Here is a 144179-nt window from a genome sequence, read left to right as displayed (position 1 = left end):
AGCTTGGGGTCTAGGCTTCCATTATCTGTTTGGACACTTGTATGGCTTGACTGGAGTCATAGTTATGACCCAGCTTTGCCCTCTTAATGGCTCTTTGTGTGTATGCCCTGTTCCCACTGTGGTGGCCCAAGACCTGTAAGTAGGATTACATGAATGCTCTTGTTACCAGACCTGCACATGCTGCAAAAATGATCCAATTTTGAGTGTATGTTTACTCCCTGAGGATTTATGATATATATATATATATATATATATATATATATATATATAGCACTGATATTAAATCTCTACATTGGCACTAAGTAGATCATTTTGTAAATTGTTGGTAATATGTTGTGCATTCTATATATTGGCTTCCTTATATATGTGGAACAATGCAATCTTCAAAACAACCCTATGACATTGATCCTATCATTATTCTCAATTTGTAGATGAGGAAACAGTTTCAGAGAGGTTGATTAATTTTTCCCAGGTACCCAGCTAATAAGCATGGAACTAGGATTCAAATCCAGGAATCAGGCTCTAAACCTCCTACTCCTAACACTACACTTCACTGGACTGGGCAGAACAACATGCTCAACTTGAAATTGGCATTCTTGAATTAATCCTCACTATCAGCTCAACTGAAATATAAGAAGATTAAGTATTGTTAATCCCTTAAACTATAAAGAAAGCAAATTTAACTGTAAATCTTCTCAACAGGTGTGTGTGTTTCAAATGAAGGAATCTGAAACTGCTTAGAGAGTACACTGTCCTTTCACAAAGTAAATATATACTAATGTTATTAGAGGAAGGAGGGAGTCTGTATTTTAAGGGTTGAAGAAAAGATAGTGATTTAAGCTCCAAAACCCACAGGAAATCCACGATCCTTTATCCAACAGTACAATCAGTTGAGTGGTCCAAGTATCCATCATTCCAAAATACCTCCCCAAAGAGCAAATGCAGAAGATTGGTTCAATCAAAATCTTCGGTTGGAAATGTTCTTTATCATGCTGGTCACATAAAGATGCTTGGCTTATTTCTATATTTTGAATAAGTTAGTTTAAACTGAGCTTCAATTCCTCAACTCTAAATAGATATAACTACAAGAATGGTATTCGATATCACAGACATAAAGAAGTATCTTCTAGCCTATCTATACAAAGTAGAATTTTATTCCATCAGAACATAACAAGTACTCTTCATAACTGGATTTGTTATTTTTGCGAATAGAATTAAAGCCCTCTTGCTTTCAACCTGAATTGTTGAAAAGCATTCCTAATTGTCTTTGTTCACTCCTGTTGTCTTAAATATGGACAAAAGACCTTAAGGTGCCTCCACTAGTTTCCCAAGGATGGGGTATAATACAGTAACCTTAGAATGAAAACTGAATTCAATACCTGTCTGTTCCTGACACTTAATAGCCACTATTGAGCCAAACCCTTAATCACTTAATCATTTATGTCCTGGTTTCCTAAACTGTAAAATGGGTGATTTCTGACCTATTGAATTTAAAATATCAGTTCAGGGGCATCTGAGTGGCTGAGTCAGTTAAGCATTGGACTTCTGCTCAGGTCATGATCTTGTGGTTTGTGAGTTCAAGCCCCATGTTGGTCTCTGTGCTGACAGCTTGGAGCCTGGAGCCTGTTGCAGACTGTGTGTCTCCCTCTCTCTCTCTGCCCCTCTCCTGCTTATATTCTGTCTATCAAAAATAAGTAAACATTAAAAAAACTTTAGATCATCGTTTCAAAATTTAAATGGCCCAATGTATATAAATATACTTTGCAACTTAGAGGTGCTATATAAGTTCATATCCATTTAATAGGAAATATGTGTAACTAATTAGGCAGTATGACTTCCAGGTATACTTTGGAAGTTGTTGAGAATTTTCCATTTGAAGTATTAGCATCTTTTTTTGTTGTTTACTGCCTTTGAGTTCTTATGACTGAAACTATTTGAATTCTGAGGTTGCTCTATACATACCCTGTCTGCACTAACCTATAGTTCATTAGGCTTTATGAGATGTGTGTTGTGGTCTAGATTTACATACTCTGTTAAATAATAAAAATAGTTAAATCCCTTGATTTGTGTTTCAGTGTACTTTCTTTGGATATGAAAAATCCTGTAGTATAAAGGGTTATACTAGTTACTTGGTTGTATCCCCAGTCAGTGCTGCTGCTTTCAGATGATTTCAAAATTATTAGAATTGCAGCAGATTTATATGCCATTATATGCATCTTACTGGGACTATGTATGTGATTTTTGTCATGGGCAAGTGACTTAGGATAAAACTAATATTCTTTAGAGTTGTCACAAGCAAAATGCAGCTTAGGCATAGATGACCCATAGAAAGAAAAATACTATTTTTTTCCAAGTTTTTATTTAAATTCCAGTTGCTTAACCTATAGGGTAATAGTCATTTCTGGTGCAGAATCTGGTGATTCAACACTTACATACAACACCCAGTGCTCATCACAAGTGCTCTCCTTAATCCCCATCACCCGTTTAATGTATCCCCCATCCAGGCCCTCCCCCAGCAACCCTCATTTCTTCTCTATATTTAGGAGTCTTTTATGGTTTGCCTCTCTTTTTTTTTTTTCTTCCTTCCCCTGTGTTCATCTGTTTTGTTTCTTAAGTTTCACATGTGAGTTAAATCATATGTCATTTTTTTCTTTCTCTGACTGACTTGTTTCACTTAGCCTAATACATTCTAGCTCCATCCACATCATTGTGAATGGCAAGATTTCATTTTGTTTTTATGGCTGAGTATTATGGCTAACAGACACATGGAAAGATGCTCCACATCACTCATCAGGGAAATCTAAATCAAAACTACAGTGAGATACCACCTCACACCAGTCAGAAAACGTTATAGGAAACAACAGGTATTGGTGAGGATGTGGAGAAAGGGGAACCCTCTTTCACTGTTGGAATCAAAACTGGTGCAGTCACTCTGGAAAACAGTAAGGAGGTTCCTCAAAAAGTTAAAAGTAGAACCTATTGACCTATTGAATTTAAAATATTGGTTCAAAATGTAAAGGGCCCATTGTATACAAATATTCTTTGCAACTTAGTGCTATTGCTGAATCATTGCATAAGGGATACATGCAGCTGTATGTTTATAGAAGCATTATCAACAATAGCCAAATTATGGGAAGAGCCCAAATGTCCATTCACTGATGAATGGATAAGGAAGATGTGGGGTGTGTACACACACACACGTTCTTTACATTTTCTGAACCATTTAAGAACATGATGCATATATCAAGCCACCTTAACCCTAATGCTTCAATGTGAATTTCCTAAAAACAAGGATATCCCCCTACCTAACCATCCTAATCAAATTCAGAAAACTTAATATTGACACAGGAATTGCATTTAAAAATTTTTTTGAAGTATAGTTGACACACAATGTTACATTGGTTTCAGGAATACAACATAGTGGTTTGGTAAGTTTCCACATCATGCAGTATTTATAAATGTAGCCACCATCTATCAACTTACAACATATTACAATACCATTGACTATATTCCCTAAGCTTTATCTTTTATCCCCATGACTTATCAATTCCATAACTGGAATCCTGTATCTCCTACTCCTGTTCACCTATTTTGCCCATTTCCCAAACTCCTTCCTCTGTGGCTATCATCAGTTCTCTGTATTTATGGGTCTGCTTCTGCTTTTTAAGGTTTTGATTTTTAAATTCCACATAAAAGTGAAATCATATGGTATTGGTCTTTGTCTGACTTACTTCACTTAGCATAATACCCTCAAGTGCCATCCATGTTGTCACAAATGGCAAGATCTCTTTCTTAATTATGACTGAATAATCAATTTTAAATACACAACACCTTTTCTTTATCCATTCATCTATCAGTGGACATTTGGATTTCTTCCATGTCTTGTCTATGGTAAATAATGCTGCAATAAACATAGAGGTGCATATATCTTCTTGAATTAGCATTTTCTTTTTCTTTGGATAAATCCTGAGTGGTAGAATTACTGAAGTATATTATGGTATCCTATTTTTAATTTTTTGAGGAACCTCCATACTGTTACAGGAACCATTTTGGATTTTAAGGGAGTTACTGTCACACATAAGGCCACAACCCACCAGGTCTTTCATTCCTTTTATGAAGAAGTGGAGAAGTGTCTTCCCATTTCTGTCATGATGAAAAATCAGTTTCTAGCCCTAGCAGAGATTATAGCCCAGACTCTAAAGATCTCTTCTTGTTATGTATGTGGGGGAACCAATATGGGGCACCAATGGCCATGGGAGGCTAGAGAATTAGATCCCTGTAAACCTTATAGTGGAACAGAATACCCCAGTCCTAGTCCCAGGGTTTGGATTCTCAAAACCTCAATTATTGGGAAAAACTGCCTTGCCTGGTGGGGAGGGAAGTTCACCATCTCTGTTGAAAGCTTAACATGCCTAGGCTAATGATTTTATAAGTCAATCCCTGGGAAACCCAATGGTGGGGAACCCCAGATCACCTTGAGCCAGGTCCCCACCTTTTGTCTAACTTGTCTTATCTCCTAGAGGCATGGGGCAATGTCAACACAGCCATCAGATGGCAGGCCCCAGGTGGACTATACTGGATATGTGGAAGGAAAGCCTATACAGTACTTCCCCCAGGCTGGTCAGGGTCATGTGTGCTAAGAACTATTCATCCAAATTTCTTCCTGCTCCCACTTGACAGGGGGAACATTTAGGCATCCAAGTATATGGGGACAGGGAAACAACATGTCCTACAAATTGGCAGTTGGAAAGATGACGAATGGCCTCCTGAGCATATATATAATCCATCGTTATGGTCCTGCCACTTGAGCAGAGGATAGGTCCAGGGGCTACCACACTCCCATTTACATGTTAAACCACATGATCAGACTGCAAGTAGTTGTAGAAATTATATTCAATGAAACTGCCAGAACTCTTAACTTACTAGCCAAGCAGCAAACCAAAATGTGCAATGTTATCTATCAAAATCACTTGGCATTAGATTACTTGCTTGCTTCTGAGGGAGGAGTTTGTGGAAAATTTAATAAGAGTAATCTGCCTACAGACAGATGATGAAGGAAAAGTCATAGAGGAGATCATAGATCGAATGAGAAAGGTTGCTTATGTCTCAGTCCAGACCTGAGAGGGTTGGAACTCTGGGGAGTTATTCGGAGAATGGTTTTCAACTCTTGGGGGATTCAAAACTCGCATAGGTATTATCCTTTTGATTTTGGGAGCTTGCTTAATCCTACCTTGCCTAGCTCCCCTGGTTATATGGTCTGTCTTCAGCTTCATTTAGGTAATGGTCAAAAGGAAAACAGCCACACATGTGATTATGTTATGGAAGCATAAACCTCTGAACCAAGATGATGCTCTTTGACCCAAAATAGGGGGTCTGAGCATCAAAGGGGTGGAATGTGGTAGAGCCCTGCCCTAAGGAATGTGGTGAGAACCTCAAGACAAAGGAAGGGAACCTGGTTATCTGCCCATGTGCTACCTTCCTCATGACTCTGTAACATAGACCACCCATTCAGACTGTATGTTACCATATGTGGGAGACAAAGGAGCAAAAATTGTACAAAGGGCTATACTCCGCTGAGCTTGGGGCTCAGTTTATTGGGTACCAACTGCTGAGCCCATGCCAGCATGACAAATTAAGTTGCTTTCTGCAAAGAAAAGCCTCAGTGTCCCATTTCTCTGTGCAAGAATCTTGCTACATTCCCACAGAACTTTTGTTTGTGGATGTATGATAAATTTTAGTTGTTAAAATGGGGGAAAGACAGGAGGAACATCTTATGCCACCATGATACCAATATCACCCTCAACCCAGCTGGAAATCTTAAAGGATATTTTCATGTCTGCTTTCATTTCCTCATTATTCATTTCCTCTAAATATTGCAGAGTTTGGTTTCCAACCTTATTTCTACCAAACTGATTGATATTTACTAATGACTTCATAATCATCAATTTATAGGCCTTCTCTCCTTCCTCATCCTCTTTTATATCTTGTGATTTGACACTTGTAGATGTTCTCTTATTTCTTCCTCCATACTATCCAGATATTCTCCAAAACCAAATCTTTGACTTCTGCTGCACTCTCCCCTTGGCAATTCATATTCAATCTAAACAGACAGCTCTTAAATCTGTAGGTCCAACCTCACTCGGTTACTAAATTCTAATATTTAATATGCAACTACTTTCTAGATTTCTTTGCCTATTTGGTCTAGAGACATCTCAAATTCATCATGTCCAAAATTTAAACCTCTTCAGCTTCCATTCTCTGACACTCTTCTTTGAATCACTATTCTCTTAATGAGCCAGGCTTTAAATTTAAATGACATCCTATCTTCTTTACCCTCACAACTCATTAAATACAATAAGATGGTTAAGTGAGTTTCCCTAATTCTGTCAAACCCAGGTTGTTCTTCCTCTTGTCACATTCAACAACTCCTTCTTTAATCTAGTTTACACTTCGCTGATTAATCTTCTTTAAGGAACGCCTTAAGCATTTGCTTCCTATTCAAAAATCTAAAATGACTCTGTACTACTGAATAATATTTGGATGCCAAGCCTGTTCTTCAATGGTCTGGCTTCAAAAAAAAATTTTATCCTGCTGTTTTCTATGATTTTTCTATAACACAGGGCTATTTGTTCCATGTACATACCCTGCATTTTCAGTCTCCATATCTTGCAAAATGTTATTCACTTGCCACCTGATTTCCCTATGCTTGCTAACTCTTGCACTGAAGTAGTTCTAGATTCTACTCATTCTTTAAGGGATTAGTTTACATTCCATCTTTATTGTGAAATAGTTCTTGGTCTTCCAGATGGAAATAATCTCTTTCATGAAATCTTAGATTATTTTTATCTTTATTTCATCTATGGCATTGGTCATTTTTGGCTTTGTACTATGTAATAAGTTTAATGAAATTTTAATAAATACTTATGAAACACTTGCATGTACCAGGCACATTGGTAGATACTGAGGATGCAAAATTAAACAGAGTTCAAATCCTCAACCAGCCTCCATTCTAGTACTTCTATGAACATTTATCTTCCCTACAAAATGAAAATATTTTGGAGAAGACCATTTCAAAATATGTTAAAAAGAAAAAATCAGTTTATGGAAAAATAATAACATAAATACTTTGATCAGAAGAAATTTTTAAAAAATTCTTAACTTCAAGATCTCTACCACAGGTAGAAAAGTTCTCAGAGAATTCTGTTACTTTACATATGTCTCAGTCTATACTAAATTTCACATAATTTCAACTAAAGTTCAACTTTATGATAATTCATTTTTTCTTCCTCTTAGTAACTAACGTAACTTTTTTAAATAAATGAAACAAAAAAGAAAATTTTGTTATAAGGAATGACTTTGAAAGTTTCCATGTGAAAATAAATTAGGATATACTCCTAAATACAGACTTGGTAATAAAAAAGTGTTTTGTAAAAGATTGGTCATAAATGACTTGTCTAATAAGACAATATTCCTATCAATAAATAGCAGTGGTTCTTAAATGTTAGTATGTATCAGAAACATTTGCAAACTTTAAAACAACACAAATCAATAGGTACCTACTCCCAGAATTTCTGATCCAATGGGTCTAGGATGGGGCTTTAGAATTTGTATTTTGGTCAAGGTCTCAGGTGATGTTGATGCAGTTGTTCCAGTGATCACATTTTGAGAACTACTACTCTACAGAATTACTTTGTGCCATGAATATTTTGAAAATATTTCTAAGGGCATCCAATTCCTTTTTTCATTTCTTAAGAATTTTTAGAGAAGAGAAAATGGTCCTATATCATGATCTTCTCTTGGCTACTTTGGTTAGTAGTCTTAGATCTCTACACCATTCATCAATTCTAGTAATGATAAAACTAATAAACATTTTGAAGGCTAATGTTATCAAACCATTATGAAGTAGATAATCTCATAACGTAATAAAATCTATCAATATATAACATTATCACCACTTTGCATATATTCAACAGTAGGTAGAGCTAAAACTCCCACAAAGGTCTGCCTGACACCAGATTGAGGCTTTACTCTTCCTACTATTTCCTTTGAGAAAATAAATTTGTAGAGACCAGTGATGCATTGTTCTAGTGTTTGTTCCACAACTTAATTGAACAGAGATAATATATTTTCTGAATATAATATTTGATGAAATTTCTCAGACAAAATTATTCCACCATGTCTCCTTATAAATAGCCTATTTCCTTTTTGTTAATTTTCTATTTTATCATTAATAGTGAGCTCTTGGTGAGGGCATACATTACGTGTTTTCATATTCTCATCAGTGAAGCATATTTTCTGCCACACAGTAGACATCCAAGAGTCAATGAAGTGAACTAGGGTTATCTAACATTTTATGTTCTAAATGCCAAGGCTTATCACCTTGTATCAGCAGTGATTAGATTTAAACACTTGAAAGATAAAAGCAATTTTCTGGAAAAGACTAAGCAAATTCACAATTTTATATGGCATGTATGTTTTTAATCACTTCTTGGATCCCAATCAATCAATAATACCACTTCCTGGAATAATAAAACAAAATAAAAAACAGATACTAAAAAGTAATATATTAGGACTCTAATTCTCTTTCAACAGTGCTTGTTTTATGCCCTGACTCTGAGGAACATTTATTACTATGAGTTAAATAAGGAAAACCTTGGGGTGCCTGGGTGGCTCAGTTGGGTGAGTGTCCAACTTGGGCTCAGGTCATGATCTTGTGGTTCATGGGTTCAGGTCCTGCATTAGGCTCTGTGCTGACAGCTCACAGCCTGGAGCCTGCTTCAGATTCTGTGTCTTTCTCTCTCTCTCTCTCTCTCTCTCTCTCTCTCTCTCTCTCTCTCTCTCTCTCTCTCTCCCTCTCTCTCTCTCTCTGTCTCTGCTCCTCTCCTGCTCATGCTCTTTCTCTCTCTCAAAAATAAGAATATTTTTAAAAATGTAAATAAGGAAAAACTTTTTTTCTATAAAGGAGTCATTCCCCCCACTCTTATCTGAAGAACAATTACCATTGTTCTTTTTAAGGCACAAAAATATCTGTATTATGCATATATATTACATTGATAATATTTCTGTCAATGAAGAATAGAAAAATTCTCTTCATATGACCCTTTCCAAAGTGCCTGCCTGAGAAAGTAGTAAATTGGAAGTCACTAGAACAAAATTAAAATCTTGATCAAAACCCAGATGTTGAAAATCTATGGCCAAACTCCGGGGTAAAAAAAATACATAAATATATACATATATAAATTTCAGGGGCATGATTGCCAAAGAAAATCAACTTAAAAACTGGTGTTGACAGGGGACCATCAGTGAGAAATCATAGGAAGCAAGAAAGCATATAATTAGATACTTGATCTGTGACATATTAAAGTTAAGTCAAGATGATGTGAACGAAGTCATGGTACAGTCTGAAAGACCTACCATGAAACCAAGGGTAAAAACAAAAGGATCATGTAGCTGAAGGTTTCAAAGCAGCAAATAAACTATGACATGCTCTTGAAACAAAATGACATCCACTGGTGAGGGTCTAGGGGATCACCATGTCAAGAACCACTACATCCAAACACAAATAACATTTACCAATATGTAAATAGATAAATGTTCTATAATGTTCTATATATACATATGTAATGACAGATGGTTTTCTTTTTTTTTTTTAACCTCTTACTTTAACACACCCAGAAGCCTGAAAAATTGTAAATCCACCAAACAAAACCTGCTCTATCCTTGGAACCTGAAGATTTCTGGAGTCCTATAGCTAAGCATAATAAACGTCAAGCTCTAGGCTCAAAGAGAAATGGCAAAAAATCAATAACCTGAGCAGATAATAATCAAAGTATGAAAAATTTGTGCTTTGTGTTTCTATAAAACTTAGAGCTGGGACTCAGTTGAATTATAAGCCCAAGTCTGAAGCCAATATTTCCACAGATTCTTTCCCACCAAACACAGTATTCCAGGATGAATCTGAAACATGGTAAGACTATTCAGTTTTTAACATATTGGTAAGTGAATATTAATAGTGTTACTCACCTGAATATTAATAGCACTACTGAGGTTTTTAAAATACTCTGCCTAGCTTGATTTTTACCAGAATCTTCTACAACACGTAACTGTTACCAGAATCTAGACACAAATCTAATGTTTGTCAAAATATTGGCCAGTAAAGCATATATCCATGGTCAAGATTTAATTTACATGTCAAATCGAAAGGATGGGTGAAGAAGGAAGGACATATTTGTCTCTTTAGGTTTAAGTGCGACTGACGCTAACATAACATTTTAAATTGTGCTGATCAAATTTTAAATAAGTATCATAAAAAAGGAATAAAGGACTTGGAATGAATCAGACCTGAATGCATTAGAATTTTTTCTGTTATGAAATTTTTTGTTTTTTTTCTATGTGACCTTAGGCAAATTTCTCACCCTCTTTGAGCTTTGCCTTCCTAACCTGTAAATGAGGTAACTGTATTAAATAACACATAAAAGATGAGATAGAAAATATAAAGTGTCCAGTTCAATGTCTATTATTTAGGAAATGTCCCGTAATCTGTGTCCAAAGTGATATTTATCATGCATCTAATAAAAATATGTTTCTGGGCACTTTGTTTGGGACCCCTTCTGAGATCTGGGAAGAAGCCCTAGCAATGTGTGATTTTCTGGTGTATGTCAACTTAATTTTTAAAATTCAGATACATAAATCTCATTTTAAATTTAATTTTAATGCCTAAATTCAACTTCATAATATTGTATATACAGTTGACCATTGAACAACACAGGAGTTAGAGGTGCCAGCCCTCCATGCAGTAGAAAATCTGCATGTAACTTTCAATTCCCCCAAAACTTTACTAATAGCCTACTGCTGACCAGAAGCCTTGCCAATAACATCAACAGTTGATTAACACATATTTTGTGTGTTATATGTATTACGTACTATATTCTTACAATACAGTAAGCTAGAAAAAATTTTAAGAAAATTACAAGGAAGAGAAAATATATTTATAGCACTGTATTTGTGAAAAACAATTTGTATAAATGGACCCTCAGTTCAAACCCATGTTGATCAAGCATGAATTGTATTCTTAGCTTCATAAATTGAAATTGAAATTCCCACAAAACCTCTATCTACCTGTAACTATGCCTATAATTATGTCATTACTAATAAGAATCGGTAACTCTAGGGGCACCCGGGTGGCTCTGTCAGTTAAGGGTCCGACTTCAGCTCAGGTCATGATCTCACAGTTTGAGTTTGAGGCCCACATCAGGCTCTGTGCTGACAGCTCAGAGGCTGGAGCCTGCTTTGGATTCTGTGTCTGTCTGTCTGTCTGTCTCTCTCTCTCTCTCTCTCTGTGTGTGTGTCCCTCCCCCACTTGCACTCTGTCTCTCTCTCAAAAATAAATATTTTAAAAAGTTTTAATGTTTATTATCCGTAACACTAAAATTCAGTGTAATTTTTTTTCCTAGCTTAAAATAATCACAAAAGGTTACTTTTAAAGAATATATTTATGGAATCTGAGATCACAATTAAGTGTGTATAACTAGTTTTGCTTTTCAAAGCTGAATTGCCATCAACAATGGCTTTGCACACACCTGAAAAAAATCCAGTGAAGAAATGGGCAGAAAACATAAATAGACACTTCTCTAAAGAAGACATCCAGATGGCCAACAGGCACATGAAAAGATGCTCAACATCACTCCTCATCAGGGAAATGCAAATCAAAACCACACTCAGATACCACCTCATGCCTGTCAGAGTGGCTAAAATGAACAAATTAGGAGACTATACATGCTGGAGAGGATGTGGAGAAATGGGAACCCTCGTGCACTGTTGGTGGGAATGCAAACTGGTGTAGCCACTCTGGAAAACAGTGTGGGGTTCCTCAAAAAATTAAAAATATTTCTACCCTATGACCAAACAATAGCACTGCTAGGAATTTACCCAAGGGATACAGGAGTACTGATACGTACGGGCACTTGTACCCCAATATTTACAGCAGCACTTTCAACAATAGCCAAATTATGGAAAGAGCCTAAATGTCCATCAACTGATGAATGGATAAAGAAATTATGGTTTATATACACAATGGAGTACTACAGGGCAATGAGAAAGAATGAAATATGGCCCTTTGTAGCAACGTGGGTGGTACTGGAGAGTGTTAGGCTAAGTGAAATAAGTCATAGAAAGACAGATACCATATGGTTTCACTCGTATGTGGATCCTGAGAAGCTTAACAGAAGACTATGGTGGAGGAGAAGGAAAAAAAAAAAAGGGAGACAGACAAAACATAAGAGACTCTTAAAAACTGAGAACCAACTGAGGGTTGATGGGGGGTGGGAGATGGGTATTGAGGAGCGCATCTGTTGGGATGTTGGGATGAGCACTGGGTGTTGTATGGAAACCAATTTGGCAATAAATTTTCATATTAAAAAAATAACTCAAGTTAAAAGTATCTTTCAAGTTTGCCCTTTCCAAATAGGCAGTTAAGTCAGGTGCAGTTTTGAAAATGTTAGCAAATATTATCAAAACGTTTGTGTATTGGGTGAAGAAAGAAGCCCATTTTAACACTGTAAGAGAACAGATACTTAGCATTGGAAGGAAAAAGGCTGAGTTTAAATGATATTGGATCCAACCCAAAATTGTCAAGCCAGGTAGGCTGCTTACAAAGACCATCTGCCCAGAACCATAATGTCCAAATCAAAACTTCAAGAATGAACACAAGAGTCCAATTGCCCATATACACTTTACTCAAATACACAAGAATAAGTGTAGAGAGAGACTGAGAGCATATGTGTAGGGGAGAGAATTAAACAATGTGGGAAAAGCCGACCTCTTTGTGCTGGATGATCCAATGCCTCAGAGTGGCAGGTGCAAAGAATGAATCCGCCCTCACCTGATGTCCAATCCCATGAGTCTCTCATTTTGGGAGTTTCTTGCAATCTAAGTATCTCAAGACACAAAGCACACAACTTAATCTGGTGTCACCTGAAAAAAGAGCTATTCTTGATCCCTGGAGGAAAAACTGCCTGTGTGGGATGAATTGAGTAAATATATAGTATATTGCACTGTATGCTTGGCCTAAGGGATTTCTTGAGTGACTTTTCATGGTAAACAATTCTGCTTTACACCTAGTTTAAGAAATGAATCTTTAAGAAATAATTCTCGGGGCAACTGGGTGGCTTAGTCAGTTGTGGCCAACTCTTGATTTCAGCTCAGATCATGACCTCACGGTTCATGAGTTCAAGCCCCACGTCAGGGTCTGCACTGATAGTATGGAGACTGCTTGGGATCTCTCTCCTCCTCTCTGTCTCCCTCTCTCTTCCTCTCTCTCTTTCTCTCTCTCTCCCCCTCTGCCCCTCCCCTGCTCATGTGTATTCTCTCTCTTCTCTGAAAATAAACTTAAAAAAAGAAGTCTATATCTTAAGGTTTCTAATCAAGATTCTGTAACAGAAATAGGAAGAAATCAAGTATACATAGCAAGTATAAATTATCAGGTCCTATTATTCAGATATGCAAAGATAATATGCCTCCGTTTTTTATAAATAAACTCAGATCCCTATCCTACCTGATTTTAATCAATTCTAACATTAGTAATTTCAAATTTAAGCTAGCCCTCTAAGAGTTTTCTTTCCCTGTCTTCCTCTCCCAGGTTTCTGGATTCTTACCTAAGTTTGTAGGGATTAGTGAGTCCTGGTGGTGGTGGTGGTGGTGGTGGTGGTGGTGGTGGTGTGTGTGGAGCAGGGCAAAGTTGATTATTGGAAGAATCTGGTCACTTGCTGACACTTTCAGCCTCCTTGGTCCCTAGCATTTCATGCTCCCATGCTGGCATCCACGGAGATCCACTATCCCATTGGTCCTAGCTTTTGTTTCACTGTCTATGTTCCCCTCTCCATATAGAGAAACATTTTCTGATCTGCTATACTTCTTTGACATTCTTGAGCCATGAGATATCATTCTACTTTCCCTGAATCTTTTAAGGGCCATAGGAAAAGGTCTTGAGAGCTATCTCAAGTGTGATCTGCCTAGTCCCATCCCACCACCATTTCTGCTCCACTGCTACTGCACTAAGTTGATGTGGCACTGGACAGTCGCAATTTTTGCCAGCTTCCTTGGGCTCCACATTGTGTTCTGAATGACAAACTTAAGTGGAAGATATAAGAAGTTCTATCATATGCCTCCACTTGGAAATAATCACAGAGAGGACATAACATCCAATTTGTAGCTTAGACACCCACCCAGGACTCACTCTGATGTACTTTGTTTCTCTTATCCTATTATCTTCCTGAGTCCAACTTGAAAGTCTTGATCAAGATTGAGAAAAATGGGTGCTCATTTCAGCAGCACATAAACTAAAATTGGAATGATACAGAGATAACCATGGCCCCTATGCAAGTATGACACACAAATTCATGAAACATTCCATATTTAAAAAAGAAAGATTGGGCATGTGGGTGGTTCAGTCAATTAAGCATCCAACTTCAGCTCAGGTAGTGATCTCAAGGTTCATAGGTTTGAGCCCCATGTCAGGTTCTGTGCTGACAGCTCAGAGCCTGGAGCCTGATTTGGATTCTCTGTATTCCCCCCCACCACTCCCACTCTGCCCCTCCCTTGCTTGTGCTCTGTCTCTCTCTCAAAAAATTAATAAATATTAAAAATTAAAAAGATTGAGGGAGAAAACCATTTTGGGGGGGCATGAACTTTATGCTTTGAACTTTCCAGTTTCTCCTTCTGAAAAATACAAAACACAGCTCTTGTGATTCAAAATTCCTTAATATTATCACCTTGTCTTGAACTTCAAAAATCTATTTCAACATGCAAAAAAGCTCAGCATTTGTTCATCTTTCACTTTACATTTCTGCAGTAACATCTACTGTTCTGGTAATAATCCCAGGATGATTTCATTGCTAGGACAAGGAGAAGTATTCAGTGCCCTTCAGAGTGGGCACTGAAACCTAACAGCAAATGTGACACAATATCTCAATAGTTCATGAAGAAAAGCTACTTGAAAGAAAATATTCTCTCTTAAATGCTGAGGGGGAACTCTGCCTAATGGAAGAAATTTCTTACAAATCTCTTAACTGGGCTTTTCCAGAAACCCTGGAGAGGATAGAGTAGCACTTGGAACAATGGTGGCACAGGTCTCTGATGTAGCAATGAAAACTGGGTGAACTTTACTGAATGGTTTTACTTAATCTTGTTCAGATGGCAAAGTAACTGGAAGTCATGGAATTCTTTACAAAGTGATAGAACTTTTTGTTTGATGGAATTCAGCTGTTAAAACTATCCTGTTTTGAACATATCTATATAAATTAGAGTCATGTATTAGTATCTTTCTCTCTTCCCTCACTGCACCTCTTTTTTTTCCATAAGTGTATAAAACGCAAATAGTCATAGACACATGAGTCCATAAGGAGAGCAAATGATCAAAATAGGTATGGTTAATTATATCCTATTCATGTTCATTTGCAATTTCCTCATTATGTGTCTCACTTTCAGTACTGGACTCTAAGAGTGACAAACAGCAAATATTAAAAAATTGAAGTAACTTGAGATTAGGAAAATCCTGTCTGTGGATTATTTTTATTCCTTGACTCTGGAAAAGGCTACTGCTAACTGTTTTATTTTCTTTATTGGAATTTATTCAGCTCAAGAAACAACCTAATATTTGGAACCACCTAATATTCCTGTACTAACTGATTCTTGTTTCATCTTTCAAAGATTTGGAATCACCTCTTTCTTATGACCAGTCTTTTCTCTGCATGGGTTGTAAACAGCCTAAAGAAAGCGATTTTTGAGATCCCAGTGTAATCCACATGTTCTTATAAGCAAAATTCTAATCCACAACCTTTTGCAAATACAGGAACACAGGGCAACAGGTTTGTTCTGTTTTGTTTGGGGTTTTTTTTTTGCATGTTTCTTTTTGTTTATATTGGTTTGAAGTAAAAGATAGTCAACAACAATGAAGGAAACAGATTTAGAAAGAATTTCTGTAATGAATGTCTCCCAGCATCTCTCAGTACAGGCAATATTATATTTCCTGCCAAAACTCATTCAGAGTATTTGAGCCATTCTTGTTACTTAAGAGCATTTGGAAGGAGTCACACAAGAGAACTGTAGTTCCTACAACTCCCTCTTGTATCTATTTGAGCAATAGCAATAGATAGAAGAAGCAGTAGAATTAAAACTGATAGAATTCATGAAGTTTGAACAGAAAGCATCTGTCATTTACAAACTGAGCTTTGAACAATGGCAGGCAAGCAATCACTGCTATCAGATGTAGGATCTAGCAGTAGACCATATGAATCAGAGGCAGAAACAAAACTAAGAAAAAAGAAATATTTAAAATATTTAAAATAGACCAAACTCATTCTAAGCATGCCCACCTAGGGACTTCACCAGCAGCAAGAAAATGGTTGATAGTTTTCAACCAAAGAGCCAATTCAGACAATAGGATAGCAGTTGCTAGAATTCCATTTTATGTGTTTCATTGTATATAAGCTCTACACTTTAGCTCCATGACTGTCCAAAGTAGAAGAGCCATAAGGAGTGACACTTGTGCCATGAATTTTCTGAAGTTTGGGAAAAATGCTGCAAGCAACCTGAAAGAAAGAATGGTCTTTAAGCTTCTGTTAACTATAAACTGAATATTTTAAAAAGTAGATTTTAAGTTTCAAAGAATTCTTTTGTTGATCTTGTAAAAGTATCAAGTAAACCTGTTCAGACATTGTTAAGGAAGGGCATGTAAATGAAGACTCATGACACTAGAGTCACTATACTGGATTGCCAACAAATTTAGAGAATTTGCACCTTAATAGGGAGCATTCCTATTGGAATAAGTCAATAGGTGATCTTTTTTAAAAAATTTTTTTAGTGTTTATTTATTTTTGAGAGAGAGAGAAACCAAGCACAAGCAGGGAAGGGGCAGAGAGAGACAGAGACACAGAATTTGAAGCAGGCTTTAGGCTCTGAGCTGTCAGCACAGAACCCAACACAAGACTCGAACTCATGAGCTGTGAGGCTATGACCTGAGCCGAAGTTGAACACTTAACCGACTGAGCCACCCAGGCGCCCCAATAGATGATCTTTTTAAATTGTGTCTGAGCAGAGTCTAAATGTACACAAGCAAACAAGTAACTGCAAAGAGAATACATATATCTTTGAATGTAAGATACTTATTTTACTATTTCTACTCTCAGTAACATTATAATACTTGCGTGGTTGTATTTTTATTTAACTGAACTAATTAGACCAATTTTATAAACAACGAAGACATCTTAAAACTGAAGGAATATGACGTCAACACGAGCTCTAAATTTCTCTTGGTCTCATTCTTTTTCCCAGTTTTGAGATATATTAAACATATAGTACTGTATAAATATAAGGTGTAAAGCATAATGATTCGACTTACATATATTGTGAAATTACCACAATAAATTAAGTTAACAGCCATGACCTATAAATATAGGGGGAAAGGGGTGGGGGAAAGTTTTTCCTTGTAGTGAGAACTCAGGATTTATTCTTGTAACAGCTTTCAAAGGTACCACACAGCAGTATTAACTATAGTCATTATGTTAAACGTTACATCTCTAGTAATTACTTACCTTATAACTAGAAGTTTGTACCTTTTGACCACATTCATCCATTTATCCCTTCTCCAACCCCCACCTCTGGAAACCACAAATCTTTGTTTTGTTTTTAGTTTGCATATATAAATGAGATCCTACAGTATTTGTCTTTCTCTTTGTATAATGCTCTCAAAGTCCATGTTGTTGCAAATGGCAAGATTTCATTCTTTTTTATGGCTGTGTGTGTGATCACATCTTTATCCATTCATGAAAACTTAGGTTATTTCCATGTCTTGGCTATTGTACATAATGCTGCTATGAGCATTGGGGCGCAGATACATCTTTGACATAGTGTTCTCATTTCCTTTCAATAAATATCCAGAAGCAGAATTTCTAAATCATATATGGTAGTTATATTTTTAATTTTTTGAGGAACTTCATTCATTTGCAATACTAGCTGGATCAAATTACAACTCCATCAACAGTGCACAAGTGTTCCCTTTTCTCCACACCCTCTTTTGCATTTGTTATCCTTTGTTTGTTTGATAATAACCATTCTAACAAGTGTAAGGTGCTGTATCATTGTGGCCTTGGTTTGCATTTCTCTGATGATTAGTGATGTTGAGCAGATTTTCATGTACCTGTTAACCATTCACATATCTTCTTTGGAAAAATATTCCAGTTATTCTACTCAGGTCCTTTGCCTATTTTTAATTGGACTCTTTGTTGTCCTGCAAATATTCTTTTCCCATTTGATAGGTTGTGTTTTCATTTTGTTGAGCAGAAGTTTTTGATGTAGTCCCACTTGCTTATTTTTTATTTTGTTAAATAGGCTTTATGTGTCATATCCAAATAATCATTGGTAAGACCCATGTCAACGAGTTTTTTCCCTGTTTTCTTTGAGGAATTTTACAGTATCCAGTCTTACACTTAAGTCTTTAATCCGTTTTGAGTTAATTTTTGTGAGTGGTGAAGAATAGGGGTCTAGTTTTATTCTTTTGCATGTGAATATCCAATCTGTCCAGCACCATTTATTGAAAAGACTATCTTTTCTCCATTGACTATTCTAAGATCCCTTATCAAATATTAGTTGACTGTATGTAAGTGGGTTTATTTCTGGGCTCTCAATTCTATTCCATTGAACAGTATGTCTCTTTTTATGCCAGTACCATGTTGTTTTGACTACTATAGCTTTATAGTATAGCTTGAAATCAGAAAATGTGATACCTACTACTTTATTCTTCTTTCTCAGGATTGCTTTGGCTATTTGGATCATTGTGGTTGCATATAAATTTTAGGATTCTCTTTCTACTTTTGTAAAAAAAATGTCATTGGAATCTTGATAAGAATTGCATTGAGTCTATAGATGGCTTTGGGTAATATGGACATTTTAATAATATTTTTCTAAGTCATGAACACAAATACCTTTTCATTTATTTGTGTCTTCTTCAATTTCTTTCAATCAGTGCCTTGCAGTTTTCAGTGTAGAGATCTTTTGCCTCCTGGTTAAATTTATTCCTAAGCATTATTTACTTATTTATTTTAATTTTGTAGATGGAGTCATTTTCATTTTCCAATAAAAAATATTGCTAGTATATAGAAAGGTTACTGATTTTTTGTATGTTAATTTTATATTCTGTAACTTTTCTGAATTTATCTTTTAGATGAACAGCTTTTGGTGGATTCTTTAGGATTTTCCTATATATAAAATTATGTCATCTGCAAATAGAGACCATTTTACTTTGTCTTTTCCGATTCCGATGACTTTTACTTGTTTTCTTGCCTGATTTCTCTGGCTATGATTTCTACACTATGCTGAATAAGAGTGGTAAGAGTGGGCATGCTTGTCTTATTCCTGATCTTAGAGGAAAAGTTTTCAACCTTTTACAATTAACTGTGATGTTAGCTGTAGGTTTATCATATATGATCTTTATTATGTTGAGGTAATTCATTCTATACCTAACTGGGTGTTTTATCATTAACAAATATTGAATTTTGTTAAATGCTTTTTCTATGTATATTGAAATGATACAATTTTTTTCTTTTATTCTATGAATGTGATGTATCCTATTGATTTGTGTGTATTAAATCATCCTTGCAGCCCAGGGGTAAATCCCACTGATCATGGTGAATGGTCTTTTTTTGTGCTACTGAGTTCATTATATTTTTCACATGCTACTGAATTTATTTTGTTAGTATTTTATTGAATTTTTGCATCTATATTCATCATAGATATTGGCCTGTAGTTTTCTTATAGTGTCCTTTTTTGGTTTGGTATCAGGGTAATACTGGCCTCATAAAATTACACTTTGATTTTTTGGAATAATTGGAGAAGGATTGGCATTCTTGGTTAAATGTTCACCAGTGAAGTCATCTGATCCTGGGCTTTTCTTCATTGGAAGTTTTTTTATTACTCATGCAATCTCCTTACTAGTAATTAGTCTGGTCAGATTTTCTATTTCCTTCTCATTCAATCTTGATAGGTTGTATGCTTCTAAGAATTTTCCTGTTTCTTGTAGGTTGTCTGTTTTGTTCACATATAGCTGTTCATAATACCTATTTATGATCCTTTGTATTTCTGTGATATCAGTTGTAAAGTCTCCTCTTTCATATGATTTTATTGATTTGGTCTTTATTTGTTAATCTTGCCAAAAGCTTATACATTTTGTTAATCTTTTTAAAGAATCAGCTCTTTGTTAATCTTTTTTTATTGTCTTACTATTCTCTATTTCATTTATTTTTGCTCTAATCTTTATTTCCTTCCTTTTGCTAACTTTGGGTTCAGTTTATTCTATTTCCTTGAGGTATAAAGTTAGGTTATTTATTTGAGAACTTTCATGTTTCTTGCTTTTGTGAGTGGGTTAGAGGGACAGAGAGAGAGAGAGAGAGAGAGAGAGAGAGAGAGAATCTTAAGCAGGATCCACTCTAACATGGAGCCCAACATGGGGCTCAATCCCATGACCCTGGGATTATGACCTGAACTGTAATCAAGCAACAGATGCTCAACTGACTGAGCCACCCAGGTGCCCCAAGAACTTTCTTATTTCTTAATGTAGGTGTTCATTGGTATGAACTTTCCTCTTAAAACTGTTTTTTGCTGCATAAGTTTTGTCATGTTGTGTTCCCATTTTTGTCTCAATACACCTTTTTCTTTTCCATTTAATTTCTTCTTTGATCTGTTGATTATTTAAGAAACTGTTGTTTAATTTCCACGTATTGATGAGTTGCAGTTTTTCTCCTGTCATTAATTTCTAGTTTCAAACAATTGTGGTCAGTGAAGAAACTTGGTATGATTTCAAACTTCTTAAGTTTTCTAAGACTTGTTTTGTGACCTAACATATGGTCTATCCTAGAAAATATTCTAAGCACACTCAAGAAGAATGTGTATTCTTCTGTTGTCAGAATGTTCTGCATATATATGGTATGTCCATTTGGTTTATAGTGTTGCTCAAATCTGATGTTTCCTTATGTTTTCTGTATAGGTGATCTATCTGTTTTTGAGAGGGGGTATAAAAATCCTTAACTATTATCATATTGCTGTTGATTTTTCATTTTAGCTCTTTTAGTTGCTTTAAGGTACACAAATGTTGGGTTCATAAATATTTACAATTGTTATATCTTCTTGATGGATTGATCACTTTATCATTATATAACAATGATTTTTGTCTCTTTTTACCATTTTTAGTTTAAAGTCTATTTTGTCTGATAAAAGTATAGCTACCCCTATTTTTTATTGTTATTGTTTGGTTTGCTTTGTTTGTTTACCATTTGCTTGAAATACCATTTTTGATTCATTCACTGTCATTCTATGTGCATCTAAGGCTAAAGCAAGTCTCTTGTAGGCAGCATTTCATTGGATCTTTGTTTTTTGTTTTGTTTTTTTTATCCATTTAGCCATTCTGTGTGTTTCCATTGGAGAATTTAATCCATTGATGTTTAAAGTAATTGTTGGTAGACAAGAACTTGCTATTGCCATTTTGTAAATTGTTTTCTGGTTATTTTATAGATACATTGTTTCTTGCCTCTATTCCTGCTGTGGTTTTTGTGCGTGTGTTGATGTCTTTTTGTGTCAGTTTTCTTTGATTTCTTTATTATATTCTTTTATATGATCACTACAGGTTTTCCCCTTGTGGATACCATGAGACTTACATAGGATATCTTAATATTATAGGGGTGCCTGGGTGGCTCAGTCAGTTTCACATCCAACTTCAGCTCAGTACATGATCTCGCATTTGTGGGTTCAAGCCCCACATTGGGCTCTATGTTAACAGCTCAGAGCCTTGAGCCTGCTTCAAATTCTGTGTCTCCCTCTCCCTCTGCCCCTCCCCTGCTCATGCTCTGTCTCTGTCTCTCAAAAAATAAAATAAACTTTAACAAAATTTAAAAAATTATAACACCCTATTCTAAACTGTTAGCAAATTAACCTTGAGAGTGTTCCTAAAGTTTATACTTCTTCTCTCCCTCACATTTTAAGTTATTGATGTTAAAGTTTATATATTTCACACTGTGAATCCAATAGCAGATTATTGTAGGTATGGTTATTTTTATTACATTTTTAACTTTAAACTAGAATTGTAAGTGAATTACACACCTCTATTACCATATTAAAGAATTTAACTTGGACTATGTATTTAGCATTACCAGTGAGTTTTATGCTATTTCCTTACATTTTTACAATGTTAATTAGCATCCATTATTTCCATTCAAAAGATTCCCTTTAATTTTTTTTTTTTTTTTTTTTTTTTTTGGTAAGACAGGTGTAGTGGTGATAAACTACCTCAGGTTTGTTTATTTGGGAAATTCTTCATCTGTACACTTCTGAAGGACAGTTCCACCGGGTACAGAATTCGTGTTTAACAGTTATTTTCTTTCACTATTTTGAATTTTGAATATCATCCCATTCTCTCCTGGCCTGAAAAGTTTGTGTTGAAAAATAGGCTCATAGTTACATGGGTGTTCCCTTGTATGTAACTTGTCACTTCTTTTTTCTGCTTTCAAAATTCTTTTTCTTTGACTTAATAATTTAATTATGTGTCTTTGATATCCCTATTTGTGGCCCTTTAGGCTTCATGGATCTGGATGTTCATTTCCCTTCCCAGGCTTGGGAAATTTTCAGCCATTATTACTTTAAATATACTTTATGCTCCTTCTTTTCTCCTTCTGGCTTTCCCACAACGTGGATATTGTTTATTTTGGTTGTGTCCTATAAGTCCCATAGGCTTTCTTCACTCACTTTTTTTTTTCTTTTTGCTCCTCTGACTGGACAATTTCAAATGTCCTGCCTTCTAGGTCACTGGTTCATTCTTCTTTATGATTGGGTCTGCTTTTGAATCTCTGTATTGAGCTTCTCAGTTTAGTCATTGTATTTTTCAGCTCTAAGATTTCTGTTTGTTTTTTGATGTCCTCTATTTGCTGAATTTCTTGTTTTGTTCATGCACTGCTTTCCTAATTTCATTTAGTTGCATATCTTGTGTTTTAGAGTTCATTAAACTTTAAGATGATTATTCCAAATTCCATGTCTTAGAGTTCATTGATTTCCATTTCTTTTGGTCAGTTGTTAAAGCTTTATTAGTGTTCTTTGGTAGTTCACCCTTACTTGATTTTTTTATGCATGATCCCTGAATCCCTTATATTAGTATCTGTATATTTGAGTAACGAGTTTCCTCTTCCCATCTTTACAGGTTCATTTTGGAAGAGACCGTATTTTACCAATAAGTTCAGTTTGAGTTTCTGGCCAGGTCTGCTTCTAATGTCCTGGTACACGGAACTTACTATCAGAGTCCATTTTGGGGCAAGGCCTCTGCTGAACTCTGAGATGGGGGGTAAGGAGTATGTACCAATGGTCGAGAATAGTTAAACAGGACTTCTGACTTGTTTTCCTGCCCAAGCAAGGCTGTAGGATGGGCATCACTGTTGCCTGGGTTCTCTGTTCAGTCTTCCTAGATGTCAGAACTGTGTAATATTCTCAGCAGTAGGTTCAGCTATGAGTTAGTTTCCCTGCCCTGGCAGGGCAGCAGAATGGCCGCCATAACCCGCATAGCTAATTGTTTGAGGACTCAAATCAGGAAGACTGTGCACTGTATTCCTTGGCCAAAAAAGGCCACTGATTTTGCTCTGCAGATGGGAAAGACCACAGGCTAGGCTCTCTGTTCAAGTGCCCCTGTACACAGGAATGTTGAAGGGACTACACAGCATCTCATTTTCTCTGGTTAGGTTCTCTGGTCAGGTGGGCTGAAAGTTATATGCAGCAATGAGAGGGACTGTGAATTAGTTTCCTGCTTGGGCAAAGCTGGTGAACTGGCTTTAAGTCCAGGAAGGCTTTTTTGGAGTTATGGACCGATTTTCAGGATCAGTAAGACTCTGAGGACCCAAATCAGGCAGATCTGTGCCCTACTGAATTCCCTGGTCAGGCTGCACTATCATCTTGGCTTTGCAGATGAACTGAGACACTAGTTCAGACTACTACTTGGATGCTGCAGGTAGGAATTTGGTCTGCCAAGATCTGGCAACTGGTTGTTGCAAATACCTCCCCTCATCCCCATTACAATCAAATTCCTAGTGGTCAAGTCTCACAGATTTTCCTGCAATACCATGGGGGTGATATCAGAGTAGGGGCTCCCAAGAAGTGACCCAAAATGCTGGAGGTGCTGAATGTCTACCCTAGGTTCCCCCCCCCACCCCGCCACTGATGGAAGAACCATAGGCTCAGGGGAGACCTCTCAGTGTGGTACCGTGCTGGCTTGAGGGAGGGGCAATGTGGTCAACATGTAGCCATTTTTCTGACACTTCTAATATAGTCTGTCTTGGTCTTTGTGGTACCCGGTAGGAGGTGGGGGGCTTGTTTCAGCCTCACCTCTGTGTTCTACGATTTTCTCAGTGGTGCCTTGTCTATGAACAGTTATTAGCTGTTCTTGTGAGTGGAGCAAAATTGGGATCTATGTCACCATCTTGGTAATACCATTCTTCTCTTGGAATCTTTGGACAATAAGCTTACTAACCTGACATTAAGTCATATTACAGGCCTATACTTCATAAGGAAGAGTGATTAATGTGCTATTGTAGAAAAAAAATCCATGAATGAGAAATAAGATGACCTGGAGTTTATTTCTAAGTAAGTTCATACTAACTAGTCTTCTAGTTATACTAAATTAAGTTTATAAGCTCCTCCAACTCTAATATTCTTGTTTTGTTTTTTTAGTAAACTTCAAAATATCCATTCTATAAAAGCAGTTAATATTTATAATTTAAATATTTTATAATTCAAGAAATATACAAATTATCAAAGATTGAATTCTACTCAGCATGATCTTGATGTTAGGTGTATTTTTTTATATTCCATTTTTTAAAATTGGTCATCTACTTATACAAGTTTGTCTTAAACATAGTTTGCTACTGTGTTCCTCTTTGTTTAATCAAGTTAAATAGGTAAGACTTACTTTTTGGATTTTATAAACTTGAGCCTAAGTATAAGCTACCACAAATACTTCATGAAATTTGTTGAAATTTAAATTTATTTGTTTATAGGTAAAAAATAAAGTAGGCACATACCATCAACATAGTCTGATCACTAAGTTATTGCAGTTGTTTTTTTAACTCTTAAAACATTTTTTTAAATGTTTGTTTATTTTTGAGAGAGAGAGACAGAGTGTGAGCAGCGGGTGAGGGGCAGAGAGAGGGAGACACAATCAAAAGCCAACCTCAGGCTGTTAGCTGACAGCTCAGAGCCTGATATGGGGAGCCAAAGTCACACGCTTAACAGATGAGCCACCCAGGCACCCCACAGTTGGTTTATAAAAAGAGATGAATATTAGAATATATTCATTAAAAATAAGAAAACATAGAAGGATACTTCCAGAGCATTTAGCAAATTTAATCCCCAAACTTGCAGTTTTCGGTTGTATCCCCGTTTGTTCATCACAGACTGTGCCAATAGCTTAGCTTTTAATCCCTGAAAAACAATTAAACATTTAAGCACCACTTAATGGAGAAGAATCATTAAAATAAAATTGAAGTTCACATTGTTACTTGGAGAGGCTTATATTTATTGTTTCCTATAAAAGTTCCAAGGAAACTAAAAAAATTACAAATATTGGCATAGGGAACATCACTTCTTTGCCTGCTTTTAAAAGAGTTGTCTCTGACAAAGTTTACTGATATGAAAAAAAGGGATAACAACTCAAATTTTCAAAGAGCTTGGAACATAGATCTCTAGTGAAGTGACTTTATCAGTTCAAGCTTTTTCTCTCACCAGTGACTATTTTAGAGAGAACAGCCTAACAGGCATATCACAGACTGCACAATCTCCATAATATGTTTTCATTCTAAACATCAATGGTTGTATTTGGGAAATATTAACAGTATTAGGAAAAGTCTTTAAAACTTTTTCTTTAACGTTTATTTCTGGTACAGAGAGAGAGAGCATGAGCAGGGGAGGGGCAGAGAGAGAGAGGGAGACACAGAAACTGAAACAGGCTCCAGGCTCTGAGCTGTCTGCACAGAGCCCGACGCGGGGCTCAAACTCACGGACCACAAGATCATGACCTGAGCCGGAGTCGGACGCTTAACCGACTGAGCCACCCAGGTGCCCCAGGAAAAGTCTTTTTAAAAAGACACTACAGAATTAGAGGTCAGGGGGGTGCTTAAAATAATTATGAATAGACATTATATTTACAAAGAATTTAATAGGATAAGAAACTGTCATATTATGTTAGTGAAAAAGCATAATACAAAGCTATGTATATAGTGTAATATCCATCATATATAACATCTATAAATATGAGTACTAAGTATACTAAATGGAAATTTATTAAAAGCAAATGTACTAAAATACTGTGATTTTCTCTTAGTGTGACCTTGTTTATGTTAATACTTTGCTATACTTTTCAAATTCTTTAATATTCATAAAAAGGGAAGATGACTAAGTATATAATACAAAATTTAAACATCCTTTATCATGATGAAAATTGATAGCCAGAATGATTAAAAATGAAAGCAAAACCGTTTAAATGGGGGGAAAGTACCACTGTGCTCAATTTAGATAAATGACACAAAATCAATGCCATATTAGAAAAATTAGGATTTTTAAAAACTTCAACAATTAGCTAACTAGAGAAAACTCTCTTAACTCAAAATACTTTTCTTCCCCAATAATGAGCAGTAAGAGAGGAGTCCTTGTTTGTGCAGAGAAGGTAGAGTTTCAGGCTCTTCCTTTCCTATAACTTCTGTTTCCTCCTCACAGATTCCTATAAATCACTAGTAGTTTATGTTACTAAGCCTATGCCATCTGCTCACTGGGGCCATGTTGTAGCCAGGCTTATTATATATCACAATACAGTTGTTAAGAGGACAAGTCCTGGGTTAGGCACCTGTGTTCAGATCTTGGCTTCACTTCGGATGTTGCCCAGCCCCCTAACCTCTATTTCAGTTTTGTCTTCTGTGGAGTGGAGATGACAGCCTCAAAGTGTTTTTTAAATTTTTTTTAAATGTTTCTTTTTGAGAGGGGAGAGACAGAGTGAGAGTGGGGGAGGGGCAGAGAGCGAGAGAGGGAGACAAAGAATCCGAAGCAGGCTCCAGGCTCTGAGCTGTCAGCACAGAGCCCAATGCGGTTCCAAACTCACTAACCATGAGATGATGGCCTGAGCCAAAGTCCAACACTTCACCAACTGAGCCACCTAGGTGTCCTGGCCTCAAAGTGTTTTAAGACGGTTAAAGGGGTAATTCCTGGAAAGCTGACGATATCCCTCCCACCCTACCCAAAGCCTCATGGTCTTCTCCATCTCATTTCATGCCAATTCAGTCCTTCCATGTGCTCATGTCCAAGTCCTTGATTTCATCCTAATCCCTCTTTCTTCTCACACTACATCCAATCTGCCAGCAAATTTTGCTGTCTCTACCGTCAAAATAAATGCAGGGTCTGACCACTTCTTTCCATCTCTACTGAGACCATCTTGGGACCAGCTGCCATCCTCTTGCTCCAGGACTATTGCAACAGCCTCCTTAACTGTATCCCTCGTTCCCTACAATCTGTTCTCTGCAAATCGCACAGTAAACCATCACGTCACTCCCTGCCAAAATCCTTCAGTGGCTGCCCATCTTGGCCAGAGGAAAAAGCAGATTCTCAACCAAGACCTAAATGGCCCTACAAAAGCTGATCCCTTGTACCTCTCTGACCTCAACTCCTATTCCTCTCGCCTGTGCCTCTCGTCTCCAGCCACGCAGGTCTCCCAGTTGTTCAGAACGAAAGGCAAGTCTTGCTTTAGGGCCTTTGCACTTCCTGTTCCCTCTGCATGTATCATTCTTCCCTTAGATATTCCTATGGCTTGCTTCCTTACCCCCTTCAAATCTTTACTCACATATAATCTTCTCAACAAAGCCTTCCCCATTTAAAATGGCAAATCCTCCCTTAGGACTCCCCATCCTATTTCCTGGTTATATTTTTAACTTGAACATGTATCACTTTTTCCACTTACTATATAAAGTTTTTATTTCTGCTATTTAGAATATCACTCTAGAAAGGCAAAAATTGGGGTCTTTAACAATGCCTGGTACCTATAGTTAATATTTTCTGAGTAAATGAATGACTGCATATCCTTAGGACATTGACTGAAGATAGCAAGTACTTTACACATTTTAATTAATAACATGTTCCATGAGAATATCTAGAATCATGACATCATAAAGTTGGAAAGAACTTAAACCATCTATTGTTTTTTCTATAGTTTTGAAAGGTGATCATCTGAGCTTTCAGTGTGTTCTTTCTCAATAGGCCATTGGCTACCAAAAAGAGAAGCCGGTTTCCTTTTTAAATCACTCTTTTTGTTAGCTAGCTAGGCTGACGTGTCTCCTGGTAAGTTCTGTTCGTTGATGCTAAGGTTATGCTCTGCAAGTATACCCCATCCATCTTCTACATGAGGGAACATTCTGAATATTGGAAGACACCTAGAATGTCCCACTTAAGTCTTCTCTTCCTCACATGAGCATTAAGCATCCGTATACATTTTCTGTTAATACCTGAAAAGTGAGCTCAGAGATAGTCACACCATTATACTTCCACTATTGCAGACCAAGACTACATTAATATTTTATCCACTGACGTCATACCATTAGCTCGTATTGAATTTTTGGTGGTATAAGATAACCAGGTTATGTTAATGATTTATGGGTTTTTTTTTTCACATTAGCTTCTTTTAAGGTGGTTCCTTATATACTTGTATTTTCTCACAAATACGAGATAATCTTCACAGAGACCTCATTCTTTTTAAACTTAGAAATAAACTAAACTAGTGAACTATTACAGTGGTAATGCTATAAACTTTCAGGCAAAGAAAGAATAATAATCCACTATTTTATCATCTATAATCAGAAACACTTGTTATATATTTAAAGCTTCACTCAGGTAGTTTCCATAAATTCTCTTCTTCCACCATCATATCCTCTGCTACAATCTCAGAATTCTCAGCTAAAGAGGATCCCATCTTTGATGAAACACATACCCCCACTCCTCTCAGACACTCTATACTCTAAACATGCCTCAGAGATCTCACAGTGGAAAAACCTCTGTCTCTCCATCTGCCACCAAACCAGGATCTTGAGAACACATAAAACTACAAAATGACTGCTTCTCACAAAGATGATGCCATTAAATTAACTTCATGCTATGAACTAAAAATGTCGAACAGAAACTTTGGTTTGGTAAATTGTTTTCTCGCTCTGATTTTTGTACCTCACTGCTCAACCCATTTGTTTATCATTAAAAGCAGGGTCATAGCATGATGCCTAATAATATCAACAGTGGAATCAGATAGCCTTAATAGGATATATTTTGAAGTGCTTACAAGACATATTACAAATAACAAGTATTTATGAGTTGAAGAATAAATCATTAACTACAAACAGTGAAGTGTTTAATAACAGAACAAACAGCTTATTCTCTGTACTACAATTCTTTTCATCCTATCATAACCCTCCCCGAGCTAGGCCTGAACATGGCTGATGGGAAACCATCTTCACCCTCAAGATTAATTACACATGTGTAGCTAAAAGACCGATTTGTCACCAGGAAGATGTCAAATCTTGACACGGACAGAAACAGAACCATATTGTAGTCAAAACAGATTTGCTGGACAGTTATTTTAGGCTTCCAGCACAGGTTACATCTAATTATCCAGATTGGACATGAGAGACATAAGCACATATATACAGCCCTGCAGATAATAAAATGTTAATCAAAATCTATTTAAGTTGCTTTAAGCAGTTTTAACTAAGAGAAGGCTACCAGACTTTGCAAATAAAATTCCAGGTGCCCAGTTACATTTGAATTTCAGATGAACACTTTTTTAGTTTACACATATCTCCAATAGCAATTGACATACACACACAAAGAAATTATTCACCCTTTATCTGAAACCTAAATTTAAATGGTTATCCATTTTCTCTGGCAATCTTAGGCTAAGATCTAAGCAAGGGGACTACCATTGGAGTTCACATCAATGTAACAGAGTGTTAACTGGGGTTTTGGTCCATGCAACAAAATACAACAGGTGATGTGTACCAAAGCTAGGTGACAGACAAAAGGTAGAATGCACAAAAAGAATGTACAAAAACTGGTTCCACGCTTCTTGGACCATTCAATCAGATCAAGATTATAAAAAGGGGGGCAAAGCATTTAGAGAATGAAAAATATATTTGGGGGAATGTTTCTATGGAAAAAGCTGGGCTTGAGCCTCACCTCCAGTCCCTGAGGGGAAAAGAGAGGAGTTTGTCATTCACAATCTCAATGAAGAGTAAGGGTTTCAGCCAGAGACACTAGAGGGACCTAATCCTCTCCATAATTGAGAGATACCATGGACTGAGAAAATTAGAGTGGCCTATTTCAGGAAAACAAAGAGACAACATGGTTCTATTTGCAAAGGAACTATACTTCCATTAGTAAAAGCCAAGAAATGTTTGATTCCCATGGACCAAATGTGGGCTGTAGGGGAAAGAGCTGGTCTGGAGCATGAAACGACTTGGTGTAGAACCAGGATGGGGATATCTCCACACCAGGGCTGAGGTCAGAAGGTGAGATGTTCTCACGTGCTGTGAGAGCTGCCACTAAAAAGGGCTACTGAGAGGGTCTTCATAGTACCCACAGAAGAAAGTATCAGCTACAAACACCCACCAGGGCCAGAGTGAGAAACCAGCTTATGAAGATACCAGCCACCAGCCAGCAAATAATTTCCCTTCCTTATTTCCCTTGTTCCCTCCTCCCTCTTTAACCTTGGCATGGTCCAAAACTACAGCTGGACAAGTCCAGGAATGTTACCGATAAGCTTCTCTTTCTCCTCCCCAAATGCCCGAACCTACTATCTACAGGCCTGGGCCCCTTACTCTGGATTAAAACTCAAAATGCTAATTAATATCGTACACTGATTATTTTTGCATTTTGCACGAACGCTGTCTTATCTCTTATAGTAACTGCATTACTGTACGGTGAACATAAACATTTTAGGACCTGATAACTTTTAATCTGGTGGACAGAAAAAATCTCGGCTCAACTATAAGTTTAAAGAAGCAATATGAATTACAAATAAAACAGTTTAGATTATATCTAATATATAGTGGTTATATTGGAACAAAGATTAAAATAGAGCCCTTTCTATGAAAACCAGTTTGGCTGGAACAACTTTCAAGGAAAATCCATCTATGTCCACCTGTCCATCACATTGATTAACCAGGAAAGAGGCTGCCGGCTGCTGTGCTATCCACTTTGGCCACGCTGTTCTCTTGCTGGCCACATGAAGAGCCAGTTTCAATTCGAAAGCCTATATACAATTTTGTGCATTTAAGAACATATCATTGAGTTGTTTTTTGTTTTATTTTGTGTTTTTGTCTTTTGTGGGTTTTGTCTGTCTTTGTTTTTACTTCTGAAAGTCAGCAGGAAGATAAAGACACTGTACATAAAAATGCTTCTAAACTTGTCTGAGATTTTTTCAGACCTAAGAAAGGTTTTACTTTGAGTCGATTTGTAGGGTTTTTTTCCAAAGACTTCACTCAGTGTTTTTTTTTTTCCATTTTTTGTGCCAGTTTTATCCAACTCTCAAGGATTCCCAGATTCCTTTCTGCAAGAAAAGGAACAATGCTAGACAGATTAACCTCCAGAAACTGAGAACAAGAAAGATATATAAACATATCTGGAATCAATAACAAAATCTATTGCAATAATGTATAACACAAGAAACTCCTGACACAGCCATAGCCAAAATGTAATGCTAGCCAAACATTGCACAATGCTGAAGGCAGCTGTCAACTCCCAAAATAAAAATAGTAGATAGTGTCACCACAGACAGAATGTACAAATTCCCATAATACAATTCTCACCTGAACATAGTACAAGAAGAGCAAAAATGTAGAAGCCTGATCTGTTCACCTGTGTCTATCTCTTAAAATTTGCAAATGTCCAAGATGCTTAGGAGTTATCCTGTTGTATTTCACAATAAAGAATAACTAATGCTACATTTGGAAAAGAAGGGAAAGGGATACTTTTAAACAAAAGTAAAATTATATGTAGTATTTATATATAGTATCTTGTGAGTCTATCAGTATAACTCAGATTTATATATCCAAAAGTATTACTTATTTTGGTTTTTCTAATTTCTTATCTTTTTTTAGAATTGAGATATAATTAGCATATAACATTGTATTAACATTAGGTGTACAACATGATTTGATATATGTACATATTGCAAAATGATTACCACAACAAGTTTAGTTAGCATTCATCACGACACATAGTTACAATTTGTTTCCCTTTGAGAACTTTTCAAAAAAAATTTTTAATGTTTATTTGTGAGAGAGAGCACTCACACTCATGTGCACGAATGGGGGAAGAGCAGAGAGAGAGACAGAGACAGAGAATCTGAAGCAGACTCTGGGCTATCATGAACCATGAGATCATGGCCTGGGCTGAAGTCAGAGGTTCAACCAACTGAGCCACCCCAGAGTACCCCACCTTGAGAACTTTTAAGATCTACTCTCTTACTAACTTCCAAATACATAACACAGTGTCGTTAGCTATAGCTCTCATGCTGTGCATTCCATCCCCAGGATTTACTTATTTTACAACTGAAAGCTTATATCTTTTGGCTTCTTACACCTATTTTGTGCCCACCCACCACCTGTAACAACCATCAATACATTCTCTGTATCTATGAGTTTGTTTGGGTTTGTTTAAATACATTCCACATATAAGTGATATCACATAGCATTTGTCTTTCTCTGACTTATTTTACTTAGTGCAATGCCCTCAAGGTCCTTCCATGTTGTTGCAAAAGGCAGGATTTTTTTCTCTCTAAAATATGCTAAAACCCTAATTTTAGGTCAGTAACCCCAAAATGCTATTTATTGTGCTTTTAAACATTTCTGAAAAACTATGCACTAATAGCAACCAGTTCTTCTGAAGAAATTTAAAAAGAAAAAATAATCCTGTGTAGTGGGTCACAAACTAGGAGCCCTGACCGCCATCTCCTACTTCAAATCTCAGTTTAGGTGACAACACAGCAAAGCGAGAGAAGCTGAAAAAACCTGGCACAAACACACACCTTTGCTTCGTCACCAGAAACAGTTTTGAAAAAGCGCATTTGTGCCAATGACTAATTCCACCTCGAAACTATAGTCTAGAAGGGTCTCTAATCTAAAACACATTTGACAAAAATTTCTCCTCACTTTCCACCCCCATCCTTTCCCAGTACAGTATTTAGGGTGTTTTTTTTTTTCCAGTGGAATAGGCAAGATGGATGCAATATAACCAAATATTCAAGTTAAATTCCATCTTGCCCATGCAGGTTAATCAGAACAGTGTCTGAGCCAACTGATCCCAAATAAACCAAGCTCTGTCTCATCTTCAGAACATTTATTTCTTTAGGTTCTATTATGAGCTTCCCTTTGAAAGCTATTCCTATAACAGCTACAATAGAACGCTAAAGGACATTTTTCAAGTCTTGGAACTCCTCTTTGGTTTTAATCAGGATGAGCTTGAGGGGCTCAGGCTTGTTTATTACAGAATCTTTTTCTTTCTGATGATTAAACTGACACTGCTATGCTATTGTTATTGCATTTAACTTTTTTTTTCACTCAAAACATACTCATGAACAGGCCTGAAAATTCAGACAAGTAGAAACAAAGGGGCAGAAATCATCAATTTTTCTTCAACTATTTATTCTAACAGTTTTGGTCTTCTAAGCCTTTGACAAAAATATGTACACCTGAAACATATATAATTATATATATGGTTTTCTGTATTATTCTTTTTATTTATTACTCCATTAGTATTTCCATGTTTTTACATAATCTTTGTAAATATATTTATTTTACATAATATTTTAATAAGTGAATGTACCATGGTTTATTTAATTCTTTCATTATGATTGGACATTCTGTTTCTAGTTTTCACAATTTTAATGCTAGAGTATTAATCTCAGAGTATAAATCTCTTTTCAATATTTGGGATTACTTTATTATGGCAGATACTCAGGGGTGGAATTACTATTTAGAGGACACTATGTTTCTTAAGACTCTTCATACATATTGATAAACTGGTATCCAGAAAGGTCATACCGAATAACTGCCTCCGGCAATAACTAGAACATTCCTTGGTACATTTACCAGTGTTTTCATCCCAGGCTCATTTGCATTTTTGCTAATTTGATAGATGAAGAATTGGACCTCATTGTGCTTTGCAGTGCATCTTTGAAAACTCAGAGACCTTTATGCACATACAGATTTTAAAACCTTATAAATCCTTTTACGTAAATTAGTAATTTTCCAAATCCTTTCCTCCCACCCAAACACACAACAACCATTTCCTACTCCCCAGAGGCAGAGTTTGTTCTAGCCATTGTTGCTGCCTCATCCTTTGACCATGAGACCACACATTTATGGGCCTGGAACAATACGACCTCTCCCTGTCTCTTTTTGATTGCTGATCGCAATTGAGGTGATCCACCTTGGCATGACAATGAGCTGAAGGTGTCTTCTTATGTGGGTGGACACTAAAATGCCCCTCTCATAAAGACAGGATATTAAACAACTTGATTCTTGATTTCTGCTCCATAACATGTTTCACTCAATAGTCTATCCCTGGGCTACCGTGTCAGTTGTATTTCAACAACTCAGCAACCCTCAAGAATAATGAAAGTCAATTGTTCTTACTTAGCTGTGTTCATGGAGCTGATTTTCGCCATCTTTTATGGTCCAGGTGCATTCAGTTAGTTACAAGATAAATAACTTCTGCCTTCCTCTCAAGAAACCTTATAGGTATTGATGTACCCCACAGCCTGCCTTTGCTTTTCCAGGGTAATGTTCTCAAAGAGCAGAGTTCACACCCATATTAGAAAAAGCAAGTGGCTGGTGTGAGATGGAAGTTCTGACTCTATTAATCTCTGATGTGACTTTACTGTTACTTTCTGGTGTGACCCTGTGCAAGGTCCTTAATGTTTCTGTGCTTTAATTATTTGCCTGAAAAATAGGAAAAGTGTCTACCTCATAGGACGGTTATGATTAAATGAGCTGGTGGGGGGAAAGGTGTAGATATGGGTGTGTAGTACTTAAACAACAAGCGTCTCACACATAAAGTCCCATACATGTACAAGCTAGAACTATAATTTTATTCTACTTAATTCCTGAAATGAAAATCTTGGTTCATAGTTTATGATATTTGACATTTCACACAACTGTATAACGTTTTGAGCTATAGCACAGAACCTGGCTGCTTTTTGTGTTCTGTCACATACCTACTGTTAAAGTATTCATATTGACATTTGAAGTTCTAAGACATACATCCAGCTGGATTCTTATCAGGACTGTCAAATTCATAAATGAATTTGGAGAATCGACGCCTATATAATAGTTAATCTTACCAGTTTATAAATATGTCCCTCCATTTGTTTAATACCTATTTCATAATCTCTTCTCAGAATTTCATCAGAGAGGCAGAACCACTGTATATAAGATAAGGCATTTGTTACCAGAATTGGGTCTTATGCAATTATGAGAGCTGCCTAAGCAGTGTCTGTAAGTCTGCTTTCTTTCCTCTGATGCTAGAGCTTGAAGTTCACAGGGAGGGAAGTTGGGAAGAGAAGATGGATATAGCATTGGGAAGAGAGAGGACAAGCCGGAACCTACAAGCAGGAGCTGGAAGCCATGAGGAAAGGACAAAACTTATGCCAATTCTCATCACCTGTGATCTTGATATGGGTGTCCTACATGGAAAGCTGGTGTCCTTCATCACAGAGCGAAGCACACACCTGTGAGGAATAGCAGAGTTAAAGAAGGATCCAGGCAAAGGTGGTAAAGCTGCAGACCCAGCTACTGTGTCACACCAAAGTTTGAGATCGCACCAGTGCCTCTGTGTTGAGAAACACCAATGTTTCTGTTTAACTTCCATCTCTCAAATAGCCTGTAAAAATGTCTCTAGTGGCCCACTATAATTGGAAATCTACAGAGAATTCTGAGAAAGGCAGTTCAGTCTAGTCAAAGTGAATGTTACAAAGCCACCACACCTCTCAATAGAATGTATTTAATAGATTATGAGTGGTCTGTACTTCTAATATTTATAATAGGCTACTACTATAATAGACTACTCCTACTATTATAAGTCTCATACTCCTAATTGTTTACAATCGCCACTGTGATCTCTACATATGGTGTGGTCTCTATACAATATGTTTAAGATATGGTTGTGAATACCTTAATGCCTTTGTCTCCTTTCCCCCCATCATACATCATAGTAACTCAACCCTAGTTATCCAACACACTGCTCTCTCAGCACTGAAGTAGCTGATTTATAGCTAGAATAAAACTCAAAAACATGTTAAACAGATCAACTTTGACTTCCTACTTTAGCCATCATTGCTGCCTTTCAAACTTATTATTATATAATTTTTCACATCTCTAGCACCTCCCCTCCTGAGTGGAGTTCTCACAGTTCTAGAGACTGGCAAGTCCTAGGTCAAGGTACTGGCCACTTTGATTCCTTGATAAGAGCTCCCTTCTGGCTTGCAGATGGCTACCTTCTCACTGTGCACTTGTATGGCAGGGAGAGATGAAGCAAGCTACCTGACATGTCTTCCTATAAGGACACTAAGCTCATTATGAGGGCCCTATCCCATGACCTCATCTAACCTAATTTCCACTCAGGTCCCATCTCCAAATACCATCACATTGGGAGTCAGGGCTTCATCATATGAATTTGGGGCTGGGGGAATACAATCCACAGCATCTTTCTTCATCATCCTCAGTAAATGATTCTGTGTCTTATTTCATGTAGAAATGGAAACAATCAAAAGAAAACATTGGCATCAACCCACTTTCATATCAATGCTTTACACTTGAATTCCTATACTCTGCACCTTTCCTGTTACAGTGGCCAAAATATACATCCTATTGAACCAAATACTCAACTTGTTCATTAAATTTCATGCTTTCCTGTCCACTGAAGAATCTCAGTCCAGCAAATGGCCCTCTTTGTCCTACATTACCAATTTTCCCTCTCTACCGACTCTTCCTGTAAACATGCAAACATGTTGTAATATCTCTAGTATCTATAAAAACTCAGCCTTAATTTTACCTTATCCCATAAGTTGCCTTTAGAGAGAAATTCACAATACCTATTCTCTCCATCTCTTCTCTTCCCACTCTCTCTTGGACTCCTCTCAAATGGGCTTTCATTGCCACCACTGGACAAAAATTGCTCTTGACAAGTTCACCAGTGACCTCATCAATAAACCCAACCATCAGTCTCCAACCTATCTAATCTGGTAACAATTAATAATATTAATGATTCCCTCTACCAAAAACTTTCTTCTTGACTTTTAAAACAAAAAGTACTTAAGTCTCCTCCTACTTCATTAGCCATTTTTTCCCTAAGATCTTTTGCTAGACTTTTCTCATTGCACCAACTTCTTAATGTCAGAATGCCTTATAAACTCAATCCTCAGACATCTTCTCAATTTATACTCCATCCTTAAGTGAGCTCATCCAGTCCCTCAATCTTAAAATCATTAATAACTTGATGATTCCCAAATGTGTAGCCATAGCCCCTGTCTTCAGACTCATATATGCAACTACCTAGTTAACATCTCTACTTAGATGTTATTTGGCATCAAAAGCTTAAAATTCAAAACAAAATTGTTGATTCTTCTTACCCCCATATAGTTTTCCCCCTGGTATTTCCTTTCTTACTGAATGGCAACTATTCATCCAATTACACAAGACAACAAGTGTGGAATCATCCTGATTCTTCATTCTCCTACATTGAAAGAGCCAATCTATCAGTAAATCTTACTGGTTCTTCTTTCAAAATACATAAAAAATTTATCCACTTCCTACCAACTGGCCCAAGAACTCTTATCATAGACAAATTGTAAAAGCCTCATAAGTAATCACTCTGTCTCCAATCTTGTAAGTTCACAGTCGAATCTTTATAAAGTTTCCAAATTTTTAGATTATATCAGATCTATGCTCATAATCCAAAGTCCATGCATAGTCTAAAAATCCCATATTATGGCACATAGGTAACTATACGACCATATTTCCATTCTCTCCCTTACTTATTTACACTGGACTCCTTGTTATACGTAGAACAATACAAGTGTGGAGGAAAAAAAGAACATATCAAGTGTGCTCCAACTGCAGGATTTCTGCATCTATCATTTCTACTTTTTTGGATTTTTTTTTCCCGCTAAGATAACATCATGGCTAAATAATTACTTCTATCAGGTCTCTTTTAAATGCGATCTCATCCCAAAGACAGCACCCTAAATAAATCATCACCCCTGCCATTTCTCTTTCCTTTTATTCTGCTTTCTTTTTCTTCATATCACTAATCAAACCTGAAATAGGTGGGGAGCCTGGGTGGCCTGGTTGGTTAAGCGTCTGACTTCAGCTCAGGTCATGACCTCACAGCTTGTGAGTTCAAGCTCCACGTTGGGCTCTGCACTGACAGCTCAGAGCCTGAAGCCTGCTTTGGATTCTGTGTTTCTCTCTCTCTCCCCCCCCCACCCCAAATAAATAAACATTAAAAAAAAAAAACAAATAGCATGAACTGCTTAGATTTGAAACTAGTTTCCCATGTCTCACTGAAACCACGCACTGTTATGACTCTGGGTGACTTCCTTACCTTTCTATGATGAATTTTCCACATCTTTAAAATAAGCATAAAATAGAATCTACCTCACAGAGCTGTTTAGTCATGGGATTTAAACATGTTTGTGTGTGTGAGAGAGAGAGAAAGAGAGGAACAAAAGCACTTAGAGAAATGTGGCATATAAGCACTACATATACATTAATGCTAGAATAAATATCATTATTTGTCTCCTCCCTTAAGAATGTAAGCTCAGTGAAAGCAGTACTTTTATCTCTCTTGTTCCCCATTGTATCCCTAGTATTTAGAATACTAACTTCACATATTTATTGAATGAATTTTTTACTGGTCACTTTCACTTAAATTTGAATAATTGAGTCTTTTGACTCTTCTTAGTATCCAAGCCTATCAACTATAAAAATATTTTCTTACCTTCCTATATTTACTATTCAAATATATGTTTTATATACTTTTTAATTGACTAGAACTTTTCTATTGTTATTTTTTTGAAAGAGAGGGCAAGAGAGTGCACACCGAAGAAGGATAGAGAGAGAAACCCATGGGGCTCATAAGTCATGGGACTTGATCTCATGAGCCATGAAATCATGACCTGAGCTGAAACCAAGAGCTTGATGCTTAACTGACTGAGCCACCCAGGCTCCCCTACACTTCTTTTTAATGTAATACAGTGGTAAGACTTTATTTTGGTGTTGTTTGTTTTTTTTCTCATTTAGCCTGGTAGGAGTAGTGAGGGTTTCTGTGTGGTAGCCAGTTGTGCAATCTAAGCACATGGCTCAGATCATATGGACATGAACTCAACTTCCAGCTCTAACTTACCAGCCCACTGGTAAGCCCACATTGACCAGGATACTAACTCTGCCTGATTCTACTTACCTTTATATTTCCTCAAAGGTTAACTGTAAAAGTTGAATAAAACAAAAACGATAATGTAAGTGAAGTGATTCACAAAATATCTAACATACATTACAAGGTGAATAAATTTCAGGCGTCTCTTTCCCATTACCTTTCTTTTTTTTTCAATCATACTGAATCCTCATAGTCAATTGTTTGACATGTATGCATACAAAATGTGTTAAATGTTACTCATTAATCCAGCCACAGAGATAGAAGTTCTCACAGTCTGGTATGAGATCATTAAATAACTAATTATAGTGCAATACAAAATGTGCCTGAGAGCAGATGTTCAATTATTGTTTAGTGAATAAATGAACAAATGGTTAAGTATAAAGCTTAACCTATAGTATATATCTCTTTCTAGAGATTTAAATTTATTATTTATCCTACATCAGCAAAGACTAAAAATTTCAGCTCCTGTAAATACAGCACAGTATACCTTATGTATGTCTGTGGCTAGAAATGGGAAGGGGAAGATGTGGGAGATGGAAAATGGAGTATGTAGACCCTCAAATAGTAAAATGACATCATGGTTTTGGTGCCTTATTAAAGAAAAAGAAGGGTTTCAAAATAGAAAAAAAATTCAGCAATTTGCTTTTATAAACATCCAATTCCATCCTTGGCCATATATTCAAATAGTTCCACAAGAAAGTGCCATTAGCACAAAATAAAATGTTTCATAAGACTTCTAAATACTTTGTTTCCTTTTCTGAGTTTCCAATAAGAACTTAATTGTGAGATAAGGCACAAGTACAAAATACCATCCTGATATTTTTCCAGTTTCAGAAAAACAGACATTAAAGTTAAACCAAAAAATATATTCACCTATCATCATCCATCATTACTTAGAAAGCAATAGTTGCCTATCCAAACAGAGTTGATTGATCCTAGTTTTTCAAAACACACATGAATAGTTTTGGACAGATGTTTCATCAATGACAAATTGGCCTTGAGGGAAAAACGACCACTTTGGACAAAAGCCACATATCCACATATTAGTTTCAGCAGCACTCATTTGAAACTGTTTTCTAATCTTAAATTTCTAAGTTAACTTCTGTAAAAATAAATATTAAGAAAGTTTTAAAATTAGATTTAAATAAACCCTCTAAAGGCTAAGATGACAGTTTTAAGTAACCTACTAATCAACTTTCCAATTTTTATGGCAATAATGTTATTGGCAATATTTTACCAAGCGGTTGATGACATCAACCACAAAACCCTGTTTGTAAATACATATTATCGCATTAAGGGAACACTGTTTTGATTTTTAGAAGCATTCCATTTAAGTTCTGGCCTTAAACTGACTAATACTTTTTCTTGTACTGGTTGTGTTTCCCTCTCTTTTTTAATTTTTAAATGATTTTTTAAAATTTTAAGATTTGAATGTAAATTTCAGTGAACACACAGTGTAATATTAGTTCCAAGTGTACAGTATAGTGATTCAACGCTTCCATACACCACCCAGTGCTCATCAGAACAAGTGCACTCCTTCATCCCCATCACCTATTTAACTCACCCCCCCCCCACCTCCATTTTAGTTTTGACAATACACAGTGGGAACTGTGGGAAATATTCTAATCAAAATTAAAGACTCTGATTGGCTAAGATTAGCATGGCTAGTACCAAAAGGTGTGAAATTATCTCTTAGATATTCTTCAGAAAGTAGGGTGGAAGAAAGATATGTAATAGCTTTAGAAAATGTTTCCAAGAGAAACTCAAGAATTTCATAGCTAAGTAGTCACTAATTATTGAGATGTTTCGCTAAATTCATGTTAAATGTTCTCTACCATAGAATTTGACACTCACACATATCACCACACAAAACAATGAGGGCTCATGATGAACTTATCTCAGTGTACCCACCCCATCTTCACAAATTGTTTTCTTGGTCAAATAGTTCATAGTTTAAATGGTAAAGATGATCTAGCCATTCCTGGAGAGTTTGCTATTCTGTTTGACTTTAAAATCTGTATACTTAATACCTCTCAAAGAACATTCTTGTGAGGGAGAAGGGATGAGCTGTGATAACCTAATCAGGTTTTGATCTCCCTACTTATCACTGTTTCAGAAACCTCACAGCGTTATGGAAATAACTCCCCTTAGTAAACTTTGGCCAAGGCCATCCATGCCTCTCTCCCACCTGCTGAGGAAGATCAGAATGTCCAAGATCTTAGATTCAAAAAGAACACTATAAAGAGTCTGATTCAAAACTGGTAAATTGAACCCTTCTCACTGTTGTCCAAAACAATGACCTGAACTCCCCTCCTCTTCACCAGGTCAACCCCTGCCCAACCTTTGAGCCTCTCTCTGGCTTCTCCTCTGGAAATTCTTCATTGACTGACAAGTGCTTCTCCTAGGAGTTCACTTAGAATCTTTGCTCACCTCAATCAAGTTCTCAGGACATTTACCAAATAATATTGGGTAGTTCAGATGTACACTATTCCCTCATCCTCATGGTTGAATCACACTCCCCGTCCCACCCCCACAAAAACTGCTGTGTAAATTGGTTTACATTGGACATTTTACCATTTACAAGTTTAAAATTCTGCGTAGGTATCTATCTGCTTTAAAATCACCGTCTTTACCATTCTCCTTCTGACAGCATCCTGGCCTCCAGAATTCTGTCTTTATTCTGCAGAGCAATTCCACTTACAAGCATATCAGGTAATTTTGAGTCTTTGACAAAGCAAGATCATGCAAACAGTATCTACCCTCTCCAGAGGGCAATTTGTCTATTCCAGTGTTTCCTGATCATACTCGTTGAAATCTTTTCCTATCTGATGAAAGAAAAATAACATCAGGACTCTGCAGTTGTTTGTTCTGGAGCTCTACCAGTGTGGTTACCTTTTATGTTTCTACTTTATTTCCCATCCCATCTCCAGCAAATGGTTCCTTTACCCTATACTGTCTTTATACCTATTCTCTACCTCACGGTCACTGCTTACTTATAGTCTCTAATTCCCTCATAACTTCAGCCTGTACATTCGATCACTATGGCCTCTCTGACTTTTGAACTTCTCCCAATACTACCTACTTCAGATATTCAAACTAAGAAAGCTGATCACCTAGCTTATCCTTTAAATCTGGTCCTATCACAGCTTATTGGCCACCATATGGATTGACTGTCCTTTGTTCAAGGCCTAGCCCTGGTCCTCCAGTCATCCATAGTTTTGATTATTCCATGGTACAAAGGGGATCATCCAGCCTCACACCTTCTGCAGCTGTTGCTGATGGCTTATTCTTCTTAGATTGGGCCAGAGAGAAGCGACTATTAGTTATGCCAATTGCAGTTTCTTCTTCACTATTGTAATAGATGTGTGGTCCCCAAACTCCAGTTCTAGGAGCCACGCTCCTGTGAGTGTGGCTGTTAAACACTCATAGCTTTCCCCCTTTTCCAGGGAACTTTCTTCAGCTGACAGAGCTGCCTCACCCCCAGCACACACACCGGATTGCTGCTCTTTTCCCTTTTTCAGCCTAATTATCCTGTCTTACATCCTCTTATAGATTTTTTTCTGAAGAGCTCTCCCTCAAGATATCTGCATCTTAATTCTTGTGTCATATTCTGCATCTAAGGAACATAACCTCAAAAACCTAAATAAACTAAGCTCCCTTTGCAACTCTATTGGAAACCAGTGATTCTGCCAGCAACTTCTGATAGTAATAACTTTATATTTATATTTTGAAATCCAGAATTGAGATTCTATTTTGATTTTAGACACGCTATCATTCTAATGGAGATGTCAAATTACATAATTCATCTATAAATAATGTGTATAAGTTTGTGGTGAAATTGAATGAAATGAACTATAACAGGTTTGGCAATTGTATATATAGATCATATTTTTAATCAAATTTCCAGTACTCAAATTATTTTATATTATTCAGATATAACTGACATAGAACATTATATTAGTTTCGGTTGTACAACATAATGATTCAATGTTTGTATACATTGCAAAATGACCACATTAGTACGTGTAGTCAACATCCATCACCACACGTATTTCCAAATATTTTTTCTTAAATGAAAACATTTAAAATTTACTCTTTTAGTGGCTTTGAAATATACAATACAGTATTAACTATAATCACCGTGTTGTACATTACCTCCACGACTTATTTATTTTATAAATGGTAGTTTATACCTTTTGACTCCCTTCACTCATTTGCCCATGGCAACAATCAATCTATTCTCTTTATGAGTTTGGCTTTCTATTTAATTTCACAAATAAGTGATATCATGCAATATTTGTCACTCTCTGACTGACTTCAATTAGCATAATATTCTCAAGGTCCATCCATGTTGTTGCAGATGGCAAAGTTTCTTTTATGGCTTAATAATATTCCACAGAATACATATGTGACATTTTTTTATCCATTCATCCACCAATGGACATTTACATTGTTCTCATGTCTTGCCTGTTGTAAATATGCTTTAGTGAATGTAAAAGTATAGGTGTGTTTGAGATATTGTTTTTGATTCTTTTGGACAAATAACTAAAATTGCTGGATCATATGGTAGTTCTATTTTTAATTTTGGGGGGGACCTGCATACTGTTTTCCATAGTGGCTGCACCAATTCACATTACTATCAACAACGCAGAAAGATTCCCTTTCCTCCGTATCATTGTCAACTCTTGTTACTTCTTGTATTTTTCATAATAGCCTTTCTAACAGATGTGAGGTGATACCTCATTGTGGTTTTGATTTGCATTCCCCTGATTAGTGATGTTGAGCACTTTTTCACATACCTATTTGACATTTGTATGTTTTCTTTAGAAAAATATCTATTCAGATCCTCTGCCCATTTTTAATTTTTTTTTTTTTTTGGTATTTAATTGTATGAGTTTTTATATATGTTGGATCAATCCATTATCAGATATATGGTTTGCAAATATTTTTTCCCATTCTGTAGGTTGTCTTTTCATTTTGTTGATGAAAGAGATGATTTCCTTTTTTGTGCAGAAGCTTTTAGTTTGGTTTTTTTAGAAGCTTTTAGTTTGATGTAGTTCCCACCTGTGTTTTTTTTTTTCCTTTGCTGCCTTTGCATTTGGTGTCAAACCCAAAAAATCATCACCAAGACCTTTATTAAGGAGCTTACCACCTATGCTTTCTTCTAGAAGTTTTATGGCTTCATGTCTTACATTCAAGTCTTCAATCTATTCTGAGCTAAATTTTGTATATAGTGTAAGATAGGGATTCCGTTTCAGGGAGCCTGGGTGGCTCAGGCATCCAACTTAAGCATCCAACTTCAGCTCAGGTCATGATCTCACGGTTTGTAAGTTCAAGCTCCACACTGGGCTGTGTGCTGACAGATCTAGAGCCTGCTTCAGATTTTGTCTCCCTCTTTCTCTGCCCCTCCCCCCCTCTCAAAAATAAACAAACATTAAAAAAAAAAAAAGATAGGGGTCCTGTTTCATTTTTTGCATGTGGCTGCCTAGTTTCCCCAACATCATTTATTGAAGAGAGTATTCTTTCCCCATTATATATCCTTTACTCATTTTTAATTTAATTTTTATAAGGTATAACTGATGTACAATATTATATTAGTTTTGGATCTACAGCAAGATAATTAGATATTTGTATATGCTGTGAAATGATTACCACTGCAGGTCTAGTTAACATCCATCACCACAGTTATAGAATTTAAGAGAAATTTATTTTGACTTTTAAAAATTTTATTTCCAGTTAGATAGCATACAGTGTTATTAGTTTCAGGTGTACAATATGATTCAACAATTCCATACATCACCTGGTGCTCATCATAACAAGTGCACTCCTTAATTTCCATCACCTACTTAACCCATCCGCCCATCCATCTTCCCTCTGGTAATCATCAGTTTGTTGTCTATAACTAAGAATGTATTTCTTGATTTGTCTCTTTTTTCCCCTTTGCTCATTTGTTTCTTAAATTCCACATATGAGTGAAATCATATGGTACTTGTCTTTCTCTGACTTATTTTGCTTAGCATTATACTCTCTGACTCCATCCATGTCATTGCAAATGGCAAGATACTGTTCTTTTATATGATTGAATAATATTCCTGTGTGTGTGTATCAATGGACACTTGGGCTGCTTCTATATCTTGGCTGTTGTAAATGATACTTCTATAAACAAGGGTCCATGTATCCCTTTGAATTAGTGTTTTTGTATTCTTTGGGTAAATACCCAGTGACACAATTACTGGATCATAAGTAGTTCTATTTTTATTTTTAAGCTAAGGTTTTGAGAGAAAGAGAGAGCATGCAAGCAGGGGAGGGGAAGAGAGAGAAGGAATCCCAGAGAGAGAATCCCAAGCAGGTTTTGCACTGTCAGTGCAGAGCCCGATGCAGGGCTCAAACTCAGGAACCATGAGATCATGACCTAAGCTAAAATCAAGAGTCACAGGCTTAACCGACTGAGCCATCCAGCTGCCCTTGTAGTTCTATTTTTTATCTTTTTGAGGACTATTAATACTGTTTTCCATAGTGGCTGCAGTAGTTTGCATCCCCACCTACACAATTGTTCCTTTATCTCCACATCCTCACCAACACCTATTGTCCCTGTGTTACTGATTTTAGACATTGAGACAGGTGTGAGGTGATATCTCCTTATAGTTTTGATTTGCATTTCCCTGATAGTAAGTAATGATAAACATCTTTTTATGTATCTCTTGGCTCTCTATATGTCTTTTTTGGAGAAATGTCTGTTCCTGTGTTCTGTCCATTTTTAACTAGATTATTTGGTGTTTAGGTATTGAGTTTTATAAGTTCTTTATATATTTTGTGTACTAACCCTTTATTGGATATGCCTTTGCAAGTATCTTCTCCCATTTCATTGATTGCCTTTTAGTTTTGATTATTGCCTTCACTGTGCAGAAGCTTTTTATTTTGATGTAATCCCAATAGTTTATTTTTGCTTTTGTTTCTCCAGCCTCAGGAGACACATCTAGAAAAAAGTTGGTTTAGCTGATGTCAAAGAAGTTACTGTCTGTGTACTCTTTTAGGATATTTAAGGTTTCCGGTCTAATATTTAGGTCTTTAAGCAATTTTGAATTTATTTTTGTCTATGTGTAAGAAAGTTTATTTCTTTTGCATGGTGCTATCTAGTTTTCCCAACACCATTTGCTGAAGAGACTGTCTTTTTCCCATTGGATATCCTTTCCTGCTTTGTCAAAAATGAATTGACCATATAGCTGTGGGTTTATTTCTGGATGTTCAGTTCTGTTCTATTGATCTGTGACTTATTGTAGCACCATACTGTTTTGATTACCACAGCTTTGTAATATAACTTGAAGTTCAGAATTATTATGCCTCCAACTTTGCTTTTCTTTTTCAAGATTGCTTTGGCAATTTTAAGATTGTTTTAGTTCTGTGAAAAATGCTCCTGGTATTTTGATAGTGATTGCATTAAGTGTGTAGATTGCTTTGGGTAGTATAGACATTTTAACAATATTTTTTCTTTGAATCCATGAACATGGAATGTTTTTCCATTTGCATCATTTTCAATTTTCTTCATCAGTGTTTTATACTTTTCAGAGAAGAGGGCTTTCACCTCTTTGATTAGGTTTCATCCTAGGTATCTTATTATATTTGATATCTATATAAATTATAAGGGAGATTATAAATGGGATCGTTTTCTTAATTTCTCTTTCTGCTGCTTCATTGCTGGTGTATGGAAATGCAGCAGATTTCTTTGTTTATTTTGTATCTGTGACTTTACTGAATTTGTTGATAAGTTCTAGCAGTTTTTCAGTGGAGTCTTTTGGGTTTTCTATATGTAGTATCATATCATCTGTGAAAGTTTTACTTCTCCCTTACTGATTTGGATGACTTTTATTTCTTTTTGTTGTTGACTGCTGTGGCTAGGACTTTCAGTAAATAAAAATAAAAGTGGTAATAAAAGTGGTAAGAGTAAAATGTGGTAAGAGTGGTAAGAGTGGATATCCTTATCTTTTTCCTGATCTTTGGAGAAAGGCTGTCAGTTTTTTCCCTGTTGAGTATGATATTAGCTGTGGGTTTTTCATATATGGCCTTTATTGTCTTAAGGTATGTCCCCCCTAAATCTACTTTGTTGAAGGTTTTTATCATGAATGAATGTTGTACTTTGTTAAGTGCTTTTTCTGCATCCATTGAAAGTATCACATATCCTTATGCTTTCTTTTATTAATGTGATGTGTATCATGTTCATTTGAAAATATTGAACCATACTTGCAACACAGGAATAAATCCCACAGAATTGTGGTGAATGATTTTTTTAATGTATTGTTGGATTCAGTTTCCTAGTATTTTGTTGAAGATTTTTGCATCTATGTTCATCGGGAATATTGGCCAATACTTCTCTTTTTTTTTAGTGTTTAGTGGTGTCTTTATCTGGTTTTAATAATAGGATAATGCTGTTGTCATAGAAGTAATTGTGAACTTTTCTTTCCATTTCGGTTTTTGGAATAGTTTGAGAAGAATAGCTATTAATTCTTCTTTAAATGTTTGGTGGCATTCACTTATGAAGCCATCTGGTCGTAGACTTTGTTGGGAGTTTTTGATTACTGATTCAATGTCTTACTGGTTATCAGTCTGTTCAAATGTTATATTTCTTCTTGTTTCAGTTTTGGCAGTTTATGTGTTTCTAGGAATTTATCCGTTTCTTCCAGGATGTCCACTTTGTTGGCATGTAGTTATTCCTAAGATTCTCTTATAATTATTTGTATTTCTGTGGTATTGGTTGTTATTTTTCCTCTCTCACTTGTGATTTTATTTATTTGAGTCTTTGTCTTTTTTGGTTGGTAAATATGGCTAGAGGTTTATCAATTTTACTGATTTTTTCCCCCAAAGTATCAGCTTCTGGTTTCACTGATCTGTTCTCTTAGGGTTTTGTTTTGTTTTTAGTTTCCATGTCATTTATTTCTGCTCTAATCTTTATTATTTACTTACTTCTGCCAGTTTTAGGTTTTATTTGTTCTTTTTCTAGCTCCTTTAGGTGTAGGTTAGGTGTGAGATTTTTCTTGCTTCTTGAGATAGGCCTGTATTGCTATAAATTTCCCTCTTACAACAGCTTTTGCTGCATCTCAAAGGTTTTGGGCCATTTTGTTTTCATTTGTTTCCATGTACTTTTTTATTCGTTAATTTCCTAGTTAACCCAATTTTTGTTTAGTAGTATGTAATTTAACCTCCATGTATCTTTGTTCTTTCCAGATTTTTTTTTCAGGATCAACTTCTAGTTTCATAGTACTGTGGTCAGAAAAAATGCATGGTATAACTTACATCTTCTTGAATTTGTTGAGGCTTGTTTTAAGGCCTAATATGTGATCTATTCTGGAGAATGTTCTGTGTGTATGTGGGAAAAAAAATGTCTATTCTGCTGTTTTAGGATGGAATGTTCTTAATATATCCGTTAAATCCATGTCTTCCAGCGTGTCCTTCAAAGCCATTGTTTTCTTGATTTTCTGTTTTGATGATTTTTCCATTGTTGTGAGATATTCAAGTCCCTTTTTATTGTATTATTATGGATTAGTGATTTTGTTATTTTATGTATATGGGTGCTTCTATGTTTGGTGCATAAACATTTATAATTGTTATGTTTTCTTGTTGAATTTGTCTGCTTTATGATTAGATGGAGTCCTTCTTTGTCCTTGTCACAGTCTTTGTTTTAAAGTCTATTTTGTACAACATAAGTATTGCTACACCAGCTTTCTTTTGACATTCATTGATATGAAAGATATTTCCCCATCCCCTCACTTTCAATCTACTGGTGTCTTTGGGTCTAAAATGAGTCTCTTTTAGGCAACATATACATTGGTCTTTTTTTATCCGTTGTGTCACCCTCTGTCTTTTGATTGGAGTGTTTCTTTCATTTCCGTTCAAAGTAATTTTTTTTAATGTTTATTTTTGAAAGATAGAGACAGAGTGTGAGTGGGGGAGGGTCAGAGGAAGACAGAGAGACACAGAATCTGAAACAGGCTCCAGGCTCTGAGCTGTCAGCACAGAGCCTGACGCAGGGCTCAAACTCTGGAATGGTAAGATTATGACCTAGGCTGAAGTTAGATGCTTAACCAACTGAGCCACCCAGGCACCCCCAAAGTAATTACTGATATGTGTCTATTGTTATTTTGTTATTTGTTTTGTGGTTGTTTTTGAAGATTTTTCTTTGATCCTTTTTTGTCTTTCTTTCATGGTTGGCTGATTTCCGTTAGTGATATATTTAGATTTCTTTCTCTTCATTCTTTGCATATATATTAGTGGCTTTTGAACTATGGTTACCTATAGGTTTGTATATAACCTCTTCTGCATATAGCAGTCTATATTAAGTTGATGGTCATTTAAGTTTGAACACATTCTTTATTCCTCTCCTCCCCATGTTTTATGTATATGTTATCATATTTTACATCATTTTATTTTGTGGCTCCTTGACTGATATTTTACATAAATATTCACGTTTACTCCTTTTGTGTTTCCTACATTTATACTATCACTTTTGGTCTGTTCTTTCCACACAACCAGTCCTCTTTAATATTTCATTCAGGGCTAGTTTAGTGGTCATGAATTCCTCTAGTTTTTGTTTGTCTGGGAAACTCTATCTCTCCTTCTATTCTGAATGATGACCTTTCTGGATAGAATATTCTTGACTGCAGATTTTTCCCATACAGCACCTTGAATATATCATGTCACTCCCTTCTGGCTTGGAAAGTTTCTGCTGAAAATTCTCCTGCTAGTCTTATGGAGGATCACTTGTATGTAGTATCTTCTTTTGTCTTGCTACTGTTAAAATGTTTTCTTCATCACTATATTTTTCAAATTTAATTACAATATGTCTGGGTGTGGATCTGCTTTTGTTGATTTTTATGGGGATTCTCTGGACTCCTGGATCTGGATATCTGTTTCCTTCCCCAAATTAAGGAACTTTTTGGCTATTATTTCTTTAAATATACTTTCCCTTCTTTTCTTCTGGGATTCCTATAATATGAATATTACACTTGATGGAGTCAGAGTTCCCTAAGTCTATTCTTTGGCACAATTTTTTTTGTCTCTTTTGTTCAGCCTTATTACTTTCTATTACTCTGTCTTCTACGTGATTTTTTCCTCTGTGCTTCTAGCCTGTTCTTCATTCCATCAAGCATGTTTCTCATTTCATTTACTGAGCCTTTTATCTCTGCTGTTATTCCTTATGTCTTTGTTAAGGGTCTCACTTGTGTCTTCCACTTTTTTCTCAATTCCAGTAAGCATCCTTACGATCATTGTTTTCAATATGTTATCATACTCCATGAGGTGGAGTGCCTGGGTGGCTCTGTTGATTGGGCATCTGACTTTGGCTCAGGTCATGATCTCTCAGTTTATGGGTTTGAGCCCCATGTCAGGTTCTGTGCTGACAGCTCAGAGCCTGGAGCCTACTTCAAATTCTGTGTCTCCCTCTCTTTCTGTCCCCCCACCCCCAGTGCTCATGCTCTATCACTCTCAAAAATAAACAAACATTAAAAAAAATTAAAAAGAATACTCCATGAGGCATGTTACTTATACATTTTGCTTAGATCTCTGGCCCTGGTCTTGTCCTGTTCTTTGGTTTGGGATAAATTTCTCTGTCTTCTTATTTTGTCTAAGTGCCTATTTCTCTGTGTAGGTTAGTATTTGTTGACATCTAATTGTACATAGTAGTCTCTTATCCTTTGTATGTCTATAGTACCAGTTGTAAAATTTCCTCTTTTGTTTCTGATTTTATTTGAGTTCCCCTTTTTTTGTTTCTCTATGGGTCTAGCTAAAGTTTTGTCAATTTTATGTTTTCAAAACTGATAATTTTATTAATCTTTTTAATTGTCTTTTTACTCTCTATTTCATTTATTTCTGCTCTGATGTTTATTTCCTTCCTTCTACTAACTTTGAGATTCATTTTTTTTTATAGTTCCTTAGAGTGTAAAGCACCTTGGTTTTTTTTTTTCTTATATTTGATATAGACACTTATCGCTATGAGTTTCCTTCTTAGAACTGTTTCTGTTGTGTCCCATAAACTTTGATAGGTTTACTTCTTTTTTCATTTGTCTCAAGGTAGTTTTTGATTTCTCTTTTGATTTCTTCATTGACTCATTGGTTTTATAGTGGCATGTTTGACGTATTTGTAAATTTGCCAATTTTCTTTGTGATTGATTTCTTATTTCATACATCATGATCCAAATGATTCTTATTTTGATTTTAAACTTGTTAACACTCGTTTTTCAGCCTAGCATGTAGGTTAGATAATGCTCCGTATGTTCTTGGGAATAATGTGTATTCTATTGCTCTTAGATGAAATATTCTGTATAGGTCTGTTAAATCCATCTGATCTAACACATTGTATAAGACCAGTGCTTCCTTATTGATTTTCTGTCTGGATGATCTATCTCTCCCTTTAGGTCTGTTAATATTTGCTTTATGTATTTAGTTGCTCCTATGTTGGATGCATAAATATAAAGTCCTCCTTTTGGATTGACCCCTTTATCATTATATCATAACCTTCTTTATTATATCCCTTGTCTTAAAGTCTACTTTGTAGCTAAATGTAGCTACTCCTGCTTTCTTTGGGTTTCAGTTGCATGGAATACCTTTTTCATCCTTGCAGTCTCAGTCTGTGTGTCCTTTTATCTGAATGAGTCTCTTGTAGGTAGCATATAAATAGGTCTTTTTGTTTTTGTTTTTGTTTTTACCATTTAGTTACTCTGTCTGGTCATTAGAAAATTTAATCCATTTTCATTTAAATACTGTTAGATATGTACTCAAGGCCATTTTTTAAATTAATTTCTAGCTAGTGTAGAATTTTTCTTTTTTGTTTGCTCTTTTCATTAAAGATTTGATAATTTTCTGTAGTGATAAGCTTAGATTCTTTTATCTTTTGTGTGTCTACTTTAGGTTTTTGCAATGTGGCTATATAAAAAAACTGAGGTTTGCATAAAATATAACTTACATCTATACCAATCTATTTTAAGATAACAACTTTAAATGCATTCTAAAGTTCTACATATTTAGTCCCTTCCCTCATGTTTTATGTTTTTGATGTCACAATTTCAGTCATTTTAGCTTGTGTGCACGTTAACAAATTATTGTGATTAAACATATCTTGTGTACTTTTGTCTTTTAACCTTCATGCTAGCTTCATAAATTATTAATATTATATAAATTATACATAAGCGTCCCTTACATAGTGCAAATTTGGCCCACCTATACTGTCCCATAAGTCCCTTAAGTAAATCTTTACTCTTTTTCATGTTTTTTAAAAATCTAAGGGCCCAAGGGAGCCTGGGTCACTCAGTTGGTTAAGTGACCAACTCTTGGTTTCAGCTCAGGTCATGATCTCATGGTTCATGAGTTCTAGCCCCACGTCCAACTCTGCGCTGTTAGTGCAGATTCTCTCTCTCCCTCTCTCTCTGTTCCTTCCCCCTCTTTCCAGAAAAAAAAAAAAAACATTAAAAACATTTTTGTTGCTCTAATAGGGTGAGTGCCACATCCTTATCTTTGAGTTCACTGATCCTTGTTTCTGCATTATCTTATCTGCTTTATTGTATCTTTGAGTCATTGTATTGTCCAGCTTTGTGACTTACATTTGGTACTTTCTTATATTTTCTCTTGGTTGAAATTTTTACTTTGTTCATTCAGTCTTCTCCTAAGGTCAGTGATCATCTTTATGATCACTGTGGTGAATTCTTTACCAGGTAAATCACTTACCTACATTTTATTGAGAACTTTGACTGAGGTTTTATTTTTTGCCCCATTTGAAACCTATTCCTCTATTTCTTCATTTTCCTTAATTCTCTGTGTTGTTTTCTATGCATTAGATAAACAGCTAACTCTCATAGTCTCCAAGGAATGGTCTCCTGTAAGAGATGAACCTTATTATTTAACTCTGCCCTAGCTCTTCATCTTTCAAACATTTTTGATTGTGTAAGCAGCATCTTTTATTAGCCATTTTTAGTGGTTCCTAGTGGTTGAGGGTGTACCAAGACCTCTACATATCCAAAGGAGAGGATCACAGTCAGCACCTAGATTCAGGTTGATTACAAGCCAGACCCTTAGGCAGCAGTATTGAAAATATAAAAATATACCTCTTTCAGGAAAAGACTGGGATATTGGCATTTCTGTCTATTCCTTCTGTTCTAAGCTTTGGGGTAATAGCCAGTTAAGACCTGTTTCCTACATTGCTGCTGTCCTATTAAACCCATAAACATAAGCAGCCAGGATTTCAAGGAATGTGTCCTCTGGGAAGCAGACACAAAGCTTGAGTACCAGATTTATACATAAACTCCTTTTTCAGAGATACCGGTGACCTGGACTAGGCAGAGGGGGAATCCAAATAGGGTGCCTGCCATCTTCCTCAGTCTCTGAAGAGGACAGTAATTATCCCTAGATGTATGTTTAACTAGAAGGCTGTTCTTCAGGCCACAACTATGATGATAAGCTAATAGGCATCTTTCACAGAAACATTAGAGCCCTCACTCTCTTGCCTCTCCGCTTTGCCCTACAGGTGGTATGTAGTTAAGAACTCTTTTTCCATTGGTTACAGTCCTGTGGGACCTATGAGTGTAAGCCCCATTGGTCACCAGAGCTAGGTGATACAGAGGTGTCCCTTCGATGGCAGATGCTAAAATCAAGGTGCCAGACAAGTGTACAAGTTGCTTTCCAGTAGCTATCAATGACCTGAAGTCAATCTGTGCAGAGTATTTCAGTAAGCACCTAGATGTGTGTTAAATTAGATGCCTACCCCTCAGGCTAATGGTTTAAGATAGTCAAATAAGCCTCTGGTACAGAATATCTGGGCCCTTTTCAGTCACCTATCCCTGTGCTGGACCTTGGTTCAGGTGAGTCTGTGCACAGGAGCCCTGTAAGTATAGCCATGCTCCCCTTGGACCTGAGCCCTATTGGCTTTCAAAGCTAGATGTTTTAGGGGCTCATTTCTCAGGTGTAAATCTTTAAAGTTGGGTTATTTGATGTGGGATTCAAACCCTTTATACCTCAGGAAGAAGCTCAGGGTTTTGCATCCCCTCCCTATTGTGCATTCCTGCGTGGAGGGGGAGGGGCTAGAGTTTATGGCAAGATTGTGTCTCGGCCTCTCTTACCCACTTTGATGTGGGTTTTGGTCTCATTTCCTCAATTTATAGGAGTTGCCAGCCAGATTTTGTTATTGTTTTTCCCTAGAGGAAATTCTTCTCTATGTACCTCTAAATTTGGCATGTCCACAGGTGAGTTCCGGGTCCTCCTATTCCCAGGACTCACATTCTTCTTTTTTTAATTCCAGTTTAGTTAACATACAGTATTGTGTTAGTTTCAGGTGTACAATATAGTAATTTAAAAATTCTGTACATTACTCGGTGCTCATTATAAGTGTACTTTTAATCCCCTTCACCCATCCACCTGCCTACCCTCCCCTGGTAACCATCAGTTTGTTCTCTATAGTTAAGAGTCCATTTTTTGGTTTGTCTCGTCTTGCTTCTTAAATTCCACATATGAGTGAAATCATATGGTATCTGCCTTTTCTGACTTACTTCACTTAGCATTATACTCTCTAGATCCATCCATCCATGTTGTTGCAAATGGCAAGATTTCATTCATGTATGCATATACATACATACATGAATATATACATAATCTATCTCACATCTTCTCTGTCCACTTGTCTATTAGTGGATCAGTGGACACTTGGCTTCCATAAATTGGTGGTTATAAATACTACTATAAGAAACACAGGAGTGTATATATCTTTTCAAATTACTGTTTTCACATTCTTTGGGTAATTGACTATTCTTCAGTAGTAGAATTAGTGGATCATATGGTAATTCTATTTTTAATTTTTTGAGGAACCTTCACAGTGGCTATACCAGTTTGCATTCCCACCAGCAGTACATGAGGGTTCCTTTTTCTCCACATCTTCACCAGTATTGTTGCTTCTTGTGTTTGATTTTAGCCATCCTGACAGCTGTGAAATAATATCTCATTGTGGTTTTGATTCGGATTTCCCTGATGAGCGATGATGAGCATTTTACATATGTCTGTAGGTCATCTTTATGTCTTCTTTGGAGAAATAGATGGTGGGTTTTGGGGTTGGTTTTTTTTTTTTTTTTGGTGTTGAGTTGTATAAGTTCTTTATATATTTTGGATGCCTACCATTTATTGAATATGTCATTTGCAAATATCTTCTCCCATTGAGTAGGTAACCTTTTAGTTTTATTGATTGTTTCCTTTGCTGTGCACAAGGTTTTTATTTTGTTGTAGTCCCAATTGTCAATCTTTGCTTTTGTTTCCCTGCCTCAAAAGAGCTACCTAGAAAATGTTGCTAAAGCTGATACCAGGACTCAAATTCTTAAATCAATTAGCCAAGTAGATAAGAAATTAAAACATTTGTAGTTATTTAATAGCAACTCAAAAATGAAAATCTTTTTACAAGTGCTTTGGAAAAATGGAACAAAATAGCCTTAGGAACCTTTCCCACCACCCCTGTCAGAAACAGTAGACAAAGAAGATAAAGATGCATTTAAAGGAACCAAAATAGAATTTTACATTATACAGATTTTAAAAGTTGGTAATATATGTAGACTTCTTAAAGATTAACTTTTTTTCCCAAAGAAGATTGATGATTTGTCTCTTTCACTACATTTTAAACATAAGTGTGTTTGATAAAGTGGTTTGCAATGACTAGTTTATAGTCTACTTCGTAATTCAAAGAAAGAATTCTCATGTATAAAATGTCCCTTTTTATTTCTATAACTATTTCTAGCAATAAATTGGTTAAGGGGGATACTTAGTTTCAAGCATCATTAAAAGATATGAAAAGTTTATACCTTAATCTTCATTCTATTGTCAACTTGAATTGTGTCATTACCATAACTATTTTTGAAATCTCTAGAAACTTTTTCTCTTTAGACAAATAATGAACCTTAGGTTTCTGTTGTTTAGTGATCCCACTATCCAATGCCTTCTCAACAATTAATTAGCTTGCTTTGAATTGGTTTTAGATTCCAAGCAATACTGTTTTTTTTTTTAATTTATTCTGAAATATAACACAGGCCAAGCATGTTCCAAGGAGATATTCTTCCATTGTCTTCCAGTCTCTCTGTACTATAACAGTTGTAGAGCTTATATTCTACACTTTGAATTCCTCTACCTGGAGTCAGAGTGTTTAAGACAGATTCCCTCCAGTTAACAGGTCATTTATGCATTTGAGAAAGGAAAACCTTTGTCAAATAATATCCTCAATGAAACATAAATACTTGTACACATCCAGTAAAGCAGGACACTAATCATCAAAGCAATTGAGTTGCTCACGTGGTGTGTTTTGAGCTTATGTTATTATAGGTATCTCTATCGCACTGTAATAGAAAACAAACCTTACAAATACGCCTCTGTCGAATATGAAGAATTGGCTTACTGGTCCTCTTTTCCATGTGCTTTCTAAAAAGCAGTTTCTGCCAAACAACTAGAAACCTAAAAATTATATTTCAAATTCCCTTGTGACTAGGGTTTTAGATACAGTTTATCAATGAGATCGATTTAGGCAAAGTCCACAAGATGGAAGTGGAGTAAAAGCCAATGTATTGCCCTTTTCTGGGGACAGTCATAGCTGGAGATGTTGAGTCTTTTTGAAATGGTGCTCCAGTGCCCACTCGCTAACATAGGGATACCCAGCAGTAATTGCTAGCTGCTGTGGTGGCCTTGTGATTCGTACCCCTTGATTGTGGCAGAGGAAGCAGCTTCTTTGATGGTGGGTTCCTTGTTGCTGGTCTGAGGCTCAATCCAAGAGTCCCTTCCTAGGAACTACTTCTTTGTTTTGAATCCTTCTCTGCTTCAAAACACTAGAGTTTTGCTTCTTATAATTGTATTCTGATTGATAGATACTGTCTTAGCTGTTATTTTCTTAGCTGTTTTTCCTGAGGTGTACTTAAGGTAAATCAAAAATTTCCAATTATAAGTGTGAAAGCACTTCAAAAATATTTGGCCATTGAAATTCAAACTTTACTCTGGCTTCCAGCAGTTGGTGAATGGGTGATAACTGATCAATCATGCTGATAGGAAGTATGACAAGTTGCAAAGAGCAGAACCTTTGAAGTCAGACAAGAATACACACAGTCTGGTGGGTTCTCAGTTGTAGGTATAGTGTCTGGACATGGTAGCAAAATTAAAGAAGAAACTTCATCTTTACATAAAGACAAAAGTCCCATAGTCCTCACTAGAAGTTACGCCTGGGAAGTTAACTCATGCCAGGTGGATAGACTCCTAACATAGTAAAGAGAGAGCAGCCTTTGGAAGGCAACAGTCCTCAGGTCTTCCATCAACTTGGCTACTAACTGACTGCTTGACCTTTACCATTTTCTTTAGTCTTTGAGCTTCAGTTTCCACAGCCACAAAATGTGGATATCAACACTTTGCTCACAGGATTGTTTTATTAGAAGTATAAATAAAGGATGAAAAGCACCTGTGATATCTGGCACATAACAGGTATTCAAAGTGGTTAGGAACTATTATTCCCTCAGCTTTCAAGGGAAAAGTGAATCCAGTCTTGTTCACACAGAAGCAGAAATAAGAAAATAAGAGACCAAACAGAAGAAAGAGAAAAGATAAATAGAAAGATATACAGCCAGAAGGGCTAATGTTGTCTCATAGGCCCTGAGATGCAGGGAAAAAGGAAACATTCTCCTATGGTGAGAAGAAAGGAAATAAAGTAGTCTGGAGCCACAAAGAATCCAGGGTAAGGCCCTCCTGCTGCATTAGCGCTGGGTGACTGTAAAAACATGAGGTCTGCTCTCAGCGGTAGAGGTATGCATCGTGGTTTCTATTATAATTCTGTTTTTACTCAAAACCTGCCAAAAATTTTCTTTTGAGGTGAAACTCTCCAGCATTTTCTACAGCTCAGATTGATTATTTGAAGTAGCATTGGGAGAAAGTAACAACATACTTGTTATTAAAATGCAAGGAGGTGGGAGAAAAGACACAAAATTTTAAGATGTCCCTTATATAAAGGCTTACACCATGTTGGATTGTCCATACGAATCATTAAAAAGTTGTATTTTTTATTGAAATTCAGTTGTAAAAGAGCTTCACAGAATTTTTGTGTTCCTTTTAAAGTTCTGAATACGGACAATACTGACTAAAATACCTAATATAAACTCCATGAGGAGTAGCAACCATACTGTGTTTATTTGTGCCAGCATGGCACATGTACATTGTGTCCACAGCCTATGCACATGGATTCCTACAGCCAGAACAGCAAAAAAGAAACTGGTTCATTCTGTTAAATCTGTTAAATTGTTGGTCAGAGAAACAAAGCATTGTTTGCTCATGGAAATTGAACTTGTTTGTATATAGGAGATCTAGTCGTCTACTTAATTTAAATTTACATCACTTTAAAAACTGTTGAAATAGCATAGTATATGCATAATTATTATTATACACTCTTTATAAATGGATTTAATTATACTTGTAGGAATGACTTTGTTCCATAAAGTTCAATCTTCATCTGGTGCCATTTTTCTTTAAGAGTTTCCTTGGTCATGGGCACCTGGGTGGCACAGTCGTTTAAGCATCCAACTCTTGATTTGGGCTCAGGTCATGATCTCACAGTTTGATGGGTTGAAGCCCCACATTGGGCTCTGCCCTGACCCTGCAGAGCCTGCTTGGGATTCTCTCTCTCCTTTCTCTGCCCCATGTGTTCTCTCTGTCTCTCTCAAAATAAATAAACTTAAAAAAATTATTTAGAAAAAAAAAAAAAGTTTCTTTGGTCAGGCAGACCAAGGCTTAGCTTAGAAGAATGATGCTACCTGGGGAAGCCATGTGCTCAGACACACAGATGATATGGATACAACTTTGAGGTCCAGCTTAATTTAGAATGCTGCTCCATGCAGATTTTTGAACAGGAGTTTGGGAATAAGGCACTGCTATTGAACCATGATGGTATTAAGTGACTGGTTGCTGGCACTCTACAGATCAGCAATCTCACAGAGACAGCAAGGAAGTGCTATACAATCTCCTCCACTCTGACCCTGCTCTCATCTCAGATTCAACACTACCAGTCACTCTAACTCTGTAATTCATTGCATTTTTCTTATTTCCTTTCCCACTACTTCTACTTTAAATTAGGTTCTCATTGGGGCAGCCAGTGGCTCAATCAGTTGAGTGTCCGACTCATGATTTGGGCTCAGGTCATGATCCCAGGGTAGTGGGATAAAGCCCCACATTGGGCTCTGTGCTGAACATGGAGCTTAAGATTGTCTTTAAGTCAATCAGTCAATCAATCAGGTTGTCATTAATTCCTATCCTAGAATATTTTTGATGAGGGGTAAGCTAAGGGCAAAATACAGGCTAACAGCACCCTCCCCACCACCACCAGGTGGAATATGTGTGATATTCCTCGGACACTCCTGGCTACCCAAGAACAAAGGAAAGGGGTTTAAGTGCTTGCCATGGAAATGTGGCAAACTAAGGCAAATGAAAAATTAAATTCCCTTACTGCCTACAGCCCATTGACAAATCCTTGAAAACTTTAGAGTGACCTCTCTTTAGGAGTTCAGCTGCCTCGATGATGACACTTTGCTAGGGGCAAAAGGGAATCTTGGCTTAACATTATCCTGACACCCCACCAAAATTTCTTTAGAAAGTTCCTTTATCTAAACTCCCCAAGATATAGGTTGGCAATCATACTCCAAGCTTATGGCCCCCTGATATACATCTGAAGGGCCCCATGATTGAGGTTTTACTAAAGGCTAATAAATGGTGTTTCCCCAGTAACAGCTAGCCCCCTCAAGGTCCTGGAAACCTTGCTTCCAAAATACCTTAGGGATTTACTCTATCCCTAATCCCTTCTCAACCTGAAGGTATATAACCAGTCATGACCCCAGTGCAGCTCTTCCTGCCCATGGGTTCTGTCCCCATACTTTAATAAGACCACTTTTTTTGCACCAAAGATGTCTTCTAGAATTCTTTCTCAGCTGTTGGCTCTGGACCGCCCCATAATCATCCCAAAATGTCATCGTTTTAAGTTTCCAACAATGCTAACAAACCCATCATTTTTACATATATACCACAGGCCTCCTTAAAATTATTTTTCCCAACGGAATTTGAGGCTCCTTAGTTTGTTAATCAAGGATGTCTATGATCTGTCTCCACCACTAACTTTCCAGTCCTTTCTTCCTGTCATGTCCCATGCTTTTTACCAGCTTTATCTTTCCTGGATTATGACATTCACTTTGTGTTCTCTGTCACATTTCTACAGGCTCAAGTTTTGTCCTGCTCTCAATTCCAGGGTTATTTTCTCCATAATCATACTTTTTCCTGCAACCAAATGTCATTTCCCTACCCCAATTACTAAAGGGGAGGAAAAAAAATTCCTCTATCCATCATAGATTGTCCAGTTTGGGGAATTAGACTAGCCAAAGATCGGTTGGTTAACAAGAGAAAACAAGCAGAAGTTTACTAATATTAGCGTCACAAATATACACCAATTTGGGTTTATTTTAAGTTAAACAAATGTAAACGGATTTGGGGCTTTTGGGCAAGGAAGAAAGTTCAGGGAAGATGAGCAGAGAAAGTGTGGTTAAAAAAGGAACATCTCTGCAAATGAAAATTTCTTTAATCAAAGGAAAACTTAGGCTGTGTTTTTAGAGCTTCTCCTGCTTCTGCTGGTTTTCAGTGGCCTTTAGCTCAAAATAATCCATATGCCAAAGAGGCATATTTGTGGGTGGCATATTCTGGTACCCTTCTGCACATATCATTTATTACCTTAGTAATTCATTTGTTACAAAACATCTCATTTTCCTAACATGTTGAGATTGTCCTAACATAGATTAAACTGGGGAAATTTCCCCTTTCTGCCTCAGGAAGAAAGATGTTTTAAAGGGTAGGGGAAAGAATAGAAAAAAAAATAAGGCCCACCTCTTTCAGAAGAGGCTGGGTGTGTGGCTGAGATGGGGTACATTCCAAACTCCAACTCATTTCTATCCTCAGCAGAGAAATATACTTAGAATCAGTAAAAGTTGCTTTACTTGACAAATACTGGTATAACTGGGAGGCCCCATTTTCCTGGGAGAAGAAACAGAACAAAGCTATTTCTTAGTTTAAACTAAGAGGAGCCCCAGGATTGGGAAAGTGGAATCTGAGCCTAGGAGTCAGCAGATGCTCATTCCAATCCTGCCCCACTCTTGGGAACTGTGGAAGGGGGCAGGGATACGTCAGCCCCAAAATATGCCTCTGTGGCATAAAGATTATTTTGAGCATCAGTAGAATCTCTGAAAACAAAGTGTAAATTGCCCTTTTGTAAGGGATATTTACATTTATGAAGGAAATCTCCATTTGTAAAGGTGTTTCCCTCTTGGTATCTGGAAGAGAAGGTCACTCTAAATCTTCAGAAACTCTTCTCCTTCGAGAAGGGTAACAACTTAAATCTGCATAACAAATCCGACCCTTATTACTACACTCTCCCTGGTAATCTCCCATAACTAGCCTCCCCTCCAAAACATCTTTCTTTTGTCTTTAACTGGAGATAGTATTTAAGGTGGTGGTTTGGGCCATTTCAGGTAGTTTAACTTGGTTTTTCTGGGTATCTCCCATATATACAGAAGGTATACGTGTTATTAAACTTATTTTTTTCTCCTGTTAGTCTTCTATTATAAAAAGTTCCTCAGCCAGGAACCTAGAAGGATAGAAAGAAAATGATAGATCTTTCCCTACACTCCCCTGTGGCCTGGGAAATAACTGTGCCAGTAGAGTAAAAGAAGGTTTTATAGAGGCATTTTCCCAATGCACCTGGAAGTGCTCTAACAGATGACACAGCTTTGCCCCTGGCTTCACAAGTCCCTGGTGAGGAGCTTCAGGAGAGGACAAGCTTTCACATCACTGAAGACCTCAGGCTCTGCACATCGGAATTGAAAATCTGAGGCACATATTCCCAAGGGCAGCACTGGGAGTCTGGCCCTGAGTGTTTGGCCTAGGGGACCTCTGGAAAGGGGATTATTCTGAATTTGCTGCTACTCCTAATAGGTGAAAACAGAAGTTCAACTCCATCATAGGATAAAATGATGGCTACCCCAATTACAATACCCTTGAGTCGATGGCTTGTCTTGTTCAGAGAGGGCAATAGCACCTTGTACAGCAGCTATTAATTTTTACTAAATAGAAGTTACATAGTTGTGTTTTGGTAATTGATCTTTTCCTGTCTTATACATGCAATTCATCTCCCTTAGACTTGAATGTAAATGACAGACTAATACATTGCAAATTTTCTTTTCGATGATTTTAAAACATTTTAACAGTAATTTAAAAAATTAATATATATAAAGCATTCTATATACTAGAATAACAGCATACTAGAATAACTAGAATATAATAGAATATTCTATATTCTAGAATAACTAGAAAAGCCACAGCTCTGTGCCTAAGAAATATGCAATATATTTAGAGAAATGTTCACCATTCACATATGCAACTTCTATTTATTTACTAAAGAAAAATTAGAATCTGCCTGTGTATGAAACACCCAGCTAGGCACAGGATGACCCAAACCTGCCCTGAAGTTAGCAAATGAATAGGTTTAAAAATGACAATATATAATGATAAATTGTGAGGAACACCATAAAGAAAACAAAATAAATAGAAAATAACTCTCTCCTTTAGATAGATGAGGGAAGTTCTCCATGAAGATGTAGGGTTGCAGCTGAGACCTGAAGGTGAAGAAGTAATCATTTTTGAGAAGTTAGTCCAGACAGAGAGAACAGTATGTTGAAGGCACCAATGTGTAAGATGTACCTTCCAAATAGATCAATGTATTATAAGGGCATAGGCTATTCCGGTGATAAAGATATTGAATGTATTCCTTTCAACAAGTATCTACTATGTGAGTACAATGAGCTGGAGATAAAATGAGGAATACAGATCTAAAAGAAGTTCTCCTGGAACTTCTAGTCAGGTGAGAAAGGTGCTGAGTGTGCATTTCAGGTGTGATGGGGACCACGAGATGGGGTAATACAGACATAAGTAGCAAGTGGATTTTGATGGAGTGTGGGGCAAGCTGAGAGCAAAGTACAGGCTAGCAGCACCCCCCCCCACCACCACCAGGTGGAGTATGTGTGATATTCCTCAGACACTCATGGCTACCAAAGAACAAAGGAAAGGGGCTTAAGCGCTTGCCATGGCAATATGGGAAACAAAGGCAAATGAAAAATTAAATTCCCTTACTGTCTATAACCCCTTGATAAGTCCTTGAAACAGGCAGTGACCTCTCTTTTGGAGCTCAGCTGCCTCGATGATGACACTTTGCAAGGAGCAAAAGAATCTCAGCTTAACATTATCCCAATCTTGAGAATCTTGTAAGTCTATTTTAACACATAACAATTTCTTTGGAAATTTCTTTTATCTCAGTTCCCCCAAGATATATGCTGGCAATCACACTCCAGGCTTATGGCCCCCTCATATATATCTGAAGGGTCCCATGGTAATAAATGGCATTTCCCTAGCAACAGCTAGCTCCTCAAGGTCATGGAAACCTTGCTTCCCAAAATACCTTAGAGAATTACTCTATCCCTGACTACCTCCCAACCTGACAGTATATATTATGACCCCAGCGCAGCTCTTTCTGCCCACAGGTCCTGTCCCTGTGCTTTAATAAAAGCACCTTTTCACACCAGAGACATCCTCAAGAATTCTTTATTGGCCATCAGCTCCAGACCACCCACCATCACCCCCAAAACTTTATCAGATTTTACCAACCCTAGAGTGAATGAGGGAATCCTTTCTAAGGAACTGAAAGATTAGTGTCAACCTGAAAATAAAAAGCCACAATGAGAGGCAAGTGAGTGTTTATTCTGGGATTAAAGAGGAGCACAGATTCAGTGAGAAACTCAAATAGTGTCCAACTTATTGGGTGAAAGCCAGGGTTTTTTATGAGGGAAAGGAAGGAGCATTTCCATTATTTGAAGTACAGAAATATTTTTTTGGTGGGTTATTAACATGTTAACTACTTTGGGTTATCTGTTGATTGAGTGCTGGTTTTAGCTACTGGTTTCATCTTCAGGAGGTCCACAAGATTAGTCTTGTGATCAGAACGTCCACTCTCCCACTGACTTCTCTAACATCTGCCAGTTTGTCTAGTCCAAAGGTTTTGGCCCAATTTAAACAAAGGATGTGTAAAGCAGTTTTTTCTGTAATGACCACTCTGGCTCTATTTTAGAAATGGATCTAGTCAGGTCAATTTTTCACAATAAGAATTTTCTGGGTAAAGAGTAAAAGGCTCAGGAAACTGTCCAAAAAGAAAGAAAAGCCTGGGTCTGTTGTTATGGGTTCTCTGCAGGTGGACATAGGTAGATTTGTTAATTTAGAGGAAACAATTTACAAGACTAAATGGGCAGTTCAGATTTGATGTGTGATAGAGAAGTAGGTATTGAGACCTTGAATATAATATAAAATTGTGAAATTGCTAGTCAAGGCTGGCAAAAGGAAGGAGTTGAAGTACATTTGAGACTGATGTGCCATTAGTTTTCATTGAAAACTTTTGCATAAGAATTAGTCTTTCTATTCTTGTCATCACATTATTATTTTATACTTAATCCCTCTCTTTTACCTCTGAAACTGTGCTAATACAAACGCATTTTAGTTTTGGGTTTTTGTTTTGTTTTCAAAATTGCTGTCCATAGCGCTTTTGGGTTCCTCTCCTATTTTTCTGTTCACTCAGTTTTGATATTTACTTGGGAGGAAAAATGGAGATTTTATGAAAACTAAACTAGGTCACAAAAGAGTTACACATTTCCCCCTAAGGCTCCTAAAACAATTTTGAACTCAGAACACTTGATTTTACTTTCCTGTCCACAACATTGGGTAAGCATGAGAGCAAGAAAAAGGCATTCCTTCATGTAAAAGCACAATTTGTGGAAAAGAGAGGCTAAAACATTTGTTTTTCTAGAACCTTTACCAAATGATGTGAAGTCCATATGATTGCTAATCATGTTTTACCATTATGTTCCTGGATTGCATTGTCAAAAATACTTTGGTTTTATGATTTCAAAAATTGCTGTTTTAAATATAATTTTTATGACAGGATGAATGGTCCCATAATCTAATGGACATATAATTATGTAGAAGTTATATTAGCACAGCTAAATACAGCTTGTAGAAATAATGTACAGAAATCCTGAGTCCCAAGTCTCCTTCTCTTTGAAACTGTCTTACCTTCCCTGACATTGTTGGTTACTTTCTGTGCTCAGTCCTTTAACACATCAGTTATAATTACTGTTCACATACCCATTTCCTTTACTAAACTGAGTGACTCATAGGCAGAGAATGTTTATTATTTGTTTTTCTAACCACAAAACTTTATAGTAGATGCACAAAAATATACTTTTGCAGGAACAAATAGGAAAGTTATTAATACATACTATAGAGGTTATCAGACATTGGACATTTTTAAAAAATAACATGTATTAAACTTTAAAGGGGGATGTTCATATAGAAGTAACAACCCCTACCCCTGTAACTAAGCCAACACCCAAATACCCCTTTGGCCACTTTGACACCTAGTTCTTGTAAATGTTTCCCTTCCTTCCATGTATTCACTCTCATAATCCAGTGAGTCTAAGAAACACAGCCATGTTTAAACATCTGGGATTCATCAGGCTGATTCTGGTAATCAAAGTTCAGAAGATCAGTTCCAGATGTTGCCTAACTAAAGTTACATAAACATTGTTCACATTTTTAAATACAATCAGACCTAACTTCCCATATCTTGAAAGTAACTTAATTTGTATAGGTAGGAGTTATACTTTGCACTATTTTTTTTAATTAACTTTCAACTTAACACAGAGATAAGGCTGATAGATCTTCCCTAAAGGTGAATGAATATCAATAAAATCAAGATACATTTTTGGAAATCATACATTTAATTACATTAGCTCTAAGATTCCATAAGACAGAAAGAAAGAGTAATACTGTCTGAGTGTCCATTATGTAGGGGAGGAAAAGTAATTTTCGCTCTACCCTTCTGGGTTCGTTGCTGGGCCATACCACCCCCTATAGTAAAGTACAGACTAACAAGAGAAAACAGAGTTTAATAACATGACTACCCCTCCTGTATATATGGGAGATACCAAGGAAACCTGAGTAACTCCTTGGAATGACTCAAACTACCACCTAAAAACCACCTCTAGGTAAAGACAAAAGAGGTTAGGGAGGTTATCAGTCACAGCAGAATAAACAAGGGTATGGTTGATAGGAGTTTCTAGAGATTTAGTCATCCTTCTCTTCCTGGTCCAGAAAGGGAGACACCCTTATCAATGGAGATTTTCATTATAAATGTCAATGACCCTTACAAAACGATTACTTCTACTTGTTTCCTCCTGCATCTGCTATTGTCTTAAAAATAACTAGCTCAGGGGCACCTGGGTGGCTCAGTTGGTTAGGCGTCTGACTTCAGCTCAGGTCATGATCTCACTGTCCATGAGTTTGAGCCCCATGTCAGGCTCTGTGCTGACAGCTCAGAGCCTGCTTCAGATTCTGTGTCTCCCTCTCTCTCTGCCCCTCCCCCACTCACGCTCTGTCTCTATCAAAAAATAAATAAACCTTAAAAAATTTAAAAAGTAACTAGCTCAAAATAATCTTTATGCCAAAGAGGTTTATTTTGGGGCAGGACACTCTGTTCTGCTTTTGTCCTGTCATTGAAATTTGCCCAGTAACTTTCACAGAGATTGCTCTGTAGCTCACTGAAACAGTCTTTTAATCTTAAGAATAGGTAAGTTCAAAAATTTTTTTTAACTTTTATCTACTTTTGAGAGAAAGAGAGAGAGTGTGTGTAAGCATGAGCAGGAGAAGTGCAGAGAAAGAGGGAGACACAGAATCCAAAGCAAGCTCCAGGCTCTGAGCTGTCAACAGGAGCCCAGAACCCACAAACTGTGAGCTCACGACCTGAGCTGAAGCTGGATGCTTAACTGACTGAGCCACCCAATCACCCTGAGAATAGGTAAGTTCAATTAAACAGTTGTGTTTCATTTCAGGAGGCTGTGTAACAGGTGGGCTTCCAAAAGTTAGGTCAATATGGTACAAGCAATCGTGTTACTTAATAAGAGACATTTCTATGGGAAAGAAAACAGATGAACAGTTAAAGCAGACTGTAAACTCAGTCTGAGTCATGAGGGAAGATGGTTTAGAAGATTATATTAGGAAAGATTTTCTCTGCTGTTCAAGGTCCTTCCAGCTGGACTAAGAACCAAATTGACAGGGGATAGATTAACAGGCCAAGATAAAATGTAATTTCAGACATGAAATTCTAAACACAGTAAGGCACATGAGGCTTATATGAGATCTTGATCTACAGAAGGAGGTAGGGGAGGATAGCCATTAATAGGAAGGCAAGAGGAGATGTTTGGAAAACAAAGGTTACCCTATCATACAGGTAAATTCTTTAGAGAAAGAGGAATCTCTAGTAATATCTCTCTTCCTGGGATAGGCAGGCAGCTAAAGGGAGGATAAAAAGGTTTTCCTGAATCTGCTACGTTTTGATTGCTTTTAACTCAAAATAACATTCATGCCATTTTGTGGCCCATTCATGCCAGGTGGCCCATTTGGGGCAAACTGGCCTTAAACCTTATAGTTCCCTCTTCCGAAACTTATGTGAAGTTTCATACCTTAAAGTTTGAGTTGGTAGATGGTTTCATCTTGTTGAACCAGTCTTAGTCCTGATATTCAGTTCAATTAAACTCTTTCAGGAAGTGATGATGCAGGTATGTTCTCAAAGTTAGGCCTATTGTTCCAGTAATCAGTTATTAAATAAGAGGGCTTTATATGGAAACAAAAGAAAAACAATGGTTAGTAATTGAACCAAATTAGAAACCAGTTTCTGAGCTCTGAAAATAGCCAGTCAAGAAGATTTCTAGATGTCAAGCTTGAAGCATCTTTAGATAGAGTAAGAGCTGTTGTGATTTCTCTGACGTTTACATCAAGCTGTTCATATTTAGTTTGCAGGCTTCAGGAAAAAGGAAAGTTTAAATTCTCAAATATATCCAACTCAGAAAGATAAGAGAAAAAATGAAAATATTCATTTGATGAGTTGTAGCTAGGCATTGGAGGAAACTAGAAGAAATCAGGATCTAGTCTAGTTTATAATGAACAGTATTCGAATCTAATATTTACTCAGGTAAGTTATCAAAACATTTTCTTTCTGTATTCACACTCATTTCTACCAAAGACAGCCAAATCAATATTAATTTGTTTGCAAAATAAATCTAGTTTCAAAAAAACTGGGCCTGATTATTTGCATAAGTACTACAAGAATAGCAATTGACCATATAGAAGCTTTAAAACCTGCTTTGCTGGTACTTTATATAAGGGTTTTTTTTTTTTTTTAACAGCCTCTCAAGGCCAGAAACAAAGCCAAATACTTGTCATCAGACCTCACCTGCAATAGCTATACATATGGGTGAATTCCTCTTTTTCTTGAGGTCTCCCACATATTGCTAGGTTTCTGTACCTTCTTTACTCACCTGGTAAGGCTGCTGGGGATTCTGTAAGCAAGTATCAGGCTGATATTTCCCAGGGGCTTTATTAGCTCCATAAAATCCAGCTTAGTTCTTTAAAGCTGTCCGGTCATATCTGAGCCTATGCATGTTTCTCCCAAGCATGCCATTCCAGTCAAAGCGTTGGTAATATAATCAATATTTCCAGTAGTTTCCTGTCACAAGAAGAAAGGATTCTTATTGAACATATGAAAATTTATTGCCATAAAAATATAAGAATTGACAGTTTCAAAATTCTGGATTCTGAAATCAGGTAGGGATAAATGATAAATGTTTCAATTGGAATATATCTGTGTGAACAAATTTCTGGAAATTCAGTTAGTTGAAAAGAAAATTTTTTTAAGACTATATTTTCCAGATTAAAATATTACTGGCTTTTTAAAAAAGTCACAAAAATTACAATTATCCTCTCCAGTTTTTTTACTCCCATGTTACTAATTTTTGTTCTGTTTGAACACAGTATTTGCACTAGTTCTGGAAATTCTTATCCAGTTCAATTTTTATGATGTTAAGGTTATTAGAAACCTGTTCTCAGAGTTTGTTTAACACATTTGCAATAGCCTCAGTAAAACAGTAACTGTAAATGATAAGACTTACAAATGGCCATGGTTAAAGATCTCATTAGAGTTCATTACAATGCAATTGACAAGGATATTTGCTTACTTCTGTAACTTACAACACTTCAAGATAATAACACAAGGACATCAGACTTCTAGGAGTTTTGTACTATTTTTAGAACATTTTTTAAAAATTTTTTTTTAACGTTTATTTTTGAGACAGAGAGAGACAGAGCATGAACGGGGGAGGGTCAGAGAGAGGGAGACACAGAATCTGAAACAGGCTCCAGGCTCTGAGCTGTCAGCACAGAGCCCGACCGGGGCTCAAACTCAAGGACCTCGAGATCATGACCTGAGCCGAAGTCGGCTGCTTAACCAACTGAGCCACCCAGGGGCCCCTAGAACATTTATTTTAATAACATAACTACATAAATGCAATTTATGTACAAAATACAAGAGGATTTAGTATCACCTATTTGACAAACCTTTCCATATAATTTAACATACTTAATATACTTAATTTAACTAATTAAGCATAATTAAAGCTTAGTTTAATTTCTCAAAAAATTTTAAAATGTCCCAGGAGCTCTCAGGAGTATCTCGGACTGTGGTCAAACATGAAAAGATTTTGACATTTGATAAGATAGGATCATATCATTATGAAACCAGATTTAATTATCCATTTAATCAAACTGACAATAAAGGATACCAAAGCCAAATACAGAAGGTTATAGTTTTGAGCAAAATTTAGTTCTTAGACATAGGAAAATATGTTGACAAAGCACAGAATTCTTGTTTTCTTTAAAGGTAAAGAAAAACATGTTTACACAATTTCTTAAGAACAAATCAGTAGTTCAAGAAAACCATTTTTTTCATGAAAACAATTTTATTTTTGCATCAATGTATTTTTATATTAAATTGTAGCCAGTACTGACTGTATATAAAATTCATTTCTGAAGATTCCTTTTCCATAAACCTTCTCCAACTTTCTATCTTACATTCAGATTTTGGCCTGTTTTTATCCAACAAAAATGTATTCCCATTTCTCACTTGCACACAGAGTTGTTTCTCTCATTATTTCCAGTAGTCTTATTTATTAGACTTCTTAACCCTTAGTGAAAATTAAATTGTAACTGTAGGGTCCAAGGGCAGTCTACCCCAAGGTGGGCCAGTTAGGCATGAACTTTATTTTTAGTTAAAAGCAATCAAAACCAAGTAGATGCAGCAAAAGCTCTCTTCCTCAGCCTCAGTTGCCTAAAGTTGCATCGGAAAGTAGGGCCTGTATTTCAATACAGGGACTGTATTTCAATTCCCCTTTAACTAAGAAACTTACCTACAAAATAGGGCAACCTTGTTTTCAAAACATCTCCTTTTGTGTTCCTGCTAGTGGTTTTCTCCGACCCCCTACCCCTCTTTTTATTCCTGTTACCTCGCTGTCTTTGGAATTTCATGTCTGTATAGATTCCATCTGTCTCATGTTAATTTGATTCCAAGTTTAGCTAGAAGGGCCTTCAAGGGCAGAGGATGTTCTTCCTCTTTAACATAAGTAATTGTGAACTGTTTGTTATACCAATATTCTTCAGGAATTTTTGAATACATCTCATAATGTCTAGAAAGGTATCTTTTTATAGTATGATTTTTCAATAAAGCAAAAACCTGGTTTACTAACAGACTCCTATTTAATTTCTCTATAAGACAAAAGTAAATCTGTTTAGTACTAAAGATTTTATTATTTGGAAATCATCTAGATATTTAATAAATGATGATGAATTAAGTGACATTTAGCTTAGCAAAATTTAAAGTTTCAGATTGCCAAGCTTTGCCAACAAACTTTTTACCTTTTAATCTCATTTACATTTCCTTAAAGCATTAACAAAGTCAGTCTTTTCCTAACTTTGGGCAAACAGGTAGAATAAGAGTCTTATGTTTATTTTAATTAAACCAATAACCTTAAATTAGCTTTGATACCAAATATTTTCTCAGATCTCACCGATTTGAAAATACATTTGGGTTAGTTTCTATCCATCTGAATTTTGGAATGCCCAATCCTTATAAGCACTTGCCTTTAAAATAACTAAACAGAGCTCCTTGACTAATTTTAGCAATACCATCTACAGATAGGGAAAATATTTCACATACATACAGAAACAAGATGCAAACAAAATCTTATAACTTTTGTTTTACTAATAGCTGTAGGGAAGACATTAGGAGCCCAAATTCCAAATACAGTAAAACCTTGGTTTGAGAGCATAATTCATTCCAGAAACATGCTTGTAATCCAAAGCACTTGTATATCAAAGTGAATTACAAGAACCATTGGTTTTGACTTGTTTCTGGAGTTGCATTTCTGGCTCTGTAGAGATTTGTAAGACAAAGACAGTTTTTTTAATTCCCCAAAGAACTAGATTATAGCCTCAATACCAAGGGACTGGCCCATCTTTTTAAATAAATTTGCTTATATTGCAGATTTTTAACTAAAATGGAATAAAATAGATTTATATCTTTAAGTCTATATAACAAAAGCTTTTCTGGGTATTTAACTCAACTGGGCTTTTATTGGTCCCTGAATAATGGCCTTTCACAGATCATTTGTAGGAGAGCCTCAGGGAAATTTGGGGTCCTCCTTCCTCTGTGAAGAGCAGTCGTGGATAGTCATTAATCTTTTTAATTTTTGATTTCCTTAAATTTGGTAGGATCTTTCAAAAATAGAGGTAAAGAGCTTTATAATTTAAAAGATCTGCTATCCAGGGTGAGAAGAAAGGCTAGTAAAAACAAGATAAGAGGGGCCAGTCTGATGTTGGAGGCTGGATACTCACCTTGCACACTTTTTGGCTTCTGTAATCTTGCTTGCCTCCTGTGTCCACCAACTGCCTGGATAGCACCACTGATAGAGGGTTGAGAGACAAAAGAAAAAGGGGAGGGGGCACCTGCCATCCCATCCATAAAAGGAGGCAGATGGCAAGGTTCAGGCCTCAGCCTTTAGAAGTGATTCTGCTGGACCAGCACCTGTGTGCAATAAACAGTCTTTCCCTGATTTCCCCAGTGCATGTGCCTTGTCTCTTCCTCAGTACCAAGTATTTGCTGTAACATTTGGTACATTGGCCAGGAAAATTGACAGCTGCCCTGGCCCCTTGAGCCACCATCGTCAGAGGCCATGCTTCGAGGCCCCTGGGGATGGAAAGGAAGGCATGGCGCCAGTGATTTAACCGGACCTGGACCCTTGCTGGGCCTGGCAATAGTTGGCCCTCACTGTGCTGGGACGGACTCCAGGGGGAATCAGAAAATTCTGCCAGTATGGGACATCGGATTGGTTAAGTGGATTGGACCCAGGACCAATTTCAGGCCCACCCTGGAGTCAGAAGGGGTGCCTGATCACCTCTGGGGTGACAGAGTCGCCAAATAGGACAGGGAAGTCCTGGGTGGAAGTCTGCAGTCTGTCTGAATGTGTGTGTGAGTGCACGTGCTCCATAGTCTCAGCTACGGTGCCTGAGTAGGTCCTAACCTGCAACTCCGTGATGACCTCATACAGCTCAAGGCAGAATCAGGTCTGTAGAGGTCTGATTGGAGTCAAGGGTTTATACTGACCTGCCAATGCTAAGAGGCCTCTAAATCCCCGTGAGGGGAGTGGCCAGGAGGAGGAAGGGATCTCTTCCCTCATGTTTGTCTTGTGACACCATACGTTGGGAGGGATGTATCTAGTATACTAGAAAGGGGCGGGGCGGGGGGGGGGGGAAGTTTCTCAAAACCAACTGTTTCCGAATGTATGATTAAGAATTTTAAAAAGGGATTTTCAGATGACCATGGGGTCAAATTGACCCCCAGGAAGTTACATACCCTCTGTGAATTAGAATGGCCCACATTTGGTGTAGGCTGGCCCCCTGAGGATACCCTAGATGTCCCCACAGTCTGAGCTGTTTATAAAGTAGTTAATGGAGACCCTGTACATTGATCAATGGCTGGAAATAGCCCAAGTCAAGCCTCCTTGGGTCCACTTCTGCATTAATAGTAAGGGACAATGTAGGGTCTTAGTGGCATGGGCCAAGAAGAAGACTTCACAGCACAAAAAACTGCCCCCCATCCTCCAAGAAAATTCAGAAATCCCTCCATTTCTGCCACCATATGCCCCCAGCACCCCATCAATCGAGGGATGGGAACTTTGCCTGCCTGACAGTCCACCCCCATTGGTCTTGCCTCCACCAGCAGCTGGTCTGCCCCAGCCAGGGACACCTGAACTGGTAGGAAGATGCCTTAGGTCTGTGACTCAAGGTCCAAAGCCCCAATGGCAATACAGATGCCATTGTGGGTTCCCCAGGAATAGGCCCTGATGGGACCCTCCAAGAAGGGGGAATCAGTTTTCTACTACCAACCATTCTCCACTACTGACCTCCTCTACTGGAAACACCACATACCACCCTACTCTGAGAAGCCATAGGCAATGATAGATCTCCTAGAATCCATAATCCAGACTCACCGCCCTGTCTGGGTTGACTGTAAGCAGCTTCTTACCCTTTTCAACACAAAAGAATGCCAACAAATTGTCACTGAAGCCAGAAAATGGCTCCACATTGAGGCACCAGATGGGAATCTAGATGTTGAGGCTTGGGTATAGGAAGCTATGCCTCAGGAGGAGCCCCACTGGGACCCCAACACAGAGATGGAAAGGGCCAGATTAGAAAGACACCCACTCGCCTTCCTCCAGAGGGTAAAAGCAGGGGCCAAAAAGACCACCAACGTGGCAAAGGTATCTGAGGTCCTACAAAAGCCAGAAGAGAGTCTGTCTGATTTCTATGAAAGATTATGTGAAGCCTTCAGAGTTTACACTCCATTCGACCCAGAAGCCCTCAAAAATCAGCTCATGGTCAATGCTGCCTTTGTGGTACAGGCCCAAAGTGACATTAGACAGAAGCTCCAAAAATTAGAAAGATTCACTGGAAAAAAAAGCCAACGAATTATTGGAAATGCCAACAAGGCTTTTGTAAACTGGGAACAAGCTGCCAAAAAGGAGACAGACCGAGGAATGAAACAAAAGGCAGTTCTCTTGGCTGCTGCCTTGACCCCCTCTGGAAGGGCCCCCCCCCCCCAGACACCATGAGGGATGCAAGAACAAAAAAGGGTGCCACTGGGATGGGATCAATGTGCCTACTGCAAGGAATTTGGACAGTGGAAAAATGAATGCCTTAACCACCAAAAAGGGAAACCAAAAACCTCTGCTCCACTCAGCTGCTACCAACCAGAACCACCTGAGGCTGACCTGAACAGACTGGCAGGAGTGGACTCTGATTAGGAAAGACTGGGCTCTATCCAACTAGGCCCCCATGAGCCCATGGTCAAAATGAAGGTGGGGGGCCAAACAATAGACTTCATGGTCAACACTGAGACCGAACACTCTGTGGTGACACAGAAGGTGGCACTTTTGTCAGGTTGAGAAGTCACCATCACAGGAGCCTCACGGGTGCAAACTGGAAGGCCATTTTGTGGTCCCCGACTGGGGGAGTCACCAAGTAGTTCATGAATTCCTGTATCTACCCTATTGCTCAGTCTCACTGTTAGGTAGAGACCTCCTAGCCAAGTTGAGTGCAGTAATGGCCTTCTCCTCAGATGGACAGATGCAATTGTGCCTAAACAAAAAAGCCTAACCCATAATTTTGTCCCTGATGATTCCATGGGAAGAGGAATAGAGATTATATACTTCCCCTCCCAGTGAGCCAACTGTGGCCCCCAAGCTAGAAACTGAATTGCTTCTAGAGCTGCATTTCTGGTTTTATAAAGATTTTTAAGACAAAGAGTTTCTAATTCCTCAAACATTTGGACTGTGGCCTAAATGGATGGGTGAGTCAGCACCTGGATATCAAATACATTATCTTTATACCAGAGAGATTTCCAACTAAGATGGAAATCAAAAGATTCCTACATTCTAGAGCTTCAGCGTTTAATGCCATATGACTTTATAAAGTCTGTATACATGATTACCTTTTTTTTCCCCTGGGAGTACAATTCAACCTTAGACCAATTTGCTTTAGAAGGAAAACCTCTTCTAATGTGTCTATCAGCCTGTGCACATTGGCTTCCAACTGAGACATTTTCTGATCATTTGTAAGAGGGTCTGGGAGAAATTCATCTGTTTTCTCTGTGAGAGGCATTTTCCCCATGTGGCAATCTGATTTGTCAGATAACTGCGGTATAAAAGGTAGGGAGAACACTCCTTATAAGCCAATCAAGTTCCCTGTGAGTAGAGTTGTGAATGTCCACTGATCCATCTCTTCTCTAAATTTGGTAGGATTTTATGAAATTGGAGGTTAAAAAAAAACTTTGTATAATGTCATCTTTCTATTGGTCCCAATAAAAAATTGTTTAGGATGAGAGCTCTCTAAAAATTTCCTGCAGTTCAAAAGATGCACTGTCTGACCACTGACAAAGATCTTCAATGGTACATTCATTTCAATAGCAACTCAAACTACTAAGACTTCTTATGACTTGACTATGGATGCAAAAGTCATCCCAAAAGAGGGCACAGAAGACGCAGCCCCCCTGATCCAAAAAGTTCACCTTCGCAGTTAGCCTAAGAAAGAAAAGAACTATTGTTGCAGGCCATAAGAATGGTTTTAGTAAAAATAACATCTCTGTTCTTTCACAAAACCATGAGATGCCTGCAGCCGTAGCCCTGCTAATCTGTGACACTGGGCAGGTGCTACTGGAATGGAACTTTGGCAGCATTAACAACAAATGTTCAGATGACAAAGGCTTCTTAAGGACCAGAATCCCTAAAGATAAACTCCCCTGAGAGCTAGCTTGGTCAAAGAGAATGCTGCTTGCCACCTTGCATCTTGGATGCCCTGCCTAATTCAGCTGGGTGAGACAAGAGAGAATTTCCTCACCAGTCACAAAGTCATGCTCTTAAGATGTAGAACAAGACAAAAGGAAACTTCTTCTTGCCTGTGGTTCTTCACCTTATAACAAGAGAGACAAAATCATATAATGACATCTCTGACAGGGAATAGAAAACAAGAGTACTCATAACAAAAATCTTTACAAGAGTCACTATACCCAAGAAACTAATTCACACAATTTTTTTCTCCTGTTAATCTAAATTTGGAAAAGAAAGGATAAGGGGTTTCGGTTTGTTTGTTTGTTTTGTTTATTTTTTGAGACAGAAGTAGTGGGGAGGACAGAAAGAGAGAGAATCCCAAGCAGGGGCCATGCTGTCAGCATGGAGCCTGACTGGGGGCTCAAACTCATGAACCCGTGAGATCATGACCTGAGCTGAAGTCGGATGCTTAACTAACTGAGCCACCCAGGCTCCCACGGTTTGTTTTTTACCTTCTCCTCTCAATCAGGTATACAGAGATAGATCCAGGAGAGCTGACTTTGCTTACTCTCTGCCAGTCTTCCAGGATCCTATCCACAGGCTCTGGAGCAACTATAGTATTGCAATGGGTCCCATCATGGGTCATCAAACTGTAGGGGAAGAAAAATAATTCTCCCTCTACCCTGTAGATACCTCTGACTTAGATTCCTGACTTAGACAACCCTGTAATAAAATACAGGTTAACAGGAGAAAAACAGAATTTTAATTCCATGCATGCCTCTTGTATACATGGGAGATATCCAAGAAAACTGAGTAACTCCCCTAAAATCACTTAAGCCACCAAATAAAGATAAAAAATGGATGGGGAAGGAAGACAATTTTAAGGGAGGCTATCAGGCAAAGCAAAAAAGGATATAACACTATATGGATTTAAGTTGTTGCCTTTTCCACTGCTAAAAATTTCTAGATATTTAGTTATTTTTCTTTACTTGATACAGAGAAACACCCATATAAGAAATGTCCCTTACAAAAGGGTTAACTTCTACTTGGCTTTTAGACCTTCTCATGTGTCTGCTGTCTCTTAAGAATAAGCAGCTTGGGGCACCTGGGAGGCTCATTTGGTTAAGTGTCTGACTCTTGATTTCAGCTCAGGTCAAGATCTCACTTTGTGGGACTGAGCTCACATCTGGCTCTGAGCTGAGAGCACGGAGCCTACTTGGAATTCTCTCTCTCTTCCTCCTCCCAGTCATGCTCTCTCAGAATAAATAAACATTAAAAAAATAAGAATAAGCATTTCAAAATAATATTTATGCCAAAAAGGCAGATTTGGGGGCAGCATATTCTGCTCTCCATTACTGGACATTGTCATGGGTAACTCCATATATACTATTTTGTTTAATTCTTGTAATAACTATGAAATAGAAATTACCTCCATTATACAAATGAGGAAATACAGGCTCATAAAAGTTAATTACATTGTTGAAAATAATATATTTAGTGTCTAACCCGGGATTATAGGTTTTTTTCCTGGCCCCAAATTCAGTATTCCTTCCACATGATACCTTCTTCTGTAATCTTAGACAATATAGTCCAGAAAGATGAATTTAGGAAAAATGAAACATTTCTACAATCTTTTAGGAAATCTATTTCCCTGAGGAAGACCATAAATGTAAAACTTATATTTCCTTTTCAGATGTAATTTTTTTTATTCTAACCCTAGCGTTGGGCTCAAACTCATGACCTTGAGATCAAGAGTTGCATGCTCTACTGACTGAGCCAGTGAGGTGCCCCTCCTTTTCAGATATAATTTAGTATTTTGTCCATATTTTATTAAGGTAATTATCTGATTAGATTTACGTGAAGCTCAGAGTCTAGCATATGAAGAAAACAAGTCAATCAATCTAATTCCAGTGCTGGAGGCTGTGTAATAAGATATCTATATGCTATTGAATAAAAGTCCTGCACTAACTTCTGATGTTAGCAGAATACAAATGATTCTCTTACAGCAGTGCAAGTTGATTCTGCATAACTACAACATTATTTTTTAAAGTAGAGTTGGGCTCAGAAAAAAAAAAAAAAACAAAGACAAGAAAAGAAAACTACAGGAAGTCTCCCAAGATGAGAAGAAAGAGAAAGTGGGAGGAAGAAGAAAAAGAACAGTGAGTTAAATTCTGAATAGTGCCAATAAACAATTACAAAATTTTCCCCATATCTAGTAGCATTTCTGAGCTTAGAAGATACCTAGACATTCTGCAAGGTGAGGGTGCTGAACATTAGGCTAGAATGCTGCATCGGAGCCAAAGTAGTTGCAGTTACATATGCTTTTGGCTCCAGTGAAGCAAATGCAAAACTTATGTGGCAGAAAGTCACCATACATTGAACATTCAGAATTCTCAAAATTATTTAATTAAAATAAACTTGATTTTTAGAAATCACCTAACAATGAATGAAATAGGCCACCATGAGTGAGAGTCCTCAGAAACAATGAAAAATCAAATTTAAATGGCCAAAACTTGGAGATACTTAACCAAGCAGACTGTAAAAAGACCAAGTAGAAGTTTTATAAATGAAAAATAGATTAATTAAAATTAAAGCTCAGTGGCTATATTAAATACTATTAGACAACTAAAGAGACAACTAGAAACAAGAACATGAAAATATAAAATGAAGATTAAGAACTATTTTTGTTAAGTTTATTTATTTATTTTGAGAGAGAGCGTGAGCAGGAAAGAGGCAGAGAGAGAGGAAAGAAAGAGAATCCCAAGCAGGCTCTGCACTAATAGAGCCTGATGCGGAACTCCAACTCACTAATTGTAAGATCATAACCGGAGCCAAAATCAAGAGATGCTTAACCAACTGAGCCACCCAGGTGCCCCAAGATTAAGAACTATTGAAGAAAAAATAGACACAAGAAGGCAAAATATACATGTAATTATAGTTTCTGAAAAATAACACAGAAAGAATGCAAAAGAGACAGAGAAGGGTTGAGAAGTAGGCTGAGAATGGCTGAGTACTTATGATAGACAGAAACTGTAGGTATAAGACACACAATATTTACCAAACAGAATAACCAAAGGAATCTACATGTAAACTATATAATAGTAAAATTTCAGAACACCAAAGATAAAGGAAGTGTCTAAAAGACAACTAGAGAAAAAACCAGAACACCTATAAGAAAGAGAACAATCTAACAGATTTCTCAACAGCTTCAGTGAAAGCCAAAAGTCTTTAGAGCAGTATCTTCAAAATGCAGAGAGAAATAACTATCAACTTAGAATTGTGTCATAAAAATTCTTTTTGAAAGTCATTATCTATCAAAATAATATTTACAAAAAAGAAAAACCCAGAGTTTATCACCAACAGACCTTTACTAACATATATTCTAAATGATGTACTTAAAGATTCTAGAAATAAGTTATAAAATGCAAGAAGAAATGTTTAACAATTTCCTTGACTAACATGTAGATTAACCTAAAAAGAAATAATGTAAATAATAAAATGACTAACTTCTGTGCTAAGACAGAACAAAAATACTAGATTTACATTGTCCAATACAGTATCTATTAGCCACACACTACAATTTGAAAAATAGTGACAAATTCAGTTGCTCAAACCAGCTACATTTCTGGTGCTCAATAGCCAAATGTACTGGAGGGCCAATCTAGTTAGTAAGAAAAGAGTTACTATAAATATGGAAAGAAACTAAAATATCGCTATTGGAGTACCTGGGCAGCTCAGTCAATTGAGTGTCTGACTCTTGATCTCAGCTCAGGTCATGATTTCACCATCCTTGGGCTCTGCACTGACAGCATGGAGCCTGTTTGGAATTCTCTTTCTACCCCTGCCCTGCTCATGCTCTCTCAAAATAAATTAAAAAAAAAATTAAAAAAATTAAATCACCATTAACAGATTATATGATTTTCTACATAGAAACCCAAAGCAAATCATCTACCAACAAAATATTAGAATTAGTGTTTATCAAGGTGCCTGAATAAAATATACATTAGCTATAAATTTAGAAAGCATAATTTAAAGTACATATTTATAATATCAAAAATAAATACAATGAAATATTTTTTAAAGATGTACAAAAAGTTAAAGATTTAAAATTTTATTCAAATACAAATCATAAAACACTAGGTTTATGGATGGTCACCCATAAAAATGTCAGTTCTCCTTAAATTTCACTACAGACTTAATCAAAATTTAATAGGGATTTTGAGGAATTTGACATATTAATTCTAAAACTTATTTGAAAAAGCAAAGGCCCCAAGATGGGCAAAGCATAACTAAAGAAAGATAAGTTGGGAAAAATTGTATTTCTAGATACCAAGCTTTATTATAAAGCTATATAAATAAATATAGTGCAATATTCACTCAAGGAGAGACCAGTTACCAAGTGGAATAGAATACTCAGTAGAATAGAGAGCCCAGAAACATACCTTTGCATAACAGATCTTGGTAATGACAAAGAGGATATATTACTGATAACTGGAGGAAGGAAATAAGCTAATTCTATGAAAAACAATAAAATGTATAGCTTATTTTATAATATATATTATGAAATTCCAGGTAATTAACATTTTCACTCCAAAGGGAAACTTTTGGAAGAAAATATGAAGATAATTTTTTTAATCTCAGAATAGGGAAAATATTAATCTTAAGTGAAAAAATATTGATAAACTTAACTACACTAATAGAAAGAAATTCTATTTATCAAAGACCACCATAAATAAAATTGGAATAAACTGCAAATCATTTGCAACATATAGATTAAACAAAATATTAGTATCCATTAAGCAAAATTACTCTTATGAATCGACAGGAAAAAGACAAATACCCTCACCCCACAAAACAAACAAAACCAATAAATGACCAAACAGGCATTTCAAATGAGAGGAAATAATAATGGCTCAGTCCCATTAGTAATCATAGAAGTGTAAATTAAAATCAAAAGACATAATTTTATTTATATTACATTAAATTACATTTATGTTACATTAAATTTAAAATTCTGATAGTATCTATTATTGGCAAGGAATTAATGACAAATATATATAGCTCTAGAAGCTATTTCCAAATTATTGGAAAACAATAATTTTTAAATTGCATCATGAACTTACCTATAATTCAGGAATTTTACTCCTAGAAAAAAGACCTAGAGAAACTTGCATATGAGTCCTAGAAGATATGTACAAGAGTTTTATAATTGACAGCAATGATTGAAATAATAGAAAAAAAATCAGGTAACAAAAATCTGACAAAACTGGATGAATTCATTATGACATAGTCACAGAATATTATATAGCTGTGAACATGAATTACAGCTACTGACAAGATATATGAATCAAAAACGTTGAGTGAAGAGTAAATAGAAGAAAATTACATATTAGTAGTTACATAATATGTGATATGTACACATATATAATTAAATTACATGCTATAAATGTTTACAAATGGCTTTTTATTTAAGGATTGCTATATATGTGAAAATTTTATTTTAGAAGAGAAGGCAATATGTCAGTTACTTATGGAAGGGAGGTAGAGAAATGAAATTTTGGAGGAATATACATATAACTCAAAGATGTTGGGGAGGGAAAATTTCCTCTACCCTAGAGTGTCCTTCTAGCTGAACTTAGAATCAAATTGACATGAGACAGATTAACAGGAGAAAATCAAATTTAATAGTATATGTACAGGGAATTTATACAGACATGGAATTTCCAAAGACAGGCAACATGAGGCTTACATGAGCTAAGGAGGGGGGTAGAGATCTGAGGATACAAGGGAGAGAAAGACTATTAGTACAAGGTGAAAGGAGATGTTTGGAAATCAAAGTTTGCCCAATTATGTAGATAAAAGTTTCTTAGGTAAAGAGGAACCTCTGTTAATAGCGCTCTCTCTGGTATAAGGATGCTGAGGGGGAGGTAAAGAGCTTTTTCTGAATCTGCTGGGTTTAGATTACTTTTAATTCAGAATAATGTTCATGGCAAAGTGGCCCATCTTGGGGTGGCCTGCCCTTGCCCCTTACAATAACATTCTAGTTTTCAAATAGTGGATTCACTAGTGTTGGTGTGGTTATGTTTCATGAATTCACATCAATTATTTGTATTAGTAGAAAAATTCTCTAAAGGCCTGATATACAAGGGAATCCATTTTAGATTTTTTTAAGTTTATGTATTTTGAGAGAGAGTGTGTGCAGAAGCAGGGGAAGGAAGAGGGAGAGACAGAGAATCCAAAGCAGTCTCCACACTGGCACTGTGGAGCCCTACACAGGGCCTGAACTCACAAACCCATGAGATCATGACCTGAGCTAAAATGAAGAGTGACGCTTAACCAACTGAGCCACCCAGGTGCCCCCTTCCTAGATTTATTTCTAAGTCAACATGACTGTATATAAACTTTGTTGAAACCAAAAGCCTGATTTATGACTCACCAACCATGCATTGCATATCTGCTTTGTGAATGAATAGCCGAAAGGAAAACCATCTTGTTCTTGAGATACTGAATAACACTTCTATTCCCTGCTTACCCTTGTGAGAAAACTTATGAGTTCTGTCTATATGCTAATCCATAATCTTTTGTGCTTTTACAAGATGTAAAGGTATATACCCCTGTAAAAACTGTTCATTCTCCAGAACACTTTCTTCCTTATGAAGAGCATGTTTCCCAGGCAGCTGTCCTAACTTGGACTCAAATAAATCTCTTTCATACTTTTAAAGATGCTAAAAGATTTGTTCGGTTTGTGCTGACATTTCTTGGTGTAGTTGGCAAGATATCACAGCAATTCACACCTGGGGGTCATCTAGAACTCGGTGCTCAGTACCAGCACAGGCCCTTTGTGCCCCTTTAACTTCTCAGCACCTCACAGGTGTCGCTGTTGAGTTCTCCTGATATCTGGATCTCCTTAATTTGAAGATATTTTTATTCAAGCTGTTGTGGGTTACCAGTAATGTTCGCTAGATGGGAATAATTTAGACAGATTGAAGTCTCAGATTGCCCAATGGGATTTTTTGATAGGTCTAAATCATTTTTCTTATGCACACAAAGAAAGCTGCCCATAAGGCTAAGCAACCTTAACTAGGTTGAAAAACAAGAAAAAATGGGGCACTGGGTGGCTCACTAGGTTAAGTGGCCAACTCTTGATTTCAGCTCAGGTCATGATTTCAGTTTGTGAGTTTGAGCCCTGCTTCATTCAGGCTGTGTACTGACAGCATGAAACCTTCTTGGGATTTTCTCTCCCTCTCTCTCTGCCCCAACCCCATTCACTCTCTCTCTCTCTTAGACACACACACACACACACACACACACACACACACACACACAAATATTTAAAAAAAAGACTGGGAACAGAACTAGAAAGAAACTATGAAGACTTTTGGTTCAGTCAATGAAAGCTCCAACTTTTGGGGAGGAATCAATGCTCATAGAGGAATTTTAGGATTTCTTTGGTTTGTTTCTGCACCTTTTGTCATATTTGTACAAAACTTGCCATGTCAGGTTGGAAAATGGAAATGACTAATTAATAGGTCTGTAGATTATACTAATACCTTGCAATTAGATTTATTTTAATAAAAGAGATATTTAGAAATTGGGCCTTTAATGTCCTCTCCAAAAATATTAATGAAACAAAGACTAGATTTTGTTTGCATCTTTGTGTATATGTGTCCATGTGTGTCATGTGAGATGTTTTTTCTACTTCTGGTTGGTATTGAAAAAATAAATTTGTGAAAGAGTTCTATTTAATTGTTAAAAAGCAAGTGCTTATAAAAATTGGACATTCTAAAACTTAGATAAAGACTAACCAAATGTTTTGAAAGTTCATGTAATCTGGAAGAATGGTCTTAAAACTAGTTTAGGTTTGTTGGTTTAATTAAAATAGGTATGTCTTTTGGAGTTATCAACATCAGATATCATATAGATAATCAGCCTTTTATTCTACCTAAATGTATTAGTTTCATTCATATTGCATCTATTATTTATCAGCAAAAAAAAAAAATGACTTAAAAGGATGGTTGATTTTGCCTGACTTATGAAGTTTTCATGGGTAATTGTTAAGAACAAGTAGGTTGAATAGATAAAATGGTTTATAGGTAAAATTTAAATGGCTTACAAAATCTTTACTAACCTGAAATTTTCAAGTATTGGGTTGAATTCATTGAATTTTTAAGTCTTTTCCAAGTAACATAGAATACTAAAGTGTTGAGTACTACATTTGTCTGCTTTTGGCCTGTTATTGCAAAGAAATTGAGACTTGTGTCTGTTGGTAAACATCCTTTGTGCTTAATTGAAAGATTGTATTCCGGGGGAAAAGCTATGCTTCCATAAATTATGAAATGTATTCATAAATTTCTAATCTAAAGAATTCTGAGGTAATAGGTAAGTTCACTATTGATTAGTACTTAGTTTGCACTGGAAGCTAAGGTTTCTAAAAGTAAAAATTCTGATAAATATCCTTCTTAGCAGTCTTAATTATATGGAAAGCAGCTCTATGTGCAAGAAAAGTAAGATGTGTTTTTGAGACAGAGAAAGAGAGTGCAGGGAGCATGTTGGAGTGAGGGAGGGAGCAGAGGGAAAGAGAGAGAATCTTAAGCAGTCTCCACACTCTGCATGGAGCCTGAGGCAGGGCTCCGTCCCATCACCCTGGGATCATGACCTGAGCCAAAGTCAAAGTCAGATGCTCAACTGACTGAGCCACCTAGGCATCCCAAGATGTGTTTGTAACAAGAAATCTTTGGGTAAGAAAGGTATGAGGAATGGGACTACACTTTGTTGAGGGAAAAGAAAGTAATTTTGCCCTAAAATGAGTCTGATTATTTAGAGAAAGCAAGCTTAGGACAAAATCTAAATGAAAAATAAAATTATAGAAGGTTTGTGAAGGGGAATCTTTGGAAAAAAAAATATGCATGGTCTGGACTAAGATTCAAATGAGTGAGTTTTAAAAGGGTACTAGTGTAAGATTGGGATTCAGTTTATCTTTTTTGAGAAAAAGACCAAATTGTCTTTAATTATTGGCCTACTCTTGATAAATTGTAAACAAAGCTTTTCTTTATCTGCTCAGAAAAACAAAGTTTCTATGCTTTGTCTTTATCAGGTCTGTGATTACTTAACAAAAGTTAAACCTTCTCAATATTAAAGGTGCTGTTTTGCTAATAACTATATAAACTTCTAGTGGAATCTCTTATTGCACCTTGGTTAAATATAAAGATTAAGTGTATAATAATCTGTAATCCCATATAGGCACGCTCTTTAAAACCTTCTGAGGTTTTTAACAAAAGTTCCCAAGTATTCAAATTCTAAATGAAGTCTTTTTGACTAATTAGGCTTGTTTATTTGGTATGTTTAAGTTACAAGGGAAGCATTGTCAAACAAATGATAAAAAACCTTTTTACATTACATTGTATAGGTAAATGCTGTAACTGTTCTTAGAAATTATATGAAATTCCTAAAGTTTTAATATGTCCTAGTATAAAGTCATGTCAAATGATGTTATGTCACAGAAATAACTAGGTTTCCTTGTCCACTTTATTCTAATGAATTCTCATCAGATCTTTAACCATGGCCAGTTTTTAATCTTTTGTCATTTATAGTTATTGTTCTTATACTCTTGCAAAATGTGTTTCCTCTTCAAGGAGATTCATGAAAAGGACTTTCTGACAAACACTGGTTTCTAATATATTTAAAGTTATAAAACTAAGCTGAGTAAGAATTTCCAAAACTAACAGGAGAGCTGCATTCAAATAGAACACAAATTAATAACATGAGACTAAAAGAATTAAGAAAGGTGATTATATTTCGATGACTTTTGTTTGAAACATTGCTGGTCCTCTAATGTCTGGGTCTTTCAGGTTTTGTTTTTAGTGTTTATTTATTTTTGAGAGAGACAGAGACAGAATGCAAGTGTGTTAGGGGCAGAGAGAGAGGGAGACACAGAATCCGAAACAGGCTCCAGGCTCAGAGCCCGATGTGGGGCTCGAACTCACAAGCTGTGAGATCATGACCTGAGCCAAAGTCGGACGCTCAACTGACTGAGATACCCAGGCACCCCTGGTCTTTCAGATTTAAGGAAACTTCTTCTCTTAGGATATCTATGTCTTACAGAAATAAATGTTTCAATTCATTAACAAAGGAATATTTTATCTTTACTCCCTACCTGAACCCTCCAGAACTCAAAAACTGTCAGTGAATATTCTTTTTTTTAATGGAAATTATTTGTATAAGTTCATTAACAATCTGTTCTCCTTAGAACAGAACACCTTTGGAAACAGTAATTATATTACCAGGGCTTTGACTGGAATGTCATCATTTAGAGAGACATGTATAGACTCAGATACGACCAGACAACTTTAAGGAATGAAGGTTGACTTTATGGAGCAAGACAGCTTGGAAATGTTGCCCTGGTAACTTGCTTTTAAAATTCCCTGCAGCCTTACCAGGTGAGTAAAAAATGTCACTTCCTGGCAGGTGCAAGAACCTCAGGATATTTTGGGTACATCAAGAGAAATTCACCCAAATCTACAAGTATTATAGGCCAATCTGATGGCAAGTATTTGGCTTTTGGCCTTGAGAGGTTATTAAAAGCTCAACTTGAAATTCCTTATAAAAAGTTCCAGCAAAGCAGATTTAAAAGAACCTATATGGTGGGGCGCCTGGGTGGCTCAGTCGGTTAAGCGTCCGACTCTGGCTCAGGTCACGATCTCCCGGTCCATGGGTTTGAGCCCCGCATCAGGCTCTGGGCTGACGGCTCAGAGCCTGGAGCCTGCTTCCGATTCTGTGTCTCCCTCTCTCTCTGCCCCTCCCCCATTCATGCTCTGTCTCTGTCTCAAAAATAAATAAAAAAACAATAAAAAAAAATTTTTAAAAAAAGAACCTATATGGTAAATCACTATTCTTGCTGTGGTTATGTAAATAATTACATCACATTGGTTAAAACAAGGGTGATTCTAAAAAGAAAAGGTTTCAATAACACATTTTTGTAGATATTAGATTTTACTACTATTCATTATATACTGGACTAGATCCTGATTTCTTCTGGTGTCCTCTAATGCCCAGTACAACTCTTCAAGCTAACATTTTTATTTTTCTCCCACCTTTGTGACTTGGAATCATTTGACAACTAAAACTGCCCTTTTTCTTGAAGCTTTATAAACTGAAAATATAAATGACTTGCTGTAAAGAAATCACTGCAATAGCCCATCTATAGACAATCTTTATGCTCATTGCTCAGTGGACCACTCAAAGATCAGAGACATTTAAACTACAAACCAGGATGAGAAGTAGATGATATCAGGGTAGACTGCTTTCTGAAGATTTGGGATCCAGTCTGTTTTTCTCCTCTTCTTTATTTTAAAATTGTAATATTAGAAGATAGTAAACCTATTTGTTCGCTTTTACCTCCCCTTTATTGTATCCTAATAAAATATCATGGTAACCCTCTGATTTAACTAACTTCAAATACTACCCTAGTACTTTATTATAATGAGAACTTAGATAAAATATTTAACGACCTCTTGGACCTATTCTAATGTTCCGTTAGCTACACTGGTGCTTATATACTATAAAGGACCTCTGTTAGAAAAACACTGTCAGGAAGTACTCCCAAACTCAGATTATATGTAACATTCACCAGGTTGACCATTCTGCCTCTTTAAACTTAGATAATAATTTATTAAGAAAGGTTCCTGGGTGCAATGGGAGAAACATAGTGGCAACTTGTCCAACATGGAAAAATATCCAATGTTCTCACACACTGTGTTTTTTGGTGAATGGAATAGCCTAAGACAAAATAAGAAAAAACAGTGGGTATCTATCAAAGATGCTACTTTAGGAGTGATGTGGTGGATTCAGCCATCTCCTAAACTAACTTTGCCATGCAACCAAGAAGATTCTGAGGTAACTATGGGTCAGTTCCCTTCTTTCTTAACTATAGAAACCCAAGATGTATAGCTCTCCTCATCTGTGGAAAATCATTAAAGACTCTTATATAAAGTACAGCCCTGATACCCAACCTGACATATGTTTTTAACATCTTAACTTTTTATTTGTTTATAATATTTTATTTTTAAATAATTTCTACACCAGACATGGGGATTAAACTCACAGCCCCAAGATCCAGAGTCACATGCTTTACTTACTGAGCTAGCCAGGCATCCCAGGAACTATTTTAAATACCACCAGAGTTTTTCCCATTGGAGGAAAATGGACTTTATTATCCAATGATTCTTGTTGGATTTCAATATCCATGGACATCTGTGAATTCAGGCAAAATATATGGTTATGCCCTAAACAACAATGGAGCCCTGAATTCACTCCAAGTTGGCCTATAACAGCTCTGCCTATACCAACCAACATATGGTATACAGGAAAAAGAAGATTTTGTGGGCTTATAAAACACCTGTGTAATACTCTGATTTATTTTGTAACCAGAGTACTTTTTATCATAACACTACTGCTATATGGTGTAATGCTGGCTTTGCAACTCACAAGAATTGCATGATGCTAACAAAACATACACTAATATTGATATTGATGACCAAATGTTTGGGGAGATAGAATTACAACAACCACAAGATGTAATATCTATAGAAACCAATTGGCCAGAGAAATTCTTACATATAACAAAAGGAAATTAACATTTGAAACAAATCAGCTCAAATATTTCACAAGGCTCAAAACTTTAGATAGAGTAGGTAAATGGATACTCAATGTACAATTATCAAAATACTCGGGTTTTCTTTGGATTCTTGTGTTTCTAATTTTATACCTATTCCCTATTGGTTGCTTCAATTGTTACTAATCGGATTTTTATTACTAATTCTGCATGTCTGCTATAAATGTTACCAAAGGCAAAACTCATCACAAAGCACATGTACAATGTTTCCACAACAATTTGGTGTCACTGAAAACAAATCATTTGTAACATTTCCTATTAAAGGCCATACTCTTGACCTCCCTATGTGGACTCCTAGGCAACCTAAACCAGGCCTAGCATCAAGGGACGAAATAATAAACATCAATGCTTTCTATCAAAATATTATTGATCAAAAGGGGAATGATGAGAGAAAAACTCTCTAAAGGCCTGATATACAAGGGAAACCATTTTAGATTTCTTCCTAAGTCAGCATGACCATATATAAACTTGGAACTTTGTTCAAACCAAGAGTCTGATCTATGGCTCACCACACATGCATAGCACATCTGCTTTGTGAATGAGTAGCCTAAACGAAAACCATCTTGTTCTTGAGATACCGAACAATGCTCCTACTCCCTGCATTTCTTTATGACAAAACCCATGGTTCCTGCCTATATGGTAATCTGTAACCTTTTCAGCTTTTGCAATATGTAAAAAAATTATCACCCTGTAAAAACTGTTCATTCTCCAGAATACTTTCTTCCTTGTGAAGAATGTAGTTCCCAGGCAGCTGTTCTAACTTGAGCTCAAATAAAACTCTTTCTTACTTTTAGAGATTCTAAAAGGTTTGTTCAGTTTGTGTCAACAATATATATTAAAATTACATAACATTTTATTTACATCTTTGGTGTGTTGGTTATATCCCATAATTTGCTAAAAATCGTGAGAGCATTAAGTAAATCATATAATGCATGAATGAACATAAGAAAAGCATGAATTGGAGCCACATAGACCTGGATTCAAATTTTTTGTTTTGATGCTTGCTAGTTTGGGAACTAGATACTTAAGCTCTCTGAATATCAGTTTCTTTTAACAATATTTAGGGTAGGCATACTATGCGCTAAGTAGCATTCAGGGGACTAGAGATGTAGTCGTGAACAAAGTTAGCACCAGGTTGAGGTGCTACAGAATTACATATAGAAGAAGTTGTATATACTAAGGGGCCTGGAATGGCTAACCACCAATGAGCCACAATTCTTAATGTGAGACCCAAGTTAATGCCTTCTTAGATGAATTTCTGGAGACATTATTTGATAGAATTTTTTTTTAACTTGCCATAGGCTGTTCTTCCAACACTCTTGGGAATATATGAAACACAGACAAGGACATTTTACACCAAACTAATATTAATGTTAGATGTAATGAAAAAGCTGGTTATCTGCCCTCTCATTGGTCTATCAAATTCTTCATGGTGTGAGGTTGTGTTGATTAGCGTACAAGGGGTTGACTCTGTAGAGAAGTCTTTCTTATACCTTTATCAGATGCTAATAATCCCTGACTGCCTTAATTGTACCTTTCCCCATTTATAAACTCACTCCTTCGAACCTCCCCTAATGTCACTCGAAAGATAATTACTTTCCTCCATCTCACTTTTACAGACATCAGAATCATAGTTCTCCAATTTCCTATCTGCCCATCTCACCTTGTGAGTCTCATTCTTCCTCATTGCCGTGTGCCCACTGAACAGTCAAGCATTTCTGAGGCTATGTATGGTCAGTGATGCTGAGTGGATCACCATTAATTCTGAAGTCACTTTTGCTCCAAAAGGGCATGAAATATTTCTATCCTCATATAACAAACACCTAAGAGAAAAATACAATGCAAGTCTGATAACAGTAACGTTAATATAAAAATGAAATTTGTGTACGTGACATTTATAGGAATGTAATAAAAATCCCTTGTAGTCAGCAAAAAGGCAGCTTATATGTCAAAGAACCTTCTTGAAACCGGGAGTAAATTCCTATATAAGAGCATGCATCTGAAATACAGATCTAAAAGAAGTATAAAGACAATGATCTTAAGTTCTCAGCATCTGAAAACTAAGAAAAAGAAGAGGAATAAAAACATTTGCACAAGTCATATTTGGGAAATTTCCAACTGTGAGCAAACCAACGAAAAGAGACCTGAATATGTATTCAGATAGTTATTGATGGCAAACTGTGAGCAAAAACCAATAGATCAGACCATAACCATTTAATTTCCTAGGAAAAGGGACTAGGAGAACACATGGTAGTCTCTCTCAACCCCAAACTCAGGTGGTAATATTGAATTCTTCATTCTCAAGCATCCCAAAGCATAAATGAACCGAACAATAAGACCACAACAGGGGAGCTTTTAAATATGAAAGGTTGTTATTCAACTGTTTATTTTTGGGTTTTTTTTCCCCCTCTGGAAATATCTATATCTGAAATAAGAAGTGTTGACCCATTTACCAACAAAACACAAATTTAAAAAATGCCACTCTGAGTAGCCCATTAATACTATTTTTCTAAGCAGATAATAATTTCTAATCCATGAGATTAGGAGATCCTATAACTATTGACCTACTAGCTGTATCTTTTTTTGAGCTAATGTTTTACAGATCAGTAGACTTTCATCTACCATAATTGGTGATTTGGATTTCTTTGTCCTAATCAGGATTCTGAGCACCAGCAAGAGTCAAAATTCTGGAAAGCATAGGATCCAGACACAATACATCTATTAAGAAACTGAGATGGATTTTAGCCTTTATGAATTTATATGATCTGCTTATTAATGATAAGTATCTTCATGCAAATCAGGCTTTGCTCCAACCTCTGTGCTTTTTACTCTTTATCTTACCCTGTTTAATTAAACAAATTCCTGAAAATAGTGATTTTATTGGTATAGTACTTCATTTCTTTCGCTTACTTTACAAGTCCCAATGGTGTCTCACAGATAGTTTCAGTCCTTCTATACAAAGTATGATTTTCCATTAGGATGAATGAGAGAGGCCACTTACATCTGGGTAGTATGTGGTTGCAGATTTCTGTAAAACAGCACTGGAAAACAAAAGTCTGGTCACAAATCCTTTTCTCAAAGGCAAATACAGTTCTCGCTTTTGATCCAGGCAGAAAGCCAAACCTAGAATAAGAGAAGCCATATGTATGTGTTTGAGAAAAAGTTGCCTACATAAGTAGGGATTCCTCCCCACCCCCCCGAATAATGAAGTTAACTTTTTGAAGACTTTTGGAAAATGATGGAAATGTAATGGTCAAACTACAAACTTTAGAAATGTTTTACAAATACTTTGAGGTAATTTTTTAAAAAGAAGAAACATGAAAAAAGGGCCACAGCCTTCATCAAGACTGATTAATGTGAAGAGGGCAACTACAGTATTTAAAGGTTCACCAGTTTACCTACAGCTGAAACTTGTTCCCAGATATTTTTATCCATGTCCAAAGGAAGAAAGATCTCTGACTCAAAAGGGGAGAGCCTGTAAAATGGCCCACCCTCAACCCCTTCCTAATCTTCATTTGGGCTGAATTAGACAAGAGAAACACAAATGAGTTATTCCAGGGTTACTATTAGAAAAACCTCTTTTATACACATTAGCACAGTTCAAGAAGACTGATCCTAATGTCTCCAGGCTGAGAAGAGTCTACAGATCTTCTAAACAAGTGGTTCTCAACTGGGAGAAATCTGTTCCGAAACACTTGGCATGTCTAGAGACATTTTTATTTTTACAACCGGAGAGTGGGCGATGCTACTGGCATCAAATGAGTAAAGGCCAGGAATACCACAAAATATCCCACAGTGCACAGGACAGCCCCTGGCAAGAAAGCATTGTAGCCCCAAATATCAAATGCAGAGGCTGAGAAACACTGTTGTAGGTCAGTGTCCCCTGCATTAGCCCAAGCTGTGAGCAGCACAGTCTTCTTACTGATTTGTGACTTTTGGGTCCTCATTGTAAGAAGCCATTTGGGGCCACAATTCCCCTGCTCTGTATGCATCATTTGGGGGTGAGGAGGTGGTTTCTCTCATTATTTCCAGACTGGAAGACCCTCCTTGTAAGTGATTATTTGGAGTCCAAAGCTCTGTTCCTCCCTTCTAGCAGACCTGGCGCTCAGATCCTGACCTGCTCTGGCCTGAAAAGAAAGGCACAAAAGGGAGGCAAGAACCGTATGAGGTGTTATTCTTTGTTTTTCTCAGCCCACCTGGAATATTCTAAGGTAAGCAAAATGACATCTGGAGTTTGCTTCCACCTCTAGGCCAAACAGTAGGTTTGGGAACTATAGACAAAAATAAATTTCAAGAATAGATTTGGGGGTGCCTGGGTGGCTCAGTCAATTGAGCGGCTAACTTCGGCTCAGGTCATGATCTCACAGCTCGAAGGCTTGTGAGTCTGAGCCCCACATCAGGCTCTATGCTAACAGCTTAGAGCCAGGACCCTGCTTCCAATTCTGTGTCTATCTTTCTGCCCCTTCCCTGCTTGCATTCTGGCGTGCGCTCTCTCTCTCTCTCTCAAAATAAACATTTAAAAAATTTAAAAAAAAAGAATAGCTTGGATATTTGAATTCTATTTCATAGTATGCAATTATACATGTGAATTTCCACTTTGATATATTTAATCAAGAAAAAACCAAAATATTGAAAATTTCCTCTATTTGAAAACATTTAAATATATGCTTTTTTCCCCCTTCATTTATTTATTTTGAGAGAGAGAAAAAGAGCAATGAGCAGCAGATGGGCAGAGAGAAAGTGAGAGACAGAGACAGAATCCCATGTATGTTCCATACTGTCAGTGCAGAGCCTGATGCAGGGCTTGAACCCACCAACTGTGAGATCATGACCTGAGCTGAACCCAAAAGTTGGACACTTAACTGACAGACCTACCCATGTACCCCATAAAAACATTTAAATATATACTTTTAAAAATATCCATAGAAAGTGGTCAAGGTTGTTTTCTTGACAAGAAAAAATTATTGAGATGATGTACTTCATTAATTTCAGTATTAAAGTAAAGGTAAAATTAGGGGAAAACATTCACACATGCTGTAATAATTTTCCCTAGTAGGTTGCAAACATTTGTTCATTTGAAGTTTTACTGATCCATGAAACCCAAAATTCTGGATCACTAGAACTGTCTAGTCCACCACCACCAATTCACAACTGAAAAATCAAGGTCTTTGCTTAAGCAACTCTACTGGTAAGAAATTTACTGCTTTCTGAGGAAGACCAGGTCATATTTGGCCAGTCTATTGGAAAGTTCTTTATGTCTCAGTAAAGTATAACATTTGTGATCATCTCGTCACAATTTCTTGGTGTTTGGCTCTTGTTCTATCCTGCAGGCCACAGCAGATGAGTCAAATTCCACTCCTATAGGTGGATGAATGAATAAAGCAATGAATAAATATGGTTACCATACCCATCTTGAACTTCATGTTCTCTAAGCCAAGTGTTTGCTAGTGCTGCACTGACACAACTCAAGAGTTCCTCTCTACATTGTGGTCACTGTCCTCTCAATAGCTTCCAGTTGCTAGAAGCTGAACAACACAAGTTTTGGCTAAAACAGAATCTACTCGTACTATCATTTTTCTGTTTTAGACATTTCACTCATACTGTTCAGCTTTAGGACAAACTAGATTTGTTGGAAAGCCTTAGTAATATTGACACATGAAATTGTAGTCAAATCAAATTATAGATATTTAAACAAATTTTTCTTTTAACTCACATGCCCCCTACTGTGGATACATTCAGTTGGTGAGGTTTCTATTTGATTCAAGGTTAGGATTTTTTTTATTCATCTCTCCTAAATTTTATCCTGTTATTGTCAGCACATTGTTCCACACTGCTGAGATTTAAAAAAATACATTGTTCTTATAAAATATCTTAAACATTTGGAAAAGAGATGAATACAATGAACACTCACATGTCCAAACCCAAATACAATAAATATTAATATTATACCACATTTTCTTTAGGTTATTATTTTTTTAAACAAACCAAACATTAAATATAGTTGCAGCCAAATGGAAAACTCTAAAATCTCATAATAATATATAATTATATAATATATGTAATAATATATATTATATAATATATATACACATATATAATATGTAATTATATTATATAATCATATATAATATATACTTAACACTTGATCTTAGCCAAAAGGCTGAGAAGCGATATATAATATATACTTTGATATATAATATATAATTTAAATATATATTATCATAGATGACGAATTATTCTGTAACTTAATTTTTTTCCAATATATGAAATTTATTGTCAAATTGGTTTCCATATAACACCCACTGCTCATCCCAGAAGATGCCCTCTTCAATGCCCATCACCTACCCTGCCCTCCTTCCCACCCCCCATCAACCCTCAGTTTGTTCTCAGTTTTTAACAGTCTCTTATGCTTTGGCTCTCTCCCACTCTAACCTTTTTTTTTTCCTTCCCCTCCCCCATGGGTTTCTGTTATGTAACTTAATTTTTTAACTCAACTCTTATTTCTGACGCTCATCCTTCTTAGAAAAAAAAAATTAAATACACATGCCATGTGAAGATAAAGGCAGACAGAGATTCGGGTGAGGTATCAGAGGTCAAAGAACACGAAAGATTGCCAACAAACCTGCAGAAGCCAGAGGAGAGCATGAACAGATTTTCCCTCATAGCTACCAGAAGTGGCCAACACTTTGATACTATTCTTCTAGTCTGCAGAACCATGAGACAATAAATATTTGCTGTGGAAACCACCCGGTTTGTGGTACTTTATTACACCAGCTGTAACAAATCAATATACTCATATTACCTGATTTTTCAAGTGTTTGCCAATATGATAGATATGAGGCAGAATCTTTAATTTTTATTTTCTTTCACTAATGATATTGAGCATACACGTTGCTAATTTGGTTTCCATCTTCAAAGAATTACCTTTTTAATCTTCTCTGCCTACTTTTAACTGACTTGCCTCCAAGCACAATGATTATTTTTTACATAAATATTTTAATTATTCAACCATATTTTCCTTTATGAAATAGGCTCTTTGTATCATGATTGAATATTTTCCTACCCTGAGGTCTTAATATCTTCTACAACTTATTTTCTAATAATTTAGAGTTTTGTTTTTCACAATTTGTTCTTTAATCTGACTGGATTTGAATTTTGTGTATAAAATGAGGCAGGAATTTATCATTTTTTACATTTGGATAACTGATTTTTCAAGAACCATTTATAAATCTGTTTTTAGGTCATTAATTTGTACTAACACTTCTGTCATAGTTTGTGTTCCCATATATGTGCTGCCTTGTTTCTAGGCTATTAATTCTCTTCCACTCATCTTTTTTTGTCTAATTTTGTGGCACCAGTACACCATCTTAACTATTATAGCTGTGAAGTTTTCATTGACATTGAAAAAAACCTTACTATCATTTTTCTTCAGTTTCTAATTATAGCACATTGTCATTAGAGAACTTAGTATATTGAGTCTATAATAGATTATTAAAATGGGTCATTTTCCTATCTGTTTTGGCATACTTCCTGAGACCAAGAACAAAATGGTAGTACCTATTCCAAAGTGCGAGACAAAATATCTTTGAAGTAGTTGCTAAGTAGTTTGCAACACTCAGTCCAAGAACTACATTTAAGGCAAATATGTGCAGGAGGTGAGGAGAGAGAACTTCTTTCCCTTTCCCCATATGTAAAAGAAAGAGATGTCCTCTTATGACTAATGAGGAACTTTAAGAAATCATTAGAGAGTTTGATTCCAGTCTTCTGGAGGTTGAATAGCAATGCTACTAGTAGAAAGAAAGGGACATTTATCACTAGAGACAGAAGTTCAGTGTAGAGGGAACAGGCAACCAGCCAAAGAAGCACAGCCTGCATCAGGGAGCCATAACAAAGTGTTTCCAGCTGGGGAATCTTTGAGGAACCCCCTTGGAACTACCCTCAGGAGAAACATTCAACTTTAAACATCCACCAAGCATCAATATAGATGTGTGTAATAGCAAGCAAATAAAAGTTTTCTTTTTCCTCTTCCTCTCCTACTTTTGCCCCACATCAAATTCAAGATGCGAGAATACAAAGAAAGAACTGATTAGAAAACATGGAGGAACCAAACAAGGTAATAGTCCAACTAAACATGTCTCCCTCCCATATGTTAAGGTTTCAGTGAGAAAGGAAAAGTATTGAACTTAAATAAAATTAAGAATTTTTGTTATTCACTATAATATATATCATTTTTAGTGTACATGAAGCATTTATAAAAATATAAGAAAAAACACCCTTTAAAGAATCAATATGATAAATACTCTGTCCTCTAATCATTATATAATAAATTGGGACTTGGTAAGAAAATTAGTGCTTTAGAATCTTGTACGTTTGGAAACTGTGACATATTTCCAAGCACTTGTGTTGAAGATTATTATTCTTAGAAGGACACATGTTAGTAGTATTTCTTCCAAAAAATATATAACCTGAATCTAATCATCAATAAGCATTAGACATAATAAAATTGAGGAACAGTCTACAAAATAAATGACCTGAATACTTCAAAATACCAATGTCATGAATGACCAAGAAATGGCTAAGGAACTGTTCCAGATAGACAGAGGCTAAAGAAACATAAAAGCTAAATGTAATGAGTGGAAAAAATAAATGTAATGGGTCATTCTGCAATAGATTGTGGACTAGGAGGGGAAAAAAGTTATGAAGGTTGTGACTGAGGCAAAAGCAAAAAAAAAGGGGGAGTATTATAAACAACTTAATATTTTTAAAAAATCTAAATATGTGAATTTCTATAAAAGCATAAAATGTCAAAGTTGAATAAAAACTGAGTAGAAATATTGAATAAGAAGACTTAAAGAAACTTAAATCACACTCAACAGCTTTCTCCCACCTTGTCCCCCATTAGTCCTAGATTTTACAAATGAGTTCCTTCAACCTTTCAGAAACATATAACAGCACTGACAGAAGCTGTCTAAGAAAATAGCAAATGCTGTCCAGCCTAATTTATATAAAGAGGTAATATTCAACCAATTCTCACCTATACAGCTGTATCAATTGCTTACATTCTGATTGGCTGTGCCCCAGTATGAATAAACAGTGAACACTGTCATTTTGAAGTATACTTAGTTTGAGTATTACTTGGAACAAGTATAATTAGAATTCCAAAATCAGATGACAAAACAACAAATGATACAATTTCACTTATGCATCGATGGAAATATCCCTGATAAAATTTAGCTTTAAAAAATCCAACAGTCCATTGTTTTTTATTTTTTTAATGTTTTTAATTATTTTGAAAGAGAGAGAGAGAGCATGAGTGGGAGAAGGGCAGAGAGAAAAGGAGACACAGAATCTGAAGCAGGCTCCAGGCTCGGAGTTGTCAGCACAGAGCCCAATGTTGGGCTTAAACCCATGAGCTGCAAGATCATGACCTGAGCCAAAGTCAGACACTTAACTGAGTCAGCCACCCAGGAGCCCATCAACAGTCTATTTTTTTCTAATCATGCATTATAATCACTTAGTGTTATCTGAGGACAATTCTACATGAAAAATCATTCAATGAATGAGTGATGTCAGTGGAACTCGTGACCTAAAGGTCACCTAAAATCTTCTCCATAAAAGCCACACAAACACTGGCAAAAATTGTCCAATCAACTTCTTCAGAACCTGAAAATTAATTAAAGGCTAAAACAATCTGGGGAGCATTTATTCAAGAAAATCAGTTGAATCTCAGTAATTACAATTACCTTTGTAGCATTTGAACTTGGGCTGTTTCCATACCTCATTCCCCAGGTCCATGGTAGCTTTGAAAACCAACAATTCCACAATCACAGGAAAACCAACAGCATAGCAGCCACTGGAGGGAGAATAGGGTTGGAGTTTCTTCAAAGCCCCAGGTAACTGTCATTATTTGACCTGTCTGGCAGTTCCCTTGAAATCCTCAAATGGCTTGTCTTTATTTGACCTGACTCGAGTTTGCCTAATGCAAATAACTTTTTGTCCTCAAAGGGCTTGTCAAAGATTCTCAGCAGCAACTGTTTAATGTCTCAGCTGCCTGAGACAAACAACTAGCTGACCAAACAATGTGGTCATTAGATGACCCCAGGAAGCTTTGAAAAATTCCAACTTATTCCTGGGCATCTATAAGGTTACACATACATGAAGGGCTATATGCATGTCCAGAGCTGTGCACATGCTCAGGAAAGACCTGAGAAAGCCCTCAGCTCTCATCTCTGTCTGACCTTGACTTCAAGGAAGTAAGGACTATGATAGAGTTGTAAACTACCTGGCTGAATGTGGAAAGCTGGAACCAACATATACACTCAGCCCCTAGGCAAAGACTGGGAGAACTATTGGTTCCAAGCATTAAGAAATCACATTCGGGGTGCCTTGGTGACTCAGTCAGGTAAGTGTCCAACTTCAGCTCAGGTCATGATCTCATGGTTTGTAGGTTCAAGCCTCACATCAGGCTCACTGCTGTCAGCCTATCAACGCAGAGTCTGGAGCCTGCTTCAGACTCTGTGTCTCCCTCTCTCTGTGCCCCTCCCCTGCTCAGGCTCTGTCTCAAAAATAAATAAATGTAAAAAAAAGAAAAAGAAAAAGAAATCACTGTACATTATTATCCAGCCATTAAACTAACTGAGTAAAGACTCTAGTGGCTTCACCCAACAAAGAACACAAATTTGACAGAATTAGTTCAGGAACACAGCTAAAGAAACTGCAGTAACAATGACAATAAATAGTAATAACAAACTCTAGGGGAGAGGGAGATAGGATTTTTAAAGCTGCCACATTATTCAAAATATGTAATTTTCAAAAAAAAAAAAAAGAGAGAGAGAGACATGCAAACAAACAAGGAAGTATGGCCCATACACAGAAAAACAAGCAGTCCATAGAAATTGTTATTGAAGAAACATAGATGTTGTACTTCCTAAACTGGATTTAATCAGCTATCTTAAAGATGTTGTAACTATGGGGCACCTGGGTGGCTCAGTTGGTTAAGCGGCTGACTTCGGCTCAGGTCATGATCTCGCGGTCCGTGAGTTCGAGCCCCACGTCAGGCTCTGTGCTGACAGCTCAGAGCCTGGAGCCTGTTTCAGATTCTGTGTCTCCCTCTCTCTGACCGTCCCCTGTTCATGCTCTGTCTCTCTCTGTCTCAAAAACAAATAAACGTTAAAAAAAAATTTTTAAAGATGTTGTAACTAAAGGAAATCATGTCTAAATAAATAAAGGAAAGTATGATAACAATATCTCATCAAACAGAGATTTAAAAAAAAACAAAGGGAAATTCTGGAATTGAAAAGTACAATATCTGCAATAAATTTTCACCAGAGAGAGTCATAAAGAGATATGAGCTAGAAGAAGAAAGAACCTGTGAACTTGAAGGTAGTTCAAAAAACAGAACTGAGGAAAAGAGAGAAAAAAATAAAGAAAAAGTGAACACAGGCTCAGAGACCTGGGGAATACCAACAAATGGTGCAACACACACATAACAGAAGGAGAGAGAGAAAGGAGAGATAAAAGAATATTTGGAAAAATAATGGCTGAACATCCCCTGATTTTGTGAGAAATATTAATTTACACATCCAAAAAACTCTACAAACTTCAAGTAGGATAAGCTCAAAGACATTCCCACTTAGACATATCAAAAATCACTGTTGAAAAACAAAGATAAAGGATTCTTAATGTGGAAAAACTATTTAGAAAAGTAATATTTTTGCTTTATGTTTTTACTAAAGGTCCTAAATATTGAACATTCAAATATTCTATAAAAGGCAGTACAGTATATTCAAATGTCAAAGTATTATGGATTTGTTAATAATAGGAAATATTTTGCACTGATTGAATCTGCCCATTTGACCCAGACAATAAATAGAATCAGCCAGAATGGAAATGTTGATTGCAAAATCTTTTCATTCTCCGCAATAAATAATTCCTCCCCAGACCTGTCTTGGTCACAGTGCCAAACTCAGTCAGAGATTCTTTAGAGAATTCATGTCCTAGACAGCAAACAAGTCTCAGTCTTCTAAATAACCTTCCATGCATTACTGAAAGTGATACAATGAACTTGAAGGGTCCCATAGGAAAGAGGATACTAAGGAAACAGCTAGATAACTGAGAAAGAAAAATCCGCATAATTCTATATTTGGTTCCACCCACTAGAAACAGTTGGTGTAAACATGATATATTATAAATATGAGGAACTCAGCTCATCTACAAGGCAAAAATATCCCCCCAAAACCTCATGTCATATATTTAGTGAAAAATTAAACAAAAATGATTCTTGGTGAATTCCTTCCTTCCCTTTATTTTTGTGAACAAATACTATGACTCTCCTTCTTTTATATCTATGTATTTACTTCCTTTCAAATGTATTTCATTAGAACCCTCTTTTGAAGTAGCCTCCTTAAATTTTGCTAACTTCAGATAAGAACCACTTTCCCACCTCAGATGGGCATCAGGATACTTTATCTTCCCTGGGTTTCAAGAGACTTTCCACCCTTGCTCACAAGGCAGCACTTGAAAGTAGTTTTGAGTATATTCAGATATAGAAGTAAGACTATAATTTTGATGTTTTAAGAAATGGGGTTTAGTGATTATTATCTGTCATAATTGTATGGATTGCTTTAGATTAGCTGGGTGATTGATCTGTTCCACTTGGCATTGTCTGGGATCTCTTGTTTGGGGCTGGGACACTTCCCAAATCATTCTATGAGGCCAATATCTGATTCCCAAATCAGACAGACATTACAAGAAAATAAAACTATAGACGAATATTCTTTATGAACATAGACACAAAAAATTCATAATAAATTCTAGCAAACAAAATCCAGCAACATACGAAATGTATTATACACCATGACCACGTGGGATTTGTTCCAATACAAGGTTGGTTCAATATATGAAAATCAAATAATGCCATAGACCATTTAATAAAGAATAAAAAACACAAGATCATTCAATGGATGCAGAAAAGACATTTGACAAAATCCAACACCCTTTATTATAAAAACACCAAACAAACTAGGAATAGAAGAAAACTTTCTCGACCAGATAAAGACATCTGTGAAAAATTCATAACTATCATACATAAAGATGAAAGACTGAATGCTTTCTTCCTAAAATTAGGAAAAAGTCTGCTTTTGCCATTCTTTCAACTGTAATGAAAACTATAGCCAGAGTAATTAGGCAAAAAGAAAAAAGACATCCAGATTGGCAAGAATTTTTACAATTCAACAACAAAAATGTAACCTGATCAATGTATGTGCTAAGAAATTGACCAGACATTTCTCCAAATAAGGTATACAAATGGTTGATAATTATCAGAGAAAAGTAAGTCAAAGCTACAATGAGATAGCACTTCCCACCTAGTAGAATGACCTTCACTTAAAAAAAAAAGTGTAGGTGAAGATGTGGAAAAAACTCATGTATTGCTGATGGGAATGAAGATATAGCTGCTTTCAAGAAGAGTTTGGCAGTTCTTCAAAAAGTTTCACATACAGTTACCTTAGAATTCTGAAATTCCATTCCTAGGTATGTACCTAAAATAAGTGAAAACGCATGGTATATGTCCATATTAAAACTTGTATCCAAATGTTCATAGCAACATTATTCATTATAGTCAAAAGGTAGAAACAACTCAAATATTCAAGTGATGAATAAATAAACAAAATGATATATCTATGTAATGGAATATTATTGAGCTATAAAAAGAATGAAGTATTCATACATGCTACAACATGGAGGAACTTTGAAGACATGCTAAATGAAGGAAGCCAGACATCAAAGACAACATATTTTATGATCCATTTATATGAACTGTCCAGAATAGGCAAATTCATACAGACAGAAATCAATATGGTGGCTGCCAAGGACTGGGGGCAGGGAGCAATAAAGAATTACTGCTTAATGGGTATAGGATATCCTTTGGGGGTAATTAAAATGTTTTAGAACAAGACAGAGGTAGTGGTATCACACTTTTTTGGATATATTAAAAAACACTCAACTGTGGTGAATTTAATGGTGTATAAATTACACCATTTGACAGCATTTAACATGAAAATTTGACAATATAATTTGCCACATAAAGAGTGGGAAAATAATGTGATTGCCTCCATAGAGAAAAAAAAATCTTTGAAAAATTTCCAGATTCTTTTATTAGAGAAATAAAATCACACACCAGAATGGAAGGAAATCTCCTTGACTTGTTAAAGTTTGTATCTACACAGACACACATGCACACACACACACACACACACAATATAATAAGTAGTATACTTAACAGAAAACTTAAGAGTTACTTCCACTTATTGAATAAGATTCCCACCAATAGTGTCATTTAACATTGTATCAGACTTCCTGGCCAATACTAGAAAGTATAAAAATAACAATAGGGATGCTGTTGGTGAAGAAAAGGTATTAGGCTTCTAAGGCAAGATGTAAAAATGTTGTTTAGAAATTATATTATACACCTAAACAATTCAACTAAATTAACAAATAAGAGTTTAGCAAGGTTCCCAGAGACAAAATCAATATGTAAAAACCAATGGCATTCTCTATACCAGCAAAAATCAACTGTTAAATACAACTTAAAAAGGTATCCTTCCAAAACAATAAAAATTTAAGGTACATGAGAATTCTTTATGTGGTATACATAAACTCAACTTTTACAAATGTTAAACTTTACCAAGGTATGTAGATAAGTATACAAATAAATGGAATACATTTTCTGCTCTGGATGAGCCCATTTAACATTATAAACATATCAGGACTTCCAGGGAAGATGGACAAGAGGAGGACAGCAGAGTTCATCTCTGTCCCACAGATACAACTAGGTAACCCCCACATCAGTGTAAATAACCCAGAAAATGAACTGAAGACTGGAAGAATAGAACCTCCACAGCGAAATGTAGAGAAGCCGTCACAATTGGAGAGGGTAGAAAGGGAGAATATGCAGTACTGTCTACTGGAGGGAGGTATGCTTTGGGTGAAGAAAGGGGAAAGAATCAGAGTCTCACCCAAGGCACCCCAAGGAGAGGACAAATCCCTGCAACATTTGGCTTTGAAACTAGAAGAGCATAATTTGACAAGATCTTACATCAATGGGACTTAATACCTGGAACTTTAAATATCAGTGGGCTCAGCTCTGGGAGAGCCCAGAGGGCAAGAGGAAATTGAGTTCCACCCTTAAAGAGACAGCATACAAATAGCCCCAGTGAGATACAGCAGGAAGCCCCAGTTTGAAAAATGCCTGTGATATACAGAAGGCAGATTTGCTTACTATTCCTAGATCACCTGACTAAGAGGCAGGGATCATTGGGAGCCTTCTCCAAGAACAAAAGAGCTGGCAGGCACAATTGCCCTTACTTGGCCCCAGGCCTAGACACAGGGCCACCTGTGGGAACCAGCTCAGTGCCCACACTCACTACCTAACTTGATTACACCAAAGCCCTACCCACTTCCCCACTCCTGTGGAACCACCCTTCCCAATCTTGCTTGCCTCAGTCCCAGTTTGGTGGCCCTGACCCCCAGAAGACCAGCCCAAACCCCTGCTTACAAGCACCTCCCAGTGTGAGAGTTTTGCAGAGCCTCAGCCCAGGCAGCAGTGGGGACAGGTCTCATTTCACAAGCAGACCAGAGCATACCTAATTAAACATACCCCTTTCAGTCCAGGAACTAAAAACTGCCCAAAACAGGCAAAGGGAGCCTCTGAAAAAGACTGTCCTGAAGGAGAAAGTGGCCAGGACAAAACAGCAGGGCACATGCAGCACACAATGGAGTCACTCTCAGAAGCACTGGGCCCTGGGGAACAGGGGACACTACACAGAAGGGCACTATAGGATCTCTTCTTCATAAAGGTCATTACTCTCAAGAGCAGGAGATGTAACTGACTTTCCTAACACAGAGAAATAGGCACATAGACTTAGACAAAATAAGAAGACAGAGAAATTTATCCCAAAAAAACAAACAAACAAACCAAACAAACACAAAACAAAAAACAGGGCAAGGCCAGGGCCAGAGATTTAAGCAAAACATAAAAGTAATGTCCCTCATGGAATATTTAAAGCAATGATCATAAGGATACTTACTGGACTTGAGAAAAGAGTGGAATACAAAAGTAAGTGAGACCCTTAACACAGAGGTAAGGACTAACAGAGATGAAGGGCTTAATAAATGAAATGATAAACATGTTTGATGGAATGAAGAACAGGCTGGAAGAAGCAGATGAACAAATTAATGACCTAGAAGACAGAGTGATATAAACTAATCAAGCTGAACAAGAGACAAGAATTATGCAAAAGAATAGACTTAGAGAACTGTGACTCCACCAAATGTAATCTTCATATTAGAGTAGTCCCAGAAAAAAAGAGAGAATAGAAAATATATTTAAAGAAATAATAGCTGAAAAGTTTCCTTACCTGGGGGAAGAAACAGATCACCAGATCCAGAAGGCACAGACAGCCCCAAACAAAATCAACAAAAGGAGATCCATACCAAGATACAGTAATTAAACTGGAAAAAATACAGTGATGAAAAAAAAATTTTAAAGTAGCAAGAATGAAATCCCCATAAGGCTATCGGGGGATTTTTCAGCAGAAACTTTCCAAGCCAGAAGGGAGTGGCCTGATATATTCAAAGTACTGAATGGGAAATTTTTTTCAGTCAAGAATACTCTATTCAGCAAAGCTATCCATAGAATAGAAGGAGAGATAAAGAGTTTCCCAAACAAAAATTAAAGGAGTTCATGATCACTAAACCAGCCCTGCAAGAAATATTAAAGGAACTCTCTGAGTGGAGAGAACAAAAGTGACATAAGAAGGCAGGAAACACAGAGGCAGTAAAAATAGATATTTCTGTAAAAAAAAACAGTCAAGGAAATTACAAAATAAAAAGATGCAATATATGATAACATACACCTAAAACGTGAGGAGGAGAGGAATAAGAATGAGTTCAAACTTAAATAATCATGAACTTAACATAGACTGCTATATGCAGAAGAGGTTATATACAAACCTAATGGTAACCATATTTCAAAACCCACTAATATATATGCAAAGAATAAAGAGAATGAAATCCAAATATATCACTGAAGAAAATCAGCAAACCATAAATGTAAATGGACAAAATGCTCCAATCAAAAGACATAGAGTGACAGAATCAATTAAAAAAAAAAGACTCAGCTATATGCTGGCTACAAGACCTTGTACAAGACAGCTAAAAGGCTGTCTTTTAGACCTAAAGACACGGGTAGATTGAAAGTGAGGGGATGGGGAAACATTTTTCATATCAATGGATGTCAAAAGGAAGCTGGTATAACAACAAAGGACCCTATGTAATCATAAAGGGGACAATGCAACAAGAAGAAACAATAATTATAAATATTTATGCACCCAACATAGAAGCACAAAAATACATAAAGCAGTTAATAACAAACATAAAGGAATTAATTGATAATACAATAATAGGAGGGAGCTTTAAAATCCCACTACATCAATGGGCAGATCATCAAAACAGAAAATCAACAAGGAAACAATGGCTTTGAATGACACATTGGAACACATGGATTTAACAGATATATTAAGAATATTCCATCCAGAACAGCAGAATACACATTCTTTTCAAGTGCACACAGAACATTCTCCAGAATAGATCACATATCAGGCCACAAAACAAGCCTTAACAAATTCAAGAAGATCAAAGTCATACCATGCATTTTTTCTGAACACACTGCTATGAAACTAGAAGTCGATCACAAGAAAAAAACCTGGAAAGAACACAGATAAATGGAGGTTAAATAACCTACTATTAAACAACAATTGGGTAAACAAAGAAATGAAGGAAGAAATTTTAAAAAGTACATGGAAACAAATGAAAATGAAAACACAATGGTCCAAAACCCTTGGGGTACAGTAAAAGCAGTTCTAAGAGGAAGTTTATACCAATACAGATCTACCTCAAGAAGCAAGAAAATTCTCAAATAAACAACCTAATCTTGCACATAAAGGATTTGGAAAAAGAACAAACAAAACCTAAACCAGCAGAAAGAAGGAAATAATAAAGATTAGAGCAGAAATAAATGATATAGAAGTTAAAAGTAAAAGCAAAAAACAATAGAACAGATCAATGAAACCAGGAGCAGATTCTTTAAAAAAAAAAAAAAAAACTGATAAACCTCTAGCCAGACTTACCAAGAAAAAAAGATAAAGGACCTAAGTAAACAAAATCACAAATGAGAGATGAGAAGTAAAACCAACACCACAGAAATACAAATAATTACAAGAGAATATTAGGAGTAGCTACATGCCAACAGACTGGGCAAATTAGAAGAAATGGAAAAATTACTAAAAACACATAACCTACCAAAACTGAATGAGGAATAAATAGAAAACTTGAACAGACCAATTACCAGAGACGAAATTGAATCATTAATAAAATAACTCCCAATAAAAAAAAAAAGTCCAGTACCAGATGCTTCGCTGGTGACTTCTACCAAGCATTTCAATAAAAGTAAATACTATTCTTCTCAAACTATTCCAAAAAAAAAAAAAAAATAGAAGAGGATGTAAACTTTCCAAATTCATTTAATGAGGATACCAAAACCAGATAAAGATACCACCAAAAAGAAAACTGTAGGGCAAAATCTCTAATGAACATAGATGCAAAAACCAACAAATTATCAGAAAGCTGAATCCCACAATATATTAAAAAAATCATTTACCATGATCACATGGGATTTATTCCTGTAATGCTATGGTGGTTCAATAGTCACAAATCAATCAATGTGATAAAATACATCAAAAAGAGAAAGGTTAAAAACCATCTGATCATTACAATAGATGCAGAAAAAAACATTTGACAAAGTACAACATCTATTAATGATAAAAACTCTCAACAAAGTAGGTTTAGAGGAAACATACCTGAATATAATATAGGCCATATAAAAAACCCACAGTGAACATCATCTTCATTGGTGACAAACTAAGAGCTTTTCCCCTTAGATAACAAGAAGAGAAGGATGTTCACTCTCACTACTTTTATTCAACATAGTCCTAGAAGTCCTAACCACAGCAATCAGACAAGAAAAAGAAATAAAATACATCCAGATTGGTAAAGAAGAAGTAAGGCTTTCACTATTTGTGGATGACATGATACTACAGAAAACCCTCAAGACCCCACCAAAAAGCTAGTAGAACTGATAAATAAATTCAGTAAAGTGCAAGATACAAAATCAATATATAGAAATCTCTTGCATTGTAATATATTAATAATGAAGTAGCATAAAGAGAAATTAAGAAAACAATCCCATTTGTAATTTCACCAAAAAGAATAAAATACCCAGGAATAAACTTAACCAAGGTGGTGAAAAACTTATACTATGAAAATTATAAAAAAACTGATGAAATAAATTGAAAATGATACAAACAACTGGAAAGATATTCCATGCTCATGGAAGAATAATAAAATGTCCATACTACCCAAAGGAATCTACAGATTTGATGCAATCCCTATCAAAATAGCAACAGCATTTTTCACAGAGCTAAAACAAATTATCCTAAAATTTGTTTGGAACCAAAAAAAAGACCCCAAATAGCCAAAGCAATATTGAAAAAGAACAAAACTGGAGGTATCACAATCCCAGATTTTAAAATTTACTACAAAGCTGAAGTAATCAAAATGGTATGGTACTGGCACAAAAACAGAAACATTGATCAATGAAACAGAATGCAGAGCCCAGAAATCAATCAATATTTATATGGTCAATTAATTTTTAACTGAGGAGGCAAGAATATACAATGGGTAAAAGTCTCTTCAACAAATAGTGTTGGGAATACTGGACAGCCACAAATAAAAGAATGAAATTGGACCACTTTCTGACACCATACACAAAAATAAACACAAAATGGATTAAAGACCTACATGTGAGACCTAAAACTAAAAATCCTAGAAGGGAGCACAGGCAGTAATTTCTCTGATACCGGCCATAGCAACATTTTTTTAGATATGTTTCCGAGGCCAGGGAAACAAAAGTAAAAATAAACTATTGGGACCACATCAAAATAAAAAGCTTCTGCACAGTGAAGGAAACAACCAACAAAACTAAAAGACAACCTAAGGAATTGGGAAGATATTTTCAAATCACATATCTGATAAAGAGGTAGTATCCAATATATATTAAGAATTTATACAACACTAAAAAAAAACCCAAAACTAAATAATCCAATTAAAAAATGGGCGAAAGATACAAGCATAATTTATCCAAAGAAGACATACACATAGCCAATAGACACATGAGAAGATTCTCAATATCACTAATCATCAGGGAAATGCAAATCAAAACCATGAGATATCACCTCACATCTGTCAAAATGGCTAAAATCAAATACACAAGAAACAACAAGTGTTGGTAAGAAAAAGGAATCCTTGTGCACTGTTGGGGGAAATGCAAACTGGTGCAGCCACTTTGGAAAACAGTGTGCAGATTCCTCAAAAAGTTAAAAATAGAAATATCCTATAACCCAGCAATTGCACTACTAGATATTCACCAAAGGATACAAAAATACAGATTTGAAGGGGCACATGCATGCCAATGTTTATAGTAGCACTATCAATAATAGTCAAATTATAGAGAGCCCATACATCCATCAACTGATGAATGGATAAAGAAGTGGCATATAGATTTATTTGTGAAGATGGTGGCATGGGAGGATGCTGGGCTCACCGCGTCCTGCTGATCACTTAGATTCCACCTACACCTGCCTAAATAACCCAGAAAACCGCCACAAGACTAGCAGAACAGAGTCTCCAAAGCCAAGCGCAGACGAGAGGCCCACGGAAGAGGGTAGGAAGGGCGGCAAGGCGGTGCGCACTACATGGACTGGCGGGAGGGAGCTGGGTGGAGAGGTGGCCCGCTGGCCAAGCAGAGACCCCAAGTCTGGCTTGCAAAAGCAGAGGGGCCGGACGGAGTGTGTTTGGACAGTGAGCAGGGACTTAACATCTGGAAGGTTATAAGTTAACAGCTCTGCTCAGAGAGCAGGAAGGCTGGAAGACAATGGGAGGGAGAGTTGCTGAGCCCCGGGACAACAGAGCTCAGTTTGGCGGGGAACAAAGGTGCTCGCCAGCACCATCTCCCTCGCCCATCCCCCAGCCAAAATCCCAAAGGGAACCAGTTCCTGCCAGGGAACTTGCTGGCACCGCACAAACACCCAATGCAGTGCTTCTACGGATCCACACCTCCAGCAGTGGGTCTGACTCCCTCCCGCTGCCACAGGGCCCCTCCCAAAGCGGATCACCAAAGGAAAAGCAAGCTGAGCCTGCCCCTCCTGCCCCTGTGCACCTTGCCGATCCACCCCAGCTAATACGCCAGATCCCCAGCACCACAAGCCTGGCAGTGTGCAAGTAGCCCAGACGGGCCACGCCACCCCACAGTGAATCCCTCCCCGAGGAGAGGGGAAGAGAAGGCACACACCAGTATGACTGTGGCCCCAGTGGTGGGCTGGGGGCAAACATCAGGTCTGACTGCGGCCCTGCCCACCAATGCCAGTTATTCAAGACAGCACAGGGGAAGTGCCCTACAGTTCGGCACCACTCCAGGAACTATCCAAAATGACCAAACGGAAGAATTCCCCTCAAAAGAATTTCCAGGAAATAACAACAGCTAACGAACTGATCAAAAACGATTTAAACGATATAACAGAAAATGAATTTAGAATAATAGTCATAAAATTATCGCTGGGCTTGAAAACAGTGTAGAGCACAGCAGAGAATCTATTGCTACAGAGATCAACGGACTAAGGAATAGTCAGGAGGACCTAAAAAATGCAATAAACGAGCTGCAAAATAAAATGGAAATGAACACGGCTCATATTGAAGAGGCAGAGGAGAGAATAGGTGAACTAGAAGATAAAATTATGGAAAAAGCAGCTGAGAAAAAGAGAGATAAAAAAATCCAGGAGTACGAGGGGAAAATTAGAGAACTAAGTGATGCACTAAAGAGAAATAATATATGCATAATTGGTATTCCAGAGGAGGAAGAGAGAGGGAAAGGTGCTGAAGGTGTACTTGAAGAAATAATAGCTGAGAACTTCCCTGAACTGGGGAAGGAAAAAGGCATTGAAATCCAAGAGGCACAGTGACATAACTTGAATCGATCTTCTGCATGACATATCATAGTGAAACTGGCAAAACAAGGATAAACAGAAAATTCTGAAAGCAGTGAGGGATGAACGTGCTCTAACATATAAAGGGAGACCTATAAGACTCGTGACCAATCTCTCTTCTGAAACTTGGCAGGCCAGAAAGGAATGGCAGGAGATCTTCAATGTGATGAACAGGAAACATATGCAGCTGAGAATCCTTTATCCAGCAAGTCTGTCATTTAGAATAGGAGAGATAAAGGTCTTTCCAAACAAAAACTGAAGGAATTCGTCACCACAAACCCAGGCTTACAAGAGATCCTAAGGGGGATCCTGTGAGACAAAGTACCAGAGACGTCGCTACGAGCATAAAACATACGGATATCACAATGACTCTAAACCCATATCTTTCTATAATAACACTGAATGTAAATGGACTAAATGTGCCAACCAAAAGACAAAGGGTATCAGAATGGATAAAAAAACAAGACCCATCTATTTGCTGGCTACAAGACTCATTTTAGACCTGAGGACACCTTCAGATTGAGAGTGAGGGGATGGAGAACTATTTATCATGCTACTGGAAGTCAAAAGAAAGCTGGAATAGCCATACTTATATCAGACAAACTAGACTTTAAATTAAAGGCTGTAACAAGAGATGAAGAAGGGCATTATATAATAATTACAGGGTCTATCCATCAGGAAGAGCTAACAATTATAAATGTCTATGCGCCGAATATGGGAGCCCCCAAATATATAAAACAATTACTCACAAACATAAGCAACCTTATTGACAAGAATGTGGTCATTGCAGGGGACTTTAACACCCCACTTACAGAAATGGATAGATCATCTAGACCCATGGTCAATAAAGAAACAAGGGCCCTGAATGATACATTGGATCAGATGGACTTGACAGATATATTTAGAACTCTGCATCCCAAAGCAACAGAATATACTTCTCGAGTGCACATGGAACATTCTCTAAGATAGATCACATACTGGGTCACAAAACAGCCTTTCATAAGTTTACAAGAATTGAAATCATACCATGCATACTTTCAGACCACAATGCTATGAAGCTTGAAATCAACCACAGGAAAAAGTCTGGAAAATCTCCAAAAGCATGGAGGTTAAAGAACACCCTACTAAAGAAGGAGTGGGTCAACCAGGCAATTAGAGAAGAAATTTAAAAAATATATGGAAACAAACGAAAATGAAAATACAACAATCCAAACGCTTTGGGATGCAGCGAAGGCAGTCCTGAGAGGAAAATACATTGCAATCCAGGCCAATCTCAAGAAACAAGAAAAATCCCAAATACAAAATCTAACAGCACACCTAAAGGAAATAGAAACAGAACAGCAAAGACAGCCTAAACCCAACAGAAGAAGAGAAATAATAAAGATCAGAGCAGAAATAAACAATATAGAATCTAAAAAAACTGTAGAGCAGATCAACGAAACCAAGAGTTGGTTTTTTGAAAAAATAAACAAAATTGATAAACCTCTAGCCAGGCTTCTCAAAAAGAAAAGGGAGATGACCCAAATAGATAAAATCATGAATGAAAATGGAATTATTACAACCAATCCCTCAGAGATACAAGCAATTATCAGGGAATACTATGAAAAATTATATGCCAACAAACTGGACAACCTGGAAGAAATGGACAAATTCCTAAACACCACACACTTCCAAAACTCAATCAGGAGGAAATAGAAAGCTTGAACAGACCCATAACCAGCGAAGAAATTGAATCGGTTATCAAAAATCTCCCAACAAATAAGAGTCCAGGACCAGATGGCTTCCCAGGGGAGTTCTACCAGACGTTTAAAGCAGAAATAATACCTATCCTTCTCAAGCTATTCCAAAAATAGAAAGGGAAGGAAAACTTCCAGACTCATTCTATGAAGCCAGTATTACTTTGATTCCTAAACCAGACAGAGACCCATTAAAAAAAGAGAACTACAGGCCAATATCCCTGATGAATATGGATGCAAAAATTCTCAATAATATACTAGCAAATCGAATTCAACAGCTTATAAAAAGAATTATTCACCATGATCAAGTGGGATTCATTCCTGGGATGCAGGGCTGGTTCAACATTCGCAAATCAATCAACGTGATACATCACATTAATAAAAGAAAAGATAAGAACCATATGATCCTGTCAATCGATGCAGAAAAGGCATTTGACAAAATTCAGCAAAATTTCTTAATAAAAACCCTCGAGAAAGTTGGGATAGAAGGAACATACTTAAACAACATAAAAGCCATTTATGAAAAGCCCACAGCTAACATCATCCTCAATGAGGAAAAACTGAGAGCTTTTTCCCTGAGATCAGGAACACGACAGGGATGTCCACTCTCACTGCTGTTGTTTAACATAGTGTTGGAAGTTCTAGCATCAGCAATCAGACAACAAAAGGAAATCAAAGGCATCAAAATTGGCAAAGATGAAGTCAAGCTTTCGCTTTTTGCAGATGACATGATATTATACATGGAAAATCCGATAGAGTCCACCAAAAGTCTGCTAGAACTGATACATGAATTCAGCAAAGTTGCAGGATACAAAATCAATGTACAGAAATCAGTTGCATTCTTAAATACTAACAATGAAGCAACAGAAAGACAAATAAAGAAAGTGATCCCATTCACAATTGCACCAAGAAGCATAAATCTAACCAAAGATGTAAAAGATATGTATGTTGAAAACTATAGAAAGCTTATGAATGAAATTGAAGAAGATATAAAGAAATGGAAAAACATTCCATGCTCATGGATTGGAAGAATATTGTCAAAATGTCAATACTACCCAAAGCTATCTACACATTCAATGCAATCCCAATCAAAATTGCACCAGCATTCTTCTTGAAACTAGAACAAGCAATCCTAAAATTCATATGGAACCACAAAAAGCCCCGAATAGCCAAGGTAATTTTGAAGAAGAAGACCAAAGCAGGAGGCATCACAATCCCAGACTTTAGCCTCTACTACAAAGCTGTAATCATCAAGACAGCATGGTATTGGCACAAAAACAGACACATAGACCAATGGAATAGAATAGAAACCCCAGAACTAGACCCACAAACGTATGGCCAACTCATCTTTGACAAAGCAGGAAGAACATCCAATGGAAAAAAGAGTCTCTTTAACAAATGGTGCTGGGAGAACTGGACAGCAACATGCAGAAGGTTGAAACTAGACCACTTTCTCACACCATTCACAAAAATAAACTCAAAATGGATAAAGGACCTGAATGTGAGACAGGAAACCATCAAAACCCTAGAGGAGAAAGCAGGAAAAGACCTCTCTGACCTCAGCCATAGCAATCTCTTACTCGACACATCCCCAAAGGGAATTAAAAGCAAAAATGAACTACTGGGACCTTATGAAGATAAAAAGCTTCTGCACAGCAAAGGAAACAACCAACAAAACTAAAAGGCAACCAACAGAATGGGAAAAGATATTTGCAAATGACATATCAGACAAAGGGCTAGGATCCAAAATCTATAAAGAGCTCACCAAACTCCGCACCCGAAAAACAAATAACCCAGTGAAGAAATGGGCAGAAAATATGAATAGACACTTCTCTAAAGAAGACATCCGGATGGCCAACAGGCACATGAAAAGATGCTCAACGTTGCTCATCAGGGAAATACAAATCAAAACCACACTCAGATATCACCTCACGCCAGTCAGAGTGGCCAAAATGAACAAATCAGGAGACTATAGATGCTGGAGAGGATGTGGAAAAACGGGAACCCTCTTGCACTGTTGGTGGGAATGCAAATTGGTGCAGCCACTCTGGAAAACAGTGTGGAGTTTCCTCAAAAAATTAAAAATAGATCTACCCTATGACCCAGCAGTAGCACTGCTAGGAATTTACCCAAGGGATACAGGAGTACTGATGCATAGGGGCACTTGCACCCCAATGTTTATAGCAGCACTCTCAACAATAGCCAAATTATGGAAAGAGCCTAAATGTCCATCAACTGTTGAATGGATAAAGAAATTGTGGTTTATATACACAATGGAGTACTATGTGGCAATGAGAAAGAATGAAATATGGCTCTTTATAGCAACGTGGATGGGACTGGAGAGTGTGATGCTAAGTGAAGTAAACCATACAGAGAAAGACAGAAACATATGGTTTCACTCTTATGTGGATCCTGAGAAACTTAACAGAAACCCATGGGGGAGGGGAAGGGAAGAAAAAAAAAAGAGGTTAGAGTGGGAGAGAGTCAAAGCATAAGAGACTGTTAAAAACTGAGAACAAACTGAGGGTTGATGGGGGGTGGGAGGGAGGGGAGGGTGGGTGATGGGTATTGAGGAGGGCACCTTTTGGGATGAGCACTGGGTGTTGTATTGAAACCAATTTGACAATAAATTTCACATATTGGAAAAAAAGTGGCATATAAATATATATATGCAATGGAATATTACTCAGCCATAAAAAAGAATGAAATCTTGCCATTTGCAATGTTGAAAGATGTAGAGTATATTATGCTAAGAGAAATAAATCAGAGAAAGATAAATATCATATGATTTCATTCCTATGCAGTATTTAAGAACAAAACAGATGAATATATGAGAAGGGAAAAGAGAGGGAAGGAGGCAAACCGTAAGCGACTCTTAACTAGAGAGAACAAATTGAGCATTGCTGGAGGAAAGGTGGGTGGGAAATGGGATTAATGGGTGAGGGGTATTAAGGAGGGCACTTGTGATGAGCACTGAGTGTTCTATGTAAGTGATGAATCACAAATTCTACTCTTGAAACCAACATTACTCTATATGTTAACTCACTAAAATTTAGAGAACAAACTGATGGTTATAGTGGAGGTGAAAGGGGTCATGAGTGAAACGAGTGAAACAAGTGAAAAGGATCAAAAAGTACACATATCATAAAGACCACTGAGTAATGTATAGAATTGTTGAATTACTATATTGTATGCCTGATACTAATATAACTATGTTAACTAAAGTGGGATATTAAAAAATTACAAAAATGTCAGTTTTTACCAATTTTATCTATTAACTCAAACTGAAACAAAAAAAATCCATTTGGAGTATTAAGGATACGTGGTTCAATATTCACATGGGCAAAATAGAAGGGTACAAATAACTAAACTGACATATTCAAAAAGCAGAGATCAATGCTTGCTCTTTAAATTATTACAATAAACAATAAATAGACAAATGGCTGATGAATCAAAAGTTTGGAGAGAGACCCATGAACATGTAAAAACTTAACATAGAGAATGATAGCACTACATATTTATGTACTAAAGGGAAAGGACAGGTTGTTTACTAGATGGTTTTGCCAAAGTTGGTTTTACTCTGAAGAAAAATTAAAATTTAGTTCATTCATTTGTTTGCAAAGATAGAAACACATTTCATAAAACACCTATATATATGTAAAATTATGTAAAAAAAATCTTTGTGAATAGAAGTGGAAATGAAATATTTAAACATAACCTGAAAGGCACAAAGTATCAGACAAAAAAATCATTTTAAAATCAATTTGATATATCAAAATAGTGGCTACTGATTAGAGAATATAAGGGTAAAATTAATGAGTATAGATTGAGAGATGGAATTTACAATGTCTGAAATCAATCAGAAACTCTCTTTTAAACCAGAAGTCAGAAAAGTTTTTCTGTAAAAGGACAGCTAATAAATATATTAGGCTTTGTGTGTCATATGTTCTTGTTTGAACTACTCAGTTCTGCCATTGTAACATAAAGCCAGCAATACATAATATATAAATATTTGCAACTATGTTCAATACAACTTTATTTATGAACACTAAAATTTGATTTTATATCATATTCATGTGTCCCTCAATATTATTCTTCTCTTCATTTTCCCTGCATCATTTAAAAATATAAACATCATTTTTAGCCCTTTGGCTGTATGAGAACAGGCAACATGTCAAATCTGACCTGCCGACCAAACTTTGCTGACCCCTGGCTCAGACTGTAAAGGAAACTTTGCAAACAAACAACACAGTGGAAGAATAGCAATACCAAATACGCAAAGACTGAAAGCAAGCAAAATATAGAAAATGAAATTTAGAAGTCCTCACTATTGAATACATACTCAAACTAAGAATCTGAAGTGCAAATTTATTTATTTTTATTTTTTTAATGTTTATTTATTTTTGAGAGACAGAAAGAGAGACAGGCATGAGCAGGGGAAGGGCAGAGAAAGAGGGAGACACAGAATGTGAAGCAGGCTCCAGGCTCTGAGCTGTCAGCACAGAGTCCTACATGGGGCTTGAACTCACGAACTGTGAGATCACGACCTGAGCCAAAGTTGGACGCTTAACTGACTGAGCCATCCAGATGCCCCTCGAAGTGCAATTTAAATGAGATGTTATTTTTATACCTTTCAGATGGTCAAAATTTAGAAAGCTGAATAATGCCAAATGCTGGCTGGATAAGAGACATAGGAATCTTCACAACTTGCTGATAAAAATGTAAATTGCAACCCTTCTGAGAGATCTGATACCACCTAGTTTAATTAAGTATATTAATATCTTTTTTCCCCCTGAAAATCCTTCTCTTGCTTTTATATACCAAAAAAGTGTATTAAGGGATGTATATAAGCAAATTTATTCAGATTTGCTGTAGGGAGTTGAAGGTAATCTCTCATTATTGAGAGAATAAATGGGTAAATGTGATGGATATATACATACTAGTATGGAGAACCAAGCAGATTTTAAAAGCAACATGACAAACTGATAGTCATATCAGCATAGTACTTTGTGAGAAAAAAAAGAGAAATAGGTGAAGTTATAGGGTACTGTATCATTTATGAAAATAAATAACATATGCATCTTATACAACATATATTTCACAAGCTTATATACGAAACAAAAGGCATCTGTCAAACCAGCTAGAAATGTGTGTTGAATGTGTGTTGGGGAGTGGGGGGCAGGAAAAATAAAGAATGAGGCTTAAACATATAAATATATGAATCAAAACAAAAAGGGCATTGCAGGACCATCAATAATTCTACACTGTGTATTGAGGTATGTGATTCATATCTTTTTTTCTCTGAGGTTCAAACAGACATTCGAACACATACAGAAACACAAACAAAAGGCACAAATAGAAATCTCTGAAAACATGGTAGTGGGAGATTTTAACTTTCCATTTCTGACAGAGCAAGTACACAAACATAAAAGAAGAAAGAAGACATTTTTACTTAAAGTTAAATGAAGAGATATAACTAACTTCCTATCCTGCAAAGGAAAGAAACATTTTCATATTTTGTCCAGGGACATTGAACTGAAATTGATCACCTTCTAACCTTATTTTTTTTATTTTTAAATGGGAAAATACTATTTAATCACTTAAGATAATCATGAAGATTGAAACAGAACTTTGTTTAGATTCATAAACCAAAGTGATTTCAAAATTCTCCGGTCCTTATGACTTAGAGTAGAAAATCTGCTCAGTAATCCCGACATAGTCTTTGGGATAAAATCAGAGTCCTATAGTCACATATTAGAGGATGCCACCTTCTTAATTTAAACAAAAAACTTAAAATCTGTAATTCTCCATAATGTAAAAAGTTTAAACATTAAAACACACAATCTAAAACAAAACATATCCCAACCACAGAAACTAAAAATCAGTTATCTATTCATAATAACAAAGAGAACATCTAAATTAACAATAGCTGTGGACAATTATAGAGTAATAAAAATACCATATATCAAAAGGTATAGAATGACTTCTAGTACCAAGTAATTTTGTATCCCAAATTTTATTAACTATTTAAAGGAAATGGAACATAAAAAGACATACATCTAAGTATTTATAGAAATAAAGAATAACAGTTGTCATAAAGAATTGAAGGAGATAATTTTCCAGAAAAGCAAAAGCTAAAAGAGTTTGTTATCATAAACCAGTCTTACATAAATGTTAAAATGATTTCTTTAAGCTGGAATTAAAGACCACTAATTAGTAACTGGAAAACTTATGAAAGTGTAAATCTCAGTGATAAAGGTAATACATATAGTAAAATTCAGAATACGTTCCAGTTGTAAAAGGTGGTGGATTGAAACTAATTAGGAAAACTAATATGAAGGTTAAAAGAAAAAAGTAGAAAAAGTAACTATAACTACAATAATATGTTAATGGATACACCAGATAAAAAGTTATAAATAGTGACATCAAAAATATAATATGTAGCGGGAGGTAATTATGTAGAGCTTAGAATGCATTCAAACTTAATCTGCTGTCATCTTAAAATTGACTGTTATAAATGTAAGTTGTTTTATATAAGCCTCGTGATAACCACAAGTCAAAAATTTACTGTAGATACACAAAAGACAGAGAGAAGAATCTAAGCATACCACTACAGTACATCATCAAATCATAAGGAAAAGACCAGGAGAAAAAACAGAAGAACTACAAAACAACCAAAAATCAATTACCAAAATGGCATTAAGTACATACCTATCAATAATTACAAAATGTAAATGAGCTAAATTCTGCAATCAAAGGACATAGAGTGGCTGAATGGATAAAAACAAGACCCATCTATATGCTGCCTAAGAGACACACTTCAGATGTAGGACACACACAGACTGAAATTGAAGGGATGGGAAAAAATATTCCCAGCAAAAGGAATATTTCTTTGGGAAAACCAAAAGCAAGCTGGGGCTTTATCAGATGAATTAGACTTTCAGATAGACTATAATAAAACACAAAGAAGGTCATTACCTATTGATAAAGGGGTAAATCCAACAAGAGGATATAACATTTACAAATATTTATGTACCTGACATAGAAACACTTCAATACAGAGAGCAAATGTTAACAGACCTATAGGAAGAAATAGACAGCAATATAATAATAGTAGGAATTGTAATACCTCATTTCACCAATGTATATAGATCAGACAGAACATCAATAAAGAAACATTAGCCTTAAATGACATACATGTTGGTTCAGATGGACTTAATAGACATATACAGAACATTCCATCCCAAAGCAACAGAATGCACATTCTTCTCAAGCATGTATCAAGCTTATGTTAGGCTACAAAACAAGTCTTCATTTTAAAAGACTGAAATCCTATTAAGCATCTATCTGACCATAATGGTATGAAATTAGAAATGAATTACAAGAATACAAGTAAAATATTTTCACAAATATGTGACGATTAAACAACATACTACTGGACAACATACCAAAGCTTATGGGATGCAGCAAAAGCAGCTGCATGAATTTCATAGTGAAAAGACTACATCAAGAAAGAAAGAAACAAACAAAAAAGAAACAGTCTCAAACAACCTAAGTTTATACTTCAAGGAATTAGAAAAAGAAGAAGAAATGAAGCCCAAAGCTAGTAAAGAAAGGAAATAACAAGATCAAAGGAAATAAATGAAATAAAGAGAAAAATAATAGAAAAGATCCAGGATACTAAGATGCTTTTTCAAAAAGATAAACAAAATTGACAAACCTTTAGCTAGATTTACCAAGAAAAAAAAGGGAGGATTCAAATAAAATCAGAAATGGAGGAGGTGACATGACAACGGATCCTACAGAAGCAAACAGAACCATAACAGACTACTATGAACAATTATACACCAACAAATTAGACATTCTAGAAGAAATGGCTAAATTCCTAGAAAGATACAACCAACCAAGACTGAATCATGTAGAAATAGAAAAACTGAACACGCTGATTACTAGTGAAAAGATTTGAATCACTAGTAAAAAATTTCCAACAAATCAAAGTCCAGGACCAAACTTCTGGACTATACAACTTCACTGTTATAGAATCCATTGGTGAATTCTACCAATCCTTTAATGATGACTTAATACAAGTCTTTCTCAAACACTTTCAAAACAAGAGGAGAGACACTTCCAAACTCATTTAACAAGGACAGCCTTACTCTAATACCAAAACCAGACAAGAATAAGAATACCGTAAGAAAAATCACAGACAATATTCTTAATGAATATAAATACAAAAATCCTCTACAAAATATTAGCAAACCAAGTATGACAATATGCTGAAACAATCATATACTACAATCAAGTGGCATTTATTCCAGGGATTCTAAGATGATTCAACGTACACAAATCCATCAATGTAATACACCATGTTAACAAAATGAAGGATAAAAATCATACAATCATCTCAATAAATGCAAGAAAAGCATTTGACAAAATTCAACATCTATGATTTTTAGAAACTCTCAACAAAGTGGGAATAGAGGAACATACCTCAACATATGAAAGGCCCACAGCTAACATTATTCTCAATGATAAAAAGTTGAAAGTTTTTCATCTAAGATCAGTAAGAAGACAAGGATGCCCATTCTTACCACTTTTACTCAACATGATTAGGCAAGAAAATGAAATTTCCATCCAAGTTGGAAAGAAAGAATTAAAGCTGTCATTATTTGCAGATGACATGATATTATATATAGAAACCCCAAAACTCTACCAAAAACACTGTTAGGACTAGTAAATAAATACATTCAGTAAAGTTTCAGGATACAAAATCAATATACAAAAATTTGTTGCATTTCTTCACACTGATAAACTATGAGAAAGAGAAATTAAGACCATAATCCCATTTATAGTTGCAACAGAAGAAGAAAATACCTAGGAAGAAACTGAACCAGGATGGTGAAAGACCTGTACAATGAAATCTGCAAGACCTTGATGAAAGAAATTGAAGAAGACACAAATAAATAGAAAGATATTTTGTGCTCATGGGTTGGAAGAATTAATATGGTTAAAATGTCCATACTATTGAAACCAATTTACAGATTCAATGCAATTCCTATCAAAATTCCAATGGCATTTTTCACAGAAATTAAGCAAATAATTCTAATATTTGTATGGAACCACAAAAGATTCCAAATAGTGAAAATCACCTAGAAAAAAAGAACAAATCCAGATGTATTGCACTTCCTCATTTTGAATGTATTATAAAGCTATAATAATCAAAACACTTTGGTACTGGCATAAATACAGATACATGAACAGAATACAGAGCCCAGAAATAAACCCATGAATATATGGTCAATTAATTTAGGACAAAGGAGCCAAGAATATACAATGAGGAACGGGCAGTTTCTTTAAGAAGTCGTGTTAGGAAAATTGGATAGTCACATGCTAAAGAATGAAACAGGACCACTATCTTAGACCATATACAAAAATTAACTCAAAATGAGGTAAAGACTTGAACATAAGACCTGAAACCATAAAACTCCTAGAAGAAAACATAAGCAGCAGGTATCCTGGCATTGATCTTAGCAGTATTTTTTTTTTTTTTTGTATTTGACAACAGAAGGGCAACAAAAGCAAAATTAAGAAACGGGGATATATCAAATTAAAAAACTTCTGCCCTGCAAAAGAAATCATCAATGAAAGAAAGAGCAACCTATCAAGTGGGAGATAATATCTGCACATCCTATATCCGATAAAGTGTTAATATCCAAATTATATAAAAACTCATTCAACTCAATAGTAAAAAAAAAAAAAAAACAACAATCTGATTAAAATATGTGCCAAGGATCTGAGCAGACCTTTTTCAAAGAAGACATACAGATGGTCAGCAGGTACATGAAAAGGCGCTCAACATCACTAGTCATCAGAGAAATAAAAATCAAAATCACAATGAGATATCACCTCATACCTATTAGAATGGCTATTATCAGAAAGATAAGAAATAATAAGTGTTGACAAGGATGTGGAGAAAAGGGCACCCTCATCCACTGCAAATGGGAATGAAAATCGGTGCAGCCACTGTAGAAAAGAGTATAGGGTTTCCTCAAAAAGTTAAAACTAGAACCACCATATGATCCAGCAATTCCACTTTTGGGTATTCATCCAAAGGAAATGAAAAACACTCACTTGAAGAGATATCCTCACCCCCATGCTCATTATAATATTATTTACAAATAGCCCCAAACATGGAAATAACCTAAGTGTTCATCCACAGATGAATGGATAAAATGTTTTTTTCATGTATACACAATGGAATATTACCCAGTTAAAATATTAACAATTCTAACACTTTTAACAATATGGAAGGACCCTTCAGGATATGCTTAGTGAGATAAGTCAGATACAAAAAGACAAATACCATATGATCTCACTGATATGTGGAATATAATGAAAGTTTAAGTGGAATGTAAAGAGAGAAAGAGAGAAAGCAAGTTTATAGATACAGGGAACAGATTGGGGGTTACCAGAGGCAGGGCACGGAGGTGGGTGAAATGGGAAAAGAAAGTGGAAAGGTACAAACTTCCAGTTATAAAATATATAAGCCTGGGATGTACTGTACAGCATGGTGACTAAAGTTAATAATACTACTGTCTTGTATATTTTAAAGTTGCTAAGAGAATAAATTTAAAAGTTCTCGTCATAAGAAAAAAAATTTTGTGGGGCACCTGGGTTAAGCATCCCACTTCAGCTCAGGTCAGGATCTCACGGCTGATGGGTCTGAGCCCTGTGTCGGGCTCTGTGCTGACAGCTCAGAGCCTGGAGCCTGCTTCAGATTGTGTGTCTCCCTCTCTCTGCCCCTTCCCTGCTCATTCTCTCTCTCTGTCTCTCAAAAATGAATATACATTTAAAAAAATTTTTTTAAGATTTAAAGTTTATTAAATCTTCTAAGACATCAAAACAATAAACTGCATAAGAAAAATGGCATAATCATCTCAGGAGACACTGAAAAGACTCTTGATGAGAACCTTACACCCATTCTTCCTTGATGTGAGAGGTAAAAGAAATTTCCATTCAAATAGAAATCATTAAGGATGCTGACTCTGGTCATTATTATTTCTTGATTTTAGAAGTTCTAACCAATTACAGTAAGAAACAAATCAGAAAACACAGACGAATCAAAATATAAAAAAGAAAAGCCATTTTTACCTCAGCAATTCTTAGAAATCTCAAAAAAATGGACTGAAAACTTACTAAAATTAAAAGGTTACTTCAGTGAAGAATCTGAATAAAAATGAAATATTCCCGAGTGAATATTCATTCCCCTAATTTAACGGAGGAAAAATAAAGAGAATTATAAATGACCTCAAAAAGAAAGATTTTAAGTGTAAATAAAATCATAAAACTTTGCTAAAGAATGAAAATTCACATTAAATGCCAAATACTAGAAAGCTATCATTTTTCTATAATAAAATTGTTAAACTCAAAGATAAAGATGAATTTCAATTTGTGTGGAACAGTAAACGTCTTGTTAACATGTGTTTTACAAACAAAAAGGCAATCAAATATTTGCACAATATTCAAATTTATTATGAGTTAAAATGAAATTAGCCCCAAAGTCAATCAATAGACGATAATGCTTCTGGCTAATATAGGATTTAAATATGTGGTAAAAGAAACAATTGACTTATAGAAAAAATTAGGTCACACTGCACTCCAAATAAATTTCATATTAAAGTCTAAGTATTAAAAGAAAATGAACCGGAATGAAATACAGGAGAACATTTTTGCAGCGGTTTTGCTGCCTGGGCAGAGCCAGGCTAAGTGGAATCAAGAAAAAATTTTCCTAGGGCCATTGGAGAAATGCCCAGAAACTAACTGAGCTTGGGTTAAACGGGGAGAATTTTCCCACGTACCACTCATCTTTCCCATAAATGTGGACTTCTCACCACCTGCCCCAGAGCACTGCACCTGTGCCTATCAGTTTACATGTGGATATCTCATGATTCCTTCCAATAACTCGTCTAACAAACCTTCCCAGAATACACAGCCCTAGACATCTACTATGGTAAAAGAAAGACCATCACCTGCTAGCCCTTTGGAATGTAACTAATGATCTCAAAATGGGATGGTGGGGGGGGGGGATACCCTTAGTTTTAAAAGAAGTTTATTGTTAGTGTAATTTTCACAAACAACTTGGCATCTGAGCAATGAGACCTTCAATGAAAGGTAAATTTTGAATATATGAGTGTGAGAGAAGGGCAGCCCAACATAAAGGAATAGCAATGAAAAAAGGCAAAGAATCGGGAAACTTTGGAAACACAGAAGGTAACATGAAGAAATAGAATGATCAACAAGATTAGTGAGTTAAGTGTATGCATTTGCTAGGGCTGCTATAGCAAATGGCCACATGCTGAGTGACTTCTTGGAAATTTATTGTTTCACTGTTCTGGAGGCTGGAAATCTGAGACCAAGGTATCAGCAGAGTCAAGCTCCCTCTGGGGGTGCTAAGGAAAAATCTGTGGCAGGCTTTTCTTTTAGTTTCTGGCAATATCTTGGCTAATGTCAACAGAACTCTAATCTTCACGTGGTATTCTCCTGTGTTTCTGTCTGTTTCCCAATATCCCCCCTTTATAAGGACACTAGTCGTATCGGATTAGCACCCATTCAAATGACCTCATTTTAACTTGATTACCTCTAAAAAGACCCTTGCTCTAAATAAGGTAACATTCTGAAATACTGAGAGTTCAGACTCCAATGCATGTTTTTTTTTTCTTGTGGGGGAATTGGGATTGGGGGGGTGGGCGGCAGGGAGGTGGGTACACAACCCATTACAGAAAGCAACAGATCAGAGAGAGCTTTATTTAATGGGCTGGTGGAATCAAATACTGTTTAACAATACCTTAGGTAACAAAATAAGTTCAATGGTTTTAGTTCAGGGAAAAATGAAAATAAGAAGAAGGAAAACATATCTAGTTATTGAAAGCAAAAACAGTTAAATGTGGTTAACAGGGTCAGAATAAGTTAAGTATTGCAATTTACATATGCTTTGTTATTTCTTTTGGAAAGAAAAACTTGCTGTTCAGGTCATGGAAGAACTACACCAAAGCACAGATTTTAGTAAAAGGAATACTGGAGCTACCAAGAAAAATTGAACTAACAGCCTACAAAAATGGACCATAACAAAGAAATCTGCTGGAGGATATACAATCCCAGGAATTTTGCATGCCCTAACAATAAACAGCAGATGGTAATAAGTCCAAAGAACATTGGTAAATAAAATAGCCAATGGTTTCAATCAGTTGAAAAACTGGAATGTTAACTCCAAATCCTATGTAAACCAGTTTCCAGAGAGAATTTTTTTTTCTTTTTAAGTGAAAACATATTAACATTTTGATGGCACATTTCTTTCAAGGCTTTCAAAGCCTTATTATGGGTAGATTTATCTTCTTTATGAATCATCCAGGGCAATTCACTTTCAAGCTGGTATTGTGTTATTTTCATTATAAATGTATAACTGTTTCAGGTATATTGCAGTTTCTGGGGTTGGGGTGGAGCAGTAACCACCATTTTTAACCATGCCTCTATGTGCATGTGAATGTAATACATGAATAAGGTGCAAGCCACATAAATAGGAATAAACTAGGAAATATAGACCTATAAGCCTATCACCATAAAAAACATCCAGTTCTGTACTAGTTAAAGCTTTTTGCAGAATGTAGCATGTTGGCACAAATCTATGAATTCTGCAAAATTTAATCTAACTCATAAAAACCGCTTATATTAACACTACAATAAAATGACCTCTAACATGGCTTATGCTTTAAAATAAGTACATAAGGAGAAAACTCCACGTTGTCAAAATTACCCCCAATAACCCATTAAATCACCATATACTACACTATGTGATTTTGTGCACTCTCTTTTTCCAACATGGATTTGAATTGTTTTGTTTTGTTCTAGTATGCACCAAATAAAGGACTTAGTTAATATATAAAGTCCATACTGTAATAGATAAATGACATATGTATATGGAACATAAGTAGTCAAATTTGGATAAATGAAATGCATATATGACAGTTCCACTTTCATGATTAGGATTCACTCCACTTTTACTCAAATCAATAAAATATTTTTAGACATCAAAAGCAAAGGCAACAAAAGCAAAAATAAACAAATGGAACTGCATTAAACCAAAAAGTTTCTGCACGGTAAAAAGAAACCAGTAAAATAAAAAGATAGTATACTGATGGGAGAAAATATTTGCAAATCACATATTGGATAAGGGGTTAATAACCAAAATATATAAATAAGTCCTACAATTCAATAGAAGTAAAACAACCCAATTTGAAAAATGAACAAAGAATCTGAATAGACAGTTTTCTCAAGACATACAGATGGCTAACAGGTACATGATCAGGTCTTCAACATCACTAATCATCAGGAAAATGCAAACAAAAACACAATGAGATATTATCTCACACCAGTCAGAATGGCCAGTATCAAAAAGACAAGAAATAACAACTGTTGGCAAAGATTTAGAGAAAAAAAAGAACTCTTGTGTACTATTGGTAGGAATGAAAATTGGTGCAGCCACTGTGGAAAAGAGTATGGAAATTTCGCAAAAAATTAAAAATTGAACAACCATGTGATCTAGCAATTCCATTTCTGGGTATATATAGCCAAAGGAAACAAAAACATGATCTCAAAGATATCTGCACCCCTATGTTCACTGCAGCATTATTTACAGTAGCCAAGACATGGAAGCAACCTAAGTGTCCATCCATGAATGAATAAAGAAGTTACAGTACACACACACACACACACACACACACACACACACACACACACACACAGGAATATTATTCAGCCATAAAAAAGAAGGAAATCCTGCCACTTAAAACAACATAGATGACCTTGAGGGCATTATGCTGAGTGAAACAAGACAGACAAAGAGCATATGAATCTAAACTTACATGTGGAATCTAAAACAAATAAAAACAACAACACAGACCTCAAAGATATAGAGAGCAGATTATTGGTTGCCAAAGATCGGGGGAGGGGGAGGTAAGCAAAACAAGTGAAATGGGTCAAAGATACAAACTTCCATGTAATAATAGCATGGTGACTACAGTTGATAATACTGTGTTGTATATTTGAAAGTTGCTAAGAGAGTAGATCTTAAAAGTTCTCATCCCAAGAAAAAAAATTTTAACTGTGTGTGGTGATGGATGTTAACTCAATTCATTGTGATGATCATTTCACAATATACAAATATTGAATCATTATGTTGTACACCTAAATTTAATGTTATATGTCAATTATAACTCAATGAAAAAATTTATACAAGTATTTATGTTTAGACCTTGACCTTTAACTTCTCTCTCATTTGCTCTCCTTACTGTCATTGTCTCTTGGTCTTTCATGATTTCCAGCTCTTTATTTCTCTATCTACTGAATGCCAGGTGCTGATTTCAGTGGAGCATAATGTGAAGGCTGTAGTACTAGAAGCTGTGTCAGGCTTAACCAGACTTTATCACTTACTACTGTTGAGGTCTTAGGTCACTAAACCTCTCTAATCAATACCACCAAGTCAGAATTAGTGTCTAATTCACATGGTTTGGGAAGAATATATAACTTCTACCCCCAATGTACTGACATATATATACACGTGTGTGTGTGTGTGTGTGTGTGTGTGTGTGTGTGTGTGTGTGTGTGTAAAATAGCACCCATTCTACAGATGAGGAAACTGAGGTTTGGGAAAATTAAGCCCACAATAATAATAATATGAAATTGTGATTGACTAGTATAATGCAAGCTTTTATGGCTTTAGGATGAATTCTTTATTGTTCTAGGTCTATAATACAAAAGCCATAAACACAAGAGAATCTTCCTTAACTTTTGCTACTGCATCCAGACTTAAACACATTCATCTAACTTAGATATCCAAGCTCTTTTCTTTTCTGCTTCCTGCCATCTATTTGTGAAGATTCTATGGCTAAAATACCACATTCTACAAATTCCTCCAGGTATTTCAGTGGGATGTGGATCATAGAAAATATGTATAAAAGAGCTAAAACACACTATATAGTAAACAGAGATAAGTTCAGCTTTAATGTATCAACTAGAACAAATCAACTATTTTTTCAATGTCTATCCTATTAAACTGTTAAAACAATTTTTATAAATTCCCTCAGTATCCCTTCTAAAGGGGCTTCATATTAATTATTATGTTATCTTAAACATTCTCTTGCTTTAGTAAAATTTAGTAAAAGAAAATCATAAAAATAAGAGCAAAACTTAAGAAGTGTTCTCAGTAATACTAAACACAGATAAAAACAAAATAAATGCATGCCAAAATATCAATTTAGATATAAAACCAACAAAAGTTCTGAATTAAGTAAAAAGGGATAAAAGTTTAAATGTACCATTTCTTTTTCATTCCAACTAGCTTACTTTTGCTTACAATAATATTTTAGGATATGTACAGAATTCTCCTAGGGTGCAGATGCTTTCTGAATTTAGCCATTTTACTCTCTGTCCCTGTAAATACATAGCAAAGAAACATTAACTTAATGAGATATAATTAAAATTCCAGATGACTGAATTAATAACAATAGATAGCCCATTTGTTACAAACATTAAAAATAATCACTAAAATACATAGTTATGTCTTTTATTTCATGGTCAGAAAATGAAGATTCAAGCTCTTCTGGAAAAATTCTACATTAAAAAATATATATAATAAGAAAAGTAATATCATTCATAATTCCCCTTGATATAACCTCCATTTCATCTTAAACAATGTAAAGTACTGTGGTAAAAAAATAACTAAGAAGGAGTGCCTGGATGGCTCAGTGGGTTAAGTGTCCAAGTCTTGATTTCAGCTCAGGGCATCATCTCACAGTCATGAGACTGAGTTCCACTTTGGTCTCCGCACTGAGTGTGGAGCCTGCTTAAGAGTCTCTCTTCTTCTCCCTCTGTCCCTCTCCCCCGTTCACACACTCTTTCTCTCAATAAAATAATAATAATAACTAAGCAAATTACTGATTTAATTTGTTTTCAAATAATTTATAACTCTAAAATTTTAGAGAAATCTACTTTAAATTTGTTTAGATTATTGGTTAAAATGGAGGCACACATGGCAAGAATATATAGTGGGGTAAAGACTCTCATTGATAAAGGGTGCTGAGAAAAGCAGACAACTACAAGCAAAAGAATGAAAGTGGACGACTTTCCTACACCATACACAAAAATAAACTCAAAATGGATTAAAGACTTAAATGTGAGACTTGAAGCCATAAAAGTCCTACAAGAAAACATAGGCAGTAATCTCTTGGACATCAGCCCTACCAAATTTTTCTGGATATGTCTCCTCAGGAAAGAAAAACAAAGCAAAAATAAGTGATTGGGACTGCATCAAACTAAAAACCTTTGCACAGAATAAAAAAGCAGGGGTGGGGGGGCATTGCCTAGGTGTCTCAGTCAGTTCAGCATCTGACTTTGGCTCAGGTCATGATCTCATGGTTCTTGAGTTTGAGCCCCATGTCGGGCTGTCTGTTGACAGCTCAGAGCCTGGAGACTGCTTTGGATTCTGTGTCTCTCTCACTGCCCCTCCCTCGCTCATACTGTCTGTCTGTCTCTGTCTCTCTGTCTCTCTGAAAAAAATAAACATTAAAAAAATTTTTTAAAGAAAGAAAGAAAGAAAAGACAGGCAACCTACTAAACAGAAGAAGATATTTGGAGGTCATTTATCCAATAAGAGGTTAGTAGCCAAAATACATAAAGAACTCATACAACTCAAAACCAAAAATCCCCAAATAACCCTATTAAAAACAGGCAGAAGACCTGAACATTTTTCCAAAGATACTCAAATGCCCAACAGACACATGAAAATATTCTAAGTATCACTAATCATCAGGGAAATGCAAATCAAAACCACAATGAGATACCATTTCACACTGTCAGAATGATTATTATCAAAAAGACCAGAAATAGCAGGTGTTAGGATATGAAGGAAAGGGAACCCTCATGCACTGTTGGTGTGAATGTAAATGGTGCAGGCACTACAGAAAACAGTATGGAATTCCGTCCCTCAAAAACTTAAAGAGAGAAATACTGCTGATCCAATAATTCCACTGCTGGGTATTTACACCCAAAGAAAATGAAAATATTAATTTGAAAAGATATGTGTACCTCTATGTTTACTGCAGTATTATTTACAATGGCCAAATTATGGAAGCAACCTAAGTGTTCACTGATTGATAAATAAAGATGTGGTATAGAGAGAGAATGGAATATTACTCAGCTATAAAAAGAGTGAGATCTTGCTATTTGTAACCATGTGGATGTACCTAGAGCGTATTATGCTAAATGTAGTAAGTCAGAGAAAGACAAATATCATATGGTTTTACTCACATGTAGAATCTAAAAAGCAAAACAAAAGAATAAGCAAAATAAACAGAAATAGACTTATAAATACAGAGAACAAACTGAAAGTTGACAGAGGGGAGGTGGGTGGGAGGATGGGGAAAATATGTGAAGGGAATTAGGAAGTACAAACTTCCAGTCACAAAAGAAATAAGTCACGGGGATGGAAGGAACAGGAGTGTTATTAAGATTGTAATAATTTTGTATGGAGACAGGTGGTAACTACACTTTTCATGATGAGAATTACATATATATAGAATTGTCAAATCACTATATTGTACACCTAAAATTAATATTGTAGATCAATTATACTTCAGTCAGTATCAGTCAAGGCACACATTCTGGATGTATTCAACATATATTGGTTCTTCAACAACTATCCATTCAAAATATCCTGAGGCACTGTTCTAGGTACTAGGAATGAGCTGAACTTCAGCCCTCATAAAAATTATACTCCAGTTAAGACGGAAGTAGGGCAAATATTTTGATGTCAAATATTTTTAAAACATGGTATTTTAAAAGGTGGTAAGTGTTGTGAAGAAAAATAAAGCAGAGAAGGGAAAAATAGACTGCCAAGGGGTAAATAGTGTCATTTTAAATAGGGTGGTCAGAGAAGGCTTCACTGGTAAGAGGGTAGTTGAGCAGAACTCAAGTAGATGAAGAAATGCCTATGTCTGGGAAATGGGCATTTCTCATATGACCTTAGTTACTGTTCTATAGAAGAAAAAAATCAAAAGACATTATTACAAGAATTGTTGGTTTTCACTGTGACAACTTAGAACTAAAATCACTGCTTTACTGTGTTTTATAAATGACTATCTTATATCCCTTTTAAAGTATATACAATAAGGCTTAGCTTCATGTGTTCCTTCTATCCCAATACTTAATCAATTCATTGCCTATCATTTTATTCCTTATGGAAATTCAACAGAAACAATCATAGAGAATTCAGCCTAATTCAAATTACAGCTAAAATCAGTGATTTTTATACTTTTAGAGTATGAGAAGAATTTCAGAATATGTGTGATCATATATATAGAGAGAGTGAGAATATTCCCTAGGCTCCCTATTACCTTCTAGTGCCTGGCTCAAATCCATTCTAAGGCAAAGCTGCATTCTTGCCTGTCACTTCCATGAAAGAATTATCATCATTAACAGTTGCACAAGCCAACTTTCATGTGGTTTCTTTTAGTTACAATGCAAAGAGTCCTAAATAATGCAGACAAAGGAAAATAAGACAAGAGATGAATCAAGGCTTGTATCTAAAAACTGCAGGCTAGTGAATTATCATCAATTCATTGTAGAAAGGATTGATGAAAGAATATGTGACAAGGTGTTATACATAATTTATTTTAAAATTTTAAAAAGATAAAAAATAAATTTACAAAGGTAAAACACCAGATGAAATTTATAAAATAGCAGACAGCAGCCAAACCTAGTTCATGATTCTTTGGACACCATGGCCAGATGAAGAACATAAAATGGGATCAGAGTGGAGAGGAGAGATATGATGTGGGAGAGATCGTTTTGTGAAGAGGAATTTTGAAGAGTGCCACATAATGTTGGAAGGCCAATTCCTTAAGGTGGAGGGAGACTGGAACCTAGCCCCTCTCTTCAAATTCTGGTGGGGGAGAGATTTCAGCTGGACTTTGAAGAGAGATTATTCTGTGACCTGTGATATTGGAGGCATAGTGAACTAGGGTGCCTGTGGAGAAAACAGATGGAGGAATATTTGGCAATGGGCTGGAAGGTTCTATGTGGAGAGAAAACTACAATATGGAAGACCAGCTGACTTAGTACTTTAGTGGCAGAGCAAGGATAGTTGCCTCATCACTGAGGTTGGCTGCATCCCCAGAGTTTGTTGGAGTAAGGAATGCATGAGTGTTTCATATGTGCTGTAAGTGAGGGTCACCTTGAGTCCTCTTGTAGAAGAGCAGAGATCCTGAAGCAAGAAGCTAGAGATGGAAGCAGTCCCTGGAGACTGTAGGAGGAGGTTCGAGTCACTAGTCAGACTAGACAATCTTCTCAATCAAGGACACAGTAAGTAAGAGGTCCCCCATTTAGCATTCTCACAAGAGCCAGGGGAACCAACCACAGGAGTGGGCTTTAACCATGCCAAGCCCAGAGGGCACAAAACCACCAGTCAATATTTGTATTCCATTACCTCTCTTCTCTCCCCATGCCTTATCACTGATGGGGTAGAGAACATCCATTGGAAGAGTAGTGTAAGAAAGAAACTTGTGAGAAGGTGACAGACACGTATCTGATAAAAAAAAACTGAAGTGTTAATTAAGAGCTTGACCCTGATGCTTTTAATTTTTGAATTGTGGCTTATTTGGTGACATCAATTGACTCCGGTACAGTTTGTTACTTTAATAACTCCACTGAGCAGCTGAGGAAAGTCTTCCCCTCTGAATAAAGTCAAAAGGGGCATTGGGAAACAAAACTTTGATCACATCTCATGAATCATGTGTTCAATTTATCAGTTACACATACCTACTCTATATATGTAATCTTCATTATAAATGTTGTGGTTTTCACGTTTTAAGACATCTGCAAATGATTGGGCATGCTTAATTTAAGTGCTATAGTAAATTTCATCATACCCATACATTTAGTATATAATGAGCTCTCCATAAGAATTAAATGGTTATAAGTCTGCATACAGACAGCGTGTAGCAGATGCAACTGAAGAATGACTGTAACCCCTGGACTCTGCTCAAAGTTCCCCTCCAGGTGAAGTAGACAAGTTCCCTGCAGGGGGACATCTTCCCTCGTCACAATGACACTGTGTAATCTAGTGGTATAATCGTCCAAATGGCATAAACAGAAATTGTGTAAAAGGATAAAAAGTGGTCCCCTCTGAGGAACATGAGGTAGGGTAGAAAAGAGTAACACATGGAACCATGGCTTAACTTATGGACTCCTGTCTCCTTTTTCTTTAATTCTTTAAAGTGTTTAGGTATACATACATCCCCAAGAGAACAATGTGCAAGATATGTTATGACATTCCAATTTGAGGTGCAGAAAAATATTATGTGCCTACTCAATTTCAGTAGAACTAAATGCATGCAAACACACAGCATAAGATTTGTGGAACTTCTCTTAAAATAAATTGCTTTCTTTTGTTGCAATTTGACCAACTCTTATGGTCCAGAGAAGGTGACAAGACAAATGTCATCTTGGGAAGGAGAAATAAGACTTCTAACTCTGGAAGACTGCGGACACGGTAAGATATTTAGTGGTGAGGACGAGTCAAGACCTCCACCCCACTTTCAGCCAAAATCTCAGATTGGGGCGGGAGGCATATTTGTCTGAATGTGGGGAGAACTAAAAGTGAGAGGGTTTTTGTCTGGTTTCCCATTTTGTCCTGTGGGAGAGAATCACATGGATATGACCACCACATAGTAAATAATTAAATAGTACAATGGAGGAGAAGCAGGGCCTGAGTTTATCTTTCTAGAACTTCTGCCAGCTGCCCTTATATCATATGATACAGAAGGCACCCAAAGGTTTTTACCAGTCCTCTGGAGGAAGGACAGGCCTTGACTGGTTCCTTCTGGGAAGCAGGATTAAGAGGGCAAGAAGGAGAAGCAGAACCCAACAAGGACCCAGAAAACAACTCTGGGACTTTCATGCAAATATGAAACCTCCTCTACTACCTCCCATCACCACAAACACACCTTGCATTGCCCCAAAGGCCAAGAAGTCTATTAGGGAGGGAAAAGAGCTAAGGAGGAAATCTGAAAAACTAAGCATTTATTCAAGAAGGGCTCTGGTACACAAAAAAAGAACCTTATAAACAGCCGTCAGAACTTCACAAAATGCACCTTGAGAAGGTTAAGAAAAAAACAACACAAATTTTAAACAGTCACAATTGCATTCGAACATGAAATATGATAGATCATGAAATTACCGTGTGGGTTGTAAAACACTCACTGCTCTTCTAAGACTGTAAAACGTACTCAGGTTTTTGTCAGATACAACTGAGAAGACACAGGGTGGCGTGCCTTCTTATGAAAGACCTTCTACCCACTGCCTCCTGCAACCCAGCAGCCCACCCCCTCGAACAAGCCCATTGTCTCATTTCTGGGTCAGCATTAGATCATGCATGCATATCAGAGTCTGCCTGTGTGAAACCAATTAATCAAAAGCACATAACATTTACATTGGGCTAATTAATTTCAAAACAAACATAAATCTTAAGAGCATTGTCTACGTAACAGCAGGAGTGTGTGGAATGAGTCATGTTTCCACAACCTCCTTGCCAGCTCTGCAACATTTCAAATAGCCTTGCCCTCCCTAATAGAAGGTGACCAGGTTTTACTGTAGAACTGTTATTTTATACTTGATGACCAAACAATGACCTGAGAATGAAAATACACAAGTCAGCCAGCCCCTTCCCAATTCTGAGCTTTATTTGTACAGCCATTTTTTTTTGTATAGTTCTTCTCACTACAATGAACGAATGAAAGACTGTGTCAGCATCAGAGACCTAACCTAAGTTAAGATGATAAAGCCTATTCCTGCCCCTCTTAGGAGTGTCACTGCAGAAGAGCATACAGACTATAATCAACCAAGAGTGATTTTCCAGCAGGTTGTAAAACCGAACCCAGACGCAGCTTTGCTGGCAAGAGAAGCCGTCTCTACAGCATGATGTGTTAAAAAGAGCGTGGGCTTTGCAGACAAACAGATCTTATTAAATTTTTCTTTTCCCCCTTCTCAGTGAAATAAGATTAGTAATACATTACTTAGATTCTTAGATGCAAGCAATAGACACTGACTCTGGCTGATTTTAGAAAAAAAAGGGAGGGGCTTTATTTAAAAGCTAATGTGTGCACCTGCCTGGATGACTCAGTCGGTTAAGCACCAACTCTTGATTTTGGCTTGGGTCAAGATCTTGGGGTTCATGGACTCAAGCCCTACATCAGGCTCTGCCTTGACAGTGTAGATCCTACTTGGGATTCTCTCTCCCCCTATCTCTCTGCCCCTCCCCACCCACACATGTGTGTGCTCTTTCTCAAAATAAATAAATAAACTTAAAATAATAATAATAATAATAATAATAGTAATATTTGGTTCACAGGATCTCAGGGAAGAGCAGAGAACCAGGCTCAGAGACTGACAGTCTCAGCTTGCCTCTCAGATACCATGGCCACCTTCTCTTTCTGTCTCCACTGCCTTCATCAGTCATAAGCATAGATTTTGTTTTATGATCATAGATTTACCAGGAACATCCTATTTCCACAAAGTCTGGTGTCAGCGTGTGCACATATTAGTTATGAAGGAGGCTGAGAAAATGAAGTGGAAGATAACTTCTGCCCATTGATCAGCTACAAATACTTCTTTTGAAGATTTGTAATGAGGCTGAAATTGTATACATTCTATCAAGGAAGAGACCATAACTCCTAAGCCCAGGCTGGCACACAATGGATGTTCAGTAAGAGTTGTTTGAGTAATAAAGTTTTAAAAAGCAGGGAACAGATGAACGATATGGGTGAAGACTCATGCAGCTTGGCACATAACAGACAAGTAATAAATGTATTTTCTTCTCCCAGTTTATGATGCTCAGTTCTCTGAAAACTATGTTATATGAATTATTTATATTTAACAATTAGAGATTAAGTTTTCTTTCTTTTTTTTTTAATTTATTTTTGAGACAGAGAGAGACAGAGCATGAACAGGGGAGGGGCAGAGAGAGAGGGAGACACAGAATCTGAAACAGGCTCCAGGCTCTGAGCGGTCAGCACAGAGCCCGACGTGGGGCTCGAACTCACGGACCGTGAGATCATGACCTGAACCAAAGTCGGACGCCCAACCGACCAAGCCACCCAGGCGCCCAGAGAGATTAAGTTTTCTAATTTATAGATTAGCATGTTTAAATGGTAAATATACATTCTATAAGTTATCAATTTAAAAATAGAGTGCAATGTATGTAGTTATTGCCAGAGTTTTTAATTCAATTTATCTTTTTTTTTTTTTTCAGATTTAGAAGGCTCTATGATATAACCCACTAGACACTGTGCATTCTATCTTTCGTTAATATTCTGGTAATGAACGTAAATGCCATATAATAAAGACTTTTAATTTTAGATGACCTGCTAAAGTAACTTTTAAACATATTTTTCCAGTAATTATGAGTATGAATTTAGTATTAACATTCTACAAGGCATTAACATAAATGTTTAATAATATTTTTTTAAAAATACTATTTCATTCTCATTAGAAAGCAGGGTATGCAAAGTAGTCTTTAATTGGCTCATTTATTATCCTTCATTTATGCTTTGGAATATTCATGTCCTCCACAAATTATTTGCTTTACTAATGAAGTAATCATTATCATGGACCAAACTTTCACTGTATTGAATCATCAGAGTTCAATAATTTTATTATAAAGATGTTATCATTTTCTAGGCAAGGAACTGAAAAAGTAGAGGGGAAGGTAATTTACCATAGTAACCGAATAATCTTATCTTTCTACCTCTGAAACATAGGGGTTTTATGAAATTACAAAATAAATACAAAAGTAATTCAAGATGTTTTGAACCATGGTAAATCAGAGTTAAGCAGACCATGCAGCAAAGCTATTTACAAAACACAGCATCTTTGACCATCTGGATCACTGTTAAACTAGACCAACATAATGATGAAATACACACAGGCAGAAGGACGAGAGCCATGTGCAACAAAGCCAGCTCTCACCTCAACTCACTTCATGTGGCCCCATGGTTAGAAATGACATTGAATCAAAGGTTTCAAGAAAACACTCTTTCCGTTAAAAAAAATTTTTTTTAAGATATTACACATAACATACATTAAAGGAAAATACAAATAAACAAAATCAGATTGGAAACCACTCTAATTTTGCCACATAAGTAAATCCTGTTAATGCTTTGGTATATTTCCCTCTAATGATGTGTGTGTGTGTGTGTGTGTGTGTGTGTGTGTGTGTGTATGTTTGGATATCTTTGGATATCTATCTTCCTTGGATATTCAGGTTAGTTCTAATTCTGTCAATATAAATGTAATTGTGATCAACATACTTTGATAGATGGATTTCACTTTTGACGTTCAACTTGTGTTTTCAAATCCTGCCCCTCCTCCTCTTCTGCTTGTTCTAGATCTGGGGCAAACCACACAAACTCCACAGACACCCTCCTTGCAACCTAAACCCCAGCCTCAACAAAAACCAAGGCCACCTACTTGTCCCTCTTTTTGCTCAAGTCATTCTGCATGGTCCTGTTATCTGAGTAATAAGCCTTTTCCTATCCCCCATGTGCATGTATAACATCATTCTCAACATCCAGACCAAATGTGAGAGGTTGATCCTGCCAGCTGTAAGCAGGATGGTCTAGGTGATGGCTACCACCACCACCAGGGAGGCTCTATTCTCTTGCATTTGACTTGCTACCCGGATCATTTGCTTGTGGCAAGCACACACTCTGAACTGCTGTCTGCCAACTAGTGTGAGTTTTGAGTTGTGTTGCCTGCTAGCAAGCTTGCATTTTGAACCGCCCCACATTCTGTTGCATTTGCAGAATTCTACCAAGCTTATGTTACAGATTAAACCCACTTAAATCAGAAGTTTCAATACGTGACATTAAGGATGTAAGTATGGGTTTGGGGCTGCTCTTTTTATTATTTATTTTGAGAGAGAGAGAGAGAGAGAGAGAGAGAGAGAGAGAGCGCACATGCATGGGAGGGGAAGAGAGAGAGAGGGAGAGAGAGAAGTCCTAAGCAGTCTTCACACCAGTAGCATGGAGCCTAACTCAGGACACATGAGATCATGACCTGAGCCGAAACCAAGAGTCAGACACTTAACTGACTGAGGCACCCAGGCACCCCTAATTTGGGATCCCCTTAGACTGGTCCTGGGTTGTGTGTCTTGATCAAAACTGGTCTGTGTGACTGAGATTAAATCGAGTCTCAATTCCAGCTGACCATAGGCCCATTCACGCTGTTACTTACAAATTGACCCACTTGGAATTGTGTTCTCTACCAAAAAAAAAAAAAAAAAAAAAAAAAAAAGACTCTAGAATCTACCCCAGCTGTTATGCAACAGGCACTCTCATTGGTATCCCCAGAGACTCCGTCTCTATGCAAGAAACTTCCCTCCTCAGCCCCATGCTACACTCCATTAGAACAGCAACTTCTGCCCACACACTGAACCCTTCTGGGATGCAGCCTCTCACAAGCCCTAAGCCTATGACTCCTTAAGCTCAGCTGACTCTTATGCCTTGGGTTATGGGAGCAGAACCCCAAAGGCTTGGGATGGCCACAGAGGCCTCTTTATTAAAATGGAAACAGACTTACAGGTAGAGCAAAACCTGGACCCTCTGGTATATTCTACCTATAAAAGAAAATGGCTTTGCCTGTCCTCATACCCTTGCCAGGTCCAATTGCATCAGAGGAGGTCACCCATCTTCAGACCCACAGCCACTTGGGAAGCCCATAGCAATCACTTGAGTGATCAGAAAGGGAGTTCATACACTCCATAGATAACACACATGGTGGAGCTCCCTAGAGAGTTGCTGCTGTCCATTCTTTAACTGTACATCCCTGATCAAAGACAGCATCTAAGGGTCAGCATCACTGACCAACTTTGGGCAATTGTCTTAGCACTGGAAAGGGACCTGGACAATCACCAATCCTTTCTGCACATTTTACAGACTCTTGGGTCATTGACAATGGTCTGGCTATCTGTTGCCAGTCAACAACAATAGAAATTCCTTATATCCAAAGTTTCTTCCAATAGGAACTTCTTGACTCACTGATACCCAAAATACAAATCAAGGTCACACATGGCTCTACACATATTAAAGCCATTGGACAAGGTCTCACCAAGACACGCCTTATCCCTTCAGAGTTCCAGGCATTATTAATGGTGACCAAGGCACTCGTCTTACCTCTCAGAATAAACAATACTGAGCTCCCGAAGCATATAGTGGAACTTTCACTTTCCTTATGAGTTAGGGTTCAGGCCTCACAGAATGTCACAATAGCTTAGACAAGTTCAAATTCAGTTAATAAAATAGGACATATTTCCCTTATCAATCTAATATCAGGAGAGAATTGCAATAAAGAGTCTGGCTCTACTTTTCGATGTTTGATCACAGACAGCTTTTAAGCCCCACCTGGGCTGATAAGAAGGCCTTGATAACTTCTTTCTTTTGGTGCTCTTGGAAAAGTCAGATCATACAAATGCCCTGCACAAAAACACCTACCCCAGCCCCATTTCCTTACCACAATCAAAACCAAAGCCACTCACCTCTCCCTCTACTCAAGCCTTCCAAATCAGCTTGGGTGTCTGCTCTTCCCTTGCCGTAAAGTCTTATATGAATTATAAACTTTTTTATAGCTTCTTGGTGCATGTGGCTTCATCAGTATCAATATCGGAACCTCTTCTGAGTGAGGGATTGATCCCGCCCTTGCATGGCAACCACAGAACATATATGTACATGGTTGGGCACCTGTCTAATTACTGCCGCAGGAAAAATTCCTAGAAGCACAATACTCATGGTTTCTAATTTTTACTCTTTACTGATGAGAGTAAAGCCAGTGATATAAATTGAGTATCTATTACTTGCAAATATTAAATAAGATGCTCTTTCATCTTTGCCCCTCCAATAGATGGAAAACAGTATCTCATTATTTAATTTGAATTTATTTGACTCCTAGTAATGTTAAACAAGTTTTTAAAATTATTTTCCTATATTATTCATGTATTTTTTTCTATTGTATACTTCTTATCAATACCAGGGGTCCTTCTTGCTATTGAAGTCTTTCTCTTTTCCTTATTAATTCTGAAGATATTTAAATGTATATTAATATTAATCCTTTGTATGTTCTATATTCAAACATATGAATTTGCATACGTAAAATATAGATGACAATCTAAAAAATATGTTATATACATATACAAAATACCATTTGTCAAAAAATAGCATATGTCAATTGCTTTATTTTACCATATTTATGGCCCTGTTTGTAATAGAAAAGCTCTAAAATTCTTTTTAGAATTTTTAAAAATTTATTTCTTTTGAGAGGGAGAGAGTGAGCATGCTTGTGTGAGCAGGGGAGGGGCAGAAAGAGAGGGAGAGAGAGAATCCCAAGTAGGTTCCATGCTGTCAGCACTGAGCTCAATGTGGACCTTGATCTTATGAATCATGAGATCAAGATGTGAGCTGAAATCAAGAGTCAGATGCTTAACTGACTGAGCCACCCGGGTGCCCCCAGATTTTTTTAAATTATTATTTTTAAGTAATCTCTACACCCAACCTGGGGCTCAGACTCATAACCTTGAGATCAAGAGTCACATGCTCTATCAACTGAGCCAGGCAGATTCCCCAAACTATACAATTTTTACATTAAATTCAGTCTTTTTTTTTTCAGTTTATTTTACTTACTTCGAGAGAGTGAGAGTACAGGAGGGGCAAAGAGGGAGGGGGAGGGGGAGGGAGAGGGAGGGAGGGAGAGGGAGGGAGGGAGAGAGAGGGAGGGAGGGAGAGAGAGGGAGGGAGGGAAAGAGAGGGAGGGAGGGAGAGAGAGAAAGAGAGAGAGAGAGAGAAAGAGAGAGAGAGGAATCCCAAGCAGGCTCTACACTGTTAGTTGTTAGTGAAGCCGCAATGTGGGACTTGACTCACAAGCCATGAGATCATGACCTGAGCCAAAATCAAGGGTCAGACACTTAACTGACTGAACAACCCAGGCTCACCTTAAAGTCTTTTTTTAATGAACATTACTTTTAATTTCATGGTAGACATAATATTAGGATTTTGATAATGAAAACAGTTATCTAGCAGTTTTGGTCCTTAATATGATAGTTTGCCATATATATGTTTAAATATAATATTAATGTATATTCACATGCTAGGCATATATTAAGTTTAAATACATATGATAGCATGAGACATTGCCATTTTTGTAAAGAATTCCATTAAAACAAATAACATATTTAATAAAAGGTGGCTATAAAATTCGAAGTTTTCTATTATTAGTTTACTAATACATTGGTAATCTGAGATTTTTTTTTCCTCTAACAAGTTAGGAATATTTTAAGTTTTTATTTTATAATGGAGAGGAGGATGCCATATTTGGGTTTTCTATGATCTGTACAAATTTGCTTTAACTATTGAGCTAATCAGATATCATACAAGGAGAAGGGATCTCTGAATATAGCAACAGAATTCTCATTGTCAACATCCATTTTTAAAAATTCAGGATCTACTGAATTACAGAAATATTTTATGGTTTGCTCCTTCCAGTTTATACTCAAAATATGGAGTCAGTGATTTTATTAAATTTTAAGTCAGACCATTCATCCCTCTCTTCTAAACCTTCCCATCACTTCTCAACTTAAAGCAGTGATTCTCAGCAGTGATTTTGTCCCCAGGAAATACTTGGCAATGTCTAGAGACATTTTTTATTTTCATTCTGGGAGAAGGCTACTGTAATCTAATGAACAGGGGCCAGAGATACTACTAGACAGAGAACAATGCACAAGACAACCTCACAACAAAATGTCAGCAGTGCTCAGGTTGGGAAACCTGACAGAGTAACAAAGGCCTTGCTATGACCTGCAAACCTCTAGAGGATCTGCCTCTTGTCCTTAATAATTACCTAACTCTTCTCTTATAATCCTCCCCTCCCTTACTTTACTCCAGCCACACTGGCCTTGCCTTCTGTTCCATAATCAGTCAGAAAGGCTCTCACCCTAGGATCTTTGCACTGCTGTTACTTTGCCTGGAAACCCTCTCCAAGCGTCTCAACAAGTTTCGCTTCTTCCTTCCTAGTGTGTTTCTACTCAAATGCCATCTTTTCAATGAAGACTTCTCTGGCCACAGGCTGTCAACTTTCAACCTCTCTTGCCTCTAACACTTACTCCAACCCCTCTCTGTTTTTTCTCTGTGGCATTTATCATTACCAAACAAACTATATGATTCATTTATGTCATATACTGTCCTATTCCCTAATTAGAACATAAGCTCCAGTAGAACAGATTTTTGGCCTTGTTCTCTTCACTTTTTTCCCCCAATGCTGAATCTCCACTACCTAGAACACAGCCTGATGGTGGTATAGGTAGTCAGAAAATTGTTAAATGAATAAATAAATGAATGTCCAAAATCTTTGATGTTGTATATTTGTTGTACCCCAGAAACTCTACCATCTCCAATACATAGTTGGGTGTGTTGTTTTTTTTCAATGTTAGTTTAACAAGAAAATTTGGCTGTATTAGATGAAATCTTTTGGCCCATTTCTTCAGAACTTATAAACTTAAAGAAAGGATTAGAGCCAGAAAAGATGTAGAAAACTCAGCAACCCAGTCAATGCCTTTTCTAAGTCTTCCCCATGAATTAGTTTCTAGCCATTTCCTGAGAAGGCAATTCCTTCTACATTTTACAGATCTGAAGATGGAGTGATTGCTTTATGTTTTATTTTTATTAGGGAAAGTCCAATAATTATACTATTTCAACCCCTGAGACTCATTTTCTACTACTCTGTTCAACTTCTAAGATACTTCAGCATCCTGCTCAATCTCTATTCTAAAGGAACTCAATCCCTACAGACATTAAAAAGGTATTTCTATAAAAACATAAACTATTTGTATCATACCTTCAAATCTGGTCTTATTTCCTGGGTCTAAAGTAGAACACCATTTATATGAAGCCAATGAAGCAAGAGCCACAATTGACCAATACTCATATCCTGATGCTGAATAAATTGAGTTCCCCCTGGGCCAAGTCAACAGATGATTATTACAGACCACATGCAGCTCACAGGGCTTGTGCCTATCACAGGCCTCCATCCCTGCCAATCTGTCAGAGAATGG

General features: G+C 36.5%; 3 long non-coding RNA genes and 1 other non-coding gene across 4 annotated transcripts; 2 read left to right on the top strand and 2 right to left on the bottom strand.

Moving 5' to 3' along the window:
* Window positions 1-14312: 14312 nt before the first annotated feature.
* Window positions 14313-14416, top strand: LOC122235206. The gene has a single exon (XR_006213331.1). It is a non-coding gene; the product is annotated as a U6 spliceosomal RNA (small nuclear RNA).
* Window positions 14417-31916: 17500 nt separating this feature from the next.
* Window positions 31917-69207, bottom strand: LOC122234985. The gene is made up of 4 exons (XR_006212998.1): window positions 69024-69207; window positions 68169-68319; window positions 35767-35833; window positions 31917-32042 (listed from the first exon to the last, which is right to left on the bottom strand). It is a non-coding gene; the product is annotated as an uncharacterized LOC122234985 (long non-coding RNA).
* A 19389-nt stretch (window positions 69208-88596) lies between these two features.
* LOC122235057 lies at window positions 88597-92205 on the bottom strand. The gene is made up of 3 exons (XR_006213164.1): window positions 92090-92205; window positions 90752-90911; window positions 88597-88667 (listed from the first exon to the last, which is right to left on the bottom strand). It is a non-coding gene; the product is annotated as an uncharacterized LOC122235057 (long non-coding RNA).
* Window positions 92206-93104: 899 nt separating this feature from the next.
* LOC122235056 lies at window positions 93105-137424 on the top strand. Its single transcript, XR_006213163.1, has 4 exons — window positions 93105-93299; window positions 97149-97201; window positions 134508-134579; window positions 137337-137424. It is a non-coding gene; the product is annotated as an uncharacterized LOC122235056 (long non-coding RNA).
* Window positions 137425-144179: the final 6755 nt, after the last annotated feature.

The sequence above is a fragment of the Panthera tigris genome, chromosome F2 (genome assembly GCF_018350195.1).
Source record: "Panthera tigris isolate Pti1 chromosome F2, P.tigris_Pti1_mat1.1, whole genome shotgun sequence".
Lineage (NCBI taxonomy): Eukaryota > Metazoa > Chordata > Mammalia > Carnivora > Felidae > Panthera > Panthera tigris.
The sequence above is the reverse complement of the archived record's forward strand: the minus strand, read 5'-3'. Positions and strand labels throughout refer to the sequence as shown.